Source organism: Trifolium pratense, linkage group LG7 (assembly GCF_020283565.1).
Source record: "Trifolium pratense cultivar HEN17-A07 linkage group LG7, ARS_RC_1.1, whole genome shotgun sequence".
Lineage (NCBI taxonomy): Eukaryota > Viridiplantae > Streptophyta > Magnoliopsida > Fabales > Fabaceae > Trifolium > Trifolium pratense.
The window spans coordinates 54,451,645-54,593,674 of record NC_060065.1 but is presented as its reverse complement, the minus strand read 5'-3'; the positions used below and the strand labels follow the sequence as shown (position 1 = coordinate 54,593,674).

Genomic DNA, 142,030 nt, shown 5'->3' with positions numbered 1-142,030 from the left:
ACTATAAAATAAATTAATAATTTAAAACAAATATAAGGGACAATTTTGTCATTAAAAAAAATAAAATTTAAGTATAATAGTTCAATATTTACAAAGATAACATCATAACTTTTTTAATAAATATAATCTAAAATCAAGATAAAGGACAATTTTGTCAATAAAAATATAATTTAATCATAATTTAAAAACAAGATAATTACTTAGCGCCTAAATATTTGGTAAAAAAAAAAACCTAGCCTAAATGTAAATATTAAAATATTTAACAATAGAAGATTTATTCCAAAAAAAAATATATATATTTGTTCAAAAAACAATAAAAGATAAAAATCAGTAAAAAAAATACACAGATTTAAAAGATTACACAGATTTTTATCTGATAAATAAAAAGATATACTCCATAAATTTAGAAACAGAACTTAAACTAACATCTATAAATATTGAAATAACCTCGTATCTTTTGTTTCATCAAAACAAACAAGTAGTGAGTCAAGGTTGGTTTTTTCTGCGCTTTCTTCTTTTGATCTTGAAGAATTCCAAGAATGTCTGAACCTGAATCAGTGAAGAAGGACTTTTCCACCGCGATTCTGGAACGCAAGAAGTCAGCAAACAGGCTTGTTGTGGATGAAGCGCTTAACGATGACAACTCTGTTGTTGTGATGCACCCACAAACTATGGAAAAGTTGGGGCTTTTCAGAGGTGACACCTTACTCATCAAGGGAAAGAAAAGGAAGGATACTATTTGTATAGCTGTTGGTGAGGATACCTGTGAGGAGGCTAGGATTAGGATGAACAAAGTTGTGAGGTCGAATTTGAGGGTTCGACTTGGAGATGTTGTTTCTGTGCACCAGTGTTCTGATGTCAAGTATGGGACACGTGTCCACATTCTTCCTATTGATGATACCATTCAGGGTATCACTGGCAATCTCTTTGACGTTTTCTTGAAACGTGAGTTTTGTTTCCCACCTTTCTTTCATTACTCACTTTTCACTTGTTTTTGTTAGCTATGCTATATTTTGAGTGCATTTTTCCTAATGGTGTCAGTGTGTTTGTCTTTCCACAAGTCTAACTGTTTTAATGCATATAATTTACAGCCTATTTCTTGGAGGCTTATCGTCCCGTCAGAAAGGGAGATCTATTTATTGTGCGGGGAGGGATGAGAAGTGTTGAGTTTAAGGTGATTGAAACTGATCCTGGGGAGTATTGTGTGGTTGCTCCAGACACCGAGATCTTCTGCGAAGGGGAACCTGTGAAAAGAGAGGATGAAGACAGGCTTGACGAAATCGGTTATGATGATGTGGGTGGTGTTAGGAAGCAAATGGCACAGATTCGTGAATTGGTTGAGCTTCCATTAAGGCATCCACAACTTTTCAAGTCGATCGGTGTGAAACCACCTAAAGGAATTTTGCTATATGGACCCCCGGGTTCTGGAAAGACCTTAATAGCAAGAGCTGTTGCTAATGAAACCGGAGCCTTCTTTATTTGTATTAATGGTCCGGAGATTATGTCCAAAATGGCTGGAGAGAGTGAAAGCAATCTTCGGAAAGCATTTCAGGAAGCCGAAAAGAATGCACCGTCCATCATCTTTATGGATGAAATTGATTCTATTGCACCCAAGCGGGACAAGACAAACGGTGAAGTCGAAAGAAGGATAGTTTCACAACTTTTAACTCTAATGGATGGATTAAAATCTCGTGCTCATGTTATTGTTATGGGCGCCACTAATCGTCCAAATAGCATTGACCCAGCATTGAGAAGGTTTGGTAGATTTGACAGAGAAATCGATATAGGTGTTCCAGATGAGATCGGGCGACTTGAAGTCGTTCGCATACATACCAAAAACATGAAGCTCTCTGATGATGTAAGTTCGGCACTACTAATTACTTAACTTTCACATTTATTGGTTGGTATTTTGTTCCGTGTATTCTGTTTTTTGGTTGTGGCTAAAGTCTTGTGCTTATAGTTCCATTCAACAGTCGAATTCACTAGTATTTTTATAATTTATTTAATTATGATAGTTGCAGTATTAATAAGGTTTTGTCGCCTTGATTTCACTTCTATTTTAGTTGCAGTACTCTGATTGTGATTTTGGTTTTCAATTTCCTCAAATTTTCTGTTGCTCATTATGATTTTCCTCTGTAGGTTGATTTGGAGAGAATTTCGAAAGATACTCATGGGTATGTTGGTGCCGACCTTGCTGCCCTTTGCACCGAAGCTGCTTTGCAATGCATTAGAGAGAAGATGGACCTCATTGACTTAGAGGATGAGACCATTGATGCTGAGATACTGAATTCCATGGCAGTTACAAATGAGCATTTCCATACTGCACTTGGAACAAGCAACCCATCAGCTTTACGTGAAACTGTTGTTGAGGTGCCTAATGTCAGCTGGGAGGACGTCGGAGGCCTTGAGAATGTCAAGCGTGAACTGCAAGAGACTGTTCAATATCCTGTTGAGCACCCGGAAAAGTTTGAGAAGTTTGGGATGTCACCATCAAAAGGAGTTCTCTTCTATGGTCCTCCGGGATGTGGAAAAACTTTGTTAGCCAAAGCAATTGCCAATGAATGTCAAGCTAACTTCATCAGTGTGAAAGGACCAGAATTGCTTACAATGTGGTTTGGTGAAAGTGAAGCCAATGTTAGGGAAATTTTTGACAAGGCTAGACAATCGGCTCCATGTGTCCTCTTTTTTGATGAGCTTGACTCCATTGCCACTCAGGTTTGTTTCTAGTTACTTCAAACTCTTGGATTGCTATGTTATTATGCTTTAACCATGGTCGATACTCAAGTGAGATATATTTTTATATTTTGAAATAAGGTTATTATTGCATGTACTACTTTAAAGAGATTATGACAATAAGTTGAAAACAGCTTATTGACATGTTATAAGCTGTTTTCGTAACCTCTCCCAAACAGTCTCACTATGCCAGTAGACAAGCAACATAAGCTCAAATAAGATAATCCAAATGCAGTCTTGATGTTTTTTAATATCTTTGTGATTGCATGCATCTCTTTGATTTTTTATTTTCAGCTTGTATTTGTATATAATCATTGTGTCGCATTTACAGAGAGGGGGCAGCAATGGGGATGCTGGTGGTGCTGCCGACAGAGTTCTAAATCAACTTTTGACAGAGATGGATGGCATGTCTGCCAAAAAGACCGTATTCATTATTGGAGCCACTAACAGACCTGACATCATTGATTCAGCACTTCTCCGGCCAGGCCGTCTAGATCAGTTGATCTATATTCCTCTTCCTGATGAGGATTCCCGTCATTCGATCTTCAAGTCCTGCTTGAGGAAGTCACCGGTCGCAAAAGATGTTGATTTGAGAGCATTGGCTAAGTATACTCAAGGTTTTAGTGGTGCCGACATTACAGAAATATGCCAGCGAGCATGCAAATATGCTATAAGAGAAGACATCGATAAGGTATGCTTTTGGTTAATAGATGTATTTTTTTTTCCTTAGCCTGTTAATTTGTATAGTTATGATAAAAACTCGGTGAATTTTTTATATGGTTTGAGCGAATATATTGTTGTGGTTACAGGACATAGAGCAACAGAGGAAGAGGAAGGAAAACCCCGAGGCAATGGATGAAGACTTTGTTAACGATGAAGTTGCAGAGATTAAGGCGGCTCATTTTGAAGAGTCAATGAAGTATGCACGTAGGAGTGTCAGTGACGCTGATATACGTAAATACCAGGCATTTGCTCAGACGTTGCAACAATCTAGGGGATTCAAAAGTGAGTTTAAGTTTGCAGATTCCGGAAATAGGACTACCGGATCCGACCCTTTTGCAACAACTACTGCCACTGCTGGGGCCGATGAAGATGATCTTTATAGTTAGATTTTCTTCTATGATATTTTTTTTAGATTTTTTCTTTCAAAGGCAAGACTTGAAGTCTGTCGAATGTTTTTCTTTTCACGCATTTAACTTACTATAATATGTTTACATTGTGAATATGAATGGTTTTTGTTAATTTGGATATAGCATCCAAATTGTACGACTTGTAGTCAAACACAGTTTGGCATATGCATCGATACCTACCTTATGTTCACCCCAAAAAAAGGTCCTACATGTGTATGTTTGTTTGGATTAATGGTCGGGTTGGCAAAATTACAGCCAGGTTGTGATTTTGTGCAAGCTTTATTGTTTAATATCGCTGATTTTGTTTGAATTATGGTGAGTCGTGTGAGTTTGCAAAAGCCACAAAGAGTAGCTTTTGAAAATTACAATGGTATACTATAATACAGATAAATTCACTATGATACAAAACCTGTTTTTTGTTAAAACCGCCGCCACCAGTACAAACATTTATCTCATCAAAGTTAAGAAGATTGCAAAGTTCCAATACATATGGACGATGCAGCCTAATAAAAATCTAGTTTTTACTTTTTAGTGGTTGAAATTTATCTATTCTAAGAAATTTTTTCTTAATGATACATAGTAGAATTTTATAAGTTTGTTTTTGGCCATTTTTCTCTAATAATCCTGCAATCTTGCAACAGTAAAATCAGATAGGAAATATTGTATAATAATAAGCTTATGTTTGGTATCACTATGACAACGCTAGAAGTACCGTGACCCACCTTGATTTCATATAAGCTACGGAGTGTATAGCTTTTGAAAATCACGCAGGTCACCGTAATTCTGACGTATCCACCGTGATATCAAACATTAAGTTAATAACTATAAAAGAAGACATACACAAATATATATTTACATAATAATTGATAGTTTGGAGTTCCATTTTAGATGGTTACCATTCCTAGCATATTATTTACCTGGTACTATGCTTATACCAGTAATTAAAAAAAAAAATCAAACATCATATCATATAGTAGTTTTTCTCAAACATTAATTGGCTAATGCTACTTACATAATAATACCAGGAAAAAGTGATCTTCACCTTCTCATACACATCATTCAAAATTGTAATTGCCAATATAAACACAAAGAAAAACCATATAAATGTGAACTTGTTCATTTTCCAATTCACTACAAGTGATCATGGAAAACCATATACAAACAAAAAGAAAAAGCTTATTATCATCAAGATTTTCCTCCTGAATGCATTTTAGAACAGCCACCAGAGCCTTGAGGCTTAAAGTTAACAAATCTACTTGGAGCTGAGTTATGTCTTGCACCTTTTGGTAAACAACCTTTCACTTCTCTTCCTAATTGGAAAACTTTTTGTTTGTGATCTTTTTGCGGCATCACAAAACTTTCAACTTCTGATGAAACTAATGGCCTTGTAACCGTGCTTGGAGCACTCGGAGGAATTATCCGTCCACCTATGGTTTTACCAAGAGAATTTAGTGAAAGAAGAAGAAAAATAGCAAGAAGTGAAAAACATTTAGTAGTAGCCATTTTAGTTTTTTTGATATATGAGAGTGTGTAAAGTAAAGAGAGGTTTTATGGTATAGCTAGATTTTGTTGCAAAAGGGGTTGAAACTATGTGGCTTAAATAGGGTCATGATGAAGGTACAGTTCATTAGTGTTTTGAGGTTTTGGTGTGGTGAGTTGGCAAGGTGGGTGCACCTTTTGTCTGTGAAGCAAGTGAGGAAGCTCGTGAGTGAGTGAGTTCATGTTTATTGCACCATTTCAAATATTTTTGAATCCAAGCATTAATTACATTTTTTGGGGTTATAAACTATGTGCACTTTTAATGTGTGAGTATGTTTTGACAAATAAATATAGGGTGACATTGTGAAATACATGATTGAGTGTATAAAATTTATTGAACAACCAATTTTGTAACATGTTAAAATGCTGGAATATGATTAAACATTCATATAAGTATATAACCGCCAAAGTTTAGTACAAGTAGTTGGTGGGTAAGGTGTATCACCGATGTAAATTTTGAAGTACTGAGTTCGATTTTATATGATAAAAAAATATTTATATAGTTAAATTCATAGGACAAAATTAACATACAAATATGTGTTATTGTAAATGAATATTGGTTCAATTGATAAGAAGTTGACTCATCATTCGCAGGAGTGTGAATTCAACTCTCGTTGTCAATATGATGAGAGATTTGTAAGTACTTCCGTAAATATTTTATGCACCTTTGAGACGTATTATGACTTTATTGAATTTTAGAATTCACCTCATCTAAACTTTTCATATATAAAAATTTACGCACTATTATTAAATATATATAACAAGTGACTCTTTAATAACTAAACATGTTTACATTCAGATGTAGATTGTTTATCATTGTTATGACTATGACTTTGTTTTTGGGTTTTTTTTAATAAAAATTAATTATAAAATTAAATATTTATTTATTTGAATTTGCCGCATCAGCATTTAACAACATCATAAATACTCTTTAGCAGAGTTGGATAGAAAAAGGTAACTTGAATAACTTAAAAAACCACCTAATACATTTGGTCTATAAAAAAAGTACATAATATAACAAGTAACTTTTAGTTTAAGTAACAAAACATGTTCACCATCAAATATATCTACCATTGTTGCACATTAAATTTGAATCTAAAACTATTGTATTCATATCTAATAGTAGTACTGCTACAAAGAGCTGCACTATCCTCTTTAATTAATTCTAGCTCTCACAAAAGCTGTTTTTTACATGGACTCAATTAGTTCAATAAACTATGTCTCAAAAAAAGCCATAATCTTAAAAAGACTTGATCTCTAGGAGACAGCTTTTGTCAAAAACTAATCTTATGATTATGATTTTGCCAACAAGTGGGAAACACACATAAAGATCATTAAAGATTACATAACAATCTAGTTAAGAGTTTTGTGTATTTTCTTCATGGCAGTTGATCAATCATTGTAAGAATTTAATATAGTGAACACAATTTTCAATTGGAGCATCACCATAGTCTACACCTCCCATTAATTAAATTGATTGGTAACACTATAAAATGAGTCATATCCATCTTCTAAAAACACATCTACCCACAAAGTTGATTTTATGCTTGATTATTTATTGGGGAGCCAATGATACTTTTAAGTGATGGTGGATGAAGTTCAATGTGCTAGGCAATATACATATATATAGTACATATCCATTAGAATGTATAGATGAACAGTTGATCTACTTTGAAGTAGTACATGGAAAAGTTTGAAGATGGCAATTACTATTGCTTTAAAATTCGTATCAATTCTCTAACCACAATTTTTAATGTGAGTCGAATTAATCATCAATTCAATTAAATTAACCATATTTTTGCACATGATTAATTAAGTATTGTGTGGGTGTATGAAAAGGTGAGGCGTTCATGAAACATTTTTGTTTACAAATAGCATATAGTGTTACTTAGTTTGTTATGTGTTAGGTCTCAATATTTTCATAATTTTTTATATGATAAGATAAGTCAATTCTATATGCACAAATTAGATTAATGGCAAAAAAAATTCTTGTGTGTGTGTGTGATGCAATACCCTTTTCTTTTTTTATTATGTAACATAGTGACTAGAAATTCTACCCTTAAGGTAGATAAGTGAGATGTTTGAGGTTCGAACTTCGGTCTCTACATATGGAATATCATGTTCCTACCAACTGAGTTAAACTCACGGGGACAATGCAGTAACACTTTTTTTTTGGGTTACCATGATATTGGTACAAAGTTTTTACCGCTATTAGTGATGACTAATCTCCATCCCAACCGAAATTTCTCAATATGCATGAGTCAGGAATCGAACTTCTGACTATATGCTTAAGGGGATCAAAACTCTTACCACTTGAATCAATTCATTGTTGATAATACCGTAGCAACATTAAACAAAACCTAACATAATATGATTTGACGCATGTGTGAAGCATACAATTTGAATTGAATTATAAAAAATTACTTAAAATTAGTCTTGCAATTTAAGTAATTTTAACTAAATATCATAACCTCAACTCAACTATTTATTTGTACTACTATGCAAGTTGTTATTATTCCCGCACACGCCCATTTATTTAGTTTACGCGCGCCATATATTGCAACTTCAAATTTTAAGGAACAATTGGTTGAGTTTGGCCTCAAATATAATATTATTGACATGAATGCAACCTGACAGAAATAAAATACAACAATTGGAATTAAGATTTTACCGGAACCAGACATTACCATTTATTATCTTTCACGAACGAAATAAATTCATAAATAACAGTAGTAACATTTAACACCACTCCAATGGGAAAAATATAGATTCACATTCCACGTGAGTTTGCTTCATCCATACTTCTATTACTATATCCAATTTGAAATCCATGTAATTTATTGTTTTTTTTTCTTTCTTTCTATTTTTTATTTATTATAGGACTCGATGAATAGTATGACATTTTTATCTCGTAAGGACAATTCAGTTGCAAAGATGTTGATATGCAGTAGCTTGAGTTCGAACTTCTTTGGAGTCTGCATTTAAGACGTATGAGTTTTTTTTTCCCTTCTTTTTTACTATCAGTACTAGGCACACTGGACCGTCTAATCTAGTTCGGGAGGTCAGTTCTGACATAAAGTGGTTTTAGCTCTCTCTCAATCGCAGTTGCGTGGGATTGAACCGTGATCATCTCTATCAAGTCCAGCGCCAATTATCACTAAACCAACTAACGATTAATTCACTGTACCAACTAAGGATTGGTTAAGACGTAGAAGTTTAGTCACTAGGAGTATCGCACCAAAAATACAACTGCTATACTATATTAGTAATTAATGTCATGGGCTTGGTTTCTACAAAAAAGAAAGAAAAAGAAGAAGAAGTGATGGGCTTGTTGTTATTGATTGCGAATGAGAAGTTACCTAGACAAAACAGAGAGGTACAGAACAGAAGATGCAGAACAAAAATTTACTATCCTCACGCGTAACACGTCTTCCACCTATCAAGCTTTGAGGAGGATCTTTGTCTATTTATTTATTTTTTACAATATTTTTTCATTCAATTTTCCCTATCTTTGAACGTGTTTGAATTAAATCCATATTCTTACTATAGTTAATTTCTATGTAACTAGTTGCACGATAGTTATTATGCAAACCACTATTTTTTTTTTTTTGGGATTGAATATGCAAACCACTATTTTGAATCATGAAATTGTACCCAAATTTAACAAATGTTTCCCTTGACAGTCCAACGTCAGTCAAATTACTTCCTCCATCAATGACTATCTTTTTTTTCTTTTCAATCTTTCCTATTTATCTTCTTCACAAAATCCCCAAAATTCCCAAATCTAAAAATCATCAAATATGAAAAATCTTAAATTGATTTAAACCACAACCCATATAAAGAGTCATTACAATAGTACAATACAATTAGTTAAAATCACAACCTTAAATGACATAAAAACATCATGAAAAACATAAATATTAAAGAGGTGTGGTTAACCAAGTAATTGAGCTCAAATTGTTAATAAGTCCTCTAGAACGAATCATTCGAAAAAATCCGAATTTGATTCCTAGTAAAAAAATTCTTAGTTAAAATTTACTTTTTATTTTGTGAGAAAAGCTAAAATTTACTTTACATGCAAGTGCAAAATGGTTCACTTGACATTGGAAAAGACAAGTGAAGAAACTTCGTGAAATTTTATTAGTATTGATCGTTGTAATGACAACTCTTCTCCCACACTTGCATTCGAGATAATAATGATTCATGCTTTGAACGCCGTTGACTTCAGAGATTCTTGAACAACTTTTTGTATGAGTCATCTCTTATACATCCACATTTTATATATTCATAGATGAGATAAAATTTAACCACTCGTATTTGAAATGCAATTTCCCCAAATGTGAGTTCTCAAATAGTATTGTTGATCCAATACATGGATTTACTCCTGCTCCTCCACTTAGCCGAACTAAAACTCTGATACCACTTGTTGGCAAGTATGGGAGAACACTGAGAATGAACCAATGTTTACTTTATTATAACTTGTATAAGCAAAAACAGATTAAAAATAATAGCAGGGACATAATTTAAATCTCTAACATGCTAATAACATTTAAAAAACATAAATACACTGCTAAGTTAAAAATAAAATAAAATTTTGGAGTCCAATAAATATCATTTCCTGCTAATTTAAATATCAAGTCTACACAATAAATCATTACAAACCAATAGATATAAAGTTCACATAATATGCACATCAAATGTTTTTGGTTCCCCTTCATTGAACTGGTTTGTCGAAAAAGTTTTTAGTCTGCACATCAAATGTTCGTGGTTCCCCTTCTTTGAACTGGTTTGTAGAGCACAACAGTAACATATTTAGCACGAAAGCGATGAGTGAATCCCAAAGCTACGACAGATCTTTGTGGCTCTCTATTCTCTATATAAAGATGATTCAAAATCGCGTGCTGAGGCAATGGAAGAGAACTAGAACTATCGACATTAGCAGGATAGCCGACCAGGGTGTGTTGCAATTGTGGAGGAGCCTCGGGTGGCTCATGTGGCTCGTCTTCATTCAAAGTGTATATGTTATTGTAACCGGAATCAGATGTCTTCAACACTTCAAATCCCATGACAGTTTTTGCTTCACCCTGCATGTAGATCGTAAATTTAGACATAAACTGAATGGTAGTATATGTAATTATATGTTACATGAATTGCTTACAGGGTTTGCAGTATATGGATTATTCATCTTGCTATTCAAGTCAACCACAAACTGTGAATTCATCAATCAGAGTCCAATTACAATTCTAAGAAACCTGAAGAAAGAGATTTCAATTAAGCATAAGCAATAAATAATACACAAAGATCTATAAATGTTCAAAGGATATTTACAGGCAGCACTCTAATCTTGTAAAGTATAAAACAACGGATTCATAATTCTTCGTACAATAGCCACCAATTTCAGAGCCTAATATATGCAAAGAGAAAGTAAAAGTATCTAAATAACTAAGGCATTCCCTACTACAACTTAGCAGCGGAAAAGCCATTAAAAAAAAAACTCAGCAGCGGAAAATATTCTTCAAGGTACAAAACAAATCACAAGTTAGAGTTTAACGAATTGTGATCCACAAAAAATTTCAATATTATAAACAAGTTGTACTTAATGCTACAACAAGTCAACTAAGTGAGGTCGGCTACATGGATCAAATGATAGATAATATTCTATCATATAATACGGTAATAACATAGTATATTGATTAAACGTCTACAATCTGAGCAGTCGGAGATATAAATAAGTTGCAAATTTTGTATAGGATTACTGAATAGATAGAAAGAGAATGAAAATCTCACATTAAACCAGGAGAAATCTGAAGAAACTAAATAAGATTCATGATAATAACAAAATACAGGATTACGGAATCAGAAGAAACAGTGGTATGTGATGTGACACAACCTATACAAAGAATATTAATACTATGTTTTGCATATACGGTAACCAGGACATAAATGTGAAGAATGAAGGAAACTAGACATGGATGGATCAACAAACAACCAATGTCATGAATCTAAATGCCTTATAGTTAACCCAATTATAACTTCACATCAGTTTTGGCAAGACTATACTGCAGACTACTCTTCTTTAAACACACCACCGAACTGACTATAGTCGTCAAACAACACAGACCCATCTAAAGATTCAATTTTCTGACAACAGAAAACCTAATATGATTGAAAAGTTAACCCTCAGGGGTTGACCTAGTGCTGAAGGCTTAGGACCTTAGAGTGTACTCCTCTCAAAGTCTCAGGTTCGATTCCGCCCAATGTCAATTCTTGTGTTGGGCCAATCCATATAGAGCAAAACTCTGGCTTCAATTCTTGTGTTGGGCCAATCCATATGGAGCAAATCTTTCCTAATGTACTATGCTAGGACAAACTTACCCTAGATAATTTCTTCAATTTGAATTCATAAACACAAATTCAAGGCATATAATTTGGGGGAATATGGGTATGAACAAAATGCAATAACATAAAACACAATTTCTAACGAAAATTCAAGAAAAATAGAAAATTTACCTCGGTTTAGATTTCGATAGGAACGAAAGCAAAGCTCGGAAGGGAAAGTGATAGGCGATGTTAAAGTTGAACGCATTCAGCTGAAAATGGAAAAAAGGAACTGATAATTAAGAAGATGAAGAAGAATTGATTGATTATTTGGAAGAAACGAAACAAACAACAGCAATTTTGAAGAAGAAAACGAACGAACCCTAATAATAAAGAGTGAAGAAGACAAGCACGCAAAATATGGTGTTTTTCTTTCACGTGTCCTTTTCTTGCTTTTAAAGGTTGTCAAATCTGTTGTCGTTTCAAAATGTTTTTCTTCGTTAAAAATAAAAAATAAAAAATAACGTGGCAGTACACATAAAATGCTATGTGTCAATGTTACGTGGATGTTAATCAACCGTTAGTTGACCCAATATTTAGGACTAAAACGAAAATTGAAAATTAAATGGGGACGAAAATAAGTGATTTATAAGTATAGAGATGAAAATTAAAACTCAATATGAAAATAAAGACTGAAAATATATTTTACTCTTCAATTTATAAAATTCATTTAGGTATTTCTTTCACTTCTTTAAAAAAACTTATTTTTACATAATTTTGGTTAAAGCTTTATTTTGTTTTTTATATACTTTAAAGTTTAAATATTCATTCACACTTCTTATATGACTTTAATTTTATTCATTTTTTAAATAAATAAAAAAAATAGCACTACTGAATCCAAATCCAATAACTGACCTCGACAAGTACGTCAATCATTTTCGGTCAAATATTTGAACTTATTATGTTGAGTTCGACGTTGGTGAAGTACTTATACCTATTAATATGTCAAACTAGAACTTCAACCCGTGCACACACGGGTCTGATTAGCTGTAATATGTAACAATAGAAAATACGGTAGAAAAAATTTAATATTAAAAGGTATATGAAAAATTGGAATAACATTAACCATTAGTTCAACAATAAATTTGGATAAATTTTCATACAACAGAAATTATGATATATTACGAAATATTTTCTTATAAATACATTAGAAATTTTATTTGCATATTCACCATCTTTGTCATATTTATTACATGTGGGTTACCAAATTATATCAGACTGATTGATGTAGCCTGGTGGGGGTAGTGACAAATGCACCAAATAATTCTAAAAGGTCACGAGTTTGATTCTTGTTGAGGTACTTTTTAACATTTTATTTGAATTAAATTACGGTTAAAATGAGAGGAAAAATGAGCGGGAAAATGATTAGGTTTAAGATTAGCGTATCGGAATAAACTTAAAATATAAGAGATTGATGTATTTGATTATATTATGCTGCTTTTTAAGAATTTAACCTTTTGTTGTTTTTATTCTAGGACACAATCATATTACCAAAAATGTTTGCAGCTGATTTTCGTGACCAGATAAATCGTTTTGCTACACCAAACGATCTAAACGAAAATCAATTTGAAGCTTTAGTTGAAAAACTAATGGCAATATATATTTAACACATGGATGAACTATGTTGCGTGATTTTTATAATATCCAAGATGATGCTTGGATAATTTTGTTATTAGCTGAAATAAGTCAATTTGAACTAATTTTAAAGGATAAATTTGAACGTGTTATATCTATCCTTTATGTTGTTTTATTTTTTTTCTTCGTATTTGCTGAAATTTTTTATATGGAATAAGCAAGCAATTCATATCAGTTTTAATATAGATTTTTTTAAAAGACTAGATACATTCGATTTTCAAAGAATCTAAAAAGCAAAATTTATCTTATATTAAGGACCAAAGGGAGTAATAATTTAAAAAAGTAACAATCTAATCAATTTTATTAAAGAATTATGGGAGATAAATTATTATTAACTAGCGGTCAGGCAGGCGCGTCAGTCTGTGTCTATTATGCAAACTTATGTAAAAAAAAAAAAGACATGTCTTATGTTATGGTGATTGATGCGTTTATTAATAAAAAAAATTGCTGCTAAAAAAATCTTTATATTATGGTGAGTTTGTTAATAAAAAAAATTTACCGCTAAAAAAAAAAGTTAAGGGTATTGTTGGTATTATGAAAAGTTCACACCAAAAGTTTTTGTATCCTCTCTATATATATAAGTTATTGTTTGACCTAACTTTTTTTCCTCTTCTTTTTCCTTAAAAGTAAGAAGCTAGGCCAAACAACAATTTTTAAAAGTTATAGTAAAAAAAAACTTCTATATTTTAGGAAAAATTATAATATATTATCAAACATATCTTTTAACCCTCTTATAATAAAAAAAAACAATTTTTAACTTTTTTATAAAAAGAGGTAAGATTTACCAAACAATTTTAATTTTAGTTAAAAAGCTATTATTTCAAACTTTACGATTAAAAGAGCTTCTATACCTAAAAAACTGGGCCAAACGGTACCTAAGTATAGATTAAAGTGGTATAAATAGTAAAGATCTTCATCTAGTTTCTCTTCTTCACTATTCAAAAAAAATAAAAATAGTAAAGATGATTTTTTTTATGATATTTTTTTAGAATAAGTAAAGACAATTATTTCTTTATCAAATTAAATTATTTAAAAAATTATGATTTTCCTTTTTAAATTACAATACTCTAGTCTTAATTATAAGAAAACATTCACTTTTTAGATACATTCAAAATTTGATGTATCTAGACAATAATATAAACTAGATACATCAATCTTTCAATGTATCTAAAAAGTGAATCTATTCTTATAAGTTATAATTAGCACTGGAGGGAGTATGTTATAATTAAATAAAATTATATATTTGTATGTGTTCATAATTTTAATGTAAAATGAGATTACGTTGAACTACCTACCATATAAGCCATGAAATATGAGATTTGATTGAATCTCAATACAGAAAATAATTTAATGTTGCAAAAAGATCAACATTTTAAAAAATAGAACCATGTGTGAATCTAGTCACGATTTGAACGAGCATATACAAAAAAGGGCTTCACACCCTATTTCAATGTGTCATTTCTTACCGTAAAGTCACAAACACATCCACCCTTTTATTCTTCCTTATCTCTTTTTGTGCTTCAGCCATGTCAAACAAAATGTCATCCATTGAAGCTTGTCGTATTGCCAGTATGCGTGAGCTCAATGATCAGCTGACTCAAATCAATAGTGTGCTTGACATTGAGAAGAGCTATAATGGTGAACTGATCGATATGCGCAAGATGTTTGAGGTTAACTATTGGTGTGCTTGTCCCATTGATGGGATGCAAAAGAATCAACTTGAATTACTCAAGAAGGAACTGGAGGAGTTGAAAAAACTTGTTGCTGAACATGTTAATAGGCTTGTAACCCAGGGTGCTACTACCCAAACTCAACAAACTTAAATTTTCCTGGCAAAAGTTTCTCGTAATCCTATGTTGTTGTCTCATTTGTTTGACTTCAACAATAGGGGAGAAGAAGAAGCAGAAAATGGACCCTCTAGATTTTCCTGATCCGAGGACCTTAGATATGCCCTTATTTATTAAATTATATTTATAATTGTATGCTTCATGTTGTTTTTAATTAATTTCAATAAGAGCACACATGCTTAACTGATTTCATGTATGTGATTTGGTTAAGACTGAATCATAGGGTTATTTGGATTTTTGATATCATTGTTATATGTATTTGGAATTGTAGTTGCATTGCATTATTCGAATAAAGGGCATCTTATTTACTTATATTTTCATATCTCTCCAAAATTTTAATCATTTGACATCCGATGAATACATTTCATTCCTTCGTCATTTTTTAATTTTTAGTTGAGATTTTTTCAAAATTGTGTCTAGTTGCTGGAAATATAACATATTTTTCTTCGTTTCCGTGATCTTAGCTCAATTGGCAAATACATCGTATTATATATGTAGGGTCGTGGTTCGAACTCCTGACACTCAACATATTTATCTTAAAGGTGGAATTTTTAGCCACTAAACAACTTTAAAAAAAAAAAATTTCTTCTGCTGTTTTTACTGATCGTGTTTAATGATTGATTTAGTAGATTTGATTACAGTGGCGCTATATCACACGAAAATTATTTCAATGAAAACAGCGAATCATGCTTGTTGCCTGTGTTTTCCCTTTGTTGATGGGACAATATTTAATTAATCCAATTTTTTATAATTAATGCCATCACTTTGTTTAGTGACTTGATTCGGTCACCGCTTAATTTTCCATTGCCTATTTTTGTGCCATCTTTACTACTACCACCATTTGATCACTGTGTAATCTACTCCAATCAAACAACCACTCTATCATAATCAGGGATGTGAATTTCCTGAAATTATTCCATATTGTCTCAGATTTCAAAACTTAACAAACAAAAATTATGAAAGTGGTGCCAAAGATCAGGGGCGGCCTAGGCCCATGTGCGACATGGGCCGTGGCACAAGGTCTCTTAAAATCGAGGGCCTCAAAAAAAAATTTATAGGGTAGTAGTATTAGTAAGTTAGGGGGTGTAAAAATTAATTATGTATGTTAGAAAATGTTGTAAAGGCCCAGCCCAACAATGTTTTCCTAACGAAAAAAAAAAGCAGCAAAGAAGCAGCCCAACAATGTTTTCCTAATGTAATGCGTCAAAAAAAAGACTTAACGGCTTAGCATTGATAGCAATTGAGAATAATCTCTTGGATGACATACAATATGAAGACTTGATTGATGAATTTGCTTCAAAAAATGCAGCAAGAATGAGTCGATTTAAGTAGCAAGAGAATTTTTTTTATAAGCAAAGTAACTATAATGTATTTTGTTGTTATTGTTAGACTATGGATCTTTTTTATGTTATTACAAGAATGATTATAATTTTATGTTATTTGCAATTTAAATCGATGATGATTTTTTTATAAAAAAAAGTTACGTTTTTTTTTTATTAAAGGCCCACTTTCATATTTCGCACAGAGCCCCCGAAAACTCAGGGACGCCACTGCCAAAGATATGAATTTCAGGGAGGGTGGAATTGTGGAAGAGAAAGAGAAAAGAGAAGGGAAGGTGATTTGAGTGTGATATCCATATATTCTAGTATTTTTCTGCATAAAAAAAAAAAAAAACGAAGAACAAAGAAACTATAATTAATTGATGGAAAGAAGGTTGAGCTAGTTTTAACGCGTGAAATTGCCATTTCGTGGATATGATGTTCGTGTAATTAAGCATTTCTCATTTGATTATGATGAATGGTAAAATAGAGTTATTTTGTGACGAATAAGATTTGCTTTCTGGCTTTAGCTAAAAAAATTCTTCCTTAAATAAATGGGTTTCAATAATTGGAAGGACAAATTTATCACATTTGATAAAAAGAATTGACAATTTTTATTTTTTTTAAGAAGCCATGGAAAAATACATTAAACATATTAGGCACACGGAACGTCTAATAATGGAGTTTAAAACATAGTACTAAACTTGTAAAAAAAAAAATAATATAGTACTAAACAAAACAAGAAAACAAGATTAACCTGACTCAAAGTCCTAACCAAGCTTTTGGGTTTAACAACCAATGATTTAAATCAAAATGAATTTTTTTTTTTTTAGCCTTCAACCACCACCAAACGTTGATTTCCTTAAACCAAGTAGTCGCTAACCATAATTTTGTTAAATCTAAAAGATAATTTTGCATACAACAAATAATGTAAAGGAAGAATGTACCACTTCAAAAAGAAAAATGAAAATTGCTCTTATGAACCCCCTACGTTGCTCTAAGGCCCCCGTTCTGACCAAATTATCCTTAGTTAGTTTTGGAACTTACATTCCAAAATGGATTATTTTTTTTAAAAAAAAATAATTGATTTTTCGGAAATTATAATCCGAAATTAACTAATTTTGGAACTACGTCCAAAGTGACTTTTTTTCTCCATTTTTTAATACATTTTGGAACGTACATTCCAAACCATCCCGGATCGGATTGGGGGGGGGGACTAGTAACACTGCAGGGGGTCTAAAAAGCAATTTTCAAGAAAAATAGATCAAACTGCAATACGTGACTTTGTCATTTTTGTAGATGTAGGGAAGTGGGTTGCTCTAATTTTTGGCTAGAGAGGCTTTAATTAAACCCAATTCCTATTTCCTCCTGGTTCTATATCCACCCCACACTTGATTTGTTCCACATTTCCTTACCTACATGTGAGTTAATTTTGTTTTTAGTATTCAAACAAATTTTGTCTTGTATCATATTTGGTAGAAAATAAATTATTTCAGTATTTTAAACAATTTTTACAGAGGGTAAAAAATTATCCTATAATTTAGTGAGAAACAAGAATTTTAGTTTTTGTTCAGTCATTTAACCAGCATTTTGTCCAACTTAAAAACAATTTTAAAATTAAACACGTTACAAATGAAATTATCTTGCTCAATTTCTTATCTTTTTAATAAGATCAAACACACCATAAAAATCTTAGTTTTAGTTTTATGTTTAAAGTAACTTTTACACACAAAAAAGTCGGGCCAAATGCAATCTAAAATTACGTTGTTAACAAATCAAGGGGTGTTTTGCTGTCAATATTAATATATATACTTTTTTTTTTCATTTTTAGTTCTCTAATTTTTTTCCCAAATAATAACACCCAAAATATTTTCTATCAGCAAATTTGATTCTCGCTTAAAGGCTGCACACACAACACTTTATAGAGAGATTAAAAATAAAAGATGATATATATTTATATGAAGCAAAAAATTATTTCAACATATGTTTTTTTCATATAAATATAGCATATTTTATTTTTTGTCCACCTATATATATAGTGTCACATCTTATATTTGACGTTAAAGACCAAATTTGCCGATATAAAATATTTGAAAGATTATTGTTTGATCTCTCAAAAAAACGAAAGATTATTGTTTGAAGAAATATTTTAGAAGACTTAAAATAAATAATTGTATATTTATAGAGACTTAAAACTATACTTAATCTAAAAATTAACTTTTAGGTGTAAGAATTTGTTGGGTCATAGGCAGACAGCTCGAGAGATAATTCACATATTGATTTAAGCAATCATACAAATGAGAAGATATCAAATCTTTACCTAACTTTTAAAACATTTAATTTATGAGTTCACTCACTTATAAAATATTCAATATCTACTTTTCTAAATAATGTAAGACTTAATTTACCTCACACTTGCCGCAACAACTACTGATTAAAAAGTAGCAAAATAAAATTATTTGATTGAATGAATGCATGGCAGTTGCACTTACCTTTGGGTATATTCTTCTTAATTATTTTTGGAGCAATGATATCTTTGTGGAGACATAGAAGGTGAGAAAAACAAGTGGATCGAGTACCTAAATTAGAGGAATTATGTACAGTGCAGGCCCATTTCAGTAACCATATCCCTACCACAATGCCAAACCCTATGGGGTGGTGTGTGAATGACAGCTTAGACGAGAAGAGTGTCACGTGGGCAACATTGTGTTTGTGATACAGCATTAAAGATATATTGTACGGACGGGGTCCCTAAACCACGTGACTAGTAGGGGCAAAGGGAGTTGTGTGAACTTTCAAGTTAAATAACATGTCTGCATTTTATACGGTTCCCTCAGGTACTCAACTTCCTTCAGTGCATGAACACTCTTTAAATTATGCGTATTTGACCCTCACATGATATTGACATATACAATTACATTAATCATGTTATTTACTCAATTTATTATCGGTGTTTGTGTCGTATCCGTGTCGTGTGGTGTCTGTATATGTATATGTATGTGTTTCATATGTATCGAGACATTGTCACGATTTATACAAATAAATATTTTATGCTTAATTGTTTTTGTTTCGGACCGAACCAAATCCTAAGAAATAAAGGTTCAACATGGTATCTTCAGATATATGGATAGCTGAAGCCGGCAAAGGGGTCAAAGTATTGAAGAAATGAACACACAACTAATTTGGACATTTCAATCCTTAACTATTTAATTCTAGTTCAATTCCAGATTGGATTTTTTTTTTCTTTCTAATAACCTAGTCACTAGAAATTTCACTCGATCATTAATCGATATTAAGTAAATAGATTTCAAATAACCTAGTATGTTATTGCCCACTGTCCATTTATATATTTTTCAAATTTGATTCTATTATGTCATAAAATACTCAAACTAGCTATATGGATTTATGATCAAATTAATCTACTTGGATCGCATAATTCCATTTCATTATATTCCACTTCATAAAATCACGAGTAGTGTTATATGAACACAAAAAGATCGGACAAAAATACGACACAACCTTTCTCCACTCACAACACAATTATCGAGATGCGTAAAAAATATTAAAAAAAAACATAAAGTGAAACTTTGTTGTATTTTTGTTAGAATATTGTGTTGAAATAACATTTCTCTAAAATCGCATACCCTATGCCCTAGCTATGGATCGTACTCTACAATTAACATCACTTGCTTCAACCCGTGTAGTTTGCACTTTGCAGTAATAATAATGCTTGCAAAGTTAGTAAGCATCATCACATAACACATTCATCAATCAATATTTGATCTCTTATTTCCACAATTGGGACCACGATTATTTGCTTTCAATTTTCAACTCCACTTTAATTTTTGGTTATTATTAATGTTTGCTACATTTATATTTACTCACCTATATATCTCCATTCTCCACCATCATTTATATTTATATATCTTAGATTTTTTCAACATCTTTGTGCCAAGTTCCTTTTTATTTTTGACTGAATATAATATATTTGTTAAAGTGAGTTAATGACGAGGAACGTGTTGGCGCAGCAGAAGCAAGAATGCTTGATTTACAAGTCACAGGCACAGGCACACAGGCGCGCGGGCTTAGGCCTAATGCTCAGTCAGGCACGCAGGCTTGACTATGAGCAAGAATGCAGGTTTTCTGCAAAACTGCATATGAACAAGATGAACAGAATTTCTTAACAATGAATCACAAGAATTGATCAGAGGATAAGAGAAAGAATAGAATTTTTATTCATCCACAATAGGGGCCAAAAAGTTGATTACAATTGATACACTAAGGTGTATTTATGCTTGTTACTTAAGCTACAAGTAACTACCTTTGGCCTAACTAATTCCTAACAACTTTTGATAGTTAGACTAACCAACTAACTACCTAGGATCAAACAAAACAAACTGACTTCTAACTACTTAGCTAACTGATGAATTAGTATATTCCATCACTCCCTCTTAATTCAAAGTTGGCTAAGCACTAACAAGTCCTAACTTCTCTCTTAGAAACTCAAATCTGTCAAGTTTCACAGATTTTGTGAAACCATCTGCAAGCTGAATCTCTGTAGGACAGTACACTAATACAATGTTTCCATTCATAACTTGCTCTCTTATGAAGTGGAACCTTGTCTCAATGTGTTTGCTTCTTCCATGTGAAACTGGATTCTTTGCCAAATTGATTGCAGACTTGTTGTCAATCATAAGCTTCAAAGGCTTCTGCAGTTCACACTTTAGTTCCCTTAGCACAGAGTCAAGCCAAACCATTTGGCAAGTAGCAAAAGTGCCAGCAATATATTCAGCTTCACATGTTGATAGAGCAGTCACTGGCTGCTTCTTGGTACACCACGCAATTGCAGCACCATTGTATAGCATCACATATCCAGATGTGCTTCTTCTATCTGTTGCATCTCCTCCCCAATCTGAATCAGAATAGCTACTCAAGCTTTCACAATCATTCTTCAAACCAGTAGGAAATAGCAATCCATACCTCATTGTACCTTTTACATACCTAAAAATTCTCCTTGCTGCATTCATGTGAGATTTCTTAGGCTTATTCATGTATTTGCTGATTACACTTACAGCATAGCAGATATCTGGCCTGCTATTACACAAGTACCTCAATGATCCAATCATTTGTCTGAATAGTGTAGGATCTACTCCCTCTTCATCCTTGCATTCATCTAGTTTAGAGTTTGTGTCTGAAGGGTTTGAAATTGGCTTGCACTCAGTCATTTCAAACTTATCAAGCAGTTCACTGATGTACTTCTGTTGATGCATCACTATTCCACCTTGCACTTCAATAAACTCCATTCCAAGGAAGAATGATAGCTTTCCAAGATCAGTCATTTCAAATTCAGCCTTTAACTTGCCTTTCAATTTCTCAATTTCTGGTTTTTGACTACCAGTTATGAGAAGATCATCTACATACAAGCAAATTATGACCAAATCTTCATTGTTGAGATTCTGAACATAAACACCAAATTCCACTGTACACTTCTTAAATCCAATCTGAATAAGAAATTGATCAATCCTCTTATTCCAAGCTCTAGGTGCCTGCTTTAAACCATATAGAGCTTTGTACAGTTTGTACACCATTTCCTCTTTTCCTTTGATTTCAAAACCTGGTGGCTGAGCTACATATACTTCTTCATCCAATGGACCATTTAAGAATGCTGACTTGACATCCAAATGGTACATTCTCCATCTATTTTTACAAGCCAGTGCTACTACCAACCTCACAGTTTCAATCCTAGCAACTGGTGCAAACACTTCATTGTAGTCAATACCATGTTTCTGTAAGAAACCTCTAGCCACTAACCTTGCTTTATGCTTTGAAATTGTGCCATCAGGGTTCAGTTTCACTTTGAACACCCATTTCACATCAATTCTCTTTTTCTTGTCTGGCAAGGCAACTAGCTTCCAAGTCTGATTTTTCTCAATTGACTTAAGCTCCTCTTCCATAGCCTTCTTCCACACATTGCTTTTCAAAGCATCTTTGAAATTTACTGGTTCAGAATCAGCTAGTAATGCAAAATGAATGAGGTCACCCTCATTATTCACTGCATTGTCTTGAATTACTTCACAGTCTTTCAATCTAGCAGGTACACGTTTTGTTCTCTGAGTTCTTCCAACCATATGAATCCTGTCATCATCATCACTTGAGAGATTCATATCACTGTTGGTCTCTGCACCTTGAATTTGATCAACATCATTGACTGTTTCACCTTCATCATAGTTTTCACCTCCATCTGATTCATCACTTGAATTTGGATAAATGAATGTTGACTGTGATTCACTGCTATACACTGGCTCTTCCTCCCATTTCCACTTCTCATTTTCATTCACAATTACATCTCTACTGAAATGAACTTTCTGAGTGACAGGGTTGTATAGCTTGTAAGCACCAGTTGGATGATACCCTATAAGTATCATTATTTCACTTTTGTCTTCAAGTTTGGTTCTTCTAGCATCTGGCACATGCTTGTAACATAGTGAACCAAACACTCTGAGGTGCTTCACACTTGGTTTTCTTCCATACCAAGCCTCTTCAGGTACTGATTTCAGCTTCTTGGTAGGACACTTGTTCAAGATGTAAGCAGCAGTAGTGACTGCTTCACCCCAGAACTTGTGTGGCAGGCACTTCTGCTTAATCATGCTCCTAGCCATATTCAGCAATGTTCTATTCCTTCTTTCTGCTAGTCCATTGTGTTGTGGTGTGTAAGGAGCTGTAACCTCATGAGTTATACCCTGACTTTTGCAGTAATCTTCAAAATCTTTTGAAGTGTATTCACCTCCACCATCAGTTCTTAAAATTTTAATTGATTTCTCACTCTCCTTCTCAATTAAAACTTTAAGACTTTTGAACACTGATAAAGCTTCACTCTTCAGCTTTATGGTGAATATCCACATCATTCTAGTGAATTCATCTACAAATGTAATGAAGTATTTGCTTCCTCCCAATGACTGCACTTCAAAGGGACCACAAATGTCTGAATGAATTACTTCTAAGGCTGCATTTGCTCTCTTAGCCATCTCCTTCACAAAAGGTAATCTGCTTTGCTTGCTCTTTATGCAGATATCACATATAGCATGCTTCACACTGATCTTAGGCAAGCCATATACAAGTTCTTTAGAATTTAAATCTCTTAAACTTCTATAGTTCAAGTGTCCATACCTTTTGTGCCATATTTCTTCAACTGGTTCACTTATATTTGAAGACAAACACATCACACTATCACTTGGAATCTTGCATCTGTATGTTCTATTCTTTGCCAGAGGAGACTTCAACACTAAGTTCCTTTTTGAATCAAACAGCTTCAATGAATTGTCCTCCATAGTCACTGAGAAACCTTTCTGCACCAATTGTCCTATGCTAATGAGATTACAATTCATCTTAGGGACATAGAACACATCTTCTATGATGACTGTGTTGCCTGTTTTGCCTTTGAACACAATTTTCCCTGTACCTTCTGCTGCCAGTTCACTACTGTCAGCTAGTTTAATGCTAGTCTTCTTGCTTGCATCAAAACTGGTCAACCATTCTCTATGAGGTGTCATGTGGTTTGAGCAGCCTGAATCAAGAAACCATTCCTCATTTCTGTGAGTTTCATCACCAGTAGTAGCCATTACCAACACTGCCTTAGCATCATTGTCTTCAGCTACATTAGCTTCTTGTTGATCTTTATTATACCAGCATTCATCAGCAAAATGACCTAATTTTTCACAATTATAGCATTTTACCTTGCTTTTATCAAAATTCCTCTTCTTGTTTTGACTTTTGACATTGCCTCCTCCCTTTGAAGTTTCAGCTTTGTCATCTGACTTTGAATTTTGACTCTTGAGCCACTTTGCTTTACCCTTTCCTTTCTTTTTGAAATTCTTGTTACCATCATTTTTCTTGTTGGTTTGAGCTTGCAAGGCTTGTTGTTCTTTCTTTTCTGAACCCCTACTGAGAACTTTAATCTCATGTGCTTCCAAAGCACTTTGTAATTCTTCAATTTTCATTGTAGCTGTATCTTTCACATACTCTATAGCTATTACCACATTATCAAAGTTTGGAGTTAAGGATCTAAGCACTTTCTCTACTATCATTTCATCAGTGACATTCTCTCCACAATTTTGCATTTGATGAACAAGTGCAAGAAGTTTTGAGAAGAAGTCACTTACTTTTTGATCCTCTTCCATCACCATAGACTCATATTGCCTCCTAAAGGCCTGCAATTTCACTTTCTTGACCTTGGTTCCACCATCATGGTAACCCTCGAGTATATCCCAAGCTTCTTTGGACTTAGTTGCTTTTGAAATCTTTTCAAAATGCTGTGCATCACAATTCTGCTGGATATAGAATAAAGCCTTGCAGTCTTTTTTTTTGTTTTCTTTGTATGTGTTTCTCTGATCATTGGTTGGGTTTGCTCCCAACTCATCGTATCCATTCACCACTACCTCAAGACACTCTTGTGCTCCAAATAAGGACTTCATCACTGCACTCCATCTATCCCAATTCTTTCCATCAAGAATCAGAATGTTTGTACCAAAACCTTGGGTGTTCATCTTGAATTTTCAAGAAATCAATCTACACAGCTTCACTTTGTGTTTCTCCACTTGATTCCTTCACAATTCACTCTTGTCCTGTGATTGAACCAGGCTCTTGATGCCAATTGTTGGCGCAGCAGAAGCAAGAATGCTTGATTTACAAGTCACAGGCACAGGCACACAGGCGAGCGGGCTTAGGCCTAATGCTCAGTCAGGCACGCAGGCTTGACTATGAGCAAGAATGCAGGTTTTCTGCAAAACTGCATATGAACAAGATGAACAGAATTTCTTAACAATGAATCACAAGAATTGATCAGAGGATAAGAGAAAGAATAGAATTTTTATTCATCCACAATAGGGGCCAAAAAGTTGATTACAATTGATACACTAAGGTGTATTTATGCTTGTTACTTAAGCTACAAGTAACTACCTTTGGCCTAACTAATTCCTAACAACTTTTGATAGTTAGACCCAACTCATCGTATCCATTCACCACTACCTCAAGACACTCTTGTGCTCCAAATAAGGACTTCATCACTGCACTCCATCTATCCCAATTCTTTCCATCAAGAATCAGAATGTTTGTACCAAAACCTTGGGTGTTCATCTTGAATTTTCAAGAAATCAATCTACACAGCTTCACTTTGTGTTTCTCCACTTGATTCCTTCACAATTCACTCTTGTCCTGTGATTGAACCAGGCTCTGATACCAATTGTTGGCGCAGCAGAAGCAAGAATGCTTGATTTACAAGTCACAGGCACAGGCACACAGGCGCGCGGGCTTAGGCCTAATGCTCAGTCAGGCACGCAGGCTTGACTATGAGCAAGAATGCAGGTTTTCTGCAAAACTGCATATGAACAAGATGAACAGAATTTCTTAACAATGAATCACAAGAATTGATCAGAGGATAAGAGAAAGAATAGAATTTTTATTCATCCACAATAGGGGCCAAAAAGTTGATTACAATTGATACACTAAGGTGTATTTATGCTTGTTACTTAAGCTACAAGTAACTACCTTTGGCCTAACTAATTCCTAACAACTTTTGATAGTTAGACTAACCAACTAACTACCTAGGATCAAACAAAACAAACTGACTTCTAACTACTTAGCTAACTGATGAATTAGTATATTCCATCAGAACGAAAGAGATTGAAGAAAAATAAATGATTTGTTAAGTTGATAAAAGAAAAAGATTAGTGGAAAGGTCACATTGCCAGATCAGATTATTGTACGGATTGGGCCATGCACTTGTCAGGTAGGACATGTTCATTATGGGAGGAGGAGGACTGTGTTAACTCATAAGGGAAAGATATTTTGGTTTGGATCAGAAAAATTTGTATCATCACCTTTTATGTAGATCAATTTGTAATTAATATTAAGATCATCGAAAGTGCAGAGGAATATGAGTACATAAATTCATCTTTGTGTGCTATTTTCGTAGAGTATTTTTTTTCCATTCACATACAATTGCACTGTCGTTGACATTCACCACATCAACGACGTACATGCTGACTTTCAACACAAGGAGTTGATTCATTAGTAACCATTGACTCTGGTATTGATACCACTATCGGGTCATGAAAAAAGCTCGGAGGATCATCGCATTGATAATGTCATGACCAAGGTTCAAATTCTAATTCCTTCATTTTGTGTGTGTAAGTTTCTAAATAACTTATCATTTCATCAACTAAAAAAATTAATGATGCATGCATGACAAATGACAATATACATGGCTGAAATTGAGAACTTACAAAAACTTGTTTGATTGATGGCTTAGGTCCCAAGCTATAGTTTGGAGCCTATGCTTAATGTCTAGAGATTGGACACAATGAGTTAGATGTGTGGCCCCCAAAACCAGAGTGTCCTGCCATTTTTACAAACACAATTTTTTTATAAATCTTTAATCAAACCTATAACATATGTTCCCACATCTACATTTATACACAACCTGAATTGACAAAACCAAAAGGAGATGACAACAAGAAATTATGACAACAAGAAACTTATTATTGTGAGATGATGTCAATCTTTGAGTGTACCTAACTGAACTTACATGTGACATATATCTCTTATTGGGATGGTATGTAACTGTGTTTGCATGAGCATGAGCTTCTTCAACATGTTTACTATTTGTGGCACAACAAGTTACAAAGTAGATGCAAAATAATAAAGGGGTCCATGCTATTCCCAAAAGATCAATATGCACTTATTGATCAATGAAATCTGAGGCATCATCAATTATGGAGCTGATCCAATGACAAACCTTACTATTTTTTATAAAATTTAATGGTAACATATATTAATTTGTTCTTATTTTTTATTATTAACAAATTCATTTCTTTGGAAAAAAGTTTTGGAGGCTAAATACGGTGGTGTTGGGAGGGGTGTGTTGTCGAGTGGCGGGGGGACTAAGCGGTCCTTATGGTGGAGGGATTTGGTGGGGTTAGGAGTGCTTCGTGGCGTGGAGGGGGATTGGACCCATCAAGAAGTTGGGTAGTGGTGGGGCGACTAGATTTTGGCTAGACAGGTGGGTGGGAGTAAGACCTCTTTGTGATGTTTTCCCTTGCCTTTTCAAAATTTATCTTCAACCGGATCTTTTAATCCGGGATGTGGGTGTTTGGGAAGCCGATAGGTGGTATTGGCGTCTTAAGTGGAGGCGGACATTTTTCAATTGGGAGGAGGAGTTGTTTAAGGATTTATTGAGAGTTATTGATGTGGTTTTAATCTCTAAGGAGGAAGATTCTTGGTCTCACGTCAACGGAGGAATTTATTCGGCGAGTTCTAACTACTCTTCTTTACCAAAAATTCCACTCTTCTTCTCTTTCTTTGGGTTTGGCTCCTATTCGTGTTATTGCTAAAGTTTGGGAGAGTTGGGCGTCTTGAAGGTTATAGTTTTCTCGTGGCAAGCTCTACTTGGAAGGGTTCCAACTATAGAGTGAATTTAGCTCGTCGTAGGGTGATTCCGAACGAGGAGGCAGCCGTGTGTCTGGGGTGTATCGGGGCTCTTGAATTAGATAACCATCTTTTTGTCTCTTGTCCGTTAGCATGGGAGGTTTGGGGAATGGTGCATCGTTGGTTTGGTTTAACAACGGTTTTGCCGGAGACTATGTCTTCTTTGTTTGAGAGCTTCGTTATTCCTTTTAGGAAAGGGAAGCAAGATTATAAATGAATGCTTCTTATTTGGCATGCGGTCATTTGGCTCCTATGGCGTGCGCGGAATGAAAGGATTTTTAGTGAAAAGGTTTTGGAGCCCATCCAAATTTTTAAAACGGTCAAATTGGTTTCATGGAAGTGGTTATTATCTAAGAAGAATAATTCTTTTTGCTTATTTTATGATTGAAATGTAAATCCAATGAATTGTATTATTAGGTAGTTTTTTGGGTTGGGGCTTCGTGCTAGCTTTGGTTTTTGTGCCTTGGTTGAGAGAGTACTACTTGTACTTAACTCATGTTAGTGGGTAGAGTACCTCTTATACTTTATCTTATCGGTTTTTGCACATACATAGTACATATTTTTGCCGTTAAAAAAATTCATTTTTTATTAAAGATAATAAGGGTCCATTTATAGAATTTTTTTTAAGAGGTTTATATTAAACAACCTGTAAAATTCCAACTCTTGACATTTGGGTTGGTACAACATCATATACGGTGTTCTGATTTTTTGTTTTTTTTTTCCCCTTTTGTTTGAATTTGTTGCTTTTTTTTGTCTGACTTTCGAGCACATGATTAGGTGAGAGATCTGCAACCCTTCATATAGAAGGTGAGTAGTTTCGTCTTGCTATGATGTTGGATCCTGACTTGAATAATCACAAAAAATGTACGTTAAATAAGAAACAAGATGACCGAAATATATCATAGGTGAAACAATATTTTTGTGAGACTTTATTTTAACTCTTGGTATTATCGAATCCTTTTTTTAAAAATTGGAGGTGTTAAGTCAAAAATGTATAACGAATTAGATAAACAAAAAATAAGTAATCAAAATGTTCAAATACAAGAAAAAAAGAGATATTCCAACTCAATACAATCATGAACCAAAATACCAAGAAAGGCCAACTAAAGATACTAAAACAAGACTCAAGAAAACAACTTGACAGTTGAAACTAAAGAGCTGCAAAAAAGCCAACAAAATGGCCTAATACAAATTACTTTAATACGATTTCTTATTGTTTTGTTATAAAAACAATCTTATCCATAATACTTAGTTTTGTTTTAAAACAACCTTATCCATAATACCACTCTCATATAACAAATGATCACTTTTGTTTTTGGTAATTATTTTGCATTTGGCATCCCCAACTCACTACCTAAGACTATTTTTAATATAGGATTAAAGTGTTAAATACTTGATGATTTAAAGGCAAAACACTGGAGCTTAATTACACCACTTTTTTTGAAAGAGATATATTTGGAATATAAGGAATCTTGTCAATTAATTCATGAGGACCGTCGTCCGTGGGCCTCCTTCCCTAATTGTGACTTTGTAGCCATATACTATAAGAAATCTAATAGATTTCCAGTCACATATATAGTTTTGGACCGTCTGATATAAATTAACAGATAAGATTATTTAACTGTGTATTTAATGTGGATCATCCAATTTAATTTTTTTTTTTTTGACAATTTCATCCAATTTAAATTTAATAGTTGTAATTAATTACTAGGAAACTCTGGTAAACTCGCACATCACTAAATCCGGATCCTATCCTATACATACTTTTTTTTTCCAAGTTTCTTATTTGAAATTTTATATACACTATCTCATAGTAATTGACTAATATATTTGCAAAATAAATTTATCTCAAAATAATTGATACAATTAATTTTTTATTTTAAGGTGATATTAAATATGTTTGTCCCCTATGCATTGTACCTTTTTCTATTTGTTTTTCTTTATTATTTTGTAAGGTTAGAGTATGAAGATCCTCTCTTTTATATAATTTAGTAAAAATGATATATTATCTAAATTACTTTTAAAGTAAAATTTTATATAATCTATTCCTCTCTTTATTTTGTAAGGTTAGAGTATGAAGATGCTAGATGCTCATGAGGGCATTAAAATTATTTTTGACTCAATGATGACATGAAAATTAGGGTTTGGTAAAGATTAAAATGTGTATCTGGCCACATGTATAACATTTAGTACAGTACCATATATACAGCTAAGTCCAACCAATAAGAATAAAGAAAAATAAAAATTAAATCAACCAATTACACTTGCAATAGCAATATATTTTTTCAACCAACAACACATAGACGCGTTTGTTAATTCTTCTATATATTTGAGCCCAACCTCCTTCTACTGTTTCCATATTCAAAAACCATCCTTTCTTCTCTCTCTCTTCTCTCTTTTTTTTTTATTTCTTCTCTTTTTCTCATTTTGTTAGATCTCAAGCATTTTGCTATAGATGAACACATGCATATTTAATATATTCTATATTTATTATACTTATTTAGATTTTATAGGATCAATTTCAAAAGCATATACTTATAATAAATAATCTCTATTTAATTTCTTAGAACACTCCTTTTTATTAAGGATTTTTCAAGCTAGGTTTTTCTCTTATAAGATATCACTAGCTCTTTGGTTTTGATTCTTATCTTGATTTTTTTTTGTTATTTGTCGTCTTTAACTTTTAAAATCCCATCTATAAAAAGTTTTGGATCGAATAGGAGATTAATCTCAAAATCGATCTAAACTGCATCGCAAAAACTCTGATGAAATATGATTTTCTTTAATGTTTTAAAATGCGTGTTTTTTTAGGTTACCTTAGAATATTTATAAAATTTTTTTCCCTTTAATTTTAAAATTCCTTCTATAAAAGGCTTTGAATCAGATGAATGTTTACCTCAAAACTGATTTGAATTGTATCGCGAACAACCTCATGGTTAACTAACTTTAAATCCAATTTTTTTTAGGTTATCTTTCAAGGTTTTAAAAGCATTCTTTTGTTGTCATTTATTAAGAAGTTGATCCAACTAATTAATTATATATTTTTTTTGTTTATTTATAAAATATTGGGGATTTGTTTTTGCTTTTTGTTTTATTGTTGAGTTGAGGTATGAATTGAGTTCAAATGAGTAGATTCCTTTCAAAGACCCTCGTGTGTTAAACTTAATCTAACCACTAATAGCATGCCACATCAGCTTCTCCTCGTGGCCTTGTCCACATATATAAAATCTCAAATTTTTATGAACCCTTCTTTTAGTTCTTTCTTTTTCTATATTATTTATTTGATGTTGCTCTTTCTTTTTAATTATAGTCTATAAGACTTTTTAGCCATTATAAGCTAAAGATGAGATTGAAAATCAAATATTAATGATATTTCTATGGTGGAGAGTTTGAAGATTATCATCATCATCATCATCACAGTCGTTATTTGCAGATGTAGCATCATCAAGATTCACATATGAATGATGTAGTGGAACACTGCTCTCATGCTAATCCATTGATTTTTTGAAGTGAGAATCTTGATGATGCTGCATCAGCCATTAATGACTTTATAAAGTTTTATGAAAGTGAAGAATGCAAAAATATTCAGAAACTGTCTATATATGAGATCAAGAACACTCACTCCCTTTGATACTTTCTTTCAGGTGGATTTTATTTTTATATGTATTTTTTTCTTCTTTCAATTTGTTGTGTGAAATTTTTGTTCTTATATACTATATTTGGTTCTAAATATAAGCAGAAAAACCAAGATTCATTGAATAATTAATGAATCTGGTCTATATCACAGGTCAGATTCAATAGTTATTCAATGAACGTTTTTGTTTATATTTAGAACCAGAGAGACGGAAAAGAGTGTATGTACTTGTGTTTGTTTAAAATATTATTTATTCAGTAATTAGATATTTTGCATTTGCAGACAATATTCCTGCTAGGTTATGGAATTTGGAATATAAGCTAATTTTGGGACTGAGTTGTTTGTGTGTGTGGCTGTTATTGTTAGGTTCCTTATGTGCTGACTTCATAGATCTATGAATATTCTTTTTACAACAGAAATACTAACTGAAGAGTAATAATGGTGTCTTTTTCATTTTCTTAATTAATGTATTACATGGAGTATATATACATGGAAATATTACCTTATCCGATCTAGAGGGAATAAATTTATGTTTACAATAGAAGAATGAGAGGGAAATAATTAATATTTGAGATTTTAGGTCACCGAAGTTATGTTTGGATTGATGGAATACGATGAAATGGAATGAAATGGGATGAAATATAATAATGTTTCATTGCTTGGAGTATAATAATGTTCCATTGAGTGGTATTCGTTCTGTCTATTTTTGTATTTGGGAATGTTGGATCGGCCTCTTCAGTACTTCTTATTTGCGGTAAAAAAAAAGAGAAGAGTGAAGTAGAGAGATGAATTCGGAGGGAAATTTTAGAAGGGTTGGATATAGAGCTGATCTTGTTAAGAGGATATAAGTTTATAGTTAGATTTATGTTAATTTGATTAATTAGTATAATTCGATTAAGAAAGATTTATAATCATCTTTGTTAAGTTTTTTTTCATACACTTATAGTTATCTGATTATATACAAGTGGTGTTCGCTTTTTTTTTTTAATGGAAAAATATGTTAGATAAACTCACACTCGAGTAGAAGATATGCCCGAATAAGAGTAAAGTGTTCACACAATTTGTATTATGTATTTGAATTCTCTCTTTCTTTTTTGAATGGTAAACAAATTATATAAGAGAGAGAAGTATAAGAAGTACTCATATTTGCTATAAAGAAGATAACAAGAAAATACAGAGCTCACAGAAAAAGATAAGATCAAAGAAAATTCAACCCTAATATATAAGAAGGCGAAATAAAAAGCAAAAAGTTATCTATCCCGGTAGATAGAGAGTTCCACTACCATGGGAAAGAGACCTATAGGACATTTACCCAAAAACCACTTTCAAAAAAAGAATGTCAAAAAATTCATCAATTATTCAACATTCACAACCTTATTGTATTTTTGCAATATGATCCTCTCACGTTCCTATATCTCTCTTTAGGGAAAAAAATACAAGAGTGAGAGGTAAGAATATTAATTAATTCGATTAATTCTATTTGTGCAGAGCTGTGTCTAATATCTATTAGGAGGGTATAACTATGAAAAGAGGAAGAAGTCGTGCTACAAGAAAAATTTCCGCCGCTACCATAGTAGCAGCATGTATAAGAGCGGAAATAGGAGTAGGACAAGAAAGATAATTGGTATACAATGTGATGAAGTTGGTAGAACAAATTAAAGTATATATGCTTTTTGGTTATGGTTATTATGTAAGGGGTGTATTTTTAGATAGTTTTAGTATATATACTTTAACTGGCTTATATGTCTCTAAATATTTTCTTACAAAGTGTAGTTGATTGGAGTACCCTTTACATATTTTTTAAGAACTATTTATTTATAAAAAAAAAATCCCAATTTTTTATAATTTAGTAAAAAAAAATTATTTCCATCAATATTTGCTTTAAGTTGCATTCATATAATCTAAATTCCAGGTCTCCGAATTCATGCTACACTCGATCCACCCCTGCTCCGAAGAATTAATTAGCTCACCTCGAAGGGTTGGAACGTCCAAATAGGTATTACGTAAGAGATTCAATGTTCGATCTCAGCTACTAATAATTCTCTTTCTTCTAATTAACTTCAATATGTTGCCTTGACCAAAAAAAGAATCAAATATGTTATTTTTTTGTGCTAATTATATTGAAGATATATATATAGATGGACATGATTTGTGAATTGTTAATTACTTGGAATATGCAGATTCTTAAAGCCAAATGTATTCTTGGTTTGGGGAAGGGCTTATAAATAATTTGTGTCCCCATGACCACCAGCTTCATCCTTGTTTGTTTACTAGCTACATTTAATATTAATTATATATGTATCTATTGGAGTTAATTAAATTAGAAAATTTGAAGTATATGGACATGTTCCAAGTGGTTTGCATATGAGGATCAATGAAAATTGAAGCTAGCTAGCTTGGGAATTGAATATGTAAAATCACGGAGTACATGATTGTGTCAGTTTCATATTTGTCAAGGCTTTGGCTTTAGCATGCACTGAATCACTCACTAAGCCAGTACTCATGGATGTGTAGTAGTGGAAGTACTCTTGCATCATATTGGTAAGTCATCTCAATTGCAGAGATATTTCAACTCATCAATTATTCACCTTTTTTATTGTAAAATAAAATATATTCCATTTCTATTTATAAGCAAAAGGGAGAAAAAATGGATATATTTAGTTCAAAATTTTGAGTATTACACAAAGATTCTTTTTACAGGTTAATTTCTATATACAATTGTAGAGATTAATTTTAGGAATTTAGTAGTAGGACCATAATGGACTGATAAAATTTTTTTAATAAAGAGATTTAACATTAATTGTTACTTCAGTTATGATTAAACTTGAAGAAACCTGGATCATCTCATATGAATGCTATGTAGGAAGGTTATCTAGTTTGACTTCTTGAAGTAGGAAGAGTAGTTCAACTAGTTGAACTAATTGAGCTAGGGTTCAACTCTTAACAAGATGTAAAACAAATTAGTTAATTGTAAAATAAACACTCAAAATAAATTGAAAAAAAAATGATTTTTTTCAAAATAAATTGATTTTGAGAAAAATCGTTTTTAAATAAATTGAACTTCTTAAATAAATTGATTTTTCTCAAGTAAATTTGACACATAAACACTCAAAATTTACCTAATAGTAAAATAATGTTAAATTTAATATATGCATGACATATATACTTATTTAATAGGGTAAATATATCAATAATCTAAATAAAAATATATCACATTATAACTTTGCTTATATGTGGTATATTGCTCAAAGATTTAAATGAAGTAAATATTTTTCAGTAAATAAAAATAAATAGTGAAATATGTAGTTCATATATAATTCATGAAAGTGATGATTCAGGTCCTATTTAAGATCTTATATAAATCATGGAATAAAATTGTGTTGAGCTGTCATCGCTGTCCAATCTTGGTTCACATATTCTCTCTATTTATGCTCTTTCTTGTGTGTGCCCAAAATATATCACCATCTTGCCCTACTAATTTGTACTACCTACTTATTCTCTTTCTCTTTTATTGGTTCTGTAGGGATCATTTATAAGATCCATTATTTTGCTTGGGATTCTACTGACATTGTCTCGTTTTTTTTTAATTATAGAGAAAGTTCAGGTGACGGGTATTTTTTATGACATTTATTTATAAATTTATAGTTTTAGCAAAATTTAAAGTAGATGTCATTTCTCTCATTATTGAGAACTTGAGAAATATTAATTAAGCCACAATATTTAATTTAATGGTGAGAGATTTGAGTAATATTTATGAAATCTTACAAAAATCTATTTGAGGGCGTCATACAAATCAAAGACTAATTTGATGGTTAGTTAATTAATGTTGCTAAACAAAATGAAGCTCCAAGATAACCTACATGCATAAGAGTCCAAAGATGATATTTTTCATGTGAATTTTTTACATGATAGGATAAAGTGTGATCTCTCACCATTCAAAAGAAAACAGAAACACATGTCAAGTGTAAATGTGATGAGATTTAATGGCGCTAGATCATACTTACCTTTTCATGTAAAATTCACACTTATAGAAGATTCATTTTCATAATAGTGAACATGTATATATTTGTAATTATACATTTCACTTTCTACATTAAAAAAAAAATTCAAATATGATGATGTCTTGTTTCCAAAGTTTTTCATGGAAGAGAAAATTTATCATAGTTAAAATTAAAGTGACACTAATAATTATTTTATATACATATAAAATATATGGGTCATGTTAACATACTCCCTCCGTTCTAAAATATAAGCAAAAAGTGTTCAATCAAAATAGATGTATTTGGACTAAATTTTTAACCAAATACATTCACTTTAGTTGACCACTTTTTGCTTATATTTTGGGACTAAAGGAGTATGTCATAAGGACACATGTTAAGCTATTTAAAATTAGAAATTTGCATTTAATAATCATAAGAATTTAATGTTTAAAAGGTGTAATACACAAATGGTGATTGAATAGCATTTGATAGCTTGTACGGTCCTCTAAATTTAATATGTTTGCAGTCCTCTAAATTTGACTCATATGAGTTATCATGTTTGCATTGTTAGCCTTTATGTTATACTCATCTCGCATTAATTGGTATATTATACTCCCTCCGGTCCTTATTATAAGAAACACTTTGACAAAATCACACAGACCAAGGAAGGTAAATTTTCTCATTAATGATTCTAACATTTTATGTTATATTCCAAAACTAACATTTGACTAGCATGGAAAATAGACTTCTCTAATTAATGCACTAGCATTATAATGAATTATTTAATTGTATTTAATAAGGGTACAAATGGAATTGTGTCAAAGTGTTTCTTATAAAAAGGACCAAATAAAAATTCCAAAGTGTTTCTTATAAAAAGGACCGGAGGGAGTATGTTACATATATTACCATGTGATCGACAAATTTTTCCTACAAATATAGTAGATGAATTGAAAGGATATTCCAAGTTCTCATTCATCACATCTCACGCTAAAAGATGAGAGACACCGTTTTAGGTTTTTGAATTTGAACTATTTTGGTCCTAATTAAGGACATTAATGCAACAAAAAAAATTAGGTACTTAATTTTAAAATGTTAAGATTTGAGAATTTAGATTCAAATAAATAAATAAAAGTGGAGGGAAAAATAAAGGAAAATGATGAATGTCACATGTCTGTATGAGTTATCTCAATATTATTAAAATGTCACATATATTTTTCTTAACCGAACTTGTTAAAAAATATAATGGTGCGAACATAATGTAACATCATTGATCAATTCACTTAGTCAAAAAATAAAATAAAATCATTGATCAATTCAAAAAAAGTAAAATGTAAAGGGAGTCACACACATACACAAGTTGATATTGTTAGGTTATACGCCATGATTGCAATTCTAACCCTAATTATTTCACTTGTGTGTGTGTTCCAATAACTATTGTCAATTTAAAGGATCGATCCACGAAAAATGTCAAATTTACAAGAAACCTAATAATACTTATAAATTGTTCACAAATCTTAGTTCAACCAATAAAAAATATTGATATTGTTAGGTCAGACGATGTGACTGCCGTTCTAACCCTAATGATTTCACGTGTATGTAAATTTCTAATAACTATTTTCATTTTATCTATAGAAAAATATTACTTATAAATTAATAATTTTGCCAGTGATCAATTTTAGGATAACTAGACTAGATGTTTGCCATTTATAAATCAAACCCATCATCAATTATAATTTTCAAAAATATGCAAAAAGGTGAGTTTTCCCTATTTCCAATATTTGTAACACTAGTTGGGGTAACTTTTTGTGTGAAAATGAACATAATCACATGCCTCCACCATGTACTATTGCATTGCACCCATCATCCAATGTCTAAATATTATTCCTTTAGCAAAGCAAGAATGGCGATGAGCATAGCAAATGGGATTCACTCATTCTGTCTAGAATCTAAACCATCATCAAGGATCCATATAGTATATTTGAATTAAGTAGATGCTCAATAATGTTTTGTTTGAATAAATTCTATATTTACGTACATAATGTTTATGATGAGATTCGTGACTTGTAGAAATGATGAGGCACCATTGATTTTACTAGTAGTATTTATTTGAATCATCACTTACTCCAAAGCACAAGGAAGACCTTCAATATACTTAGATTTTTTTAAGTTCATACTAGAATCACCTGGGAAAGTTCGGATTCGAGTTCCGTTAGTACTTTTAGAGGAAGTAAATATGATAATCTTTATAAGTGCTCAAAGAGCCTTAAGATCTTCCCTACTTGGTTGGAACACCATTCCCTAACCCTATTATGCTCCAAGGCCCTTTAAGATTAACGGTATCCAATAAAAATTCATAAACCGTTAATCTTGATTCGTCTAAATAATATATAAAATGATTTTCAATTATTTAAAAAAACATATGAATGATCTATATATATAAAAACTTTCAATATATATATATAAACTTTCAATCAAACAGTAAATTTTATAAAATTCATATTTATTATAATGTTATTCATAATTTGTATAATTTGTATATCATGCCCAACTTAGATCACTCTTTTATGTTACACAAAGCCATTGAATTCATGCTATTTTCAAGTATGAATTTATCAATTGAATGACCCTTTATTGAGAAGACAATTAAATTATTGTCTGTGCAAAAAGCTTCAAATGAATTTGATTTGTGGACCTAGCTATAGTGGCTCTTTATGTATTTTGGTTATTATTAATAAAGGGGGATTTTGGTCCCCAAGTATCGTACGTTATGGTCCCCAAGTATGGCAATGCCATAGTGATGCACTGATGTATATGTGGCAGACATGCAACTCAAGGACTATCCAGGGACCCATGCATATTCGATATTTACTTGCACAGCAAAAAAGAAAGTGCATATTTTTGGAACATTCATACATTTTAAGTTATTCTTTAATTTTAGCCTAATTTTTTCATGATTTAGTTTTATTAGTCTTTTATGATATGATGTACATGACATTCCTATTAAAAAAAATGATGATTATGATATAATGTTTTTACCATGTCATAGATGCAAAGTATCAAGATTAATCTCTATAAAAAACCTATTTACTTAGTAAATAAATATCTACAATAGATATACATACACATATACAAATATGAAAGAAATAAGAAAAGAACAAAAGAGATTAGTACTACACTCTTACTCTTTAAAGTTTAAACTCTTAATTAAAACGTGTGCTAGAAGAGACGTTGACACATGACACAGTGGAGATTTCAAAATCCAAGTTGGTCGCAAACTTGATGGTGGAGTCAAAGAGTGTCTTAATGTCATTAACAACGCATCAATCTTTTCATATATTATGACGAAAATCTTGTTACTAGATTTCCAAATCAATTAGCAAAAAACCAAAAATAGCTATAACTACTATAGAAGTATTATTCTCTTATCACAATCATTGGCAATAAAATTAGGATGTTGATCAAAACAAGAATGCACTAAATACACATAACCCTATTTTGCATATGCTTGGCTCTAAAATTGCCAAAATTACTTTTGAAAAATTGCATTTATGTAAAAAGTGAATTGAACAAGTTTGAGTCTAAAAAAATTAGTTGAAGACTAAAAAATTCATTTGGAGGCAAAAGCTCTGATTTTCAACTTCAAATTAAAATCAATTTTGAAGACAAAATCAATTCTATCTTAATCTACTCAAACAAATTAAAATCAATTTTATCTTTCTAGACTCACTGTTGCCTCTCACACAAGCAAATCCTAACATGCCACTTAATTAATTGCAAAAATACTGAGCCTGAAAATAGTAAAAAAGTTTGAGCATTTTGTAAAACAGAAACTTGATTGTTCAATAAAACCACAATTATGCAAGTAATTAATTAGACGAGCTTGCATTTGGTTATGCAAACTTTCATTGTATAGATTGTAAGCAAAATCTCACCAGTGTTCACAACTCTCAATCTGAATTAAGTAGCTCCTCTATACCAAAACAAATGGTTTTGATATAAACTCGAGAGACCTTACTATAAACAGTGGGTTGACTTAAAACACAACAACAAAGTTCTCAAACCAAAAGGCATAGGAGAAAAAGTTAGGATAGTTGTCAAGAAATCGACTAAAGAACGAGTATCCTACTACCTTTGAGGAGTACCAGAGGGAATGGGATCCAGGACCGCGGAACTACCCTTTCCCAATGCCGAAATACTAAGAGAACGTTTTCTCAATTTGGCTTTACCAGATGGTGGCAGTCTCCTTTCAACCTTTTCCTTAAGCAAAGATGAATATGAGCATAAGGACTCTGGAACCGGCTCACTTCTGGTTCTAAGGAAGAGATCCAGGTTTTGACGATACTTATTTCCATGACCAATAGCTACTTCACTCCTTAACTCTTCATCATAATCATCTGACCAATATCCATTTTCAGGCACATCTTGCATTGCCAAATCATCATACTCTTCATCAGACTTTGTTGATTCCTCATCAACTGAGCCTACCTGCACAGCATGAAAAAGTATATATTAGAAATCACTCAAACGATAGTTCCATACCATGAAAAAGTATATATTAGAAATCACTCAAACGATTGTTGCAAAAATATACACAAGGCAACTGTGGTATCCACTATTTTAATCATAAATTTAGCACCAAGCGTCAATTCGTCAATTCATTGCCTTTGCAATCATAGGCAATACTGAAGGCAACCCAAATGGTTTAGACTCTGCTTATGAATAAATTTTATCAAATATACAGACATTTAAGATAGGTAAATAATCTAGGCCAATGTTTATGAACTTAACACTACCTCCTCATGAATATGTTTGTCACCATCGTCACTGAAATCATCATCATCATCATCACTTCCCGCCTCTAATTGATCATCGATCTCTTCATCACTACCATGCACTGAAAGATCCTCCTTGAGCTAAAAAATTATAGCAAAAAGGAGGGAAAAAACAAATAAGGGAATACATTTTAATTGATACTTTCCATTTAATACTAACAAGCAATTAATTTTTGTGTCGAAAGGAAAGATGAAAAAAATATTCCAATTTACCTCCTTTGAAGGTCCATCAGACATCCTTGGTGAACTACAGCAGGAGGATACATATCTACTACCCGTGTCAGTCCCATCAGCTTTTGACTCATCAACACTTCCAGCACGGCTTGTACCACCATCACAGGGCCAAGCACTGATCCCGTAGAGACCAAACTGAAGGTTTACAGGTTCTGCCTTACCAATCCGCAACGGTCCATACATTGGACTTCCAATGTCATTCTCTTGTCCGTGGCCCCATATAGGCTTCCCGTTACAGTCCAATGAATTAACAGGCCAAGCCTTTGCCACAGAGCCATCAGTATTTACAAGAGCCATAAGATGCCTTGAAGAACCTTGCCGTTGGATCAATTGAAACATTCCTTTTGAGCTCAAAGAATTGGCGGCACATTGATTTCTATATTCATCATCAATAATAGTTACAATATTTCTACTAGGATCGTATAACTTTTCCCCAACTTCACGCCTACGTAGACAGCTAAACACAGTAGCATGGATGGCTGCTACACTCTTGTCAACATTTGTATTGTTTATTTTTGGAACTAAATGTTTGTCAGCCCGCTTACAGAGATAATCCTGGATTGTTCTTATATTTCGGATGTACTTTACATATTTGTTTTTAGCTGGGTCCAGGGTCATATACTTTGCACGCACAGCAAATCGTTCCATGTGCTTGTCCTCGTTTGTAATGTATATCATGAAGGGTATGATTGAAGGATGTTTCTTCATAAGCCCCATCTGCATGACATTAAGTTAGTGCTGTAAAGTAAAAATGAAAGTAACACAATTTACATACAAAAGAATCCAAGAAGTATTGAAGGACCCAAGAGAATCAGACATACAACAAAGTTGAGACTCAAGTGAACACCCTCAACAACAACGGACTCTTTTCGTTCTTCCCATGCAGTGATTAGCCTATCTAGACTGTCAATCACCATTTCACTCTGGGCCTTGAATCCTTCAACAGCCATTTGTTTTGAATTCAACATTTCAGTCGCACCACAGGCCGCCTCCAATGTATGTAAATCAGATTTGCTAAAGGTGTGACCCTCAGTTACTTCATCCTTAGGAAGCGACCGTGATACACCAGCCATCTTTTTCGCTTTCCTTTTTGCCTTTGCTTTTGCAACAGCTACAGGATCCAAACACTCGCCTGCATGGTAGGTAGAGGCCCATAACAAGGGGTTTTCCTTTTCACTAGCAAAACCTCTCATCATGTGCCTAATAGAATCGGTCGATACAACTGTTGTGATTCCCAACCGACTTCCCTGAAGAAAATATATAAACAGAACTTAAGTTATTAAACCGTAAAGCTAGAACTGGCTAAGTTTCATTTTCATTATTAGTCACTGCAAGTTACAAATCTTGCTGCAAACTAAGTAAATGCTTGCCCTGCATATTAGTTATAGCAAAAATACAACTACTTCTATATGCAAATATACCAGCAATGCAGACAATGTGGATTTGCCACAACCACTAGTGCCACACAGCAGCACTGTCACAGATTCCTTCCGTTCTCGGATCCTGACATCAATGAAAATATTCACATATTCAAGATGGAAAATTTTGCTGCATTTTCAAAATGGTAACAAATTGTAGGTATAAATTTTAATTGTAGTGAGTTTTAATAAGTTGTGCTCATGTGGAAATTCAGTAGTTTCACCCATAATGGAAGTATTTTCTACAAAAACAAACAACCACGGAGGAACATTTAGTCTATCATCTTATTGATAAATAGAACATAAGCAGAGGTAGAAAATATTTACAATAACAAACAGAAAAGTAGATGAATTTATTTGACCGGTCAACTAGAATCAATATGGCTTGCCTATGATTTGAAAAATTGAGAGACCTATTATTCTCCTTTTTACAACCTTCTTGCAAATTATACCAGATTCCATATATAAAAAAAATCTGTCATTTGAAACTTTGGCAAAACAAAGAATATGGCTTTGAAAATGTGTTTGAATGTGTACAAACTAGCTAGTCATTAAAAATCTCAACCACAAGAAAAAAATGGAAAATGATTATCGGAGCAGATGCTGCAACCACAATAAAAGAATTTATATTTTTTTATTCTATTCAGATTCCATCAAAGTGATTGCCACAAAGATATAAATACCTGCAAGCTAGTATCAAGTCTGCTCTCTGGTTTGGACCCACATACTTGTACTCAGCCATAACATCACAGACGATATCTAGAAAAGTTTCTCTCCTAACAAATACAGTTGTACGCCTTTTGTACAATTCAAACGGCACGCTCTTACTTCCATAATCTTTCCCTGAAAGTAAGTGGTTGCCTATATCTGTTTTACCCAGGCAAGCAGAAGCTTCCTGAAAATCTTTTGTCACATTTCCTTTAGAAGCATCAAAACCTGATAAAACCATTCCTTTGGACTTGAAAGCATCGGTAGAACTCCCACTCGTTGTGAGTTCAAAAACTCTTCGGCTAATCTGATAAGAGGAAAAGTCATTTATTAGAAAAATATGATATGATGACTAGCTTTCAAAAATTAGGCCAGTCAGATATACAAGACACCAAGTTAATTGGCAGATGCCATATAGTAATGACCACAGATATTAATGACGGATGCTAGATTATGGCTAAAATTCTGTAATATAAATAGTGTTGTTGGCTTGAGGTCTATAGTCAAAACATGACAGATATAATGGATGTTGCAGCTGGCACAGAATCCACCATTTAATAATGCCACAGCAACTAAACAAAAATTGGATTCTCCATGGCAGCAATTTGACAACACTAATAATGACTACTAAATATGCTATACCACCCAAAAAAATCAAGTATTTCATTTATCATGCACCACAAATATTTCACTATTCAAGTTGCACCATCCCGGCTAGACAAAGTTCTTATTCTAGAATCAAACAGCCACCTCCGCCTTTCAGGCTTAGGGCTTGGGGGATGTGTGTCATCCAGATAAATTGAGATGGGTGCCCTATCTCGGTCTATTCAAGTCAACCCAGGCTGTCCTTTTTCCAGGACTTACCTGGCCTAGCTCGACCCACATTTAATTGGTGGACCATGCATTACTAAATACGCTCACTTCGAATTTGAGTTTGGTATTTTAAGTTGACCCGTCTTGTCTAATTTGAGTTTGGTATTCAAGTCAACCCCGGTTGTCCTTTTTCCAGGACTTACTTGGCCAGATTTAATTGATGGGCCGTGCATTACTAAATACGCTCACTTCGAAGAGATGCCATACTATAATTAAGAACCTAAATCAAGAATTCAAGATATACCACAATTAATTGGATTTCATCATAGATTGTAGCCAACCTAATAGAGAAACATATCCTCAATTCCCTCTTCAACAATAATGGCCTGTCAATGTTGAAAAGAAGGCACACAGCGAGAGAACAAGACAAGTCACATTTGACCAGGATTGAACCTCAAGCTCAACACCAGAGATTGAAGCTCAAATTCCAAACATAAAAACAAATGAACAAACAAAATATCCACTATGGTCCAATTGAAGTTAACAAAACATAAAATAAAAGGGTCCATATTTGAGCCACAGTAGTTACTTGACAACACAACTCAGTTAATCTTTCACTTAAAACAAACAAATAAATAAATAACACCTAACAATGAAGAAAAAGGGTAAAGTTTATCTGCATGTTAAACCCATGTATATTTTTGTGAGGAACACGATATATACGTCATGCCACAACATAACAAGATCGAATATCAAAATAGTTGACATTACTTAAAAGCATTCCTGAAAATAAAAACAATCCAAAACCACAACAGATACAACAAAACCATCAATCAAAGTCAACCAAATCATTCCCCAAAAAAATGCCAAATGATAAATAAACCACAAATGCAGACAAATGAATCCAAAAACAAAAAGATCAACAACATCAAACAACCAAAGTTAAAACACTCCTTAGCAGATCTTGTATAATTGAACAAGCAAAGAATTATCAGGACACAATAAATAAATAATCTAAACATAGAAATTAAAAACAAACATTGCAATTTGTTTTGCATCATCAGCATCATCATGATATAATAACTAAATTATTGTGAAATAGAATTTGAACAACAATAAGAAGAAAGAAACCTTGAAAGCATGACGAGCTTTACATCCCATAAGCTGAAGTGTACTCTGTAAAACAGGACGCGTATAACGAAACGACTCCTTTTCCTTTTCCTTCAACTTCACCTTGTCTTTCTTCTCACCTTCATCAACCACCACCATGTACAATATTTTCGCTACCTCAACCATTTCTGCAATAACACGATCCAGATTCAAAAAAAATAAATAAAAAATATCATTGATCACACGCATAACAGAAAAAGCGCGTGTGAGAACAGCGAAATGCAATGGCGAGAGAATGAAAAGAAAACCTGAAGCGTTCGTTGATAGAAGAAAGGATTAGGGTTAGGGTTTATTGGAAGCGTAATATGGATCTGTTGCCATTGGCGTTAGAAGAGATCTTTGCATTTTTTCTTCTTTTCTTACTCTGTGATGTTTCACGCATCTCTTTCTTTTTTTCTTTGTTTTTTTCCGTTTCTTATTACTACTCGCTTTATTAATTAAATTAAATTAAATAAATAAAACTTCAACGATCTCTTTTACTTTTTGAAAATAATTTTTATTAAAAACAAAATATGTTGGGTATCAGATGACAGATTTGACCTTTGCACTGTGTAGAAAATATCAACTGTCAAAAGGAGCGTGCTTCGTGACCGTGACTGATGGCCCGAGATTGGAATTAGGGGGTGGCAAACATGAAAATTTCTCATCCCACCTTCTCACTCACCCCCTGTTCTTTTCATTTTTACCCTTGATCAAAAAATTCGGAACGCGTTTTCCAAATTTTTTTTGCCTTTAAAATCAACTTCGGAATGTGTTTTCCGAATTTTTTCCAAATTTGAACTAAAAAAAATCGGAAAACGCATTCCGAATTTTTTGACCAAGGGCAAAAATGGAAAAACAGGGGTGGGTGAGAAAGTGAGTGGGTGAGATGAGAAATTTTCGGCAAGCAAAACCAATTAGGCATCATGTCGATCAGTCTATCTAAACCGGTTAGGTTGTTAGCATTAAAAAAAAATTCAAATAACTCATAAGAAAGGAGATAGACACTTCGTCCAGCGGATATTTTTGTGTTTGGATGTATAGGTGGAAAACATGTTTGCGAGCATTTGACTGAAGTTTTCCCACTTGTGGGATTGAGATAAGAGATTTTACTATGGGACGGACACCCCTCAAACCTGCTTACAGCAAAGTTGCCAAACACGAGAAAGCGTACCTTGACAATCAACACGTTTTTTATACCGTTTGCTTTCGACACTTTTGGTATTCTAGCACCAGTAAACCTGTTGAAAAGAGTTCAAAAGGTCATGAATAACAACGTTGTGTCGCCTAGGTTTATGAATGTAATTTTTTCAAGATTAGATTTTGCTATACAAAAAGGTTTAGTGGCACATCTTGTTGTCCGTCTATTTTTATAAATGTGTAATTATTTTTCATTTATATATATATATATATATGGGTCCGTTTGATCTGCAAAATATAAATACTAGACAGAACAGTACAGGACAGTACAAGACAGAACAGCACAAGACAAACGTTTAAGGTATTGAACAAACTTTGTGTTGTACGATGTTTGGTGGACAAAAGGTTATTTTGGTATTTTAGACAACTTGTGCTGAGGACAAAAAGTTGTCCCGTGGTTCTGTGGGGGACAAGAATTTCAAGTTTTGTCCTGTCCCTTGGCCCCCAGTTTGTCCAGTACCAGGAACAGTTTTAAAATCAAATACAGTACAGCAGAAGTTGTCCTGTCCAGTCCCTTATTTTCTAGCAGATCAAACGCACCCTATATATATATATATATATATATATATATATATATATATATATATATATATATATATATATATATATATATATATATAGGGGTTTTCTAACATAGACCCTAGTTAGGTCTAAGTTAGCAAGGTGCACCTTTTCAATTGGACCAAAATACTCATTCTTTTAATTTTTGAAAGAATAGAGCAACAGGGGCATTTATGTAATTTTACACCAACAGTACACGCGCCCCACCTTCTGAAATCATTAATAGACGAGAATCCAGTGTCGCGCGCGTACCGAAGGACCATGGTTACAGACCGTTGATTTCCATCAGACAGCCAAGATCTGATCTCAACAAGACTGTCTGATCAATCAGACAGCCTTGATCATCCTGATCCATCAGATTCCAGCGCCTGCGCCACACTGGATTACAACCTGGAGAGAGAAAAATTTGCTTTTTAAAAGTAGGACACGTGTCACATAATGGTTGGCTGAGCGTGATTTTTGTTCATTTAATACTTTGAACTCAATTATTTCGTTGTAAATTAATTTTTTATTTTTTTATTTTTATACCAAAATTCATAATTTTTTTTTGTCTACAAATAGAGACTTGGTTCGTTTGATTTGGACACCGAAAAAAAAACGCAATTTTTCACTACCTTAATCTCATTTTTTGTCTACTAAATACGTTACTTGTGTGTTGTAATTTAACACGCACCACTCAACCAACTCACTGAAACCATTATACCAGGAAAATAGTAGATAATATTCTGGAACTTTTGGTATATTTTATGAAATTTTTGGAGACCTGAAACTATTTTTAGTTAATTAAATGAGATAAAACGGTAATTAAAAACTAATGTTTGCTTCTGAAACCATTTTACTAGTAGAATGGTTGCACATAGTTGTATTCTGAAACCATTTTACTGGTAGAATGGTTTCAATGAGTAATTTATTAATTGTGTTTGCTTCTGAAACCATTTATCTAGTACAATGGTTTCAGAGAGTTGTAATCTGAAACCATTTTGCTGGTAGAATGGTTTCAGTAAGTTGATTATTAGTTATTTGCTTCTGAAACCATTTAGCTTGTAGAATGGTTGCACATAGTTGTATTCTGAAACCATTTTACTGGTAGAATGGTGTCAGTGAGTAATTTATTAATTGTGTTTGCTTCTGAAACCATTTATCTGGTACAATGGTTTCAGAGAGTTGTAATCTGAAACCATTTTGCTGGTAGAATGGTTTCAGTAAGTTGATTATTAGTTATTTGCTTCTGAAACCATTTAGCTTGTAGAATGGTTGCACATAGTTGTATTATGAAACCATTTTACTGGTAGAATGGTGTCAGTGAGTAATTTATTAATTGTGTTTGCTTCTGAAACCATTTATCTGGTACAATGGTTTCAGAGAGTTGTAATCTGAAACCATTTTGCTGGTAGAATGGTTTCAAAAAGTTGATTATTAGTTATTTGCTTCTGAAACCATTTAGCTTGTAGAATGGTTTCAGAGATTTATACTCTGAAACCATTTTCCTGGTAGAATGGTTTCAGTGAGTTGATGTAAGGTAGTGAAAAATGAGATTAAGGTAGTGAAAAATTGGGTTTTTTTTTCTGTGTCCAAATCAAACGAACCAAGTCTCTATTTGTAGAGAAAAAAAAAATTATGAATTTTGGTATAAAAAATAAAAAATAAAAAATTAATTTACGACGAAATAATCGAGTTTAAAGTATTAAATGGAAAAAAATTAACGCAGCCAATAATAGCGTGACACGTGTCCTGCCTTTTCAAAAAGTTTCTCTCTCCGCGAAATCCTTCAGACCACGCGCGCTTGTCGGCGCGTGTGATGCACGCGCGTGGATTTTATGCAATAATAGCGTGACACGTGTCCTGGGGGGTGGGAAAAAAAGTTGGGGGCGCGTGTATTGTTGGGTAAATTACAGAAATGCCCCTGTTGCTCTATTCTTTCAAAAATTAAAAACATGGGTATTTTTGTCCAACTGAAAAGGTGCACCTTGCTAACTTAGACCCAACTGGGTCTAAGTTAGCAGCCCCCATATATATATATATATATATATATATATATATATATATATATATAAGTGAAAGAAAGTGTTAAACTTTAAATTTATTTTTTTTACTTTACTTTTTCAGACAACAAAAGAGAAATGAAAATTGTTAAACTAAATTTCGGATTAGGTAAAGTAAAAAATCCATGTAGTTTGGACTGTTCATATTTCAAACTCAAATTTTATATTAAATAAAATATTAAAAATTATCTTAAGATTTGAACCGTCCGTAGTTAACCTCTACTTTCCACCAACTAGACGCTCAATTACCCCCACTATCCATCTGACCATCTCTCATCTCATATTTTGTTGTCAACACCTTAAACCAAAGACCCTTAAATTCCTACAAAAGCCCCCAACACCATTTATCTAATAAAGATAAATTAAACTCTTGCTCATTGCACCTCCAAAACTCCTTTCTTCTAACTTAATCAGATGTCGTTGATTTCGAATTCAGCCTTAAAATGCAATAGTAATATTTGCCACATTTTATCGTCATTGAGCCCGTTTTTATGATTTTGATGGCCTATGTGCAAACTTATACTTTCGATCTAACTACTAAATGGTATAAAAAAAATTGAATTCCGGAATTTTTTATTTAATATCAAACTATTCATACAAAACACTTCCGACGAACATTTTGAGTTGCAAATTCATTAATAATCGTTTCTATATTTTTCAATACATAAAATAGCTAGACCATTTAACATTTTTTGTCACATTAACGATCTAAAGTAGTTTTTTTGAACTTCAAAAAAAATCTTTATGCAGATGCAATAGTACCGACATAGTTAAGAGAATTCGATAAGCAATTGTAACGTTTTGATAACAATATGCGGTTTTGATAAACTCAAGAATTTCAATTGGTGACATTAACATATTTGGCAGACATAACTACAACACTTTCAATTTAGGAAAAGATCATCTACATCAATATCCGACAAATTCTTGTGATAAAAAACGGCTTAAAAACTGTGCAATTTTTTTAATTCATCGTTATCCAATGATTTCAACATTTTTGCATAAAAAAAAAATTCAAAAATACTTTCAAATATTTCTAACTCTCAATTTTTTTTTAATGAAGTTGATGTCATATCAATAACCACAAAAAAAATTGACCCTAATAGTGTGTTTTTTGATGTAGGAATGCCTTGAGGTAAAGTAAGGAAATTCAAATTGTTTTACCAAAATTCTCATCGTTGTCTTTCCCGAGTTGACAAAAAAACGTTGCATCTTTTGCCAAAATTCTCATCGTTGTACTTCCCGATTTGGCAAAAAACATTGCATTTACATTACATTTTAACCATTCTATACGAGATTTCTCCCACCGTTTTGTGCTTAAAAGTATGACATAATGATCATCAATATTTCACACATCTTATAAACAACAAACCACTAATTTCAATGATCAAGCAGCCCACCAAACTTAATTTGACATTCTAGCATTATTATTCCATATTTTATCATTTCAATTTTGTAAAATACTCCAAAACAAGATAATCATTCTACACATAGTAGCATAATCTTCATTCCGACACAAAATAAACTATATAGGCCGCACTCTTCGTCTTACTTCAGATATATCCCGACTCAAAAATTAATTAATTTATATAACTGTCCACAAAAATTCCCATTTCATTAAAAAAATTATATAAATTCATAAATTTAAGCCGGCTTTCTTCCAAAAAAAATTAAATTAAGCCTTCATCATTCCCTAATAAAGAAACCTGAGTGAGTGAGTCACCACACCGTTATCTCTCCTCCTCCTTCACAAAGCCTCCGTGATGGGTGCTAATGATGATGATCCACGAAAGCATAGAATCCTGATGGTTTCAGATTTTTTCTATCCCAACTTTGGTGGTGTCGAAAATCACATTTATTATCTCTCACAATGTTTACTCAATCTAGGCCACAAGGTTACTTCTTAATTACTACTCCCTCCGTCCCAAAAAGAATGACCCATTTTGAATATATGCACTATTCATATATATTGTTTTGACCATATTTTTCTACTAATAAATAAAAATAAATATTAACATATAAGATGTTGTTAGATTCGTCTCGATGAGTATTTTCAAAATATCAATTTTTTATAATTTTTACTATTATACAATTAAAGATATTAGTCGCCAAAGTTATGCATTGGCATGCGTGTTTCGGTCAACTGGGTCATTCTTTTTGGGACGGAGGGAGTATTGTTAATATCTCTCACATTTATTTCCATTTTTGGCATTTAATTCTACTATTTTTGATTCCTTTTCATTTTCTAAACATAAGTATATATATTGCTAATTACTAATTAGAGTAATAGATAACGGTATAGTTAATATCTGACCAGGTTTGTTAGCATTTTTGGATTTATTAGGGATTTGGAAGACCTTATTTAGATTTATATATTTTCACAATATAATTGTTGTAGTAAGTGATTGGAAGAGCTAATTTCTGTCCTTAAGTTGTTTCTAGCTTATTTTTATCAGTCCTTTTAGATAGTGTCATAAGCTATTTTTAGCTTATGTAGAGTTTACCTTCATTTCCTCTTTGATAGTAGAATTTATAAAAGCTAATTCATTAAGCACTTAATTAACCTGTATATCCAAACGCCCCCTTAATTGTACCGGATGCTTTTGTCTTGTTTTCAATTTTCAATATATATGGGAATGGGAAGCGGAAGTTTATATAGTAAGACCGTGTTTGGATAAACAAGTTAATTAAGGTTTATAGCAGAAGTGTTTATCATGTAAGTTCTTATGTACAAGCTACGGCTCTGTTTGGATTGGCTTATTTGAGCTTATCTACTGACATAAAGCTTGTGAGACTGTTTGGGAGAACTTATGAAAACAGTTTATGATAATTTTCGTAAGTTTTTTCAACTTATTTTCATAAGTTCTCCGATATAGCTTATGAAAACAGCTCATAGCATATATAAGCTATTGTAGAGAGCATATGGAAATAAGCTGAAAACAACTTATGAACATGTCATTTGTTGTTTCCATAAGTTCTTCCAAATAGTCTCACAGGTGCTTATGCCAATAGATAAGCTCCAATAAATCAATCCAAACAGGCTCTAAATGCACAATGTAAGAGAAAGTTACTTTTTTCCCCCTGCGCATAACAATTTAATGGTGTGATTCAAAGAGTTAATTTGACATTTTGGGAAAAGGCTTGATTCAGTTGATTGTTGTTAGTTATGCTGAGTTTGTTTGTAATAATGTGAATTCAATGAAAATTATAATTCAGGTGGTGGTTGCAACTCATGCTTATGGAAATCGATCTGGGGTCAGATATATGACTGGTGGTCTGAAAGTATACTATGTTCCATGGAGACCATTTGTTATGCAGAATACATTTCCGACCATCTATGGGTTATTACCAATTATAAGAACTATTCTCATTCGAGAAAGAATTACAGTGGTGCATGGACACCAAGCCTTTTCTACGTTTTGTCATGAAGCTCTTATGCATGCAAGAACCATGGGATACAAGGTTGTTTTTACAGATCATTCGCTGTATGGTTTTGCTGATGTTGGAAGCATTCACATGAACAAGGTGTTGCAGTTTACCTTGGCAGATGTGACTCAAGCCATATGTGTTTCTCATACAAGCAAGGAAAACACGGTGTTACGGTCAGGTTTGCCACCAGAGAAAGTTTTTGTAATACCTAATGCCGTTGATACTTCCATGTTCACACCAGCAGTGGATCGTCCAAAAAGATCGGAACAAATTGTTATTGTTGTTATCAGTCGATTGGTTTATCGGAAGGGAGTAGATTTGCTTGTCGAAGTCATCCCAGAAGTATGCCGGATACATCCCAATGTGAGTCAATAAATACATTGTTATTTGTTTGTTCGTCTTGCATGACATGGATATTTGTTTGTCTAACACGGAAACAATGCTGTTAAGAATAACACACAGCCTTTTTGGGGATGTTTCTGGCTTTTAATAATGATTGCAAATTTGTGTTTGGTGAAATTTCTTTATCGTGCTTGCCCTGATGCTCTGTGCTAATAAGAGATGCTTTTGCGATCAGCCTATGGGCTATTTTGTGCTATCTGCTAAATAGTATCTGTTTTTATAATTTTTGATGCTTAAAGTCTTACTAGGATTACCTGAACAAATTTGCTGGAAATAGGAACTTGCTTTGATACTTGTGGCAGACTAATTCAAGATGACCTTAAATAAAAGACGAGGATTCTACCAAGGTGGTACTACTTTCGTGATGAAGAGTTATATAGCACACTAAACAATATTATAAAATAATTAGTTATGGTGGTTATTGTCGTTTATTTTTGTTAACATTGTGTTTTTTTTTTATCAACCAACTCAAACATGTATGAGAGGTCGTCCAATTTTGAAATTGATGCTTATATAGATAGAGAAGCATTTATCATCCTCCAACTCCACAATATTGAATTTTCAGTTACATGGGGGTGCATTTAGACTTTAAATATGAGGTACTTTGGCGAGTGTACACGATATTAAACCTTTCACAGAATTTTGTATAGAGACTTTCTCTGTACCTTTACCAAAAGTGATGTATGCATTTACAATGTTTTATGTTAACCTTAATATCAGTGCTGAAGCAAAACATGGTTTGTATTCCTCAAATATCATTCAACACTGTGATATACATTTTATATCTGTTGTCAGATAGCACCGTCTTTGGTGTTTACTAAAACTGTACCAATAGAAATACATAATGCTACAGGAATGGATTGGAGTAATTTTTTTAAGTGTACACCTTCAAAAGCATAACTTATATATCTGTTTGAAGGTTCGTTTTATTGTTGGAGGTGATGGAGCTAAGCGTGTGCGGTTGGAAGAGATGAGAGAAAAGCATTCATTACAAGACCGAGTTGAAATGTTGGGAGCTGTGCCACATGCACAAGTCCGATCTGTTCTGATACGTGGGCATATCTTTTTAAATAGGTTCAGCTTCCTTAACACATTTCTCTGTTTTTTTAAGCTTTGCAACTGTTATTTCATAATTCTTCTTCTTAATCATGGAAGTTGAGCGGCTCTAGAAGCTTGAGTTTACTTGTATGGTGGGATGTTGGGGTTCTTAACGTCGGCACCAGTTATGGTGCACATCTATTTTTTATTTTTTTTTGCATTGGTGCACATCTATTTTTAGTCGTTAATAATATTTGTTTTGTTTCAGTTCCTTAACAGAAGCTTTTTGCATAGCTATATTAGAGGCTGCTAGTTGTGGATTGTTAACAGTCAGCACACGTGTTGGTGGAGTTCCTGAGGTAGATAGTTTGACATATTTTACTTTTATGTCCTGTTCAGGATGATAAAATAGTAATTTTATAGTTTCCAAACAAACCCTTTCAAATTAAAATTTTGTTTAAGTACTTCGGTTTCTTTCCAATTCAACAATTTTGGCATGCTGTCCTTAGAGGCTTGATACAGATACATTTCTTTGCTATATAGGTTTTGCCAGATGACATGGTTGTTTTAGCAGAACCCGATCCCAGTGATATGGTGTATGCAATAAAAAAGGCCATATATATGCTGCCAAAAATTGATCCACAGGATATGCATAATCGAGTGAGTTTATTGTTTAAATGTTCTTTTCTGACACATTTGGTGGGTAAACTAGTTCTATTTTGACTGTGTTTTCTGTAGATGAGGGAGCTCTACGATTGGAACGATGTTGCCAAAAGGACTGAAATTGTGTATGACCGTGCTTTGAAGTGTTCCAATCAAAAGCTACTAGAGCGTCTCTCACGGTACACTCTAAACGTCATAGGTTCAATTTGACAGTAATTGCAACACGTAGATAGTTGCAAACTCAACTCTCTACTGTTCATTCAATGATGTCATTTTGTTATTTACTTGAGCAGAACACTATTTTATCAATTGTAACATAAGCTGGTTGATATGATAAAGCAATGTATTTTTGAAATCTTTATTTGGCACACTACAATCAAAGCAATTCTTTTCCATGGGAATAGTAGTTCAGGTGTAAAATTAATACATAGGTTAGAAGGAGAAACTTTAATCTTATTACTATATATGATATATGAATCTTCGTTTCTTTATTCAATGATTGATGTCAGTTTAACATTAGAGCATACAAGCTTTATTGAGTTGAGCTGCTACTTCTACCGATGCTGATTTTCTCTTTTCTTTAGATACCTCTGTTGTGGAGCGTGGGCAGGCAAGCTATTTTGCTTGGTCATGATTGTTGGTTATTTGTTTTGGCAGCTACTGGAACTATGGCAGGTATGCACTGGTCTTGGATGTGTATCACTCTTTCAGCATCATTATGATTATTGATTTGGTAACTGTATTACTTGCATATTTGCACTACTAGCCTGCAGATGATATTGAGGAGGTGCCGGATTTCACTCTTCCGCAAAACTGTGATGAAGAGATTTTGGAAAATACACAATGATATCAATGGCGTCTTTTGGTGTACCACGGAGTTCTGTTTTGCTCACTAATATGAATTGCAGAAGAATACTGATAGTGTTGTACTAGTAGGTAGGTGCATTCCATCCCAGTTCCCAAATCTTGTAAAAGGAGATAAACATTAGTCCCTTGTGTGGTTGGTCTTGGCGCATATAGAGAACCATGATAGGCTATGTTGGTGTTAATTTCAATGTTTTTAGCATTACTTTGTTGAACTTGGTAGTCGAACACATTTAGTCTGTAATTGTAAATAAAGGTTCTGAATATTTTTTTGTACAAGAGCATCATGCTCTGTAGAAGCAAAGCAATTCTAGGATGATAATACTATTGCATTACCCAAATAAGCTTTAGCTCTATCCATCAATGAACAATTTCCCTACTCCACTTTTCCATGAAATGACATATTGGTCAATAAACTAGTACTAGTTAGCATGAAATGTCACATATGAATAATTAAATATGCCAAATTCTCAACAAATTTTATGCAAAATAAATTCTTTGATGATTTATACTCAAATCAAATTTTTGAAGTGAAGTATATTTTGAGTCGGTGGTATGATCCTTGTCTCAATGGATAAAATTCCCCATCAGTGGACCCCAAATGGGGCAGTTGCCATATATTATAAATCCCTCCTTTCAAATACAAATTGACATGATCTTAGCCTTGCCGTGATTCTTGTTGAGTTTACTTTTTGTGGTCAACTACTCGTGTACTTAGAATTCGTATCAATGTTCGTGTACTTTGAATTCTCCAGGCAACTTGATCCCATTTTTTCAACCATAAGTTGGGTTATAAAGTAAGATTCATGTATTTTTGTTGGCTGAAAATAACCCAACTCAATTATTTCGTCATAGCTGATGCAAGTAAGAGCAAGTTGGGTTGACCTTTTTTTTCTCTCCTAACTAGTAGTACTAAAAAAAAGAACTTACTGTACAATTTTATCTAAATGGATAATTTAGTGCAAACATTGCCATGATTAGTAAATATATATTTTACATTAATCTCTAAAATTGAATAATTTAAATCAAATTGGCCTCTTGGTACCAATTGCAATAAAATACATTTTTTTTACAATAATTGCAATAAAATACTTAATAACATGATTATGCACTTGTAAAAAATAATGATCATGCACATTCAACAGAACTTAACAAGATATTTTGACTTCCCTTTATTCACTAGTTCCACATCCTTTGTTTTCTCGTTTACTTTTGGTCTTCACTAGAGTATAATATGCTTATACACTACCACTGCATAAATAAATATCAAATTCACCATGGTATAGACCGTAGAGTTTATTCATTATGAACTCCGTAACACCGAATGAGTCTATGTTAAAATGTCAAGTTCCATGTTTTTTAAGTCAAGTTGATCTTAAAAATATTATGTTTGAGCAAAAGGAAAAATATGTTATGTTCAGAGAAAGCCTAGAGAGCTATTTACAATGATGCAGGTATTCCTACGTTGGCATATGAACAAGATATTTAGACTATTTTTAATGGCGATACTTATTTTTCTAAGTACCAGCACCTAATAGGTATCCTATTGGAGCAAAACACAAAAATATACTTAATAGGTATCGCTTCTTAAATAAACATTGATACCTATATATTTTAGTGAGACTCATTTATAATGATGTAGAGTTATTAGCGAGATATATAATTATCAGTGCGATCCATTTAGAACTTTTAAAGATGTGTTGTGTTGGAGAGATTGAGTGCTTATTAAATATTATTATTAAAAAATTATAAATGAGTGATGTGTACACGTAAAACCCTATTAAATACCCAAAAATGAATAGCTCCATTATAAATATTCTTAGTATTAAGTACTATTACATAAAAAAGAAACACATCTCTATATTTTATTTCTCTTCTCTTATTTTTAAACCAAACAATACTAAATCTTCTTTCTCTCTTCGCACATTTTTCCTCACTTATTTTATTTCTCTTTTCTAATCTTCTCTCAACCAAACATAAAGTGAAATTATAGATGTTCAAATAGTAACATTTTCACATGTCATTACACTGTCACTAAGCAGTAAGCACTATAAGCAGCCTTCTGCGTCAGACAAAAAATAATGCTAATTGACATTTTTTTATTGGACTTAAATAATTGACATTTTCTAATTTTAAAATTCTCCATAATTTTATACGGAGTACTATATAGACTTGAATCACCGTATTTTAGATATATAGATTCATTCATTCGTTCATTCAAAAAGAGGGAAGATTAGTCAATTCAATTGTATTGTATTGTATGAGATACAAAACTAACACCACCTCATCTAAGCTAATACCACCAAGAATTCCTCAGCCGTCACACACTTAAAATACAACATTCCACCTTTGAACTTCGAAGTATGTTGGAAGTAAAACAAATCATGCTTAATTTTATTTTATATTAACCCATAACACTATTAATTATCACCTAATATAAAATTGTATACATGTTACCAAAAATTCACTGTTAATTAAATTAAACATATATATACATCTTCCTCAACTCATGTCTCAATCGAATCATCCAAGACCAATAATCCCTACCAATCAAAAATCTAAATATATCATAAAAAACAATTTATATTTTTTAAATGTGTCTCTATGAATTAGAGAAACTCAACGAGGACCTAATGAAAAGGACATATCAGGCATTTTCATGTTGTCAGACCAATTCTTTGACTTCAAATACAGCGTGGATATTTTCCCTGCAACGCGTCCCATATTAGGCCTCTTATCTGGATCCACGTGTACACAATCCAACGCTACACGTGTCAATTTCTCAGCAACATCAACCGGAAAAGAATCTTTCAATCTCCTATCAACCCACATCCTCAGCTTCCCTTCCACACTACCATCGCCGTCGCCGCCGTCCACGGCGGCTCTCGCCGATTCAATCACCGAAATTCTCACAAAATCACGCCTCTTCTCATCAAATTTAAACTTCAACGGTTCCTCTCCTGACAAAAGCTCCAACATCACCACTCCAAAAGCATAAACATCAGACTTCTGAGTCGCTACGCCGGTGGATTGAAATTCCGGCGACATATACCCCCGAACACCTTCGAATTGCACATCGGAGCTTCTCAATTCCTTTGATCTACCTTCCTCCGTGATTTCCCCCAATTGTTTGGTCGCAATTTCGTTTTCCTCAACAGCTTCACCGCAAAGCTGCGCCGCACCGAAATGACAAACCCTAGCATTGAAATCAGGTTCTGTAACAACGATCGCGCTACTCTTGATATGATTATGAACAAAATTGAAATTCAAACCAGTTTTATTATGAATGTAATCGAGTCCATGAGCGAGATCGGTTGCAACCTGCATTCTCGAAATCCACGTAGAAAGAACGGTGAAATGAACGTTTCGTGAATTTCGTAAACAATCAGAGAGATTAGCACCGTGAACGTATTCGTAAACGAGATAAATATGTTCACCGGAGATTGAAACGCCAAGGAGTTTGATTATGCTGACGTGGTGACTACGACAAACTACGGAGAGAAGTTCACGAAGCTGAGAGGTTTGGAGTTTGCGTCGGAATTTGCGTTGGAAAATGATGACGTCAGCGCCACGGAGGGTACAGTGCCAGCAAGGGGTTGAAGATGAGTAGCGTTTTGAGAGAAAGTTGTTTGTGGCGGAACATATTTCGGAGAAGTCGTAGATGTTGGGATTTTCTGGGAGTGTGCCACGGAGTGATGTTAGAGATGTTCTGCTTGAGATTGATGTATCGGTTGAGAGATGGAAACCGGTTGAACCGGAGGTGGATGCGTAGGAAGTTGAAGGGTTATCGGAGAATGAAGAGGTTTTTGTTTTTGTTTTGGGAAGAGAGGTTGCACGTGTGGGTTTGGATGATGAAGATGAAGATGGTGGTGTTTGTGTTGAGCGTGGAGTTGATTTTGATTTTGATTTTGATTTAGATTTTTTAGGGGTGGAGGCGTCAATGGCCATTTTGGATTTGCACATAGGATGAGAAAGAGTTGAATATAAAAGAATGAAGGGGGTTTTATTGGTGTGAATGAAATGAAGGGGGAGAGGAGAGGGTGGGTCAAATGGGGTTTGAAGATTCAATGATGTTGATTGAAGTGGGCGTAATTAATAATGCAGAGATGAAAATAGGTAAAAAATGCCTTTTGCTTAGTGGAGTAGTTAAGTTGTTGTTGTTTCCTTATCTAGCAATTGAGAAATGATGAGTTGTTTCTTTTCTTCTTCATTGCACTTTCTAATTAATCGGCGCTCAAATTGCAGTTTCTATTCCTTGTTGATGCAAGCAAGCAAGCAACTGCAGCCACCCACACACACCTGTCTCGGTTAGTACTCTTTTCTTTTTCTTTTTCTTTTTGGTATAATAGTACTCTTTCTTTTAATTAAGGTAATTAATTATTAAGAGTAAACTTTTAATTTATTTTACTTTACAAAAAGAAGTTTATTTCATATTATTATAAATAAATATCATGAACACCCCTTGAGCTTTGCTCACTTGGCAGAGACGGACATCACATTATATGTTCAAAGTTGGGTTCGAACCTTAGACACTCCATTTATTCACATTAAGCTACTTGACCAAAAAAATGAAAAATACCATGAACAATATAACTTATGTTTGGTATCATAGTGGGTATGTCAAAAAACAGTTGTTCACCATGATTTCACAAAACTACATATAATTTTGTGTCAGTTTAACACTTGAGGATTAATTATAGATATGTAATCGCTATTGCTAACTTATGGTAACTATATTACTTTAATTTAAAAAAAATTCAAGCAACGGATTTGGACATAGAACAAATAAGGTAGAAGTACAATCTCTAATGGCAATAAAGCCAAAATAAGATAAATTGGAGCAAGAGTTATTGAAATTATCAAACTACTAGTGCAACTTTGGCATCAAGCTCAAATACTATAAGAAACTATTTGGTTAGTCCAATAAGCTAGCTTATAGCTCATTGAACTAGTTTATAAGTTTGTTTGAAAAAAATGTGAAGTGTTTGGTAACGAGCTTCTCTAACTAGCTTATAGCGTTTTTTAAGATGTTATTTTAAGTAGCATATGAGCTTATAACTTATAGCTTTTTTATTTTATTCCTTATTTACCCTCATTAATTTTATTTATTTTTTAAAAATTATAATAACTACCCATTAACACTTACAAAAAAAAAAAACTACCACTAACCATGGATTTTTATGTCATTTTGTACTTATAACAACTAAATTTGCCAAACACTTTAATTTTATTCTATTAGCTTTTCAACTATAAGCTAGCTTATCAGTTATCAGCTAACTTATAACTTATTTTTACCAAACCGAGCTTAAATATAATGTTGTCAAGTTTTAATTCTGTAACTCACTTTATTGTTTGCAACAAACCATAAGCTTCACCCTTGTTTACTAACAACAATGAAGTAGGATATGTCAAAAAATAGTCTCTTACTTTTTAGCACGCTTAAAGCCCGGGGTGAAAAGAACTACAAGAAAACTCTCCTAGGGGGTAATAGTCCCCTTCTCATCTGCAACCAAAGAGGTGCTTAAATTCGTATGGACAATCCTCAAATAAACAGCACTCATCATGCACAGAGTAAATGGCTAGTGCATCCGCCAGTTGATATAGCTTCACGGTAAGAGTGTTTAACTTCCACTTCCCAATCAAATTCCAACATTTGACAAATCCTTTCAACAAGCGCCCTTCCACAGATTTTGCTAATTTCGTTGACAACTCCTATAGAATCCAATCTTACCTCCACTCTAGAAAAATTCATCCGTCTCGCCAGCTTAAGGCCTTCAATCACACCCCATAACTCTGCTATATATGCATCCCCTATCCCAATAAGTTTAGAGAAACCTATTAGCCATTCTCCATCACTATCTCTAATGACACCTCCACATCCAATGATTCCATCTCTACAAGCTCCATTAATATTCAAGCACACCCATCCTACACTAGGTAGGTGGTTTCCATCCAACTTGGATTATTGTTTGCTGAAGCTGGTTCCCTTTCTGAATCACTCCATCTGCCATCATGTAGCTATCAATGCTTTGCCTAACAAACTGAGTTTGATTGATGGGGCGTATGAAGTTTTCTTCTTGTTTCTCCTTGTTCCTCCAATTCCAAGCAAGATGACATGCCATTGCCCAAAAACTACTCCATTCACCATGTAAATTCTTGTCCATGGTACTTAATATATTAATAGCAATCCATTCCTTTAGATCACTTGTAAAAAACTGGTGCCATAAAGAAACATCCACTGCACTAATCCATTCTCCTTGTTTCCGTGCAGTCTCTGCAATAATCACACTGATCCGATCCCAAGCCCATTCGATGCTTCCGCTCATTTGTCAGTAATCTGCCATGTTTAACAATCCAGACAAAAGGTCTAACTCGCTCAGGGACCTTCAAACGCAGACATGCTGCCAAACTACATCTGTCTCGTCTGTATCAAACTCACACAAGGCATGATACATCTCAGATATTGAATATATTCCCATAGCATTTTCTTTACAGACCTGCACATTCACACCATTGCTATCATCACTCATCAGGAGGTAATAGTGCTGCAATTTTTTCCTTAATATCCGTTGGTACGCATGTAGCAAGCAGATTCCAATTCCACACTTCATTATTCACCATATTTTTCAATTTCACATTCCTTAACTGGTCTGGAATTTGAAGGTTAGAGTCGACTAATCTCAACCCCTCCTTGATAGGAAATGTATTTTTCTGTATAATATTTGTGTGTCACATGAGCTGTACATAATAAGAAAATGTAATCACTACTATAAATACAATTCAATACTAATTGATCATAATGGATTCTTAACACTTTTAATATGAGCGACTTTAATTGTTCCATAGTATTATAGTATAGGCCCAAAACTAGTATCCATAAGATTTTTTATTTTAAAAATGCCGTAAGAGATCAATGGGCTAAAACATGCATCAGTCCAATAAAAGAATGATTGATAATTATTTAAACGGGCTGTATATGACTGGTATGTCAAAATAGTGTCTTTCTTTTTCCCTAAGTCTCTCGCGCTCCCTCTGATTTCGTTATACATATTAATATATTATGCTCGAGTTATACAACTCGAAGTGGTGGTTTTAGTTGTCCGAGTTATAGAATCCGAATTGAGTCGTTGGTCAAGGAATCTTGGCCCTTGGACGATGGTCTTTTCTGATTAACTTTTGCAGAGATGTTGTCTCTTGTCTGCTGAATCAATTGTCTTGCTCTCGTCGATAAATATCACCCTTCATTCTTACTTTGCATCATTCATCCTCGTCTTCTCTCTTCTCTCAACTATCACCTCTCTTCTCGTAACTATCTTCTTGTTGGTTCTATTCAAAAGTTTGTGGGTAAATTGTTGTATAATCTGTTGTTAATTAGTCATAACATTCATATCATTGTTCTCTGATGATGATTGAGAACATTATGTTAATCAACGAGAGTCTGTTGGGTCATGATAATTGAGAACGTAATGATTGATCAAACAAAAACTCCTGAGTTGCTTTCAAACTACAACACAAATGAAGTCTTCTCTGTGGTGGGTGATCATTTTCTCTCATATGCATCCAAAAATGGAGAGTTGGACCGTCCATCTTGTATTCCTATAAGTTGTGGTGCCAATGGCAGATCCAGTCAATTCCTATTCTGACACAATTTTATATAATTTTTTTGTAGCGAAAAAGCCTCAAAGTTTTTTTTTTTGTCATTCTTTACGGTCCTATCAACAAGTCCATACCAAAAAAAGAAGCCTTTCATGAAGTTTCAAATTTTCAACAGATAATTTTTCTCTTATATTTGATGAAGTTTATTATTAGTAATGTCTAGATCATTACAGTTGACTTTTTTAGATAAATGAAAGTTAACATCTTACTCCATCTCTTGTTCAAAAAAACATCTTACTCCATCTTTCATTTAAGTCACTCTATATTGTCATCAAAGCATATCTTGGACAAGCAAATCTGACTTTGTTTTTAAAGTATTTTAAACTGTATACAATTTGTACTTGAGCTTTCTATGGCACTACTTGTGCATAGTTTTTTCTTATTAATATTATTTTTGCAGTATTCAAAAACACTGTATAAAACTGTATATAAAGGATATACAAAAATAACATTGCAACCACTCTCTCTACTCTAATCAAAATGATTCACATTTCAAATGGTGTTTTTCTAGCTTCTGTTTTCCTTTTCAACATCATAAACATCCCTTTTCTCATAACAAATGCTCAATCGTCGTGCAACGGACCATGCAACACCCTTGATGATTGTTCTGGTCAACTCATTTGCATCAACGACAAATGTGATGATGATCCCGATGTTGGGACCCACATTTGCACCAATCCACCACCGCCACCACCAAGTGGCGGCGGTGACTGCAAATCTTCTGGAACCTTAAAATGCAAAGGAAAATCACACCCTCAATTCAAGTGTTCTCCACCAATTTCATCCTCCACACAAGCATTACTCACGTTGAACGACTTCAGTGAAGGCGGAGACGGAGGAAGTGCGTCTGAGTGCGACGAACAATTCCATAAAAACTCGGAAAGAGTGGTGGCTTTGTCCACTGGGTGGTACAACAAAGGGTCAAGATGTGGAAAAATTATTAGAATCATGGCGAGGAACGGGAAGAGCGTGACGGCTAAAGTGGTGGACGAGTGTGATTCGATTAATGGGTGTGATGCCGAGCATGCAGGTCAACCACCTTGTCGTAACAATATTGTGGATGGATCTGTAGCTGTGTGGAATGCATTAGGGTTGGATACAGACGTGGGTGTAGAGAAAATTACTTGGTCTATGGTTGGATCAAATGAAGCTTATGCAATATTTAATGTCTAATATGAGCAAGCTAATTAAGTTTAATAAAGTTAAATTAAGCTTGCTTATGTTGTTTCTTCTATTGTAAGTGCAATATAGATTATGGATATATGGTCACTACTTGTGACCATTCAATTACGGTGGATTGAATTAAGTTCTCCTCTTAAAAATTATTTTAGAATTAAGTTCTCTTTATCTTTTGTGGAATTTATTTATAGTGATCAGGATCATTGTATTTGACTTTCAGAAATAAAATTTGGCGATTTGGCATAAGATTTTAGATTGTTTGAATTTGTCTACTGTGATGCATAACTCTGTTGAGTCAAAACTAATTCAATTTCCAAGTTTACCGGGCAGAGGTAAAGTGAGGATTGATTCAGTGTCATTTGGTTTGCATGTGTTTGACTTTTATGCAAACGGCGTAACGAGAATAATTTAAGAACATAATCAGATCACCGGATGACTTGCTCGGAGAAATAAAAATCCTGTCTTGGAAATGGTTGAAATCAAAGGTTCTTTTATCCTTTAAACCAATGGATTCTGCACCCTGCACCCTCTGGATAATTTTGACTTCTCGAGATAATTCTATATAAACGAAACATAGATGGACAACAAGCTGCGCCGCTAAATCTTTGAAAAACTACATCCCTAGACCGAAGGAATACAACATTGCTATGCATGATCCTTTGAACTTTTTTCCAGAAGGTTCACAACCTTTGATTGCTTTTGATTTTTCAGTTTATTAGGGAGTGATTGGTCTTTGTGCTGCTGCTTTGGTATTCTTCTGTCTCTCTATGATGGAACTTGTCCTTTTAGGGGCTACTTGGAATCTTAATATCTTTTTTATTTGGTTTTCTTTCAAAGATTCCTAGTTAGTTAGTACTTGGTAGTATCTTTTGATGATGAGAAGATTGTTTTTTCTTCTGTTGTAGCACTTTTATTTGTATTGTTTCAAATTTTTTCTCTTGTTCCTTTTCATATCCTAACCACTACTTATGCTTGGATATAGTATACCACTAGAGCTAGCTGCACAGCAGCTTGGGACAAAACACAGGGCAGCCAAAAAGACCAAACAGAAAGAAAAACAGGACAAGAACAGCAGGCAGCGACAGCAGATCCAAACATAAACAGAAAACAGAATTGCCAACAAAACATCCTATTTTTAGCAGAACCAATCCCTATCATCCCACAACTAACAAACAACCCAACCAAAACTAATACAACATTAATTAAAGCATTTTATTTATAATATACTGCAAGTGGTAAGGTAACCATTTACATATATTACAAAATATTTGTGATAAGACTAACATATATATACTTGTATTTATATACTAACATAAACTAAATAATGAAATGAATAACTATATTTTTTAAATTCAAGTGCATTTTCTTCCACACTTGTTGTGTTAGCTCAGTTGTATGAGCTTAACTTTCCAACTTCGAAGTGTCGAGTTCGAATATTGTCAGAAATAGTTGTAAAATGATCATTAATAGCACATAAATTTTTAAAAAAAGTGCACTTATAAAATATTAACTAGCGCCACCTTTTTTATTTTTTATTTTTTTTACTAAACCATTATTTGTTTTATATAAGCAAAATTTATTGATGAAAGTATAAAAGGTACTCAAAATTAAGGAGTTTTTCATACACTTTGAAGACATTGATCAATATTAAGAGAAAGATAATTATAAATACATACAATGTCACATACAATATCAATATTTTAATGTTGAAATAATACAATTGATTTGAAAAGACTTGATACACGAGATTATCATTAAAAAAATGGAACAAGATAGTCAAACTTGCAATTTGTTCCAATTTTCAAAATAGGATGATGGCTCAAACTGTATTCCAGCTATCAGAGTCTCCTCCACGATCCGCTGACCACCTCACCACCTGCTATTAGGTTACTGATTGGGTCATCCACCATTTTCATCTGCACCTCAAGTCCAATAGCGTCGGGCGCGAGGAGGTGTGTTAAGAAGTCTCGTATCGGTTGCGAGATGACCTGAATATATGTTTATAAAGTAGAGGCAATTCTCGCGCTAATTTTGTAGGGTTGAGTTAGACTCAAATTTCAATTCTAAGACTAGCTTGTTATAATAATCCCATGATGGGCGTACAATACTTGGGACTTCTATATAAGGACATACAATTGCCCTTCTTAGCACACAAAAACTACACACTGTCTCTATTCAAATCTCAATGGCTTCCATATCAAATCTTATGTTTTTATCTTTCATTTTCCTTTTCAACATCATAAACATTCCTTTCATCACAAACGCTCAATCATGCCAATCCTCTGGCACACTAAACTGCAAAGGAAAATCATTCTCTCGGTTCAAGTGTTCTCCACCAGTTTCATCCTCCACACAAGCATTACTCACGTTGAATGATTTTAGCGAAGGTAATTATTATTAATGTATATATGATCATTTTATATAGTGATTCTAAGGTAACACATAAGACAATTATCAACTAATCATTACTAATTTGTAACTACATTAAAAAATATCCAACTTATAATACTAACAAAATATCAAATTATGATCTATATCAGGCGGAGACGGAGGAAGTCCATCTGAGTGCGATGATAATTTCCATAGCAACTCAGAAAGAGTGGTGGCGTTGTCCACCGGGTGGTATAATGGAGGGTCTAGGTGTGGAAGAAACATTAGAATCAAGGCACGAAACGGGAGGAGTGTGACGGCAAAAGTGGTGGACGAATGTGATTCGGTGAATGGATGTGATGGGGAACATGCGGGTCAGCCGCCTTGTCGTAACAATATTGTTGATGGATCTGTTGCTGTGTGGAAGGCGTTGGGATTGAATACAGATGTGGGTGTAGTGCAAGTTACATGGTCTTTGGCTTGAATGAATGGAACTTCAAGTATATGCAACATGCAATGGCTAATTAATAAATAAATAAGAATAAGCTTAAGCTTAATTTGCAATAGGTTGTAGCTTGCTTGTGTTGTTTCTTCATCTAGTTGATCTTTTATTTTATATATATATATATAGATGATGGGAATGCTTAATGATGAGCATTTTTTATATCTATTTTGAAGTTAATGAAGGAGTGTGTTTGTTTCAATTGTATTTTTAAAAAGACTTCAATACAGTTTTAATTCTCTTATTTATTTATTTTATAAAAAAGGGGAAGTTTTGACGTTCAATTTTTTATCCCATGTTTACTTTGTTTTTTTAAAATTTTTTGGTATTTTTTAATGCTGTGACTTATTCAAAGAAAAAAATTATTAGGTATATAGTATTTGTTAGCATAACTCGGTCAGTAGAAACATTACATGTGATATGTAGGAACTGAGGTTCGAACTCTGTACACTCACTTATTCGCATATTTCTTACCATAACTCTATCCAATGTTTCAATTTTGAGATACCAGAAACTTGAATTGCAGAATGTTTATAGCACTGTTTGTAGGAGAATGCCCAAAGTTACATGAAATGAATTATCATGGCTCCAATGTTTGAGATCCCATAAACTTGAACAAGCTCCATTGCAAAATGAAAAATTAGACAAGTAATCTAAAAAAAAACACTTTTATGAGATGATAGAAGTAGGAATATACTTGTCTGACAATTCAAATTAGTTTTAATCTACAATGCACAATTTAGGAGATGGTATAAGCAGGAATACTAAGAACTAGAAAAGAACTTAATTAATTAGGAAAAACAATTATATTTCATTCACCCTTCCAATGTACAGAAGCAAACATCATTATTGTGTGTATACAACATCACTCTGATTTACGTTTTGTGTTGAGTCCATCATATGGACGAGACATAATCTCCTCCTCTTGTCCTTACTGCTAGTTTCCCTTGCATCCAATCTTTTAACATCTCAAGTGCTGCTTTTGGTTGATCCATAGGAACCATGTGACCAGCCTCTTTCACCTATTATTCCAAACAAATACAGTTAAACACGAAATACAACACTGACACGTGAACACCTGTAATAATTAGAGATAATGAAATATTTAAATGTAACTAATGTGCCAGTGTCAGACGCGAGTTATGCCTTTGATGTGAAGTGTCAGTGTTTGCTATATATCGATAGTCTAATACGCGCATTAATACATCCTAAACACAAACCTTGAGGAAAGCCAGAGAGGTCCATGGCTTTTTAAAATTCCTGCTTCTTCACTATCAACCAAATAAGGGGTTGCGGGAGACGCTGTGAATTCTTTTTGACCTGACCACTTCATGGCATCAACCCACCTTGAATTCCCTATCAAATGAGGAGCACATTTATAAGTCTAATAAACAAATTATAATGTATTTTTTGACACAACAAATTGTGGTTCCACGTTAACCGAGCTCTAGTTAAGGACGATTCGTTCAGAAGAATCCGGGTTCAAATCCTGACTAGAACAATCTTTGACCAGATTTTAGTTACCTCCCGGCCAAACTAGTGGCTTAAGACTAAAAACTTGATCTTACCAAGCCAATTGCATATGAGATCTTCCTCTCCGGCATACACAAGCAACTTGATTCCATCCTCAAGAAGAGCAGGAATACCAACTTCTAGATTTTTCATCCAATCCTGCAACATGGCATTGTATACTGTGCTACTACAAGAAACAAATTCCAAGTCCCCAACACCTAAAGCTTCTCTTACTGTCTTCGTGTTCAAGAATGTATCCGCCTTGGAGAAGTCATAACAGAGACTTCCCATAGAATCAATTTTGAACCCCTAAAATTGATTTTGGATGATAAAGCCAAACATGATTGATTTTCACTTTCCATGGTAGGAGCAAAAGAAACGCACGTTTGCGTGTTGTAACGCAAAACCAAACAGGCACTAGAGGTCTTAGGTTTAAGTAACGGAAAAAGTGAAAAATACTAACATTAACAATTAATTACTTTGACCATTTTAAACTAAAATAAAATAGATAACAGCCACAAAAATTTAATAACATACAACAACAAAAGGCTTACTTATAATACGATAAGATCAAATTGTTTGGAATACTTATGAAGTAGATCTTTCAATATGGAACTAATAGAACACCACAACATGACGAGAAATCAAGCGTCACACCAAGACTACGAACAACACAACGTCCAGATGACAAAATCACAAAAAAATAAAACTTATAAAAACCACTTATTTAGATTAAAAGATGGAAAATCACAACTGAGTGATTCTATGCTAGAAATTAACCCAAAACCATGAAGTTACATCTGTCATTTTCACCGCATGACTGAAGTCTTGATTTTGATTAACGATGCGGTTACATTTGTCATTTTAATTCTTGCTTCAGGTGAATCTGCACAACAACTCAAAGCTAAAGCTAAAATTTCATGAAGTTCTTTTCCATGTTGTGAGCCTAAATTGTAATCCACAACTTCCATGACTGAATTGACCATTGATTCACTAATCCAAGTTTTCAAGGTTAATTCTTCTGAAAACATTTCATTTGTTGGTTTCTTTCCAGTGAACATTTCCATCAACATTATCCCATAACTGTACACATCTCCTTTAACTGAAATGACTCCCTTAGATCCATATTCTGCATGCAAATGTTAATCACTAGTTATAAAAAATTCTCAAAAATGTATTAAATTTTTTATTATTTTCTCAAGTGAATTTACCTAACTAAACTCAAATTGAAAAGATATAACTTAGAGTTACGAGTGAAAAAATAACCTGGTGCAACATAACCAAGAGTAGCTAAAGTCTGGGTATGAGTTTTAGATTGTCCTTCATCCAAAAGCTTGGAAATGCCAAAATCGCTGATATGCGCAACCATATCTTCATCTAGTAACACATTACTAGGCTTCAAATCACAATGAACCACTGGTATTGCAGAACCATGATGCAGATACTCCAATGCTAATGCCACATCTATCATTATATTCAACCTTTGCAAGAAATTCAAACAATAGTTCTCTGAGTATAACCATGCTTCCACACTTCCGTTTGACATAAACTCCATCACTAGAGATTTGAAATCATCATTTGAACAACTACCGATAACCTGAACCAGATTTCGATGTCTAAGGTTGCGCATTGCATTACATTCTGCATCAAAGCTTCTTGATGTTGCTTCCAATGTTAAGTCAAGTACTTTAATTGCCACCATCTTTCCACTAGAAAGAATTCCTTGATACACAGATCCAAAGCCACCTCTTCCAAGTAAATTACTTTCACTGAATCCATTAGTCGCTTTGACAAGTTCATAGTAGGATATTCTTCTTGGAGCCCCTAAAGTAGCTGACAAATCACTTTTATGTGGATTTTCAACCTTTTTCCTTTTATGCCTCCGAAGTATTATGCATGCACCAACCAAAATGCCTAACAAAACAAATGTGGATGTTATGCATATGATTAATACCATCTTTGTCTTTGCTTTTTTCCTAATTTGTTTATCACATGGAGGTACTTCTAAGCGAGGACTGCCACAAAGCGCATCATTATGCATGAAAGATTGAGCTGTGAAGCTTTTGAAAGGTCCTCCATCAGGAATCTCTCCTTGCAATCTATTGTATGATAGATTTATGTATTTAAGATAAGAAAGTGACTCTAATGATTTTGGAATTACACCAGTTATAAGATTTTGAGAAAAGTCCAAGAAACTCAAACTTAACATTTCACCAAGTGATGTTGGAATTGAACCATTCAATTTGTTATTTGCTAAAGATAGAGTTTCTAAAGTTCTCAATAAGCTTATGGCTGTTGGAATATTGCTTGAAAATTGATTTTCAGAGAGATCTAATAGTGTAACAGCTCTTAAATTCTTAATCTCAGGTGGCAGAATTCCAATTAAAGCATTAGAGGATAAGTTTACCTCTAAAATATCTTCAAGATTCCAAAAAGACAAAGGTATCTTTGAAGTCAAGTTATTAGATCCTGTATGAAACTCTCTTAGAGAAGTCATATTTCCCAAGCATGTTGGTAACACACCAAAAAGCTTATTTCTTGTTAAATACAACTCACTCAAACTGCTCACTTCACAAAGGTCATGAACTATTGATCCCTGCAGTCCATTGTAGCCAAGATTCAAATGTTGAAGTTGATTTAACCTTTTAATTGTACTAGGAATCGGTCCGGTTAAATTATTCCTACTCAGAGATAATTCAATGAGGCTGCTCATGTTTCCGATTTCTAGTGGAATATTTCCATTAATTCCAAGAGAATCTGCCATAAAATATTGTAATGATAAGTTTCCAATCGACTTGGGAAGTTTTGAAAGTAACCTATTCTCTGATACTTCAAGATGTTCAAGATATGTGCAACTAGTAAGTGAAGTAAGGAAGTTTATTTCAAAAGAATCATCATCAATTATTGTCAAATTATTCCTACTTATGCCGAGGTATTTGAGGAATGCTAAATCTCCAAAAGAATTGGGTATAATTCCACTAAATTCGTTTTCACTCATGTCAAGTTGAACGAGATTTGAAGCATTGGATATAGTATCAGGAATTTTTCCAACAAAGTTGTTTTCATATATGGATAGGCGTCGTAGGTTAGGAAGACCAAATCCCATATTTGATGGAAGCATGCCTGAGAGATAATTTTGATCAAGACTCAAAATTTTCAATGTTGAAATGTTGAGGAGTTTTGAAGGAATAGGTCCACTCAAGCTGTTATTTCCCAATTGTAAAAGTTTGAGTTGATTCAGATGGCCAATCTCTATTGGTATCGAACCTAAAAACACATATCATAAAGAAAACAACAAATAAATAAAGCTACATGCATAACATAAAATGCTTAAGCATATTTCTCTTAAAGCAAAAATTATATACCAAAAATTATATCGAAAGATATACAAATACATTGCAAACATTTTGAGTAAACATTTTTTTTGGAGATTCTCATCTCATGGAAGAGTTTAAAGCAAGACATCGTCTTCAACTGATCTACAGAATATGAGTGTTTTGTTATGGCGTCCAACACTTCTAAGATAGTTTGGTTGTGTTGTTGGTTAGTTTCTTAGACTATAGTTACAATGGTTTCAACACCAAAACACCTTCAACACCCACTTTTTCACTCCACATCATTTTCTCTTTCTTCCACCTAATCATTCAACACACATTCAACTTTTACCCTCTCCAATAGTTTTTTCATTCAACAATCTACCCCACCACATTCTCTACCCCACCACTTTTTATTTCATATTCTTATTTAAATTTAAATTTTTGTTTTTATGATTAAATAAAATTATAATTATCGATTAAAATTAAATTATTAAAATAATTAACACTTAACAAAATTTATTTAAATAATTTTTTATTTTCTTAATTTAAAATGCAATATATCACACAAATAACGTATAGTACAAACAATTTTGGGTGTTGTTGAAATGATTATTGAGATTCATTTCACTAAAAAAAACTAAAATTTCAAAATAAACACTAATGGAAAGATAATAATAAGATTAAGGGAGTGAAAAACTTGGTTTTTTTTTTCTGTGTCCAAATCAAATAAACCAAGTCTCTATTTATAGAGAAATAAATCGTGAATTTTGCTATAAAAATAAAAAAATAAAAAATTAATTTGCAGTGAAATAATTGAGTTTAAAGATAAACTGGGATAAAAATCCGGACAGCCAATCACAGGCCTACATGTGTCCCTCAGCTTCTTCTCTCTCCGCGTTTCCCTTCTCCCACTCGCCCAATACGCACGTGTATTGCACGCGCCAGCTTGCAACCAAACAAAACGTGCCACGTGTCCCCGATGGCAGCATTCAACTGTGTTTAATTCATTCATCACCTCTCTCATCCACATCACATTAAACACACCCTCCCAATGGTTTCAACAGTTGAATTCTTCATTCAACACACTCATTCAACACCCATTGTGGGTGGTTTTATATGAGTGTCTTTTAATGTGATAACAAGTGTGTCATTTATATTGCTCATAACTCAGTATTTCATGAACACACCAAACACATTAAGATTGGTTATTGCCTTATTCGTTTAGAACAATTACTTTGTCATTTGTTTCTTCCTCGATATAGATTACTGACTTGTTCATAAAAACACATCCCATTAAACGTTTTTGTTTCGTCTCATGAATTTGAGGAAAATGTTAGATATATGTGTTATAGAGTTATTAATTGTTTTTTTTTTAAACTTGCTAAACTTATTGATAAGAGAATAGTGATCCAGCATAAGGCATTCAAGAATCACCAAAAGATACAAACTAAAGGCATAGTAAGACCTTTAAATATTATTAGTTTAATAATTTAAATATTTAATTTCACATTTTTTTATAACATTTAGTTTAACATTTTAATCTTTAATTTAAAGTTATATATATATTAAAAGGGCCAAAAATATACTTAACTATTTTATTATAACTATATACACTCTTTGTAGCTCTGAAAACTAAGTTTTATTATTCTTATCCTTCCTCCATTTTTTACAATTATAAATAAATATGAAGATAGAAAATTGAGAGTATACCTGTAAAAAAGTTATCTGCCAAACTGAAATATTGTAAAGATGTGCAATTTTTAATAGATCGTGGAATGATTCCTCTATAATCATTATAGTCTAGAGAAAAAACTTGAAGCTGAGGAAATTGATGACACATCTCATGTGGGAGACTTCCATTTAAGTTGTTCTTGTCAAGGATGATCTTTATCAAAGAAGAGATGTTGAAGAGGGAAAATGGAATTTCACCTGTAAGTAATTAATGGTATAATTGGAAAAAATAAATAATATAATACTGGAATCTTTTATTAAATTTGATAAAAAACTAAGTATTAATACCGGAATCTTTTGAGAAATAATTGTTAAAATAAATATAATAAAATTGATGAAATTTAAAAATTTATTTATTATGCAGAAACTTTTGAAAAAAGTATAAAATATATATATTATAAAACTGGAATCAATTTAATGTTGTTAATTTGTGTTAAAATGGAGTGGGGGCAAAAACTCGAGAAAACTTAAAATTGAGGGACAAAATGCTAATTTACAAAATAGGAACCAAAACTTCATTTTTTTAAAAAAATAGGCAATCAAAATTGTATTTAAGTCCAAATAAACAGATAATTAATGTGTGGGTAAAATATATGTTATCTTACCATGCAAGTTGGTTAAAGGAAGATACAAATATTGAAGCTTGGTCAATTTTGCGATGTCAGATGGCATGCGTCCTTTGTCAAAATGAATGCCTGATAGTTCCAAATATTGTAATTCTTTGCAATGAGACCAAACTTTTGGCATCTCACCAGAGAAATCATTAAAGTAAAGATATAGTAATCTAAGGTTTGGAAGGCCTTGACAAACATTTGATGGAAGAATGCCGGTCAAATGATTATCACCAAGAGCTAAGTATTGCAATAATGAGTTGTTGAACATGAATAATATGTTGCCTGAGAGCATATTATCTTGAAAGTTCACAATTCTCAGCCGTGCAAGATCACCGGTTCCTTTCGGAATTTCTCCTTTAGTTCAATACATATATAGCATAAGACAGAAGAAAGACATTAATTCGAATGATCTGAAATATATTTATATAAAGAAAATTTAAAATAGAGGGACTAAAGTTCGAACCCTAGTCATAATGTTTAACCTAATAATTTCGAAATTTTTTACTAATTGAGCACACTTTATCGATATAAGAACTCCAAGTGCACGTATATAATAAGTTTCTTAAAATAAAAGTAAATGTCAACAATTCGATTATATAATAACAATTCTCAAAAAGATTAACTTTAACAACCTTTTATATAGATACTCCCTCTGTCCCAAAATATAAGCAAAAGTTGGTCAACAAAAACGAATGTATTTGGTCCAAATCTTTAACCAAATACATCAAGTTTCTTTGGGACGGAGGGAGTACATATGCACCCAGGGTGAACCAAAACTTGATGGAAACTTTATGATAAACATTTTAGGAACCCCTTTTTTCCAAACAAATATTTTGAAGTGTACTTAAAGACTATATAAGTTAATTTTGCCAAACATTATGTATTCAATCATTTATTTTAATCACCGTATGTTATAACTTATAAGCTAACTCATAAGTAATCAGTTATAAGTTAACTTATTGATTATCCGCTATTGTTTACCAAAATAGATAAAAAAAAAATGTAAGAAATTTTCTCTCATGGATCTAAAAACTGTGCAGTTATGTGCAAAGTATGTATCATGCATACATTGATACATACTTAGAAAATCTAAACTAGCAAATAAGGTCAATTAAAGTCAATCAATGCATGTTTTGTTGTAATGGTGTGAGTGAGTATATCATACCTGATAAGGAGTTATTTGCTAAGTAGATTTCTTCAAGGGAAGACATGTTGGAAACTGTCTTTGGAATGGTTCCTTTAATGAGATTTGAGTTCAAATTTAGATACTCTAACATTGATAAATTGGATATAGATTGTGGAATTATTCCAACAAAATTATTATAGCCAAGATCCAAGTGTTGAAGTTTGGATAAGTCCCCTACCCTTGATGGAAATTCTCCAACAAAATCATTGTAGCTCAAATCCAACCATTTCAATCTATGCAATTTAAGTAATTCTTGTGGTAACTCACCATGGAAACTATTGCCTTGTAGATCAAGAAAAACAAGAAAAGAGAGATTTCCCATTTGAGGAGAAATTATTGTACCTTCAAGGCCCATGTTACTAAGATTCAATGCCTTTACTCTTCCATGATGCTCATCACAAGTGACACCAACCCAATTGCATGATGAGAAGAAAGAAGAAGAGGAAATTGACCAATTACTAAGCATATGATAAGGGTCTAAGGTAATAGATGATTTGAATGCAAGAAGTGCAAATTCATCGGTGGTGATGTTTTTAGTACTTTTAGCTAAGCAACTAATGAAGAAGTAATAATAGAGTGAGGCAGAGAGAATACAGAGCAAAGAGTATGGTTTGGCCATTTTCAATACAATACAATGTATGCATATGTCTATATATATATATATATAAAAACTTGAAATATATAGGATAAAACCAACCAAACTATATATGATCGAATGTCCAAGTTGTACTTCCTCTTTTTATTCCACTAAAAGATATAAATCTTATCATCATTTGAAGTTTTTTTTTTCTTTCTAAACTACTCATTCATAATTTGGAATATTTATCTATCGAGAACAAGTCATATATATATGCATGTGAAATAAAAATTGATTACAAGTTAGTTGTGCGTAAGACATGTATTATATGACTTGTTCTCATTAATTAATGAATAAATACTTTCAAATTATGAAGGGGTAGAGCAGACTTCAATTATTTTTTTGACTCAAAAGTGTGAAAGAGAAGAAAATAAAGATGCATTTTTTGGATTAAGAATGGCACAAAATTAAATCATATATTCAACACAAGTAAGTATGAATAAAGTAAAGTGGCGTCAACGAACAAGTCAATGAAAAACAAGAACCCAAATTATAGCAAAAAAATATAAGGAATAATGTCATCATCAAATGTGGATGCAAAAGCTTTTAGTTAGTGGCTCTCCTCTTTTTCGTAAAGTTGATTTGTGAAATTGTGAATGCATTTTCTCCTTCTAGCTACAAGGCTATAATTCACATGAGCGAAAAGAGAGAAAAATGGACAAAAATTATTTGAATTTTTTCAAGTGTATTTAAAATATAAATTTTTGAAGTTATTACAAACTTTATAAAAATTATGAATTTTTTTAAAAAAAATTATGAGTGGTTATGTAAGTTTACTTAGAGCCATTAAAAAAATCTAAGAAAATGCATAAAAATTTTGTAAAAGAAAAATTGGTATAGAATGAGAGACTTTGCTTTTTTGAAAAATTGGTATAGAATATAATGCTTACGGTATTGTGTAGCAATTTCCCTAAAGCATATACTCCATATATAGTCAAAAAAGGCTGCTATTGTGAGCTTCCAAGCTTCTCCCCTAAAGCTGTCAAAATGGGCTGCCCGGCCCATTTCGGCCAGTCCGATCAGGCTTCGGGCTTCGTCGGGCCGGACTAAAAAGTCTGGATAAAAAATGAGCTACTATGTGTTTTACAATTTCTTTTATTTTCTTATAAAATGAAAGAATATTAATTTTCACCGCCATGACTAAGGTCTTGATTTTGATTAACGATGCTGTTACATTGATCATATTAATTTTTGCCTTAGATGAATCTGCACAACAACTCAAAGCTAATGATAAAATTTCATTAAGTCGTTTCTCATGTTGTAAGACTAAATTATAATCCAAGTTTTCAACTAATAAGAGTGTTTATTTGTTGTCACAAGTTTTCAAGAATAAAATTGATTTAGCTTAAGTAGGAGATGGATAGCATCTCAGGTGGATAATGATGGTTTGTTGAGTGGAATTGTAGATATTTGACTCTGCTCCAATTTTATGAGGAAAACAGATGATTCATTTTCGTGATGGAACAAGGTTGGTACTACTGCAGTTCGAATAACAAGATTGGCAATACAAGAACATGCCGGCCGCATTGAGCTACGATGCAACCGTAAAAAATGCAAGACATACTCGGCTATTTAAAAATCAAAATCAAAATATAATACAAGTAACACTATAGTAATCAATTCACTTAAACGTGAAAAGCAAAAACATACGGCCTTTGAAAGAAAAAATATAACATCTACATCATTGAAACTTAATTATAAAGATCGTCTTCATCAGCCCCACCCGCGGCAGTAGTTGTTGCTACAAAAGGGTCAGATCCAGTCGTATTTGCAAACCTAAATTCGTTGCCAAATCCCCTCGATTGTTGTAAAGTCTGAGCAAATCCCTGGTATTTGCGTATATCAGCGTCACTGACACTCCTACGCGCATACTTCATTGACTCCTCGAAATGAGTCGCCTTAATCTCTGCAACTTCATTGTCGACCAAGTCTTCATCCATGGCTTCAGGGTTTTCCTTCCTCTTCCTCGCTTGCTCTATGTTCTGTAACCACAACAATATATTAGCTCAAACTTATCATAATTCATCGATTTTGTAACATAAATATATACAAACTAGCATACACGCTTTCATTAAATCGGAAAGTTTCATATTTCGAATTGCTAAGAAAAAAAGAAAAAGAAATATACATCTATTAACCAAAAACATACCTTATCAATGTCTTCTCTTATAGCATATTTGCATGCTCGCTGGCATATTTCTGTAATGTCGGCACCACTAAAACCTTGAGTATACTTAGCCAATGCTCTCAAATCAACATCTTTTGCGACCGGTGACTTCCTCAAGCAGGACTTGAAGATCGAATGACGGGAATCCTCATCAGGAAGAGGAATATAGATCAACTGATCTAGACGGCCTGGCCGGAGAAGTGCTGAATCAATGATGTCAGGTCTGTTAGTGGCTCCAATAATGAATACGGTCTTTTTGGCAGACATGCCATCCATCTCTGTCAAAAGTTGATTTAGAACTCTGTCGGCAGCACCACCAGCATCCCCATTGCTGCCCCCTCTCTGTAAATGCGACACAATGATTATATACAAATACAAGCTGAAAATAAAAAATCAAAGAGATGCATGCAATCACAAAGATATTAAAAAACATCAAGACTGCATTTGGATTATCTTATTTGAGCTTATGTTGCTTGTCTACTGGCATAGTGAGACTGTTTGGGAGAGGTTACGAAAACAGCTTATAACATGTCAATAAGCTGTTTTCAACTTATTGTCATAATCTCTTTAAAGTAGTACATGCAATAATAACCTTATTTCAAAATATAAAAATATATCTGACTTGAGTATCGACCATGGTTAAAGCATAATAACATAGCAATCCAAGAGTTTGAAGTAACTAGAAACAAACCTGAGTGGCAATGGAGTCAAGCTCATCAAAAAAGAGGACACATGGAGCCGATTGTCTAGCCTTGTCAAAAATTTCCCTAACATTGGCTTCACTTTCACCAAACCACATTGTAAGCAATTCTGGTCCTTTCACACTGATGAAGTTAGCTTGACATTCATTGGCAATTGCTTTGGCTAACAAAGTTTTTCCACATCCCGGAGGACCATAGAAGAGAACTCCTTTTGATGGTGACATCCCAAACTTCTCAAACTTTTCCGGGTGCTCAACAGGATATTGAACAGTCTCTTGCAGTTCACGCTTGACATTCTCAAGGCCTCCGACGTCCTCCCAGCTGACATTAGGCACCTCAACAACAGTTTCACGTAAAGCTGATGGGTTGCTTGTTCCAAGTGCAGTATGGAAATGCTCATTTGTAACTGCCATGGAATTCAGTATCTCAGCATCAATGGTCTCATCCTCTAAGTCAATGAGGTCCATCTTCTCTCTAATGCATTGCAAAGCAGCTTCGGTGCAAAGGGCAGCAAGGTCGGCACCAACATACCCATGAGTATCTTTCGAAATTCTCTCCAAATCAACCTACAGAGGAAAATCATAATGAGCAACAGAAAATTTGAGGAAATTGAAAACCAAAATCACAATCAGAGTACTGCAACTAAAATAGAAGTGAAATCAAGGCGACAAAACCTTATTAATACTGCAACTATCATAATTAAATAAATTATAAAAATACTAGTGAATTCGACTGTTGAATGGAACTATAAGCACAAGACTTTAGCCACAACCAAAAAACAGAATACACGGAACAAAATACCAACCAATAAATGTGAAAGTTAAGTAATTAGTAGTGCCGAACTTACATCATCAGAGAGCTTCATGTTTTTGGTATGTATGCGAACGACTTCAAGTCGCCCGATCTCATCTGGAACACCTATATCGATTTCTCTGTCAAATCTACCAAACCTTCTCAATGCTGGGTCAATGCTATTTGGACGATTAGTGGCGCCCATAACAATAACATGAGCACGAGATTTTAATCCATCCATTAGAGTTAAAAGTTGTGAAACTATCCTTCTTTCGACTTCACCGTTTGTCTTGTCCCGCTTGGGTGCAATAGAATCAATTTCATCCATAAAGATGATGGACGGTGCATTCTTTTCGGCTTCCTGAAATGCTTTCCGAAGATTGCTTTCACTCTCTCCAGCCATTTTGGACATAATCTCCGGACCATTAATACAAATAAAGAAGGCTCCGGTTTCATTAGCAACAGCTCTTGCTATTAAGGTCTTTCCAGAACCCGGGGGTCCATATAGCAAAATTCCTTTAGGTGGTTTCACACCGATCGACTTGAAAAGTTGTGGATGCCTTAATGGAAGCTCAACCAATTCACGAATCTGTGCCATTTGCTTCCTAACACCACCCACATCATCATAACCAATTTCGTCAAGCCTGTCTTCATCCTCTCTTTTCACAGGTTCCCCTTCGCAGAAGATCTCGGTGTCTGGAGCAACCACACAATACTCCCCAGGATCAGTTTCAATCACCTTAAACTCTACACTTCTCATCCCTCCCCGCACAATAAATAGATCTCCCTTTCTGACGGGACGATAAGCCTCCAAGAAATAGGCTGTAAATTATATGCATTAAAACAGTTAGTTAGACTTGTGGAAAGACAAACACACTGACACCATTAGGAAAAATGCACTCAAAATATAGCATAGCTAACAAAAACAAGTGAAAAGTGAGTAATGAAAGAAAGGTGGGAAACAAAACTCACGTTTCAAGAAAACGTCAAAGAGATTGCCAGTGATACCCTGAATGGTATCATCAATAGGAAGAATGTGGACACGTGTCCCATACTTGACATCAGAACACTGGTGCACAGAAACAACATCTCCAAGTCGAACCCTCAAATTCGACCTCACAACTTTGTTCATCCTAATCCTAGCCTCCTCACAGGTATCCTCACCAACAGCTATACAAATAGTATCCTTCCTTTTCTTTCCCTTGATGAGTAAGGTGTCACCTCTGAAAAGCCCCAACTTTTCCATAGTTTGTGGGTGCATCACAACAACAGAGTTGTCATCGTTAAGCGCTTCATCCACAACAAGCCTGTTTGCTGACTTCTTGCGTTCCAGAATCGCGGTGGAAAAGTCCTTCTTCACTGATTCAGGTTCAGACATTCTTGGAATTCTTCAAGATCAAAAGAAGAAAGCGCAGAAAAAACCAACCTTGACTCACTACTTGTTTGTTTTGATGAAACAAAAGATACGAGGTTATTTCAATATTTATAGATGTTAGTTTAAGTTCTGTTTCTAAATTTATGGAGTATATCTTTTTATTTATCAGATAAAAATCTGTGTAATCTTTTATCAATATCTTTTTATTTATCAGATAAATCTGTGTAATCTTTTAAATCTGTGTATTTTTTTTTACTGATTTTTATCTTTTATTGTTTTTTGAACAAATATATATATATTTTTTTTGGAATAAATCTTCTATTGTTAAATATTTTAATATTTACATTTAGGCTAGGTTTTTTTTTTTTACCAAATATTTAGGCGCTAAGTAATTATCTTGTTTTTAAATTATGATTAAATTATATTTTTATTGACAAAATTGTCCTTTATCTTGATTTTAGATTATAATTTATTAAAAAAGTTATGATGTTATCTTTGTAAATATTATACTTAAATTTTATTTTTTAATGGCAAAATTGTCCCTTATATTTATTTTAATTTTTTTTAAGGAAATATTTATTTTAAATTATTAGTTTATTTTATTGTGAAAATTTTGGGGCAAAAATATTCTTTTGTGTTTTCTTTTAACGACAAAAGTATCCATTATATTTTATTGTGATAATTTTATATAGTGATTCCAAGGTAACACATTATAAATTATCAGCTAATCATTAACTACGTGCATTAAAAAAATATACCCAACTTATAATTCTAACAAAATCTCAAATTATGATCTCTATCAGGTGGAGACGGAGGAAGTCCATCTAAGTGCAACGATCATTTCCATAGCAACTCAGAAAGAGTGGTGGCGTTGTCCACTAGGTGGTATGATGAAGGGTCTAGGCGTGGAAGAATAATTTAGAATCAAGGCGCGAAACAGGAGGAGTGTGACTGCGAAAGTGGGTCTAACTCAACCTTACAAAAGTGAGGACTGCCACTTGCTTATAAACACACATTCAGATAATCTTGCAACCGATGTGAGACTTCTTAACACATCCCTAACCCAACGAATCGTAGAGAGGCTCTGATACCATTTTAGAATTAAGTTTTTGGGTCTAACTCAACCTTACAAAACTGAGTTGTAAAGTGAAGAGTGTCACTTACTTATAAACACACATTCAGACCATCTCACAACCGATGTGAGACTTCTTAACAGTTAACACGAATATTCAAGTGTGACATAGTAAACATCACGTCATAAATATATATATCAATATATGTCGCATCATAAAAGAATCCAAAAATATGTCCGTGAACATATAACCCAGTTGGTAGAAATATTACATGCGATATGTCGGAACTGAGATTCGAACTATGGTACACTCCCTTATTCGCATATTGCTTACCATAACTCTATCCAATGTTTCAATTTTGAGATACCAGAAACTTGAACAAGCTCACATTGCAGAATGTTTATAGCACTGTTGGTAGGAGAATGCCCAAAGTTACATGAAATGAATTATCATAGCTCCAATGTTTGAGATGCCATAAACTTGAACAAGCTCACATTGCAAAATGACTTTAGCTTTGTTAGTAGGAGAATATTGCTCCGAACCGACTCATAGAGTCATAGTTCAAATTAGTTTTAATCAAATCAAATACAAAGTTTTGTTTGTGCATTATTTGATAACAATGATGTATGATTTACTTCAAAATCTACAATGCACAATTTATGAGATGGTATAAGCAGGAATATCAAGAACTAGAAAATAACTTAGATAAAAACAATTGTATTCCATTCACCCTTGCAATGTACACAATCAAACATCATTATTATGTATACAATATCATTGTGATTTATGTTTTGAGTCCATCATATGGACGAGACATAATCTCCTCCTCTTGTCCTTACTGCTAGTTTCCCTTGCATCCAATCTCTTAACATCTGAAGTGCTGCTTTTGGTTGATCCATAGGAACCATGTGACCAGCCTCTTTAACCTATTATTCCAAACAAATACAGTTAAACACAAGTGAATCAACAAACTATGATGCACTAACACAGACATGAACATATTTAAGTGAATCAACTTGTAATAGTTAGAGATAATGAAATATTTAAATGTAACTAATGTGCCAGTGTCAGACACGAGATATGCCTTTGATGTGAAGTGACAGTGTTTGCATAGATCGATAGTCTAATACGCGCATTAATACATCCTAAACACAAACCTTGAGGAAAGCCAGAGGTCCATGGCTTTTTAGAATTCCTGCTTCTTCACTGTCAACCAAATAAGGGGTGGCAGGAGATGCTGTAAATTCTTTTTGACCTGACCACTTCATGGCATCAACCCACCTTGAATTCCCTATCAAATGAGGAGCACATTTATAAGTCTAATAAACAAATTATATGGTATTTTTTTACACAAGAAATTTTGGTTCCACATTAACTGAGCTCTAGTTAAGGACGACTCCTTTGGGAGAATCAAGGTTCAATTCCTGACCGGAACAATCTTTGGCCGGATTTTAGTTAACTACCGGCCGAACCAGTGACTTCAGACTAAAATAATGAACTTACCGAGCCAATTGCATATGAGATCTTCTTCTCCAGCATACACAAGCAATTTGATTCCATCCTCAAGAAGAGCAGGAATACCAACTTCTAGATTTTTCATCCAATCCTGCAACATGGCATTGTATACTGTGCTACTACAAGAAACAAATTCCAAGTCCTCAACACCTAAAGCTTCCCTTACTGTCTTTGTGTTCAAGAATGTATCCGCCTTGGAGAAGTCATAACAGAGACTTCCCACACATTTCTTTCTGATGTCGTAGTACTGCATATCGAATAGCATAATGCATTAGTGAACTCAAACTTCATGATTTTCATACCTTTGATCATATACTTTTAGAGTTTTTCTTTTCTGATATCATACATTAATGTCGCCGGCGATGTCCATGATCTGATCGAATATTTCAGTGCAAATACGTCTTGAAGTCATGCATGCGGCGCCGCCTTTAGTGCCTAACAAATCAAATAAAAATTATGAGTGTCAATGAGGAAAAATAACAAGTAACTTGCACAACAAATTTGTAAAAATTTCTATTTATGACTGATAAGGAAAACTTGTTGATATTGTCATGTTCATACCACAAGCTTCTATGGCCTTTTGACATGGTGGGAGCAACTTGTTGATATTGTCATGTTCTTCCTTATTAATTAGTCCATTGTCTAATGCAAAATCTGTATATGCCTTGTATTGAATTTCAGGATTGGTTAATCCATTCCCAATAGCAAATCCCTGTTTATTATAAAGGTTTACCAATTAGTATACATTACATAGATATAATCTACATTATATGACAATGTAATAATAATATTAATACCTTAAGATTTATATGAATTCCTTCTTTTGCCTTGTTTCCTTGGTGAACTCTGGATGCAAAAGCTGGAATGTAATGACCAGCATATGATTCTCCAGTAATATAAAAATCATTCTTAGTGAATTGAGGGTGCTCCTTGAAAAATGCCTGTCATTGTAAAATTTAGTATTACAAACTATGTGAAATTTAGATATATGTGAATCAAGATTAATCAACTAATACAAGTGATTAATTCAATTAATAAAGTATTCATTTAAAATATTATTATGAGAGATTATTTTCTTTAATCACTGAATTAATCAAATTACCTGCAAGAAGTCATACAAATCATTGCTAACGCCATTTTCGTCATGGCGAACATCACTATCATCAGTGGTATAGCTAAAACCTGTTCCTGTGGGTTGGTCTACAAATATAATATTTGATGCCTACAAAAGAGAAAAAGAGTGTTGTAAATATCGAGTTTGATCCATATGATACATAAAACAAGTATGTTGCAAGATGATCATATAAGAGTGTTATAAATTCTGAGATATCGAGTTTGATTCCTACTGATTAAAAAATAATGATCATATATGAGTGAGGATTAATAGGTACCATGTCCCATCCATATTGATTCCAAACAAGGGACAATTTGTTCTCCTTAGAAAACTGAAAAGGACCATTTTCATAAAACAAAGCAATTTCACTGCTACATCCTGGACCTCCGGTTAACCATATGACAACCGGATCATCCTTATTGTTTCGAGATTCAAAGAAGAAATAGAACATTCTGCAATTGACACAACAAATCATTCAAGTGAAACATGTCTATGCACAATTGCACAGCCTATTATGAACAAAACATAACTAAAATGGAAAAAAAAAAAAAAGTACTAAAACATTTACCTTGCAGCTTTGGAATGAGGAAGACGATAATACCCTGCATGATGACCAAGTTCTTCAACAGAAGGATCAGAGTCAACAAAACCAGGAAAAGTGAACTTCTTCTCAACAATATTTCCATGAACAAAATGAGGATCATTCTCTGGTGTGTTAATGGAATGTTTTGGAAAAAGATTAAGCCCTCTTATGAGATTTTCTGCTTGCAATTTTGGGTAGGATCTTGTTGAAGAAAGGAGAATGTCATTGTTTGTGGAACAAGTTGTTGGAGATGAGAATGAAGGTGAAATGAACATGATAAGGAAGAACAACATTATTAAAAGAGAGAGACACATTTTGAGGAACCTTAAGGATGATGCCATGTTGTTTTTGTTGATAGAATGGAAGTTGTGGCTATGTATTTATATTGTGCTTAATCTAACGTATACATAATTGATTTGGCTTCAATAATTAACGGAAAAGTTGAGTTGAGTATGAAACGGTTAACAGTTTCCAACAATTTTCAGGTTGCTTGTCTTTTAAAATCAGCATACATCCAATAATTGAATTGTTTTTTGAGACTTGTGTTCACTTGTTATTGACTGATGTATATTTATACACAGTTTAACCGGTAAAATTATTTTACATATATATCTAATAATATGTTGCCGTATCATTTAATATGTGTCAATATATTATTGCATCGCATGTTATGTATTCATGAAGCTAGTAAATGTAAAGTGTACCTTGTACGATGTGAAAGGGAATCGAGACTGGATATAGAAGTATAAGATACCCAGATGTTAGTAGTAAATCTAGATGCGACAATCTCACCAAGTAATTTAACGAAGTGTATTTTTGCAATAAGTTTAATAGATTATATAAAAAAAAACAAAAATTTAATATGTTATGTACAAAAAAAAATTAGTTTTTTAAATATATAACAATAATTAGTTTTATTGAAAAAAATAAGAATAATTGATAATGAGTATAATTGACAAACTATACCCTTAAAATATCAAAAAGACAATTAAATAGGAACGTTAAATTCAATGTTAAAAGACACTTAAAAAAACGGAGGGAGTAATTAGTAAGAAATTTGTTTGTAAGAAAGAAAAAAAATAATATTATGTGAACATTTAACCGAGTCATCTTCAAACTTTTGATTGACACAGTTGACCTGTTGTGAACTATTCAAACATATTGCTTTGACCTTCTTTTTCTACTAATAAACAAAAATAAATATTAGCATATAAGATGTTTGATTCGTCTCATGAGTATTGTCAAAATATCAAATTTTTATAATTTTTACTATTATACAATTAAAAATATTAATCGTCAAAGTTATGAATCGGCATGCGTAAAACAGTCAACATATCAATCAAATTGGGACGGAGGGAGTATAAGCAAAAAATTAAAAAGCATTCCCTTTAAGAAAGTAGGTAAAATGTATTTAATGATTAAAAAAAATTATTCCATTTCCACTTTTATCCTTCCTTTTGTTTAAAAATAAAGTACTCTCTCCGTCCCTAATTATAAGATTTTGTTTGACAAAAATATATTATTTATTTATCTTGCTTTGACCGTATTTTTTAATAATATATAAATGTAAATATTAGCATATAAGATCTTGTTCAATTTGTTTTGATGAGTATTTTCAAAATATTAAGTTTTTATAATTTTAACTAATAGACAATTAAAGATATTAGTGATAAAAATATGCATTGACGTACGTGTAGTGGTCAAATAAGTCTTATAATTAGAGACGGATGAGTAATTAACTGCACACACATCATCTACCTTTTTAGTAAAATTACGATGAAGGATATAAATCATGTAACGTGGTTAAACCTACTAAGCATAAATTCAATGCAATATATGTCTGAGAGTGGCCTTCAAAGTACGGTAATCATTATATTATATATACTTAACATAACATATTAGCACTAAATATTCAATGCAAGTTAAAGTAAAATGAACAAGTACATGTCCCTGAGACACAAAGAAAGCAGCAACCAAATTTGAGTCATAATTTTCAACAATAATAGTGAAGCAATGTTTTTGAGCTTCCTCAGGCAAAACTGCTGCAGAACAAGTAATAAAACATGTTCAAATTAAGCCAATCCTCTTTTATCTAGCTAGCCAACCACTTAACGCCTAAATAAACTAATGGCTTAAATGCAGTTTTGCCCCCCCTGTTTTGATTAAATCGGAATTTTACCCCCCCTGTTTTAAAACGCGGACTTTTACCCCCCTTGTTTTATAATTTGTTGGATTTTGCCCCCCCTAAAATTCTGCTTTTGAGTCACAACTTTAAAGCTTCGCACACAACTCAATTTTGATCAATAATTTACCAAAAGGATACCGAAATGACCGTAATCGAGTTATCTTTCCACATAATCAAACCCCACTGAATTTGGAGTTACAAAGAGAGATTAATTACCGTTTTAGTGAAGGTATGTCCCCCAAAATTCTGCAAAAAATCTGCTTTCGAGTCACAACTTCAAAGCTTCGCATACAACTCAATTTGGATCCATAATTCACCAAACGGCTACTAAAATAACCGTAATCGAGTTATCTTTCCACATAATCAAACCCCACTGAATTTGGAGTTACAAAGAGAGATTAATTACCGTTTTAGTGAAGGTATGTCCCCAAAATTCTGCAAAAAATCTGCTTTCGAGTCACAACTTCAAAGCTTCGCATACAACTCAATTTGGATCCATAATTCACCAAATGGCTACCGAAATGACCGTAATCGAGTTAGCTTTCCACAGAATCAAACCCCACTAAATTTGGAGTTACAGAGAGAGATTAATTATCGTTTTAGTGAAGGTCTGTCCAATTACTAATTCTGCAGAAATCTACTTGTGATCTTCAAATTCAACATCGTCTACCGAACACATCGTAACTCCAAATTCGACGAAATTGAAATGCCAACAAGGGTAATTTCGTTAGATTTCCATACATGTAAATAGTATTAAAAAATGAGCTACAGGGTGAGAGGAATGACGAGAATACCAGTAGTAGTTTCATACGATAATTAATTTGAACAGACCTTCACTAAAACAGTAATTAATCTCTCTCTGTAACTCCAAATTTAGTGGAGTTTGATTCTGTGGAAAACTAACTCGATTGCGGTCGTTTCGGTACCAGTTTGGTGAATTATTGATCCAAATTGAGTTCTGTGCGTAGCTTTGAACTTGAGGCTCAGAAGCAGATTTTGTGCAAAATTTTGGTGGGGGGGCAAAATCCAACAAATTATAAAATAGGGGGGGTAAAATTCCGCATTTTAAAATAGGGGGGTAAAATTCCGCATTTTTCAAAATAGGGGGGGTAAAACTGCATTTAAGCCTAAACTAATTTAAACCAAATTTGAAATTCATAAAACGAAATTGTTTTTTTTATTTATTTCTTAGACGCCCAATCGGTCCCCGTATATTTTTTTGGAGACTAATTGGGGACTTACTCTGAGTTTTTCTTGCTCTTTTTATTCGGTAAAAAGACCAGGTCCCAACACAAGTCAATAAATAGTTTTTTTAAAAAAAAAAAAATAATCAACAATATATTTAGTTTTCAATATATTTTTGTCAAAAAAAAAAATTCAATATATTTAATACATAAATTTTCATAAAAAATTATTATCATTATTAAAAAATGCAAGGAATTAACGCTGCTATAATCAAAAGCATAGGATAATACTAAAACGATAAGTGAAGAAAGAAGCCATTGAAGGATCGAACCAAAACAACTTCATCCAAACGAAGCTCTTCACCTAAGGTTGTTAATGTCATGATGATTATGATCACATTCTTCCTTACTCTAAGGTTTTTACTTTTTCTCTCTTTACAAATTTTTCAGCTTTTTAAATTAAATTTATATTGGATTGCGTTTCTTTGCATCATTTTGTATATTTCATATTGAGTCCGTTTGGATCAAATTATTTGAACTTATCCAGTGACATAAGTTTTGTGAGACTGATTGAGAAAATTTATGAAAATAGTTTATGACTATTTTTACAAGTTTTTTTCAACTTATTTTCATAACTTCTCTAATATAGCTTATGAAAATAACTTATATATATATATATATATATATACACAAAAGAAATTTAACTTTATTTTATTTTCTGCTATAAAAGTAGCTTATGCAAGCATTTACATGAGCACTTATCATGATAAACAGTTGTGCTATAAGCTGTATATCCAAACAGGCCCTATATCTCCATATTAATGGAGAATCAACTTCAATGAAAATCGTTGCTGGCCTCCTTTGGTAAGTAGCATTTGTTTGTTATCTTTGTTAAGGCTATACTGCATTTTGAGGAATTTGTGCCATTAGAGCATTGATTAAGGAAATAAAAATGAAAATATTTTGTTTGAAAGTTGTGAAATATGGTGAAGTTAACTTTTTAAAAGTTAAAAAATTGTAGTTTCCAATGTAAAACTACTACTTTTGGCTTCCTTAACAAGTGTTTGAGACTATCAACAATGGTTCAAAGTTTAAACTCCAACTTTTTCACTTCTCAATACTCCACATCATTTTCTCTCTCTTCCACATAACAATTAAAACTAGTATTATTCAACTTTTACTCCTATAAGCATCCACAATGGAGCTCCCCATTGTTTGGTACCTAATCGGGCCTCACGTGTACAAATCACTCATTTATAATTTTTTAATAATAGTATCTAATAAGTACACAATCTCTCCAACCCAACAATTCTTAAAAAGTTTTAAATATGTCTCACCAATAACACATATAACCAATAACTCTACATCATTATAAATGGGTCCCACAAAAAATGATATAGGTACCAAGTCTTATTTTAGAACTAGTACCTATTAGGTACTATTTTGATTTTGCTCCAATGGAAGTACATATTAGGTACTAGTACTTAAAAAAAATAAGAACCACCATTGGAGATGGTCTAATGATTTAGTTTAAACCAAATATTCTCTCTTCCAACTCACTTTCATATACCCCACATTCTTTATTCTTTATTTATATTATTTAATTTTGTATAATAATTATTATTATTTATATTTTTTTAAATAATGAATATTTTTATTTTTATATATTTAATATTTAAAATTATTATTCTTCCTTAATTTATCAACTAAAAATGACAATAATTTTTTATTATTATTAACTCAATTAAGATACGCAAAAACAACTCGATTACAGTAAAAATTATTATACACAGACTAAGTAATATGATGATCTATTCCAATATGATGCAAGAATGCTTCTTCACAACCTGTATGCACACAGACTAATAATCAACATCTAAAATACAACATGCACAACCACAATCCTCTACAATTCGTCAGAAATATATTTTGGTGATACCATGTAATGGCCTTCAATGAAAGTATACAAATGAGGACCCCCCCATATAACACCTCTTTTGCTTTATTTTCTTTATTGATCTATATTTTTCATGTGTATTCTGGGAGTGGATCCAATGTTACACCGCTTAATATCGTTTTAATAAGTATTTACATTGTATCATATTGCAAAAAAAATGTATTTACATTGTAGGTATATTGCATTGGGGAATAATATTTTGGTTCAAAAGTTGCGATTTTGGCCCCTTAAAAAAATAACAATTTTGCCCCCTAACTTTGCAAAATGTTACAATTTTTGCCCCTTATCTTTAAGAAATAGCAATTTTGGCCCTTTATCTTAAAAAAATTGTAATTTTGACACACGTGACGTCTTCTCAGCAAGTTTACCTAGTTTTTTAAGCATATTTTCAAGACAGTAGAGGCATATAACATGGAAAATGAACGGAAAAAAAGCATAAACAAGATACACATACAACAGTAAAACACTTTTAGGACCCGTTTGATGCGCAGGATATGATAGTGACATGATAGGATATAAAGCAGATAAGAATATGATAGGATATAAGCAGGATAACAATTATCCTATCATGCGTTTGGTGCACACATGATAACTATCGTATCATGTCTTTAATACATATTCTCACATAATAATATGACAAAATATATAACGTACTTAAATGATAATATTATCCTTGTGAAACAATTATTATTTTTATAAATTATTTTGTAATACTTTGAATTTTATAAATAAAAAATATAAATAAGTAATCAAATAACTTTATATAATTTTAAATAAACATCATGAAAAAATAAACAAGTTAAATTTTTTATATGAATCATAATCAAATAAGTAACTCAATTATATATGTTAGATAAGCTACATAAATATATGATATATCTCATATGTAATAATAAAACTACATTGCAACAAAATTATATTTACTTTGTTATAAAATTTAAATTGATATCCATATTTTTCAATTTTTTAATAATTACGTTACTTTAAAATATTGCAATTTTAGTAGAATTTTGATTTTTTAGATTTTGTAAATTATAAAATTACCCTTACGAGAAAATTGTGTATATATTTAAAAATTAATTATTTTATTTTAAATTTAATACCAAATTATTTTATTATTTATATTCTATTATTGTTTATTTTAAAATATATTTTATAGAATAAATCAGCAAATTATTTTCTTATCTTATCCTGTTGATAACCCAACTCAAATTCAGGATAAGAATTTTAACTAGAGAAACAAGATAGAATAAGTTTCAAAATTAATTTATCATATCTTGTTGTCGCACTAAACGCTGAATTGAGACATAATATGCTACAGTTATCCTATCTTGTCTCTTATCTTGCACACCAAACGGACCCTAAAATTTTCTATCTACTCATTACGATGAAAGTAGTAAGCATGAATGACCATGAGTGGATGCTCCAAATCAGTTGTATCTAAAAACTTGTGGGAAATTATACCTGCAGTCAATAAATTATACTTTCACCCTACATAAAATTTAAAATTATAGTTTTACTCCTTTTGTCACTTAAATTTTTACAATCTCAATTCTTACTCTTACTTTAAATTTAAATTCAAAAACAAAAAAAAAAATCTTACCTTAAATTTAATTTTTTTAGATTTAGTGAATTCACCCCCACATGACATTTGTATATGCAAAAAATTTCTGGTTTGAAAATTTTTTCAAAAAACTTAATTAGAGATTTTCGGTTTGTAATTTTTTTCTCATAAAACATAGAAAATAGTTTTCCGATTTATGTTGGGATTTATTGAAAAACTTAAATATAGTAAATGAACCAAATTTTAATATTAAAATTTCATTTAAACCACTTAACTATAATGTACCAGTAGCGCACAACAATATCAAAATTGAAACAAGAAGACCATGCAAGAACCATAAAATCGAAACCAAAAATGAAAATAAGAGTGTATTTTCCTTTTGAATTATTATGTTATAAGTATGAAGTTTCGATAACTGTTTACTGATTATTAATTTGTGTTGGGAACCTGTCGGATATGTTATCCACTTATAACAGTATTTTCTCATACACAAAAGTCAAACGAAATATTGTATAGGTACAGTGTATATAGATGTCACGAGCCGAAATTCAGGAAAAAATTCCTTGAAGAAGGCCAGGCTCAAATTTGAAAGCAAGAAACATTCATCAAAGGACAAAAAAAAAAAACATTAATGATAAAACAAATTTAGGTTTCTCGTAACTTGATTGAGCATTGTTGTTTTCTAGTTGCAAGAAATTATCATCGGACATTCCGTGATGATCTTGATATTCATTCTTTTTTTATAAAGCTTTATTTGACATCCCAATTCTATTTCCGAATGAACTTTAAAAAGTAGAAATTTACATATGAGATTGGAGAGAGTATGCATTTTAGGTTAGGTATCTTTTTCTTTTTCTTTTTTTAACCCTTAGATTTTTCGGGGAAATGAACTCTAGTAATTTAGAGTTCGACCGTGAGATAAATAAAGTTTGTTTAAGAAATTGTTCAATCCACGAATCAAATTTGGATTCCTCAAACAATTCATTCTTTAATGAAACTCATTAACTACTTGAGTTCAATGTTTTGGTAAATCCTTATCTCTTCAACCATATAGCCAGAAAGTTTGTTAGTTTTAGTGTATTTTAATTTTAATGTGGTTTATAAAAAGAAAATGATAGATAAGACTAAGGCGAGAGATAATAATACGAGATAACCCATTTGGGGTTGGTCTAGTGGTGTTGGTTTGGGTCATTGGAGTATGCTCCTCTCAAGGTCTCAGGTTCGATTTCCCCTGATGTCAATTTCGGTGAGCTAAGTTCATACAGAGCAAAAAAACTTTGGCTTTAAATGGACCCCCGCAAGTGGGCGGTGAGATTAGTTCCCTTGAATTAGTCGGTCCTAAGGTCGGATACCAAGTTTAAAAAAAAATACAAGAGAGATAGATTCAAATTCAATCTCCTAGAAGTTATTTTTTTTCCTTTGTTGACGCCGAATAACTTAGGACTTAGGGGTGCGTCTTAATTCTTAAGTTTGGCGAGTCCAATTTTCTGCTTCAATTGGCAACTATGACTTTATTTAGCTATTATAGCTAGTATTAGTATAGTGGCTTCTTCATCCAATCTTTTGACATTTTATCTTCTTGTATTTTGTCGATTATTATAATTGAATTGGTACAAGTTGTTGTTAGATTAGATATAGGTTATTGAAGACATATTTGAACTGAATTATTTTTTAACTTATAGAAAATAACTTATACAAATAAGTTAAGAAAGAAAATAAGCTTATGTGTGCGTGTGTACGTCGAATTTCGCACAAATATTTTCGTCATATATATATATAGCAACGCTGTTTTAAAAAAGTGTGTAAAAAAAACATACCTTAGTCGAATTTTGCAATTTGTTCCAATTTTCAGAATAGTATGCTCAATTTGTATTCTATCTAATCTAAGTATAATAACTCCAAGTCGGGTACGATTTTATTTTGGGAACTCTATATAAGGATATGCAATAACATGGCAAAGTAACACAAAAACTATACTAACTGTCTCTATTCTAATCACAATGGCTTCCATGTCAAACCTTATGTTTCTATCTTCCATTTTCCTTTTCAACATCATAAGCATTCCTTTCCTCGCAAACGCTCTATCATCATGCAATGGACCGTGCAAAACTCTTGATGATTGTTCTGGTCAACTCATTTGCATCAATGGTAAATGCAATGATGACCCTGACGTTGGGACCCGCATCTGTAGCGGAACCAATCCACCTCCATCACCACCAAGCGGTGGTGGTGGCACCTGCCAACCCTCCGGAACACTAAAATGTAGCGGAAAATCATACACTCAATACAAGTGTTCCCCACCAGTTTCATCATCCACACCAGCATCACTCACGTTGAATGATTTTAGCGAAGGTAATGCATTTTTTATTTATTATATATATAGTGATTCTAAAGTGACACATATAACGGATTATCAACTAATCATAACTAGTTTGTAATTACGTTAAAAATATTCAACTAATTCTAATAAATTTCAAACTATTTATATTAGGTGGAGACGGAGGTGGTCCTTCTGAGTGCGACGGTAAATACCATAGCAACTCAGAAAGAGTGGTGGCGTTGTCCACAGGGTGGTACAGTGGAGGTACAAGATGTGGAAAATTGATTAGAATCACAGCAAAGAACGGGAAGAGTGTGACTGCGAAAGTGGTGGACGAGTGTGATTCGGTGAATGGTTGTGATGCGGAGCATGCGGGTCAGCCACCTTGTCGTAACAATATTGTGGATGGATCTGTGTCTGTGTGGAATGCATTGGGGTTGAATACAGATGACGGCGTAGTACCGGTCACATGGTCTATGGCTTGAATGAATGGAGCTTCAAGTATTTGCAACATATAATGAATAATTAATATAAATAACAATAAGCTTAATTTGCATAAGGTTGTAACTTGCTCGTGTTGTTTCTTCCTTTAGTTGATCCTTTGTTTTTCTATTAATGTACGTAACTTGTAATAAGTGCTATATAGAGAATGCTTATTCATGAGCATTTTTATATCTTATCTTTAAGTAATAAAGCAATCGTTTGTTTCAATTTTGCATTACAAAAATTATCTTTCAATTTGGTTTTATTGATATCTGAGGGCTATTTTTATTTGGTCAAATAGTTTAATAGTTAAAAATTCACCTTTTGAGATGAATAAGTAGAAAATCCCGAGTTGAACCTCTACCCTATATATAAAAGTTACGATATCCATATCAATTGAGTTATAATCACAGAGATTATATATGAGGGTGTTTTTTAGACAAATCGGGAGGATAGAAATGTGGGAGAAAAGTTTATATATTTTAATAATTGTTTTGTTTAAGTTTTTGGAAGGGGAGATGTAAACAAAAACTCTCAAAATGTATTTGAATGGCCGCGTATTTGAAAATTTTAATTCAAATTTTTGGAAATTTAAATGTTTCAATTGAATTTCCATTTTGTTTTTTTTTACAAAATCAATTGAATTTCCGTTATTCATATATATTTTTTGTTTATATAGATTAATTAAGGCTTAATTAGTAAAATGATACCTTAAAGATATTTTTTTGTTTCAAATTGGTCCCTTAAAGAAAAAAAGATCTGAATAACGGAGATGTCTTTAAGGACCTATTCAGACCTTTTTTTCTTTAAGGGACCTATTCGGACCTTTTTTTTCTTTAAGGGACTAATATGAAATCAAAAAAGTCTTTAAAAGACCATTTTACTAATTAAGTCATTAATTAATAAAGTTTTTCTACATGTTCTGTGAACATAGCTCAGTTGGTAGGGATGTTATAATTTTTATGCAATATGTAATTAAGACCGTGGTTTAAACTCTGGTACTCTCATTTATTCACATTGCCTTCCAATAAGGGGCCTATTTGAGGTAAACTCTCGTTGAAGACGCCTTATTTCTTATATTTGCATATGATTGAATTTTTTTTGAAGAAGCTAAATTAGCCCACCCAAATTGGCACCGGAGAATCGAACTTCAGACCTCAAGAGGAGCACACTCCCAGGTCCCAAGCCAATACCAATGCACCAACTCAAGTGGGTTTGCACATGATTGAATTAAAATCTATTAATTATTTTTTAATCTTTTTCATATATTTCTTTTTTATACAAAGAGAAACAAGGAACAACAAGATAAAAGAAAGAAGAAACAATAACTCTCCGCTATTTTTTGCGCTGGATTATTACTATCTTCGAGTTTGTCAATAGTTTTGCATGCCACACACTTTTGAGAGTTTCATTTACCACCTACTATTTCTCACCATCCGTTAATGGACGATATTTTTTCTTAAGTAGCAGATGAGAAAAATTATGATACACAAAAAACTCGTAGAAGGGCAAAAAAAATATCTTCACACTTTTTTCTAGTGGACTTGGACTTGTAACACATATTAAATTGACAATCTTTAATGACATCTTCTAACCCAAAAATATTTATTGTTTTGCTGTGAAACTTTGCAACGATATTCTTAGAGTTAAGTTCAAAATCTATTCTCCAATTGCAGCTTTTAAACCCACTTCAATGCATGAAGCCCAACAGCTTCATCGGTGTCCACATCAAAGAACGGGGAAAACCATTCAGTTTCTGTAAAAACAAAACTCCCTTGATAGTCCCAGATACAAACATCAATCGATGTCCTATACGCCTTATAGAAAAAGAGGCATCAACGTTACATTTTTTTTTTTACAATAAAGCCAATGAGAATCGAACATAAAACATCATACATACTACCTAGATTATTCACCACTAGACTAAACCTAATGGTTTTCAACATATCACTTATATTTGTCTATATCACTTATATTTGTCTAAATATGGTTTAGACCATACCGAAATCAGCATGTTGTTGTTCTTGTGGTACATTCAACTCCATGATATGTTGTTCTTGTGGTACATTCAACGCCATACTTTATTACATGTCTCTATAATTTAATATAATTTTTTTATTCAATTTTAAAAGACTCCAATAAGATAGTCAAACTTGCAATTTGTTCCAAATTTCAAAATAGGATGCTCAACTTGTACTCTAGCTCGGTATAATAACTCCATGATGGGTACAATAAATGGAGATTTTAACTCTATATAAGGATATGCAATTGCCCTGTATATGCCAAAGTAACACTTCAAGCATACAAAAATTATCCACTCTCTTTAGTATCTCAATATGGCTCACATATCAAATCTTATTTTTCTAGCTTCCATTTTCCTTTTCAACATTATTCTAAGCATTCCATTCCTCACAAACGCTCAATCCTCATGCAATGGACCGTGCAAAACTCTTGATGATTGTTCTGGTCAACTCATTTGCATCAATGGTAAATGCAACGATGACCCTGACATTGGGACCCACATTTGCGGTGGGACACCATCGCCACCAAGTGGCGGGGGTGGCAACTGTCAATCCTCCGGCACACTAATCTGCGAGGGAAAATCACACCCTCAATATAAGTGTTCTCCACCAATTTTGTCCTCCACACAAGCATTACTCACGTTCAACGATTTCAGTGAAGGTACGAATATCATTTTATATATTTATTTTAAGGTAACAAACATAGCCAATTATCGACTAATCATAACTATCTTAAAAAAAATAAAAATTACTTCTAACAAATCTCAAACTTATATCTTTATTAGGCGGAGACGGAGGAGGTCCGTCAGAGTGCGACAATCAATACCATGATAACTCAGAAAGAGTGGTGGCATTGTCCACCGGGTGGTACAACGGAGGTTCAAGATGTGGAAGAATGATTAGAATCACGGCGAGGAATGGGAGGAGTGTGACTGCGAAAGTGGTGGACGAGTGTGATTCGGTGAATGGTTGTGATAAGGAGCACGCGGGTCAGCCACCTTGTCTCAACAATATTGTGGATGGATCAGTTGCTGTGTGGAATGCCTTGGGGTTGAATACAGATGTGGGTGTAGAACAAGTTACATGGTCTATGGCTTGAATTAATGAAGCTTCAAGTATATGCAATATGTAGTGGCTAGCTAATTAATAAATAAGAATAAGCTTAATTTGCATAAGGTTATAGCTTCGTGTTGCTATATAGATAGATGATGAGAATGCTTATTCATTAGCATTCGTGACCGTATATAGAAAAAAATGTATTCCATAAATTTGGATTATATACGTATTTAAATTATATAATCTAATATATAATAATATAAACCGAAAGAAACATCGATTCATAGGTTTTTTAACAAAAAATTTGAATCGGTGATTCGAATTCTATAATAATGTGATGTGTATTTTCATCCATTGATTATATAATCCAAACCAATTTTTTACGGTAAAATAAAGGTTATGTTTATACTTTATATTTGAACCAGCATTTTATCAAAACATCACAAATTATTCAGAAAATCATAACACAAAAAAATAATGTTATAACAAAAAAGTTGAAAGGATTTAGTTTAGGGTCCGTTTGGTATAGATGATTTAGAGAAAAGAGAAATAGGAGAGAGGGAAATAGAGTAGAAATAGGCAATTTCTTCTGTTTGGTTTAGGAAAGAAATTTAAAAGAGAGAAAACTTCTTGTGAAACCCACTGCTTTTTTTATTCTCCATCCTTGGGAAGAAACTCAAAAAGTTGGCTTATTTTCATTCTATTTCCATTATTACCCCTCATTTTGTCTCATTGTTCAATGTGTCATTGCACCATTTTCATCCCAAACCCATTTTTCATAAGTTAAAGGCATTTTTGTCTTTTAAAAAATAAACATATTTTTCTCTCATCTATTTCCCTTATCTTTCTCTTAAATCAAACAATACATCAAATCTCTCTTCTCTCACTCTCTTTCGCCTATTTATCTCTTCTCAACTTCTCTTCTAAACCAAAGACACCAAGAGCATGTTTAATCACTATACTGCCAGCCAACTGGTGTCACTCACCCAGTTCCACCAGTGAATGGATTCTCTCAATTTTTCTCAATTTTCATATCATCAATCAACTTTTCTTCATTTATTTTAAATATAAATATTGTTCTACATTTATAATCTAATGGTCTAAAAGACAACATTATTTCCTCAATTTGATTTTCAAATTGAGAGAATCCTCTCTCGTTCCACGGACAAGAGCTAGGAGCGGGGCCTGAAACCAAATACTGTAGAAACCTAATACTTTCTCCGTCCTAAAATAAATGACCTAATTTTGACTTGGTGTACTATTCATATGATCTCCTTTCACTTTATTTTTCTACTAATATATACATGCAAATATTATCATATGAGATGTTGTTTGATTTGTCTCGATGAGTATTTTCAAAATATACAACTTTTATAATTTTTAATAATACACAACTAAAGATATTAACGATTAAAAATATGCATTGACAAACGTAACTATGGTTAAACAAGTCATTTATTTTTGGACAGAAGGAGGAGTATGATTTATGTATTGATGTGATGTACTATCTCCTTCTCTGCAATTTAGATACAAGTAAAAGTTAATTTTTTATGTATTTATTAAAAAAATATATCTAGTGTATAGTATATATATTTCATTTTTTAATGAATTTAAAAATTAATTTTTATTTACATATGAGACTAGAGAGTACTACTTTTTTTTGACATTTTATTTGGAATTGTTCCTTCCTTCTGTAATTTTAAAACTATCAATTTTCTTTCTGTTTTAATTAATTGATTATTTTATTTTTTTGGTACAACAATTGATAATTTTATTGATTATGAAAAAAATTGATTTTGAAGGGACGTTCATTCATGCATATAATTTAAGTAGTGTAGCTTACGTTAAATCATTTTTGGCATATTTAATGCGGATTGCGTGCAACATCATCTATGAAATTGCCTTAAAATAGAAATCTCAAATGTAGTTTAAGCAATCAATACAATGGTGATTTGATGGATATCAGCTTATTTTTACCAGCAGGCAGGTTAGTTTTTTTATAAGCAATATTAATCGTTATTATTATAATGTTAGTTTTTTCCCACTTGTCAGGACTTGAACCATGAACCTCATACTTCTTAATTGTTAACTCAATTAGTTTAATCAGTTGAACTACACGTCTCACCTCATACTAGCCCCATACTAACAGGTTAGTGATTCCGGCCAGTTTTACTTTGTGCTACCTCTGCATTTATTAAATAAATACTGAGTTTATGAAGTATATGAAATTTAATTAAATATTTTTAATATATCTAAAAAGTAAATATTTTCTTATATTAATAACGGAATAATGAATATGAAACTTTACAATTCCAAGATTGTTTAGATATCTTACATGGTGTAGACTCTCACTCCCATCCATCCCAGTTGTCTCACTGTGAGGGATTGTGATTGATGAGTGATAGATGGAATAATGAGTGGCGAACAGGCTTTGTGGAGTAAGGAATTTAGTGTGATGAGCTTTTGTATTTATTGGTAAATGGAAATTTACTGCATGTTTAAGCAAAAGATATGCTGAAACAAGATGTGTCTGTTTGGTTGAAATTGAAACCCCCAAAACAAAAGTAGCATACTGTTTCCTTCTTTTCCACTGAAAACAACAGCGTACAATCTACAGGCTGACGTAGTCTCCAGTTCTTGCCGAGTACGCCCAAGGCCCAGGGACGGACTGAAGGGGGGGCAAGCAGGGGCTTCAACCCCCCCTCCCACATGCATATAGTTGCTAATGACACCTCTTAAATAAATTATTGTGATTTTATTTAATAATTTTGAGTTAAATATATTTTTAGTATAAAATTATGAGTTTTTTAGTTTTGTCCTTCAAAAAATTTACTTTTAGTCCATATTTGTATTTTATAGGAACTATTTTGAGGACTAAAAGTATCAATTTTTTGTAAGAATATTTCAAAATGGAGACTATTCTTACCAAACTGCAATATTTTAAAGGATATTTTAAGTTAAAATTTAATAGGACTAAACATAAAAACTCGTTATTTTATAAGGATAAAAAATATATTTAACTCTATTATTTATTGTTAAAAAAAAATTCGGTCCCCCGTGTGATTGATTTCTAGATCCGTCCCTGCCAAGGCCCAACCCAACATCATACAGTATGGAGTAAGTACTGTACTGTATTCACACACACAAGTTTTATTGAATTAAAAATAAATAATGACATGAATATTTGAACAAAAAAAAATAATGACATGAATATTAAATTTGTCCATGTAGACGCTGATATGTATTAGTGACAATGTCACATCAATAAAATTAACATTAAAATAGAATGGGGATCAAAACTAAAAAAAAAATTAAAATTGGGGGACTAAAAAGTTGGTTTTTAAAATTGGGGGACCAAAACTTCATTTTTTTTGAAAATAGGGGGATCAAAAATGCATTTAAGCCTAATAAAAAATATGATAAATGACCTATAATATAATTTTGCCATACTAATATATTTAATAATTTTGTTAAAAAAAACTAATGTATTTAATTTATAAATATATACCGTACATAAATACATTAATAATTAAATAAACTTTTAAAACAAAAATTTAACATATACTCCTATAAGGGCTTTTTTGTTTAAGAAAATGTTAATTAGGATTTAGGGAAACTAGTTTTTTTTTTTGGTTTGACGCAATTGATGGAACTAGTTAAGAATTTGATGTGTCCAGATAGAACTAGTTAATTAGTGATAGGATATGTTGCCTCGGTACGCGGTACGACATTTTTAGACAATTTCCTGTCAGTCACGGTGTGCTTTAATCTTCTGGCTGTGTTGCGTTTTCGATTTTGAAGAGTTGTCTGGATTGTTGTTGCTTGTAGGTTTGTTCTGGTTGTTGTCAGTCTGTTCTGCGCTTTGTTTTCACCATGGAAGCAAATCTAGAGAACCTTAATCTAGGTGAAGAGGAGGTTTTGAATTTCGAGTTGGAGGAGAATGATACTGAACAAGATGATGTTACCTTATGTTTAGTAGGTCGGTTTGTCCATGACCGTCCTATTAGGTTCAACATCATGAAGGTGCGATTGGCTGAGGTATGGAGGCCGGTGGAGGGTATGTCAATAAAGGAAGCTTCACAAGGTCTGTATTTGTTCAAATTCTTTCATCCACTGGATATTGAAGCGGTAATCAAGGGTGGACCTTGGACTTTTGACAACTTCACACTGATTGTTGAAAGGTTGAAGGTAGGAGTTGCATTATATGATATTTCGTTACTTCATGTCAACTTTTGGGTGCAAATCCATAATGTTCCAGTAGGAATGATGATTGAGAAGGTAGGGAAAGGTTTGGCAAGCTATATTGGAGAATTTTTGGAGTATGATAAAAATAATAATACGAGCTTCTGGCGACAGTATATGAGGGTGAAAGTTCGGGTAGATGTTAGAAAACCATTAAAGATCGAGAAGAAGATTGCCGTGAATGGTTGTGAGGGGAGTGTCGTGAAATTCAAATATGAAAAACTCGGACTCTTTTGCTTTGTGTGTGGTATTCTTGGCCACTCAGAAGATAAGTGTGATGTTAGATATGCCATGGAGAGGGATGATGGAAGGCGTATTTGGTCGAACGAAATTAGAGCAGAGGTCCGTCGTCCAGGTGGTCGTATGGACTCGCGATGGTTGCGTGAAGAAGGGAGAGGTAGGGCTGATACGTTTGCTGGGAGCCAATCAAGGGGAAATGCAACAAATTCTTCGCATTCTTCCCAATCTAATTCGGAACGCCCAAGTGCACATGCTACAGAGAGGGAAAGTGAACCAGGTGTCAACTCTGTGGTGCTTCATGTTCACAATGACATAATATCTACCCCATCAATGGTAGCTAATAGACGAAATTCAGTTGTACCCACTGAACCAGTTGTTATTAGGACTATTGACACATCGCTTTTAGCCCCCTCATCTAGTTCCCCTCTGAGAGAAAGTAGACAGGATACACCATTGTTAACTGAAGTGGCTCATTCTGAGCAGATGGAAATTCATATAGAGAAAAAACGCAGACGTGCTGAAGTGATAACTCTAGCAGCGACAGAGGAGCAACTTAACCAGCATTTTTTATCGGCAGGTCCTGGCAGTTCCCAGGACTGCCGGGACTCATGATTATTCTTAGTTGGAATTGCCGGGGCTTGGGCGGCCCGAGTGCAATTCCTAATTTGCGGAAGCTTGCCCGAGAGCATAAGCCGGATATTTTATTCTTGTCTGAAACATTATCTCATGCTAGACACCTTGAACCTATTCGGGTCATGTTAGGTTACGATTCTTGTCTGGCTATTGATGTGGAAGGGCAGAGTGGAGGCCTGGCGGTGTTCTGGAAGGATAATAGTAAATGTAGAGTCTTGAACTATACAAGAAATTTTATTAATATGTTAGTGGAGGATGAGCAGAAGGGGGAGTGGAGGTTAACATGCTATTACGGATATCCGGAGCGTAGTAGACGGAGACATGCATGGAATCTCTTGCGAGAGTTAGTTAATATGTCCCCTGTTCCCTGGTGTATAATTGGTGATTTTAATGATCTACTTTCACAAGAGGATAAAAAGGGCATTCACCCACACCCCAATTGGTTGTGTATGGGATTTAGACAAGCGATCAATGACTGCAATTTAATCGATATTCCTCTTGCAGGTCACCCATTTACTTGGATCAAAAGTCGAGGTACACCTCATGTTATTGAAGAACGGTTGGATAGAGCTATGGCTAGTACGAGTTGGCTGCATCTTTTTCCCGACGTGAGACTATCTAACCTCTTGGCCTCACATTCGGATCATAGCCCAATTTTACTTCAATGTTGTCCTACTATAACAGCCCGTTTCAATGGTTCTTTTCGGTTTGAGAATAAATGGTTGAAGGAACCGGATTTGGAGGAGACGGTGATTGATGGCTGGGGTGCGAATGACAATATTGCGATAGTTGATCGTGTTGCACGTTGTGCTAACAAGTTACAAAGGTGGGGAAAGAGGAAAAGAGTGAAGTTTAAACAGGAGATTGAAGAATGTGTCCGTGAGATGGAGGCGTTGAGGGATAACCAGGGGGAAGCAGAGAGTCGGAGGTTTCAGGAATACTCTGATAGGCATGCTACTTTACTGGTTCAGGAGGAAGGGTACTGGAAACAGCGAGCCAAGATGCATTGGCTTCAAGAAGGTGACTTGAATACTCGATTTTTTCACATGTCAGCTTCAGCTCGCAGTAAGAAGAAGAAAATTACCAAGCTTGTTGATGAAGCAGGTACTGCAGTTCATACTCAAGAGGATTTATGCGAGGTAGCTAAAAATTATTTTAATGCTCTTTTCAAAAATATAAGTGGTATTCATGAACCTGTGCTTAACCATATCCAACAAAGGGTGACAGAGGAGGATAACCATTTACTTATGGCACCCCTGACCAAAATTGAATTACAACAAGCTTTATTTCAGATGCATCCGGATAAATCACCAGGCCCTGATGGTTTCAACCCAGCATTCTACCAAAGGTTCTGGGAACATTGTGGGGACGATATTTTTGTAGCCGCATCTTCCTGGTTAGACAGGGGGTATTTTCCTTCTAGCCTTAACGAAACCAATATTTGTCTCATCCCTAAATGTGATAATCCTACTTCGATGAAAGATTTGAGACCTATCTCTCTGTGTAATGTCCTTTACAAGATAGTCTCTAAAGTGCTTGCCAATAGGCTGAAGTTTTGCCTGGACAAATGTGTTTCCCAGGAGCAGTCATCTTTTGTCGAAGGTCGGTCGATCCTTGATAATGCCCTTATTGCTATTGAAGTTATACATGCTATGAAGAGAAAGACTAGAGGATATAGAGGTGAGTTAGCATTAAAAATTGATATTAGTAAGGCTTATGACAAGGTGGACTGGGGTTTCCTCCGTGGTATGTTAGTCAAATTGGGCTTTGGAGAGAAGTGGATACAATGGATGATGATGTGTGTGAGTTCTGTTAACTATTCAGTGCTTATGAATTTTGACAAAGTTGGTCCTATTACTCCGGGAAGAGGTTTACGGCAAGGAGACCCATTGTCCCCTTATTTATTTATTCTTGTGGCGGAAGGACTGACAACTTTAATACATCAAGCTGTTAGAAAAGGAGACATTCATGGTGTGCGAATTTGTCGAGGCGCCCCTGAAGTGTCTCATCTATTGTTTGCAGATGATTGTTTCTTATTTTGCAGAGCTAATGTTGCTGAGGTGACCCAACTTTTGAGTATTCTACATACTTATGAACAGGCCTCGGGTCAGGAAATTAATCTGTCTAAGTCTGAAGTGTTCATTAGTCGTAATATGTCACAGGCGGCACAAGCAGATTTAGCCGGTATACTTGGGGTTCGACATGTATTGGGCACAGGCATTTATCTAGGCCTACCGTCTATGGTAGGTAGAAGTAAGAAGGCAATTTTTTCCTATATTAAAGATCGTATCTGGAAGAGGATAAATTCATGGAGAGGACGAGCCTTATCGAAAGCTGGCAAAGAGATTATGATAAAGTCAGTGCTTCAAGCCATCCCAGCTTATGTTATGAGTATGTTTATCCTCCCTTCTTCTTTTATTGATGATATTGAAAAAATGATAAATGCCTTTTGGTGGGGAGGTGGTAATGGTAATAGTAAAGGTATTCATTGGTTAGCATGGGAGAGACTTGCTTGCCCCAAAGATAAAGGGGGTTTGGGCTTTCGTAATTTTGAAGCCTTTAATATGGCTATGGTAGCGAAACAAACGTGGAACATCTTACAAAATCCAGATACGTTGGTGGCTAGACTTATTAAAGCAAGGTATTTTCCACGATCTACTTTGTTTGAGGCGTCCTTGGGCTATAATCCTAGTTTTGCATGGCGTAGTATTTGGAAAGCTAGACAGGTTCTGTTACTTGGGTGTAGGTGGAGGATTGGTGGTGGTGACAAGATACACGTCATGTCCGATCCTTGGTTACGTGGGAATGGAGAACGCTGGATCCCTTCGCCTCAAGCTGAAGGAACGTATAACTTATTTGTTAGGGACCTGATGATAGATAATTATAAAGCTTGGAATGTGACTAAAATTCGCATGTTATTCCCAGTCCAGGTGGCAGAGAGGATTATTGCGACACCTCTCATTGGGTCGGTTGATGTGGATAAATTGGTTTGGGAGGAGGAACGAAATGGTTGTTATTCTGTCAAATCCGGGTACAAACTTGCTATGAAGTGTATTTTTCGTAATGATAAATACCACGTGGAAGGTAATTGGAAAGAAATATGGAAAGCGCATGCTCCGCATAAAGCGCGTCATCTTTTGTGGCGATTATGTAGGGGATGTATTCCAACGAGGCGTCGGTTATTAGAACGTTATGTTGATTGTGATGTTCATTGTCCATTATGTGAAGATGAGATAGAAGATGATGTACACGCTTTTTTCACCTGCGGTTCTGCTCAATCCAGTTGGCAAGCAGCTGGACTGTCATCTGTTTTGGGTTCTGCAGCTTGTCAGCAAGGCAGTGCGGCAGATAGAGTGTTTGCCTTGTGTCGGAATGAGGATTACGCTACTATAGGTAGAGTGGCTACGCTGTTATGGAGTATATGGCATAACCGGAACGATAAAATTTGGAATGATAATGTTAAAAGTCCAAACCAAATTGGTCGGGCGGCGTTTGATCATTGGAACGAGTGGTTTGCAGTCCATAAGTTGCGAGGTAACGATAATCATGATGCTCCGCTTGCCAGCACCAATCGGTGGGAAAGGCCTCGTATAGGATGGTTAAAGTGCAATGTAGAAGCAACATTTTTTGTCGGTGCAGGTAGGACCGCGATGGGTGCTTGTTTTCGTAATAATTCTGGTGAGTTTATGGCTGGAATTACGCAGTGGCAGCAACTGACTTTATCAACAGAGGAGGGTGAAGCATGAGCATTATTGCAAGCTATGAATGAAACTAAGAGTAGAGGTTTTGAAAGCGTCCAATTTGAAAGTGACTCTCAAGTGTTGGTTGATGCTATTCGTACCAAACGGCGAGGCAACTCAGAATTTCTTTCAATCGTTAATGAAATTATTCTTGTTATGTTATCATGTGTGAACTTTGAAGTTAAGTTTATTAGGAGACAAGTGAATTCGGTTGCTCACACGTTAGCTAGGGCGGCCAATTCTTGGACTAGTTTCCATAGATTTGAGATGATTCCTTCATGTATTGAACTTTTGATAAGTAATGAAATGCAGTAAGTTTGTTTGGTTCAAAAAAAAAAAAAAGTACGAGTACGTTAATATAAAATATTAGAAAAAATATTTTTAAGTAAATTATTATCATCATGCTTTGAAGATTTAATTTTTTTTTGTCTACCGTCTCAACTATTTTCATAAAAAATGAAAGATAATTGAAATATTAAAAAAAAATATAATATTTTAAGAGATTTTTCAACCGTCAATGTGTTTTTTTCCGTATTCATCATCATAAATCAACCAAATAAAAATAGGTACGGAATCGGTGCGTACCATACGAGTACCATGGAGTATCGGGTACTGATACGTACCCGATACGGGTACTTCACCATTTTAGGAGTATCCATGCTACATATAGGACACTAGTTTGTATTTTCTTTTGGAAATGCATTATACAATAATGTTTTGAGTTTCGCGTTTGTAATAGATAGAAGTCATTTAAGTTTTTCAGATAATAAATAGCTTTTTTAAGTAACAAATAGATCTTTAAAGTTTATAATTTATTGTTCTGTTACTCTTCTAGCCTCTGTTTCAAAAGCACCGCATAATCATTAACTTAGTGAGGTGACACTGAACGCTGCTTCTTGTTATTTGGAAACCAAAACACAGTGTTCGCTACGCTACCACTTCACTAAATTACTTCAACGTTTTTGTAACATAGAGTAACTTGAAGGGTAATAGAGTAATAAATTATAAATTTAAAAGACTTATTTGTTACCTAAAAAATTTAAAGTAATTATCTATTACAAACACAAAACTTAAAAGATATTTGAATGCATTTGACCTACTTGATAATTTTGAAGTATTTTCCAAAGAACAAATCATATGTACGTGAAATAAAAATTAGTTGTGAATACGTGAATCTATTTATGTGATTTGTTCTTATTGATTGTTTGATAAATACCATTAAATTATTAAAAGATGATATAGGTCTCATCAATTTTAATATTTTTATCGATCAGATTATATTTATGGTGTCATATGTTTTATTTTAACCTCAATTAATTAATTTATTTTTTTACTTGAATTAGTCTAAATACTAAGAGTTTTAATCTCGTTAAATATGTTGATAGGAGTTCCACTTCTAATTTATGCCTATGAAAAATTTAAATTGGGAGGGTGAGAGACCTAACACACAAAACTTTTCTGGTCTAAAAAAAATATAATATTTTTGTTTATATATAAAATACAGGAGGGAGTTCAAGAAAAACTGAAAAAGGTAAGAGGAGGGGTCCCAACACACACACAACACAAATCCTGCTCCTCATTTTTGGGGTGATAGCTAGCTTAGCTTTGAGGATCATAATGAATGATAGTATAGTATAGTAGTAGTGTATTAGTGTTGGTAGCTTCTACAAAATTCATCATATGAACTTTACCTACTGTCTTGCAAGTATCACCAAACAGCTACAGTACAGGTAACCCTAACTCCATTTCTTTCTTTCTCTCTTAGAGGTTTCATTTGTCTAAGGTCTTAACCTAACAAACTTTGGCAATAAACTACTTCATGTTTTCTTTCTTTTCTTATCCCTTACTATACTACTTTTGATTTCCTTGGATATATTGTTTAATTTGTTTATTAATTTCATCTAGTAGCACCTTCTTTCATATTCAAGGTTGCTAGTGCTATATATGCATTGGATACATATATTTATTTATTGATGTTATCTATTAACCTTCATTTCTCTCATGTTTTTCTCTCTATCTAGATCTTGTAGTACAATTTTAAGATATTACTAAAATGTATATATTTCTAAAGGATGCATGTCTAATAGTATCAACTTAAACGCATATATACAAATGTGATGTTCGTAACGACTGAGTTAGCTTAAGTCTCACGGGGACTAGATCTTACGGTATTTACTACTTCCGGTCCTTTTTATAAAAACCAGCCAAGTCCACAAAAGTTTATGTATCTCTTTGTAATATAGTCCATATCCAGATATATTAATTTTTGTTGACTTACTTGTCTCTTATAAAAAGGATCAGAGCGAGTATTTAGTTACACTAAACATGTATACCTTATAAGGTGATGCTGGATATGTTATGTGCAGGAGAGCAATTTTTGGAGTGATAAATGAACTTGCAGATGGATTGGAACTTGGAATGAATATAGCTACCATAAGTACTAAGTCACATCTCATGTAGCCAGCTACTACTAGCTAGCACAGAAAATTCAGTGTCATAAATTAAAGAATCCAAAATAGTTACCATCATTTTCAAGAATCATTAATCAACAATCTTTTCTACTACAACAGTTGTCATAAATTATTTAACATGCAGGATCTTTTTCAAGTTAGAAATGCCAATTATTCATCACCAGAAATCTCCAACTTCTTAATTACTTCAAATCCTTTGGAGTATCAAGAACTAGGTGCAAGTACAGCAGAACCAAATAGGTTAATAATGCATCAGCATCATCAGCAACACTATGGTTCATTTCCTCATTCTCCTCAACACAAACAACAGTACTATTCTGAGCTTATAAGTGATTTTGGAAATTGTAGAAACAGAACTGTTCCACATCAAGTCATTGTCACTGATTGGCTTCTAAATGGTGAAATGCATCAGAATCATTCCCTGCAAGATATTGTCAATAATAGGCCAGACTCAAACATGGCATCACTCATGCATCATAATGCAGGTCAAGGAAATTGTGTAGGAAATGCTTCTGAAAGTGAACTTCAACAAAATCACTTAAATTTTGGATGGAAAAATCAAACTGATTCAAATAAGCAAAGCTTATCATTATCACTTTCGTCAAATGTTTCTAAAAACAAGGCTTTTAATGTTTCTCAGTTTGATCAAGTGGGAACTTCAACTTCAAGAGATGAATTTCAAACTATGAAGTATGTGAAGCCTTCAATCATTTCTAAAGATTGTGGAAAATCACTTCAAGACATGGTAGTTGGAATGATACCAAATTCAAAGATTAGTACTGTTGGTCCACTTGGTCCTTTTACTGGTTATGCTACTGTTCTTAAGAATTCAAGATTCTTAAAGATTGCTCAAAATTTGTTAGATGAGTTTTGTTCAAAATTTGTGACAACTTATGATGTTTTAGAAACTGAGTTTGCTTCTAAAGGAAGTAATTATTCATGTTCTTCATCATCTATGTTTCATAGTGCTGATTTGGTGGCTAGAAGTAACTTTGGTGTTTCTATGAGACCAGATTATCAACAGATTAAAACTAAGCTTATGTGCATGCAAGAGGAGGTTGGTTTTTAATTACTTCTATATAAATAAAATAAAATGGTTTTGTGATTTGCTTTTCTGTCTATTTATTTTTGAATTAATGTCTTTAAGAAACTTTACTTTATGGTAACTATAGTAAGAAAAAGGTCAAATGCTTTTAAGCTGTTGTTTGCAGAAGGTAGCAAGTTTTGATTTCTGAAAAGTTAAGCTGCAAAGATAAAAGTTGGTTATGTCTAACTCTTTAGAGAACATGAGAAAACAAAATTGTATCCTTGTTTATGAGAGCTTCTTTTCGCGCCTCCTGAGTTTTCTCGTGCACGCGCCCCACTAAAATTCCTAAAATATCCCTTCACAAGATAGCGAGTAGGGTGCGCAAAATCTGAAAAAAAACACAATTCACTACTTAAAGTGCAAACTCAAAGGGGGGCTAAATCTGAAAAAACACAGTTCGCTACTTATATTTTGAAACTTGGTGTGATAAATAGTTCATGTAAAGTCAGTAATTGTTTTGATCTGAACCTTATTTGATTTGATTCTTGATATTTATCATTTTTATTAATTCTTTTGGTTTGAAACACTTGTTTTTGACACCGTTTTTCTCGGCTATGTGTAATAATAGGTCAGCAGGCGATACAAGCAGTACCATCAACAAATGCAAATGGTTTTTGCATCATTTGAATCAGTAGCAGGTCTTAATTCAGCTACTCCTTACATCACCTTAGCTATGAAGTCAGTATCAAAACACTTCAAGAGCTTAAACAATGCTATTTCAAATCAGCTTAAACTTATAAGCGAAGTCTTGCGAAATGATTCATCGATACCAACCACAAACAACAGTAGCAAACTAATTGACACTAATGTGGCAAGCCTAAAGTGCATGGACCAAAACCTACAAAAGAACAAACCTGACAAGGGTCCAGCAGGTTTTCATGATCCACAACTACAGCATGTTTGGAGGCCTCAAAGAGGTTTTCCCGAACGTGCAGTGGGGATCCTTAAAGCTTGGTTGTTTGAACATTTTCTTCATCCGTATGTTTGTCTCTCTATCTCATTTTCTAGCTATACATAAACTTTCTTTATATTTTATTTTTTAAGGAAGTAATTAAGATTGAATTATGGCTTTTTTGGTGTTGAATTTGTTTTCAGTTATCCAACAGACATTGACAAACACATGTTGGCCACTCAGACAGGACTTTCGCGAAACCAGGTAGGATCCTACTCTTTTAAATTCGTTAGCTTAAATATATTTTTTGTCCCTGAGAGTATATTTGCCTTTAGTTCATCTTTTGCTTTTGGTCCTTGTTATTTTGTTTTAGTCCCTGCAAATTTTATTTATATTATAATTGGTCCATGTAGGTATCGAATTGGTTTATCAATGCTCGAGTTCGTGTGTGGAAGCCGATGGTTGAGGAAGTACACATGCTTGATAAAAAAACAACAGATACCGGTGAGAGTTCCAGTCCAAACGAGGGAACTTTTGGCACTGTAAGTAGTTCTAACCAGCTCCGAATGGATAAGGCATCAAACAAGTACGTTATGCAATCAATACCTGAAGACCAAATTCAATATATGGAATTTGGTTCAATATCTATAGATACAAATGCAGAGGAAAATGAAGCGGAACAATGGAGACAAGAGAAGCGGTCGAAATTGGAATGCGGAATGAGTTCAAGAATGGATGGAACATTGATGGATTTTTTACCATATAGACATAGTGGACATGATGTTGTGCAATCACTTGGATTGGATCTGTTTCATTGACATTTGTGTCATATATATTTAGTTTTTCTTGTTTTGTCGAACTAGCATCAACTAAGTAGTTATTGTACTCGAAGAAAGTGTCTATCGTCAATTTGTCATTGGATTTTCAAACAATTTTCAACGGCCGGTCTAACATGGACCACCTATGAAATCATCATAGTGAAATTCGCCTAAACAACAACGGCACACGTACAAATATCATAAATGATGTCTTATTCTATATTACAAACAACCATAATCAAACATTGCAACTTACTATACATATATTTTTCATCTCCGTGGGCCGATTTTATTCATGGCCAGGATGTGTGCCATAATCCTTACGAGGGATGTAATGATGATCGTTATCGTCAGTGACACCAAACTGGCTAGATCCATCGGGTTTGTCGAAGCTCTTTTGAGGGATCGGGATCCGGTGATGAATATTCTGGTTAATGACTTTGTGATCTCCTTTCATGCCTTGCTGGTTTTCAGAAATTGTGGACACTAAATTTCTTTTATCATTTGCATTACAAGAGCTTGCTAGCAGCACAATCACAAGTGCAATTACCATAAGCCTCATTTTGGACAAATATACAACTTTTCCACCTCTTGCCTCTAGTTAATTTAGTATCTGGATTTGCAAAGAAATTAACAAAATGTTAATTAGAGAGATGAACTTGTAGTATCTCCATGCAAAGACACGAGCTATGTATATGATAATGTTCCATTCTTAATTTATCAACAAAAGAAAAAGTAAAGATCTTTGTCAAAAAAAAAAGTGTAAAGATTCATTTGTTTATAATTAAAAATATCATTAGTTGGTCTAGTGGTGATTGACGTTGGACTTGGTAGGGAGGACAACGGTTCGATCCCCACAACTGCGATCGGGAGGGAGCTTAAACAACTTGATACAAGAACTGACCCTGAACCATATTAGGCAGTTCAGTGGGTCGAATACTGGTGTAATATCAAAATCAATTTGTATTTGAATTTATTAGCCATCACAAAAATTATTTTTTTATCATAAGATTTTGACAACGTGGATATCATACGAATATGCGGTAAAGATTTATCAAGGATATCATAATATCAAATCTCCATGAGTTTAACTCAGTTGATAAGGACATTACATTATATAAGCATGGGTCGAGATTCCATCCCATTTATTAACCTTATCTATTTGGAAAAATAAAAATTGACACCGTGGTGTCAAATATTTGATCCCGTCAAAGTTTTTTGTTTTTCTTTCAACTTCTCATAGATTGTTTAAAATGACTTTAATTTTATATAGAAGCTATAAATAAGAAAGGAACTAAGAAAACTAAGATGCATAAGCAGATTTCAACTTATAATATCGCATAAACCAAAACATATCAATCCAAACTTTGACTTAAAAATATGAAAGAGTGAGTAGAAGGAAAAATGACACATATCAATCTATATGAACTTAAATAATATAGAACATGTATATGTCCAAAATAAATTACCACAATATTTTGCTTTAAGGTACTCACCAAATATGCTTAAAAAAAAAAAGGTGCTCACCAAATAACCTGGATGCTATATATGTTGGGTGTGTGTGGAGATGAAAGAAGAGACTCAAACGGTTTTTATAGAAGAATTAGCTAGCTAAGAAGGTTTTGGCTAATAATTATGAGTTTGAAATTAGTAAGTCACCTCCAACTAATATTATAATCTTTTGTTAACGAGTGACTCTGAGATATTGTTCAAGAAATTCAATATACAAACATTCATTTTAAAATATGTGTATGCAACTTTTTTAAAGTCAAAATATTATATTTTTTAATGTAAATTTTCTACTTTTAGGTTTATTAACATATTAGTATATCCTTAGCGCACATCTTAATAAGACCTTAAAGAAATTATTAATTTTTAAAAATTAAATATTTTCGTTTCTAATATATTAACTTTACACATTTTTATAAAAAATTTACTATATAAAATCCTTATCAAATTATTTTAAAGACAATCGTTAGCATTTATCATAATATTATAGTGGGGTTGTCATAAAATGAGACAAACTTAAGTGCAATGTCCATTAAATTGTTGTTATTCAACAAGATCAAATGATGAAATACTCCATCTCAATTTACTTGTGGACTACATAGGAAATTTCCATATGATTCGGGGGCTTTGTCTAACATGCATAACCAAATTAAGTGGTGCATGGTGCACAAGTTACCCATATCACTATAACGAATACGAATTTTACAAAATCCACCGTTGGATAAAAAATTTATATCGTTTAGATTATCCATAAATTTTTTAAATTTTTTTGAAAATCATTTGATATGTTATTGAGACTCATCAAGATTAACGGTATTCAATAAAAATCCATAAACCGTTAATTTTGATGGATCTCAATAACATATCAAATGATTTTTAGTTTTTTTCAAAAAATTTATAGATGATCTATAAGATATAAACTTTCAATCCAACGGTGGATTTTGTAAAATTCGTATTCGTTATAGTATTTTCGGTTACTTGTGCATGGTGCACAACTTGAGAGACTTGTGCACCATAGACTTTGGCATGATTTAGGTATATTGGTTATGTTCATTAATGTGCAAAAGTTGTGTGATCTTTCATATTTTCTCCTTACAAATGATTAATAATATCCACATATATTGAATTGTTGGGAAAAGATTAGTTTAGATAAAAATCATTTTGAGGGATAGCCCATTATCTTGAGTTTGTTTTTATATGCACCTATCAAATCTTGATTTAAATGTCGATTAGGATGTTTTCTCCTCAAATTTCTAAGTGATTTTGTTGAGCACTAGCTTAGTGTAGAATTTGTTTTTATCATTGATTATTTGAAGGAAATGGTATCACCGTATTGGTGCATAAAATCTGCTCATAATCATAAATAGAAAGAAGACAATTATAGTTAGTGAATGATAATGGTGCAATGAAAATAAAGACTGTATTTCAAATCTCAATTGAAATTTGATCCGTCGACGATCGGAGATGACGGTTGGAGAAGGTGCGACGCAGTGGTACAAGGTTCTTATTCATCGGAGCGGGTTGTGTGTCAGCAAAAACACATCAACACTCTAAGTTAGAGAGATTTTAAGGAGTGTCTACCTTTTGTTATAGTTGGTTGGTCCCTTGTATAGGTTGTTGAGATCACTACATCGATGTACGTGGTTCGACGGATGTGCCATTTCCGGCGTGTGAGCGGGGTGGCTTGTGAATAGTAATTAATCAAAGAGTCCAGATTGGCTCCGAGTGTTTTTCCCTCTGTTAGGAGTTCATACCTGGATATCTGGCATATAGTTTTAGGATTGAACCTTCATCCAGTTTTTTAAAAAAATACCTTGAATGACCCCTTAATTTGTAGCCTTGAATGAAATTGTAGTTCCTTCATTATGGACAATCTTCAATTTTAATCCACAACTTTTATTAATTAATAAATAAAAATCTAGCTATCTTTTCTGGTGTAAACCGGATATCCTCTACGAGCAACTGCAGACATTAATTCCTCGAGCCTTGTGTGACCCAAATAGGTGGCAAACTCTCCCTAAGAATTTTTAAAGTTAAAGTTTATTCCCCCACTATAGTTGTATATTCCCCCACTATAGTTGTAGGCTTATGCAATTTGGAGTTTTATGCTATTGAGTTTCTAAGTTTGATACCACGAGTTTCTAAGTTTTGTTGAAAAGTTTAATGCGATCAAAAGAAGTTAAAGTTAAAGTTTACTAGTATAACTTATCCGTGCTATCGCTCGGGTTAATGTTCTATGAAAAATATAGATCATTTTTTTCACACATGAAAAATATGGATTATTAAAATTTTAATATTGTGATTTTTTTAATTATTTGTAAAATTAATTTTATATTTAATGTAATAGTTTATTTAAATATGATAAAAGATCCAAATTTTGGAGATTTTAAGGAGAAATGACATAATGGAGAGTGATACTCCACTCCCCGTTCCCAACTCACATGTTCATATATTTGTTATTTTATTTTCATAAAAAAAAGGTCATTATGCAAAAATTAATCTAACGGTTAATATATTTGTTCTTAATCATCATCTCTCTCCTTTAGACATTTGTTTTCTTCAGGAGTATTTTATCTCATGTCCCCGTGTGAAAAAATTTCACATTTGAGAAGTAAAATGGGGCGATTTTAATTTTAATATTATTTATTTAAAAGTTAAAGTTTATTCCCCCACTATATTTATAGGCTTATGCAATTTAGAGTTTTATGCTATCAAAAGCCCTCTCAAGATCCAATTGATCTACAACTTTTTTTTATTGTACAAGTTTGATATAGTGTGGATAGGTTTTTGAAGAATAACGATCTTATAAAAAAATGCACCCATTAGAAATACTTGCTCTGATGAGGAAGAATATAGTTTTGAAACGCCGAGAGAATCTTCGTTAGAATCTTGTAAATTACATTACATTGCAAAATATAATTAAATGAAACTAGTTGATACTACTTAGAAGTTGGAACTTCATGTTTGGAAATTAAAGTTAAAAAGTATCGTTGGCATCTTTAATGCCACTCGAATTATAATTTTTTTTACCAATGGTATTTGATTCATTGAACCGTCTAATTTGATTTAGAGTTCCCCGAATCAACTAACAATTCGTATTATAAAATGTATTTAACATAAACGACAGACAAATCATCACCAACAATAATTTCACTTTATTGCGTTAGTTTTTAAAATATATCAACAAAAACTTATATAGCAAGATATGGTTTTTTTTTTTTTCCTTTTTGTGTAAGATAGTTCTTTTTTTATCGATAGTCAATAATAGTAAGATACAATAAATGAGCTTATGGAGTGATAATGCCTCGAGTTACCAAATTTACTTTTGTTGTCTCGTAAGAGTTTCCACGCAAATATGGAAACCTTCGGGGGAACTTGTTTGTGTCAAATAAGATCTCCAACTGCATCAAAAGAAACAAATTCATATGAAGTCAAGAACCGACATGCACCACGAACTAAGTATACTTTAACATAATCAAGCTCTCACTGCCACGTATCTGAAGACGCCTGCAAAAAAAAGAGTGTGAAATAAAGTCTTTCCACTATTTTCTATTTCAATAAGTATAATTATTCTTGTTTCAAAAATACATAATTATTCTTTTTTTTTTAATTACCAACTCCCTATCTTATCTTTTTACGACGACTAATCTCTATTAAAAAAATTTATACGACACACAAATGAACATTCTATTCCGACTAAATTTTTTCAAATATAATTTGTATTACAAGATAAAATATAGTTATTCTTTAGTAGATAAACATAATGACAAATCATTGAAAACTCGTGTACAAGATATGATTATTTTATTATTATTATTTTTTTTTATAATATATTTTTTTCATAAATAAAAAAAAAAATTTTATTTTCTATATATTTTGATCTTTACCCTTATTCTCGTTCTCGATATATTTAATGAATGAATTAAAATCCATAATAATTGAATGATACGGTACCAAAACCAACCCTGAAATTGTTCTTTTTCGTCTCTAAGATTCACGTTTCCACTACGATTCATGCACTCATTCTTCCGTTAAGGTTTTTCCTTCAACCTCTCTCTCTCTCTCTCTCTGTTACTACTTCGTTCAATTCTCTCTCTCTATAACGGTCTTCTCCACTCTGCAATTGTTTTACTACTTCAATATTACGCCTCTCTAATTTCATCTATTACTGATTTAGAATTTAGTATTTAGGATTTAGGATTTAGGGTTAGGTTACATAATTGCATTGTTGTTTCCGTTTTTGTTTTGCTTTCAAATTCCATTCAAATGTTAAGTTCAAACCCTTCAATTTTTTTATAGAATGCGTATGTCATTACTATTTTTTGCTTTCAATTTGTGCTTCAAGGATTCATGTAATTATATAGGTTGAAATTATTTTTCTTAGAGATTGGACATTTATTTATTTTAGGTTTTTAAACTAATTTTTTCTATTATTGGTTGCAAATAGTGTTATTGTTGTTGTTATAAGTTTATTGCTTGTAACGAGTATCGACGCCTCACTGAATCGTTAGTAGTGTTTTGATTTCAATTGATTGTATCGGCATATCGGGTACATATTCGTTTGTTGTTGGTACCGTGGTGGTGTACATGTAATGTTGATTAAGTTTTCTACATGTTGGTTTTTGTGTCTTTATACTGATCAAATGTATTATTGTGTAGATTTTAGAAGTTAAAATAATCACCTAAGCCGATGGTAAATAGTACTCGTGCTAGTCAAAAGGCTAAGGATGAAGAAAATGTGAGGGTGACTCGAAGTAGAGAGAAAGCAAAAATTAATGGACATCCTAATTTATTGGATACAGATAGTACTAGAAAGTCTACTAGAGAAACACCTTTAAGGAAGACAAATGCAAGCTCTTCCAGTACTCAGAAGTCCGAGCAAGTAGAGAAGGCAACACTGCCAGCTCCTGAAGCTAGAAGGAAGTCTGAAAGGGTTGAGAAAAAGAAGACGCCGAGTCCTTTGACAAAATCTGGAAAAACTAGGAATCCTTCTTCTTCTTCTAGTCCTTCAGATTCTAAAAGTGCAGGGTCTTTGGGTTCAATTTCAAGGCAGAAGCTACAAAAAGAGAAGAGTGTGAAGCAGTTGGCATTTGAAGCCCCAGAAGTGACTGAAAATGAGGAACACAACGTGGGAACTTCCCAGGTGAAAATAAAGAGAATGGACGCCCGTATGTATCGGTCTCTCTTTAAAGATGGAAAGAAAGGTACTATAAAGAAGTTATCTATAGGAAATTGCTCAGATAATAAAGAAGTCTCAAAGAATGGTACACTGCCATCTGAAGATGCCAAAGCAAAAGAGACTAGAGTAGACTCGAGTATTGACGAGCAAAAGTGCCAAAGCAAAGGTGACAACTGCAGTGGAGCCAAGATTGATGAGTTATCTAAAGGAAGTTGTTCAGATATTAACGAAGTCTCAAAGCATGGTACACTGCCATCTGAAGATGACAAAGCAAACGAAACAAGAGTTGATTCTAGGTTGAGTGGCCCTATGACAAATCTAGCAGAAAATAATGTGACTCCCGGTTCATTTATACCGTCTAACACCCCAAATTATGAGACTAGTGTGGTACCCATAAGGGTACAGTCTGATTGCTGCAGAGATGAGACATTACCAACATTAGCGTCAGGAAATTCTATATTAGACGATGATGACATGGTCAGTAACAATGCTGGGCTTGGTGGGGGTGAAAACTTGGCACCTTCTAAGAGAAAAGTAATCACAGTGGACACAGAATCAAATGTTTCTTCCACAATATCTAAAGGAGACAATGCGAACTTGATCCCTGATGCTCTCCCTTCCAAGTTAGGTGGAAACGAGTCATGTTCCAAACGAACAAGGTACTTGTTGTTAAATGATAGTAAACAGTATCAATTCCTATTGAAATAAGAGTTCTGATCCATTCACTATTCATTTTTTTGGTGTGTTCTGTTGCTTTTGTTGTGCTTAGGAAGTTTGGCTTTATGCTTCCCCTCCCCTATATCACACTGTCTTATATTGTTTTGTGACTATAAAGCTCATATTCACATTTTTTCTATTTAGTTTTCAAATTCATGGTCATATTACAGAGTTCTTCTGTTGAATCGTTCATTTCATACATGCTGCTTGATATATCATATTTACCATAGTCCGCCCTTTTTTATATATAAGGGGGCATATCCTAGTGAGAAAGTCCTTTCTTATGTGAGAGTGAGAAGATCTAATCTCAACCCTTGAATCTAAATAAATGGCTGAAATTAGAAATCCCTTTTAATGAGTCACATGCAGCCTCTTCTCTCTACCTCACTCAAATCAGACGCCTTTTCCATATTTTCACTCCCAGATTGACACAACCATTTTTGTCCCATCACACTCCCTTCTACCTCTCCCATTAATCTTGATGCCAAATTGAAATGAATCCTTATAGGTTTTCTGTCCTCCATCTTTTCTCATTGATTTAACCCCTGGATGGGTTTTAACTATGATCAATGTCAAAAATGAATTATAAGAAAACATATGTCAATTGATCACTTGAACTTGTTAAGCTAGTGGTAAGTATTTAGATAAAGTATCCTCTCTAATGAAATGACAATATATCTCAACGTGCTTAGTCCTATTTTAAAATACTAGAAGCAACATGTGCAAATTGATTATCACCAATTAGTTTAGGTAAAAACAACGGGAATAGTCACCGTAAAAAAAACAACAGGAATAGTCACTCTGTTGGTTTACCCAAGATATCTTTTTGGGTTTGATTATGTTAGGTGTTATATTTTCTCTTTCACAGGGTACATTCATAACAAGCTTAAAGCTTAGTAAGCTTTAGTTTGAGAGGGAGTGTTAGAATATAAGAAAATATCTTATAATGTCTTTGATATTGTATTAGAGTATATTAGTTTATCTCCTAGGATTAGTTTCTTATCTTAAGAGTATCTTGGATTATCTCTTAGGATTATTTTCCATATCACTTGGTTATTATTATTTGATTCCTGATTTCTTTATTTATTTAGGATTATAAGTCCATGTATCCCTATAAATAGGAATTAGTGTTCAGTCTTTTATATCATGCCATTATCAAGCTCTTATTAATTTCTCTTCTCATTCCTCTAAAACCAATAACTTCAATCATCAATAAATGCAGCAAATTATTGAGGTTGACTCGGTATGATTAGGTCTCCATATATAACAAACTCAAAAAAAATAAAAATTAGGCAAAGAATTACAAAAATGTTTTCCAATTTTTGTAATTTTTCAAGGTACTGATTTACTATATTTACATACAACATAAACATGTAAATATATGGACGAACTTTTACTAGGAATTATACCATTTACCCTTTACCTGTTGATCTGTTCCTGATGGTTTATCGGCACTTCAACATATTAAGTGTTTTTCACGTCTAAGTGATTGGTTCTTTACTTTGCAGGTTAGATTATAATCCTACAGTCAAGGAGTCGTGCGATCCATGTGCAGCTGAGGTTGGTTGGATTTCTTTTATCCACATCGTCCCCCTTCTATCAATTTACTTGATTTTTTTTTTGCAAAAAGGCTTACAATACTATTTCTCTAACAAATTAATATGGGGGCCGCAACACTAATGATAGATTGCTGGTTAATAATTAATCAACAATCCTCTGGTGACCAGACATCAAATCTCTTCCCTTAAATTAAAATTATCAATATGTATCCCTGTACATTTGTTTGTTTATGTAAATTTGTGGGAAGTCTCATATTTTTGTATCTTTTCATTAGGATCAGGACGAAGATGACACTGAACCAACCATGGTGCAGAAGGATAAGAGTGACTACACAAGTGGAATTGGACACCTGAAGGTTTGTTTCTTTTGATGTATAGGTTTGGCCTTGTCCCTCATCTCAAATTTGTTTTGTTGCCTATTTAATCCTACTGGCTTTTCAGGATAGCGCTGTGGAAGACAAAAATGTTCTGGCTCTTGATGGTCAAAATGATAATGAAAAAGATAGTTTAATATATAGTTCCAATGAAAGTGTTGTTCAGCCGAAGGAGAAATTGTCAAGTCATATTGCAAACAGATGCAAGTCTGACTCCTATAGGTTTGTTGAGTATTGGGTTCCTGCACAGATATCTCACGTGCAGCTTGAGCAATATTGTGCTACTTTACTTTCAAATTCTTCAATTCTTTGCTCGTCACCCAAGATTGATTGTGTTGGGGCCATTCGTGATGTCCTTATTTCTATCCGGAAGGTTAAGTTTCACTTTTTTAATTATTTTCTTAGACTGCAAAATATCAAAGATCACATACATATATTTGGTTTAGATTCTAGCTGTTTTATTCCGCAATTTTTAGTTAGTACAATACTGATTAGTTTTCCTTTATTATCATTAAATTTTTATTGATAGATTGATCATAATTCTTTACTATTATCAAGTGAAATATTTAAAATTTTATCATTTCAATATTTTTTTTAATTACTTTCAAATACTGAACATCTGTTTTAGTCAATCTGATACATGCACGATTCATTATTGGATAAAGTCCTATTTCGCCTAGTGATATGGCCTAAATAGAGCTTATCCAAGTTTAACAATCCTCACTTTACAAGCTAGTTTTGTGGGGTTGGGTTAGGCTGAAAACCTAAGATAATATTGGAGACTATCCTAGATTCATTGTTGCGCTACCAAAATTGTTCAGGCAGAAGACACAAGAGCTCTGGGTGTGGGGTTGTGCTTGAGTAAAGTACAAATCTCACACCTCCTAGTGATATGACCTAAATAGAGCTTACAAAGCCTGGACAATTCTCGCCTTACAAGCCAATTTATGTGTTGGAGTTAAACCTACTATCTGAGATTCATCAACCAATTATCAAAATAGGTTTGGATTCATGTGGTTAAATTGAAGAATCTATCTATTTTAATCATTAAAATCCTTTTTGTATATAATTTTTTATGTATATATTCTGAAGTTTATTTGGCCCCCCTAACAAAAAACTAGAACGAATTTGGTAAACAACTGAGTATTTTTTGCAATAGTTGCTATGGTGTTTCTTTACTTATTCAATTAACTCCACAGCTGCCAAGTGGCTATGAACTTTCTAAATGGTTTCATTTTTTGGTTGTGGTATCTCTCGACAGTGTTGTAATCATCCCTATGTTAATGATCCGTCCGTGCAAACTTTACTATTCAAGGACCTTGAAGAAGTTGATTATCCGAGTGACAAAGAAAAATTAGTTGAGTATCTAAATGTTGGAATAAAAGCAAGTGGCAAGCTGCAACTACTTGATTCAATGCTCACAGAGTTGAGAAAAAATAACTTACGGGCACTCGTGCTTTTCCAGGTATGCATTTTGCAAACTATCTTCCCATATATCGCCTATGAGTTTCTTTCCATGCTTTGTGAAAAACACTATTGTGTTACTCCATAACCGGGTCACATACTTGACCCACACACCCAGTAGGTGTCTTCTTTGCAACTCGACAAAAATACACTGATGCATATGATCCCGTGGCTTTGTGCGCTGATTCTGCCGCGCCCACACCACTTGCGATCTTAGCCTTGCACAAGCACACTCAGTGGCAGCAACATTGTGGTCTCGTATTCTCTTATGAGTTGACTCGTGATTCCGACTACCATGATTAGATGTCAATGATTTGGTTAAAGATATGATCTAAGATAAGAGCATTATGGTGTCATTTGATCCATATCCATGTAGTTGACTCCACCTAGTGGGATAAGGCTTTTTTTGTTTGTTTGTTGTTGTTGTGTTGTTGATATATGTGTGTGATTGAGAGAGGTAAAATTTTACTTGTTAGAGTAAGAGAAATCTCACTGTCACTGTTCAAGTTTTCTTTTAAGATTGGTTAGGATCGTATTACGGTATTAGTGAATAGAGCATTGTTTTAGAGTTTCGACAGCTTAGAAACATGTTTTTATCATTAATGAATAAGACTCTTTAAGAGTAACTAGTTCCTAGGATGTTGCTATAGCGCTATAGCGTAGCGTTTTACCACCTCTCTGCTATGCTATAAGGCTGCTTTCCTCTATTTAGAGAAGCGGAAATAGCGGCCGCGATTTGCAGGAAAATAGCGTTTTGGTAGCGCTATTTGGCCGCTTTAGCGTTTTGGAGGGAAAAAAATTGATGAAAATCCTTATTTTGGAAATAAATCATAAGTGAGCGGTTTGGTAGCGCAATGGCACCATCTTCTAGAACTGCTGATAACAGAGGCTTCATTAAGCCTACTAGTGACAACCTTGATATAGGTTGGAAGTGGAATTCTTATAAAGACAGCAGCAAGAAAACAATTATTTGTGATTTTTGTTTTCACCCTTCCAGTGGAGGAATAACAAGAGCAAAGAAGCATCGGTTGAGGATATCGGGAGAAGAAAAATCATGGAATGTTATTAGTCTTTATTTAGAACCTATTTTGATGGTAAATGACAATATTTAGTATAATTATTAAGTAAAAAAGTCCTTTTAATTTTGGGTATTTTTCTATTTTATGTATGTTGTTGGAATTTATGTTTAATTTGTACATGACCGCTATAGCGCTACCCGCTATACCGCAATAGCATTTTTGAGGGTCGGCGCTACACGCCGCTATCCGAGATTAACAACATAGACTAGTTCACTTCACGACATAACTTTTGATTCTCTTCATTGTTTGGTAGTAATTGTACAACACAAACAGTTTCGAGTAGAGGAGGGGAAGAGAGGGATGGAGAAAGGTTAAAACCATTGATGGAGAGAAGGGGACTTGAGGATGAGTGTTATCTATCAAGAAGTGGAATTTTTGTTTTTTCTTTAAATTGTGCATGGGACTAAAAGTTATCCTTTGATTTTCTTGAGAAACACATTTTTGCACTTTTTTCCCATCTACTGTTATCTTTGATTTGTTTTGCTTTGTCCCACAGCAATTTTCAAAAATTAAACAAGGATTCTTGTATTGTCTAGTCATTCTTTTTTTAGCAAATCAAATGCACAGAGGCATGGTGGTTGTTTTTTTGGCATCGTCATGACCACTTTTTCTAATTTTCTGACTGTACTTGTGTATGTCTGTTGGTGACTGCATAGGGAATGTCATACGCCGCTTTCTTTTATATTGTGTGTTCATCCGCTTGAGGGAAACTAGGTAATTGAGTTATAAGAATTTGTTATTGAATTTGCAGTCTATTGGAAAGGATTCAATTGGAGATATTTTAGATGACTTCCTGCGACAAAGATTTGATGTAGATTCATTTGAAAGAATTGATAAAAGTCTTTCATCTTCTAAGAAGCAAGCTGCCATTAAGAAATTTAATGACAAGAATAATAAGCGATTTGTCTTTCTGATGGAAACTAGTGCCTGCCTTCCTAGCATAAAATTGTCATCAATTGACACTGTTATTATATTTGATAGTGATTGGAACCCAATGAATGATCTAAGATCCCTTCAGAAGATAACACTTGATTCACAGTTTCAATTTATCAAAATGTTCCGTTTATATACAGCTTTCACTGCTGAAGAGAAAGCTTTAATTCTTGCTACGCAAGATAAGGCCCTAGACATAAACTGTCTATATTCAAGCCGGGGTCTCAATCATACTCTCTTGATGTGGGGTGCTTCTCGTCTTTTTGACGAGTTGGGGGTTTCCCTTGACGGTTCAACTTCTACGTCAAGTCCTATACCACTGCTAGAAAAAACCGTTTCAGAGTTCACATCCTGTCTATCTGATGCTGGTGAAGATTCGGACACGAGCAGTCGCTCAATTTTATTGAAAGTCCAGCAAAACGGAGGATCCTACTGTTCCAATTTTCCTTTGCTTGGTGAACTGAAACTTGGGTCGCTGGATGAAGAGTCACCACAAACTTTTTGGACTAAACTATTGGAGGGAAAACATTTTCGATGGAAGTACTCAAGTAGTCCATCTCAGCGGAGCCGGAAGAGAGTTCATTGTTTCAATAATTTGGAAGGTGGGACCAACCCTGTGAATGAAGGCATAACAAAGAAGCGCATGAAAGTGAGCAACAATACTGTTGATCAGCCTACATCGAAATCTGAAGGTGAAAAGTTACCCACTGGAGTCAAGGCAGGTTAGTGGCTGGTTGTTATGCAAACTTTGTGAAAAAAAATCACCTTTTTTGAAAGAGGCATATGTTTAAACTAAATATGAAAGTACCTGAGAATTATCATTAAAACCTATTGTTTTTCCAATATACTTTTTTTTACCAGGTTTTAAAAAATGTGATTTTTCTTAAAAATGTTATTTTGTCGAAAATAAGCACTTCTAGTCCTATGTTATTGTATGCAAACAAGTTAAAAATTACTTTAAAAAATAAGACAAACTTAAATCAGTTTCTGCTTCTTCTAAACATCTCTAAATTATTTCTATCATAATTGCTTTTAAATTGATTAGTAACAAACAGGTCATTAATGAGGTTAACTAACTAATAGTAAGAATTATCTTTGGTGTTTTTATGATATATCCTCTGAGGCCAGTAATATACTTTTGCAGGAATCTTTGGAGATCTAGTGGGTAAAGTCACTCAATTCTTTCCTAGTTCAAGTATTTGTGTTGGTGTAGCCATTCAATGTTAATTACTGTCATTTCTCACTTTTATTGCTTGATCAACCTTACTCACTTTGTTTGCTTGATCAAATACCAGATAAACCTCAGGATAATGGTGTTGGATCCGAGAAAAACGGCAGAATACATGATGAGCAGAGGAGCTTACATCTTTTGCTGAAGCCACAGATCACAAAGCTCTGTGACGTTCTTCTTCTTCCAGTATGCAGCATGTTTTTCTCTTTGTTAAGTTTTACTTGCTGTTTGTTTTCCTGCATTGGCCCCTTACAAGATTGCATTTTTATTACCAGATTGTTTGTGCTAACGAAATCTGAGCTCTATTATTAGTTTGAATTTGATGTTATGGTGACATATTTTCTAATGCAGGATAATGTCAAGAATATGGTTGACAATTTTCTTGAGTATGTTATGAACCATCACCATGTCGATAGGGAACCCGTGTCAATATTACAGGCTTTTCAAATATCTCTGGTCAGAATATTTCTTGCATGTTTATCTATAAAATCCTTTTCTTCAATCACCCCTTCTCTATCACATCCTTGTTTCTGTTATAGCTTATGTTTTCTTAAATAAAATAAATAAAATTGGTGTTTTGTTTGTTTATTTATTCTTGATTCTTTCCATACTCTGATGTGTGACTCTTGTTAAAATTTGGGCTTCTTTTTCCTTTCAAGCAGTAGTATTTTCTGGAATTTGATTTCGTTTTATCCTATCTAGCTTCCCTAATTTTGTGTATTGTGTGTGTATCTTATTTATTTTTGGGGAAATCCAATAATAAATTTGTTGATTTTTCACACATTTGACATTTTTCTGTTGCAAGCCAACCCATCAAAGCAATTTTTTGTTTGCACTTGATCTGGTTAGTCAACTGCATGTATGCTTTGAAATTTTTGTTTGGGCTGATCTTGCTCTGCGTTGTTTAGTGAGCTCGTTCATAACATGGCTAGACTCAAGCCTCATTGTCATCAGTGCAGGGCACAAGTATAATCAAATAAACTTGGCTTGTAGTCATTTTGTCATCATATTTGTGGAAGATTATGGAAGAAAGAAAAATAGTAATGGACAAAACTTAAGCATAGGATAGATATAAAGCATAGGATAGATATAAAGCTCAACATGATTTTCCTCCTTCTGTTTAATATTTGTTCTTAATATGTATAAATTTCACTCTTTTTTTCTCAGTTCTTTTTTATTCCATTTGAAACGGAGAGAATGTTACTGTCACATCACTTTTTTTTCCTCTTTGCTTTTTTTCTAGTATATTGTAGTTAATAATATGTAAAATAGGTTGTTATAGGACTTTGTTTTCTACCTCTTGTAAATGCATATATTCCGTGGTTGCATTTATTTGTATGTAATGTATAAGTATGACTGATAATCCCCTCCTTGTATTATGCAAATTTCAGATTTGGACTGCTGCTTCTTTGCTAAATCACAAACTTGACCACAAGGCTTCTCTTATTCTTGCGGAACAAAATTTGAATTTTGACTGTAAGAAAGGAGAGGTGGACCTCATTTTTTCTATGCTGCGGTGTCTAAAGAAAATATTTTTACATCGTACAGAAAATTGTAATAATACTTCTTCTCCAAAAGCTTCTAAATCACCAAGAGTTTCATGTACTGGAGTGGCACAAGAGGTTGAATTGTTCAAAAAAGATTTGTCCAAAAGCATTAAAAAAATTCAGAAAAAGTGTGAAAAAACGCTGAATAAGATACGCCTTATGCACCAGGAAGAGAAACAAAGGTTGAGAGCGTCTAATGAGGCTCAAAAGGCTGAATTGGAGAGAAAATACACAATAGAGTTAGCATTCACGCGATCCTGCTCTCCTAATGAGGTGACGAGAATAGAAATGCTCAAAATTTTGAATATTGAACATCAAAAAAGGATTGAAGATCTGGAATTTCAGTATGAAACAAGTCTCAAAGATCTCGAGGACAAACATTCAGCTCATATATTAAAGGTTCAAGACTGTGAGACCACTTGGGTGGAAGATTTGAAATCTTGGGCAAAAAACGAATTGCGAAACATAGTTGCTTTAAAGGAACTTGGGACTGGGTTTGATTACTCGCAGATGTGTGATAATGTGGCTGAATCCATGAAAGAGACTGGGGCTGTGGTTCCTCAAAAAAATTCCCCTTCAGTTGATAAAACAGTTGAACAACAAAATTCTCTGGTCAAGCATGACAGGGCTAATGAAATGGACATTATGGTTTCAAATGATCGGGCAGTCTCTGGAAATGAGGACCATAATACAACTGAAAATCAACATGTCAGTCAGGAAAATATTCTCTCTAAACTTTCCCATTCCAGAGAGCAGAATTCTGATGGTGCTACAAGCATGACAGATGAAGCTATTAGGTCTGAAAATTTTGGCCATGAGTCTAGAGATGGTTGTGAGAAGCCTAGTTTAGATACCGCGTGCTTGCCAGATTGCAGAGAACAGAATTCTGATTGTGCTACAAGCATGACAGATGAAGATAATAGGTGTGCAAATTTTGGCCATCGGTCTCGAGATGGTTGTGAGATTCCTAGTTTAGGTACCGCATGCTTGCCAGATTGTGAGAATGCCACACATCCAGTGCACCAGTGTTCTGATGGAGTCTCATCAAGCGTACCTGAAGGGCAAATTCCAGGTGAAGTGCAAGAAACTACTAATGGAGGGGACTCTGTAAGTGTATCAGAAAGACAGGTACATGTTGAAATGTCTGAGGCCGTCAATTTCACTGATTGTCTGCTGCAGAGTCCCCCTTCATATGTGGCTCAAATATCCGACAGAGGTTCAATAGATGTGCCAGTTATAGATGGTGTTTCATCACCAAGGCCTTGTCAAGCTGCTTGTTCAACCAGTTGTCGAGATACAATTTCCCTTTCAAATCCACCTTTGGAGCAACAAATACCTGATGGACTCTTGAGTATTCCTGATGGAGATATTCCTGTCACTGTGCCAGAAAATAGTCATGCAGTGGCAGATTGTCATAAGGATATAGAGCCTTCAACAAATGCTGTGCTGGTGGATAATAGTACCACAAATGACCTGGAGGGAGGAGTACTCGGAACTGTGACCAGTGCTCCAGTATCTTCTAGACCAGTTAATGTCATGGAGCCTCTAGAACAAGGGCAACAATTGCCGTCTGTGGAGTCTGCTGCTGACAAGGATTCAGCTGGGGAAATGCAAAATTCTTATGAACAAGTTCAACTGGCATCTCGTTCAGCTGATGTTGTACCAGCCAATCAAATCACGGTGCCTCCAAAGCAGGTGCATCAATTAGCTGCTGCAGAGCTCTCTTCCAACTTGGGTATGCTGGGTTTGTCTAATTTTCATTTAGCAACTGAAGATGAACATCAGCCGAGCAATGTACCAGATATCCCCACTCATCATCCTGAACCATCTTCTGCGGTTCCAAATAAAAATGTTGCGCAGCCACACTCAAATTCGGCACTTTTTTTACATTCAAATCAAGCTGCCGTGCACCCTGTCTCAAATTCAGATCTTGATTCAGTTACAGCCAGTAGAGTTAGAACACAGTCTGCCAACCCAAGAAATTTGTCAACTCCTTTGGAGATGAATAATCACCCTATCCAATCTACAGCCCCTTCGTCTTCCACAAGGCTTCCACATTTGTCCTATGATCCACTGAAAATTGAATTTGAAAAAATACAAAAAGCAATAGAACAAACTTCGAAAAGCCATGAAGATTCGGTTAGTTTCTGGTTTACTCATATGACCTTAATCTGATGAATACTTATTCTAGGTTCCTATCTTTTCTTATTACTAAAGTATTATTCTTTTGGAGCAGAAATTGCGGTTGAAATCTGATTTTGAAAAGGAATTAGCGGAGCTTCGAAAAAAGTATGATGTTAAATTTCAAGAGATGGAAGTTGAATTTCAGCGAACAAAGAAGACTTTGGATACAAATCTTAACACAGTTTGTGTGAATAAGTTATTGGCTGATGCTTTTAGGTCTAAATGCTTGGATCTTAAAGCACCCAGTGCTTCAGGAATGCAACATGGTATGTTTGTTTTTCATAGACATCTAAGTGTTAACATTGCTTTTAAAGCTCTGATTTTGATTGGTTACCGAAACCAAACTTCACTTCAATTCCTTTCCAACTATGTCTCGTGTTGGTGGTTTATTAATTTATTTATCTTTCCTTGCCATCTGTTTTTTTGTTGACTGATCAAGTTTCTACCGAAGCAATAAACCTGAGTTGGCAGATACTACTAAGGCTGTGAGAGTCGTTGCCAAGGATAATAATTTGCTTCTCTTATTATTTATTTTTTTCTATGAAGGCCAATTTTAAGCAAAATTATATATGCAGTTTTTAAAAAAATTGTTTCAGTAGTTTTATGGTATTATTGTTCTTGGTTGGTCGAATTAGTCTAACATTGGGATAGGATGGCAAAGGTACACACTTAAATATGTACTCTTATCCTTTGTCCAAAAATAAATAAAATATGTACTCTTATCCCAAAAAAACAAAATACTCTTGCGCATAGTGTGTTTGCATTCATGTCTTGTTTATGTAATCTATTCAGCAGCAGGCATACAAATCACTAAATGTGGAAGGCTTGCAGCACTGAGTTTTCTGTTTCGAGTATTTTTTCTAATCTCTATCTTGATTTCAGATTCACTTCCGCGGCAGTTGCATCTACGTTCGAGTCAACAAACTGCTACTCGGTCATTAGTGGTTTCTGGTTCTTCCGGTCAGCCTCCTGCGACCAGTCTGCTGAGTCCCTCCATTGCTCCCAGTCAGCCTCCTGCAACCAGTCTGCTGAGTCCCCCCATTGCTCCTAAGTCACAGCATATGGTACCGCCTGGTTACAATAAGTCTGGAACTTCCTCCGGTGTCTCTGCAAGACCACCTCTCATTAACACTACTAGGTCTTCAATCGCCCGAGATGTTCAAACTGGTGGCGAGATACGTGCCCCTGCACCACATCTCCAATCTTCTAGACCCCCAAATTCTGTTCCACCCTCCAGTTTCCATCCTCTTCTACTCCGAAATCTAAGTCAGACAGCTCCTAGTAACCTTCGAGCAACTTCTCCCTCACACGCTCGTGTCCCACCCTTGCAAAGACCAACAGCCCATCAGTCTAATCCACAAACGGGATACCGGCCTGACAGTGCAGGCAGATTAGCCACTCCTAACTTACCTCTCACGGGTTCACATGGGAATGTTAGCAATCAATCTAATATAACCTCCCCAAATGTTATTTCGCGTTTGTCAGATACGGCTCCCGCTAACCTGTCCAGATTTGGGCCCAATAGCAGTAGCATGGTGGTTAACTCATCGCATCAAGCTGCGTCTGCAGATTTAGTATGTTTATCAGATGATGATGACTGACCTGAAAAGTGTTTTGCATGCATTTGTCCTAACACCCGACTATGGTATAGCTTTGTTTACTTTGGAGGGTTATATTGTTGGACTGTCTTGACTATTCTCTTAATAGGCGGCAAAGCTGAATAGGAAAAGGGCCGAGCTGACTGATGAGTTTTTAGCCTTAAAAAAAGGGCTCTCTCATGTGAAGCTAACATGGCTGGCTACATACAAGTATTGCCAAATCAAGATGAGACGTAACGGACATTTGGTTTGCTCTAATTATATTGATGGTAAAATGTACATAATTAATCAAGGGTAGCTCATCTAGTTAGATCCAAATTTTCAATATGTATTTAACAAATTATTATATGCTATGAGCTTACCTTTGTCAAAACAAAAGTAATCAAATTGTTATCTGATTTTCTATACTGCTATCTTATTTAAAAAAAATAAAAAAATTGTCAAGTAGCCATCTTATTTAAAAACTTATTGCATATTAAAGATTATATATTTCAAATGTCATTTGGTCTACGTCAAAATAGGTTACTTAATTACAGATCAATGAAGTTAATTCAATGTACAAATTATAATGTATAAGTCCTCGCCCGTGCCTGTCAAAAGAAATGTAAAATTATGTATGTGTGACAGAAGAGTATAAATAAGATTCAATAAAAAAAAAAAAAGAGTATAAATAAGATTTGGTTTACTAAGCTGTTTCCTTTTTCTCTTGACTTAATTATTTGAAATGTGGCACAATATTGAAGTCTCTTAAGAATAATATTTTGCGATAATTTTTTTAAATTTGTTGCAAGATTATCCCTAGATAAGCTTACAACATTAATCTTCAAAAATACATAACTAATATTAATGCAATTTTACAAAAAATAGCATATGTTCTTAGAGACAGAGATACAGGCAAAGACTGAAAACATTTATAATCTTTTCTACCTGTTTAAGGGGGGCATAAAGATTTCTTTTCCCATCAAAGTAGAGTATGGTGTTGGGGTCAGATTGCATTTTTCTTTTCTTTGTTTTATTTGTAATTGGGGTACCCTTGTGTATGATCGTAAAGACTAGTTTCTTGAGTTTTGTGAGACCTAAATGAACGATAAACTCTTCACAAGAGTTTTAATGTCGTTGAATGCCCAAATTTATATTCGAACCAGAAACATCCCATTGTGTTTGTATTAACAATACTTTTTAAGAGAAGTTAACACAAGATATTAACAAATTAATGTTTAAATTCTATACTAAAATACAAGGTATTAACAACATTCACTGTCTTTTAACAAAAGGAAACCACTATGCATACATAATACCTTACAGGGGAAATACATTGCAATCCTAGTAAAACATTGTACCAATGAAATTATATAGGAAGTGGAGTACCATCCCAATCCTTGAGGCATTCAAACATTGGATCTATTATCTTTCCAAGATTAATTGCATTAAAAACTTTATCAAAATCTTCTCCTGGTGATTTAACTTTCTCACCAGTTAAAAACTCAGTCTCCAATTCCTCTCTAATAAACTTATACAATGGATAAGACCTGCATTTCTTGATTTTGTTAGGACTTGCCAAAATTCCTTTTTCAAAAGCACTTCTTGTAGATTCAACCTCTTTTGGCAACACCCTTTTTAGTTCCTCCTCAAATGCACCTATCTTAAGGAAAATAGAAGCATTTAAACTTTTCAAATCATTATTTTTACCACTCTTCAATGCATGTTCCATAAGCACTTGCCTCAATTTTTGCATAAGTGGATATGTGTCATTATAAGGATCATCAATATATGCAAAAACATACTCACAATCAACCACTTTAATCAAATTTTTCTCACTAAACATGCAATGATGAATCTCACCATTGACTCCAACATTTAAGATTTTTCTAGCCACTTGACTCATTGTATTCTTAACTGTACTCTTTAAATTCTCCTCCAAATACCTCAAATCTATTGCTTGACATAAAGCAATCAAATAAGTTGAAGCCATAAGCTTTAATATCTCAACAGCTTCTGCTGTTTTCCTAGCTGAGATTAATCCAAGTGAATTAATATCTTGATTATGCTGTTCTGCACTTTGAACATGATTAGTAACAGGATTAGCTAAAAACTGAAGCTCAGAACAATATGCAGCCATTGCTATCTCGCCGCCTTTAAGTCCATAATCCAAGCTTAAACATTTACCACCAGAGAGATTTGAAGGCAAATCCAAGTATAAACTGAATAGCTCAAAATTGAATGCCACTGATAACACTACAAACCTATTAAAAGATCTGAACGAACGGTTCCATTTTTTATATCAGTAAAATCTTTGAATTTGAAGCCAGGATTTGGAGATTTATGTTCATTAACATCTTCAATAAAACTACCTCCGGTCCAAATCAATTTGAATTTATGTTCACATGCCTTAACAGCAAGATTATTTTTCTCCACATCAAAATTCTGAATAGTGCATGTCATGTTAACATAGAACTGACTTTTTCATTTGTCATGCAAATCAGAAGGAACAGTTTCATTTGAATTTCATCACCCTGAAAGTTTTGAAAAAATCATAAAGTAAAAATATACTAGGACATGTTGGAATAAGGTTCTAAATAAATGAAAGTTCGCAAATAACAATTATACTACCAGCTCATCGCATAGAACCATCTCAATGTGGTGTTTAGTGGATTTTGCATGCCGAACTACCCACAAATCCTTGACTCTCACAACAACCCTCCATAGGGATTTGCTATTGTCAATATCCCTTATTTTCTCAAAAGGCCTCTGTAGGACGATCATTTTGTTCTTCATTTTTTCATTATTTTTTTCCATGGTCGCAGTCCTAACATGAAAAAAAAAAAATTAACATCAAAACCCATAAATAGTTGCAATCTTTTAGATCTATCATTAAATGACAACATGATAAACAAAAAAAAAAGTTTTGTTACATGGTCTAATTCTGGGTTTTTTTAAAAACTATTTCACCACTTTGAAACGTGGTCACATGCTGCTACGCCTTTGTCAAAACGTGGTTCCTTCCTTCTTCCAACGAAAACAGAGTGAGAAGAAACCCTACCCAAAACGGCGCTGCAATTCGTAAGTTATTCATCAAGCAAGGATATCTATTAATCTTCATCACCTGGGTTTTTTCTTCTCGTTCTATATCGGGAAATATTTTTTCTTTTATGATTTTGATATCGTTATTGGGTTTTCTTTATGATTCTGTTGATTTGTTTTTATAGCACAACACAATGATGAATTGAGGCTGATTTCATTCATTTTCATCGATTTAGGGGAAGGACGATGGAAGCTCAATCAGAGAACAGAGCAGTTACTCGTGCCCGGGGGCGGGTGGTAAGTAAATTATTGTTCGAGATTATTTGTACTGTAGTAGTAGTATTTGCAATTAATATTATACTATACTCTGATTATACCATCTGGTGTTTTTGTAAGTATACTTTTAGGGTTTTGTTTGTTGATTGTTAGTTAGTGTTTGTTATAATAATAATTCCTGATTAGTCCTTTCCATTCTCTAAACTATCAAATTTTATTAAAAAGTTATTATGAATTGATTAGTTGTCTAATGATATAACCTTCGCTGCTATGCCTGCCTTTGTCAAAACGTGCTTCCTTCTTCCAGCGTAAACAGAGTGAGAAGAAGAAACCCCACCCAAAACGGCCCTACCTTGGGAGGGAAAAGAAGTTGGAAGTTCAACCGATCGCTCCATCAAAGAATGGAGAACTGACTATTGGAGATATTGCTCGTGCCCGGGGGCGGGTAAGTAAATTATTGTTCGAGATTATTTGTACTGTAGTAGTATTTCACAAGATGACCAAGAGTTTGACATGTTTGTGCTGAAATTTGATAGACTTGTTGCAAATAACTCTTTGTCAGGAAGTTTTTCCGCTTCATTTCCTTGTAGAATGTGCCACCGGATATGCTCTTTTTCTTGCCCATGGCATTAATGATATTGATATGATTAAGTATCAAGCAGAGGAGTACATTAACCGTTCCGACACCCCTTTTGAGCTCAAAGCTTATCTACCCTTTTCATCTCTTAGTGAAGCTCTCCTTCAAATGAATGCTATATCCAACTGTAAGCTAATTTCATTGTCAAAAAAATATCCCACACAAACAAAATCTATTTTCTTTCCTTATTTTTGTTTCCTTCTGTAGCAAGTGTGACTGAGATGCTAATAAAGTTCATCCAGAAGAATTTTGAACCACCATTCCATCGCCATGTACTTACAACTGCCGATCCATTTCTGGGAGTAAAAATAGTAAATAATGTGGGTCTGAGTGACCATACTTCTTTGCTGACCTTAAGTGTCATGCGTGGTTTGCGGGAGAAAATTGACAAACTCATCGGGTTGCAGGTATGTTGTTCCTACTTCATGCCATCACTTACAATCCATATATATATATATATATATATATATATATATATATGGTTCCTTACTAACCCAAACATTTGATTATTTGCAGCCTGGAGAGTTGGACAAGGCCCAACGCCAACTGGCGCACCTTTACAAAGACCAAAAGCGCACTATATTGGACACCAAAAGTCCCGTCCCGGTTTCGTCATCTTCTTTTCTACAAGAACAAGTCATGGTTGTGCCACATAGATTCGAAGGATTTTTCAACGCCAAGGGCAAAAAGAATATATTGTGCACAAGAAATCTAGTACCCGGGGAAGCTCTTTATGGTGAAAAATTAATACATGTTCAGGTGAGTCGATTTATATATGATTAGTATCTGCCTCTTAATTGGTTTATGTACTTCATGAATATCCATAGGTATTATTATCTTTATGTTGAAAACTCTCGTCACGTCACATGTTAAACCCTTCAAGACCAACGCATTAGTACTCAATTAGAGTTTTCAAAATGCTCCAATTTGGTCCTTTTTTTTAGTGCTATCACTGTTTCACACACAATAACGCATTAGTATCTGCCTCTTAATTGGTGAGTCGATTTATATATGATTAGTATCTGCCTCTTAATTGGGTTATGTACTTCATGAATATCCATGGATATTATTATCTTTATGTTGAAAACTCTCGTCACGTCACATGTTAAACCCTTCAAGACCAACACATTAGTACTCAATTAGAGTTTTCAAAATGCTCCAATTTGGTCCTTTTTTTAGTGCTATCATTGTTTCACACACAATAACGCATAGCTCTATGTTTCCATGTGCTGATCCAGTTTTACGTGTTTGGACTTATTTCAATCTTTGTATCTCAGAATGAAGACGGAACTGAAGTCGAGTACAGAGTATGCGATCCGCGTAGATCCAAGTTGGGTGCTGCAATCCTGGGTGGTGTCACCAATATATGGATTGTAAGTTATCGTATGTTGGAACTTAAAATAACATTTGAGTTGTGCGATTTAACTAAGTATGCTTTATTTTATTTGTTTTAGAAACCCGGCTCTCGTGTTATGTATGTGGGAAAAGTATGCGGAGTTACGGTTTCTGATTTGTCAGATATTGTTGGCTTGGTAAGTTATGTGGTCTATTGTCGGTCATAGATCTTTATCATTTAGACCTTGCCCTAGATGTGTGCTTTAGTTTATACTACAGGTTATAATTTGCTAGCATATCTATTTTGTTAGCAGGATGGTTTAGTTTATGTTGTGGGCAACTCTGATGATGTTACACATATGGAGGGCAAGAGGCCAAATGTTGTGACAATCATCGAGAACGATTATCATTATTGTCATTACCGCATGGTTCTCGGGATGGTAGATGCAGTCTTTGGGGAGATTGATCATCCCCTTGGTGAAATTTATCGTCTTCCTACTAAGGTTCTCTACTAACCCCATAATATGATTGTAAATTGCTAAGTAATGCTACATTTTCTCATTAAATTGTTATGTTGTATTAGGTTTATAGGGATGGGCGTTTTATAGTGAATAATGTTCATTTTTATCTTAAAACTGGTGGGCATTACATGATTTGCACAAAGGTTTGTTTTCAATCATTTATATTTGATTTGTGTGAACTACAGGCAGACAATATGAATTCAAAAGGTCATATTATTTTTTCCTCCGGCGATATAAACAGAGAATTCAAGCTACTACAGACAGTCCCTCTTGATTTAGTAGAGGGGGCATATTTCATTGACATTGGTGGTTACAGGATGCAGCCTGAATAGCTGTATTTTTACTGTTTGGTTGTCTCTTTTTATGATCAACCTTTTTGTATGTAGTCATTTTTTGGGTTTGTCATTCTTTGTAACAAAAAATCATGTATAGTATCAAGTTTCTTTTCATTCTTTTCTTCTATATCATGTGCTTGCTATTTGCTTCTTTTATATTTTTACATTCATTGAATAGATAGATCCAAATCCAAAAAATAACTGATATAGATAGACATGTGCGTCTGTCCTTGGGGAATAATAAATTCATGTAGACTGCTCTGACTCTTATATAGGTTATAGGTTCATCTGACTTGACTTGAATTATTGAAGACCAAATTTGACCATTATTTTTATTATTATTATAAATAACTTTATTTAAACTCAGCTCACTGTACTGTACTGCAAGCATCAGCCGAAAGTAGTAGTTAAAGTGAAAATATGTTGCAGCTACTTCATTTAAGAATCAACATGAAAATCAGTGGTTAGTTAGATTAGATTAGATTAGTTCTTATAAGAATTCATAACTAATTAGAACATTACATGTATGTATTGTGTGAACTCATGTTAAAACAGTCAGTTTTATTTGAGAGCAAGCTTCTTCTTATCTTAGTTTTTGATTTTTCTTAGTATAGTATTATATATACTGTCAAATACTTGATTGCCACATAACCATGCACATTTTAAATTAATCCAAAATAACATGCTGGTTTCATGTTTGTTGTGGGTGTGAAATAATAATAATAATTTACTTTTTTTTTTTTGGTAAACTAAATGTTTTTGTTTCTTAATCATAGCAGCCAAGAAAGACCTTTGCGGATTGGGTTAATTTATGAATAATGCAATGCACAAACATTAATCATAGCAGCCGTCAAAAAAATAATATTAATCATAGCACTTATAAATGCATTTGTAATTTTAATACATTTAAAAGTTACTGCATCACACATTCATAGCCCAAAATTACTTATTTTATTGCATATTAAGCTACTTACTAATGGACCTGAGATTTCACATTCATTCATTGAGCTGTTGCCTACTTGAAAATGATAACATTCTATTGCAACAAAGCAATTGCAGTGGCACTCGCAATATAACAAGCAAACTAACAATTTTCTTACAGAAAACAACCGATGGAATTGAATTCTTACAGAAAACGCAGCAAAATCTTCTTGTTGATTTTTGTTTGTTTCATTGATTTTTGATGATTCATAGATCATATCTTGCATCCTGGACACTCAATGTGCACCTACACCAATTTTCTTCTCCTTCAACACATTGACTAGATTCCAAACCCTGGACATTCGTAATGCATTTGTCACTCACAACGGTATTCATATAAAAATGAGAATAACATTATATAAAATACTTTTATAGAACAGATAACATATAATTAAAACGCAACAGCAGTACAAAAGTTACATAAAATGGATCAATGAATATCTGAAAAAGTTACATAAAATCGATTAATGAATATCCGAAAATCTGATCCGTTTATCCATTAAATTAAACGATTGGATATGGATCGACCTCTAAAATATCTGAGATGTGATCCGAGCCAATCCAAATTTGATAAATTAAATGAATTCGGATATGTATTTAGGCTGATCCGATCCATTGACAGAACTAGACTCATGTATAGAGACCGACAAAAGATTATTTTAATTAATGCAATAAACATAATATTCAAATGCGTATTTTTAAGTTGCAGCTCTTACCTTCATTATACGGTCTGAGATAGAACTCATGGACTCTGAAGCCTTGTGCGGTGTCTACTTCACCGCGACCCTCTACTCTATATAGTCCAAGATATTCATACGCCATCTGATTGTTTCCAACAATGTTTTCACCTCCATGTGCATCGGTATAGGTGACTACTCGTAGAGGAGTCTGTTGTAACATACAATTTCGCATACGCCGGTTGCCTGTACATACAAACATAGATTTCAGTTCATATTAATATGAAAAAGTATAGAAATAACTTTAAAAGTTACCTTAACATAATTATCCTAAATAAAACAATACTAATTTTCATTGATTTAATCATAAGAGAAGAGAGTTTGACCTAAACATAAATATAGCAATTTTTTATCTATATATATAAATCCTAGATAGTTATCCTATTAGTTCTCTGAACCCTAATCCACTTACACCAATGAAATTTCTTCATTTAGCCATGTCATTCACTTACAAAGTCACATCATTTCTCCTTACATTATTGTCATATTGATCAACTTTTCATATACCTATATTTATATGTGTGATGATGCATTAATATATCAAAAAAAAAAAATTTGTCCGATTATATGTTTATATAAGAAAAAAAAACGTATGGACTAATGGAAACAAATAGTCACTATAATGATTGAATATATCTAATCAAAAAGAAATAAAATAGTCATTAAATCATCATATTTTACTAAACAATTGTTTAAACAATTGTCACTAAATAATCATATTTTGTTTAAATTCTATAATCTATTGTTTCTTTATTATGTATAGAGAATTCTATTGTCATGATGTCATACTGAATGTGAATGATAATGAGAAAAAAAGTTTTTCGTCGAAGGATAAAAGGATGTGAGTTATTGATCAATATTAGGTGATCAACTAGCTATTGGTCTGTTCATTTTTCATTTGGGGCGTCGAAGACGGTAAATCATTTACACACTATCTGTTAAAAACTTGAAAGTCTCTCTTGATTATATACTCTTAAAAACTTAAAACTCTGTCTTGATCATTTACACACTTTTTGTTAATTCTAATAATTATTTTTACACAATTATTGGTTTGATTATTATTATTATTAATTATTATTATTATTATTATTTTAATAATATTTATTGTTTCAATTTTTCCACGTTATAATATAAAATAACGCATTACACCCGTGCATCGCACGAGTTTGATGAGTAGTAGGAGAACTATCTAAACATAAATATAGCAATTTTTTATTATTTATTAATTCCCACCCCTGGTTGGGGTGGTCGGGGTTGTGGCGGGGATATCTTGCAACTATGCAAGTTGCATGGGAAGGGTTGTAACAAATCCCTCTTCTCTGCTGATTATGTAAACCAGCTAACCGTACCTGATTTCTGTAGCTAAATTGCTCCCCTTCTACAATCGGGGGAACAGGCCCGTGTTGTAAGCTTCTGGCGCGAACTTCAGCGTATTGTTGAGGATGATCAGCTATGGCTGTATCAAATGCATTTTCATTATCGTTATCAAAAACCTCAACAAATCGACGCAGAAGAACACGGGCAGCATCATTGTTGTTATCCATAAAAAATGAGTTGGTTACTTTACTAAAGAATTTAAAGAGAGAACTTAAAGAACTTAAAGAAAAACTGAAGAACACGGAAGAGAACCTAAAGAACTTAAAGAAAAACTGAAAGAAATTTTGCCTAAAGAAAAACTAAGAACTAAGAAAAACTTTAGATAAATAAGATATTTATCCTAAAGAACTAAAATAAGAAAAACTAAGAACTAAGAGTTATTAGATAAACTAAAAGTTAGAAGAAAAACTAAAAGTTTGAAACTAAAGGCAGAAGAACTAAAACGATGACTACTACGGAGATCTGGTGGAGGATCGACGACAGCGAGCAACAGAGATCTGGTCGATGGCAGAACTTGATGAAGAAACGATTTTGAACAAAATTTATCCTTTTGCTGTGTTACACATGAAAAAGAAACTTTGATTTTGGAGGTAGACATAGATTGAATCTTTGTTTCTCGTTTTGAATCTCTTCTTCACTTTTCCTCAAACTAATCTCAACCCTGGCCTGAAGAAACAATCTTCTTCGTTTTGAGTCTCTTCAACATCAAAACTCAAATTTGCATACTTTCACACCTCCGTTGTTATGAAATAGCAACCCTTGAAGCGGCAGCAACTGTGGCTGCGCACGGAACATCGTGACAGTGAGTTTAATTTCTGGATCTATTTGCCCTCTTCTTTGGAAACAATGACTACTACGGGTTGAAATTGTATCAATTAGTTGCTTTGAAACAATAATAGTTGATTGAATTATACCAATTAGTTGTTTGGAAACAATGACAGTTTCTAGAATTTTATGGGTTATACCAATTCTGTCATGATAATTGTTTGTAAACAATAACATTTGTTTGCCATTGTTATAGTCTGACAAAAGAGAGAAGTGCTGTTATTCAATTGATTGTGTTTGGTTTATTTTGTTTTAAATTTGATGTGGTCCATTTCTAAAAGAGGAAGAGTTATTAGATTGTATTAGAGTGTATGTACATCAATATGTAAAATTATAGTGCAGGAGACGACGATGGCGGCGAACGGCATTTCAACCAATAAACCTACGAAAGGATCAATGGAGCTGACAACAACGTGAAGCAATGAGTTTGCGACGACGATGTCAACCGGCACCACGCGAACAAGATAGTGTGTTGGTTGTTATTAAAGATTGAAGAAAGGATGAAGTACAAAGTACAAGTGTGTAAAGGGAGAGAAAAGAAAGCAAAACGACATTTATTTTAAAGGTTTTAATTCTTATCCATTGATTTGTCCCTAAAAGGAATGAAGGGTTGAGATCACCCCACATTATTTCCTGCAGTTTTCTCTCCACGGGAGAGAATCCAT

The 142,030-nt window shown here is 33.4% G+C and overlaps 16 protein-coding genes, 2 long non-coding RNA genes and 1 pseudogene across 33 annotated transcripts; 10 read left to right on the top strand and 9 right to left on the bottom strand.

Annotated features, from left to right (window-relative positions):
- The first annotated feature begins 387 nt into the window (after window positions 1-387).
- LOC123899385 (cell division cycle protein 48 homolog) lies at window positions 388-3,981 on the top strand. The gene is made up of 5 exons (XM_045950495.1): window positions 388-945; window positions 1,092-1,858; window positions 2,140-2,715; window positions 3,065-3,424; window positions 3,543-3,981. Exons 1-5 carry the CDS (start codon window positions 540-542, stop codon window positions 3,840-3,842), a joined length of 2,409 nt encoding a protein of 802 aa, XP_045806451.1. The 5' UTR covers window positions 388-539; the 3' UTR covers window positions 3,843-3,981.
- A 6,003-nt stretch (window positions 3,982-9,984) lies between these two features.
- Window positions 9,985-12,191, bottom strand: LOC123897806 (SNF1-related protein kinase regulatory subunit beta-3-like). The gene is made up of 4 exons (XM_045948593.1): window positions 12,103-12,191; window positions 11,913-11,992; window positions 10,561-10,654; window positions 9,985-10,486 (listed from the first exon to the last, which is right to left on the bottom strand). Exons 3-4 carry the CDS (start codon window positions 10,621-10,623, stop codon window positions 10,157-10,159), a joined length of 393 nt encoding a protein of 130 aa, XP_045804549.1. The 5' UTR covers window positions 10,624-10,654; window positions 11,913-11,992; window positions 12,103-12,191; the 3' UTR covers window positions 9,985-10,156.
- Window positions 12,192-30,474: 18,283 nt separating this feature from the next.
- On the top strand, window positions 30,475-34,327 carry LOC123899595. Of its 2 annotated transcripts, none has more exons than XR_006805682.1 (2): window positions 30,475-31,706; window positions 33,185-34,327. It is a non-coding gene; the product is annotated as an uncharacterized LOC123899595 (long non-coding RNA). The 2 variants fall into 2 exon arrangements; XR_006805683.1 differs by having other exon boundaries at window positions 31,979-34,327.
- Window positions 34,328-39,566: 5,239 nt separating this feature from the next.
- On the bottom strand, window positions 39,567-45,352 carry LOC123897874 (P-loop NTPase domain-containing protein LPA1 homolog 1-like). Its single transcript, XM_045948670.1, has 8 exons — window positions 45,100-45,352; window positions 44,813-44,979; window positions 42,844-43,175; window positions 42,164-42,245; window positions 41,564-41,989; window positions 40,722-41,459; window positions 40,470-40,589; window positions 39,567-40,161 (listed from the first exon to the last, which is right to left on the bottom strand). Exons 2-8 carry the CDS (start codon window positions 44,975-44,977, stop codon window positions 39,802-39,804), a joined length of 2,223 nt encoding a protein of 740 aa, XP_045804626.1. The 5' UTR covers window positions 44,978-44,979; window positions 45,100-45,352; the 3' UTR covers window positions 39,567-39,801.
- A 4,941-nt stretch (window positions 45,353-50,293) lies between these two features.
- On the top strand, window positions 50,294-55,370 carry LOC123899044 (phosphatidylinositol N-acetylglucosaminyltransferase subunit A-like). 3 transcript variants are annotated; one of them, XM_045950096.1, is made up of 8 exons: window positions 50,294-50,528; window positions 51,850-52,425; window positions 53,384-53,538; window positions 53,771-53,861; window positions 54,046-54,162; window positions 54,241-54,344; window positions 54,750-54,840; window positions 54,939-55,370. In XM_045950096.1, the coding sequence occupies exons 1-8, from the start codon at window positions 50,397-50,399 to the stop codon at window positions 55,059-55,061; spliced, it is 1,389 nt and encodes a 462-aa protein (XP_045806052.1). In that variant the 5' UTR covers window positions 50,294-50,396; the 3' UTR covers window positions 55,062-55,370. The 3 variants fall into 3 exon arrangements, 2 of the variants coding, with proteins under 2 accessions (XP_045806052.1, XP_045806053.1); XM_045950097.1 differs by having other exon boundaries at window positions 50,295-50,528; window positions 54,932-55,370; XR_006805494.1 differs by lacking the exon at window positions 54,939-55,370 and having other exon boundaries at window positions 54,215-54,344; window positions 54,750-54,771.
- Window positions 55,371-57,482: 2,112 nt separating this feature from the next.
- LOC123898221 (lysM domain receptor-like kinase 3) lies at window positions 57,483-59,197 on the bottom strand. The gene has a single exon (XM_045949121.1). The coding sequence runs from the start codon at window positions 58,990-58,992 to the stop codon at window positions 57,649-57,651; it is 1,344 nt and encodes a 447-aa protein (XP_045805077.1). The 5' UTR covers window positions 58,993-59,197; the 3' UTR covers window positions 57,483-57,648.
- A 625-nt stretch (window positions 59,198-59,822) lies between these two features.
- Window positions 59,823-64,030, top strand: LOC123898222 (kiwellin-like). The gene has a single exon (XM_045949122.1). The coding sequence runs from the start codon at window positions 63,166-63,168 to the stop codon at window positions 63,856-63,858; it is 693 nt and encodes a 230-aa protein (XP_045805078.1). The 5' UTR covers window positions 59,823-63,165; the 3' UTR covers window positions 63,859-64,030.
- Window positions 64,031-65,500: 1,470 nt separating this feature from the next.
- On the top strand, window positions 65,501-66,956 carry LOC123898223 (kiwellin-like). Its single transcript, XM_045949124.1, has 2 exons — window positions 65,501-66,251; window positions 66,405-66,956. Exons 1-2 carry the CDS (start codon window positions 66,050-66,052, stop codon window positions 66,716-66,718), a joined length of 516 nt encoding a protein of 171 aa, XP_045805080.1. The 5' UTR covers window positions 65,501-66,049; the 3' UTR covers window positions 66,719-66,956.
- A 637-nt stretch (window positions 66,957-67,593) lies between these two features.
- LOC123897217 lies at window positions 67,594-68,539 on the bottom strand (annotated as a pseudogene).
- A 284-nt stretch (window positions 68,540-68,823) lies between these two features.
- LOC123897214 (putative receptor-like protein kinase At3g47110) lies at window positions 68,824-75,744 on the bottom strand. Its single transcript, XM_045947757.1, has 5 exons — window positions 75,076-75,744; window positions 73,902-74,264; window positions 73,276-73,494; window positions 69,515-71,515; window positions 68,824-69,377 (listed from the first exon to the last, which is right to left on the bottom strand). The coding sequence occupies exons 1-5, from the start codon at window positions 75,713-75,715 to the stop codon at window positions 69,058-69,060; spliced, it is 3,543 nt and encodes a 1,180-aa protein (XP_045803713.1). The 5' UTR covers window positions 75,716-75,744; the 3' UTR covers window positions 68,824-69,057.
- Window positions 75,745-77,283: 1,539 nt separating this feature from the next.
- On the bottom strand, window positions 77,284-80,934 carry LOC123897215 (cell division cycle protein 48 homolog). Its single transcript, XM_045947759.1, has 5 exons — window positions 80,366-80,934; window positions 79,449-80,215; window positions 78,592-79,167; window positions 77,883-78,242; window positions 77,284-77,715 (listed from the first exon to the last, which is right to left on the bottom strand). Exons 1-5 carry the CDS (start codon window positions 80,769-80,771, stop codon window positions 77,425-77,427), a joined length of 2,400 nt encoding a protein of 799 aa, XP_045803715.1. The 5' UTR covers window positions 80,772-80,934; the 3' UTR covers window positions 77,284-77,424.
- A 1,608-nt stretch (window positions 80,935-82,542) lies between these two features.
- On the bottom strand, window positions 82,543-85,423 carry LOC123897216 (serine carboxypeptidase-like). Its single transcript, XM_045947760.1, has 9 exons — window positions 85,039-85,423; window positions 84,748-84,922; window positions 84,459-84,578; window positions 84,154-84,297; window positions 83,918-84,068; window positions 83,703-83,791; window positions 83,345-83,603; window positions 82,999-83,132; window positions 82,543-82,767 (listed from the first exon to the last, which is right to left on the bottom strand). The coding sequence occupies exons 1-9, from the start codon at window positions 85,392-85,394 to the stop codon at window positions 82,642-82,644; spliced, it is 1,554 nt and encodes a 517-aa protein (XP_045803716.1). The 5' UTR covers window positions 85,395-85,423; the 3' UTR covers window positions 82,543-82,641.
- Window positions 85,424-93,943: 8,520 nt separating this feature from the next.
- On the top strand, window positions 93,944-94,897 carry LOC123898500 (kiwellin-like). Its single transcript, XM_045949476.1, has 2 exons — window positions 93,944-94,295; window positions 94,435-94,897. Exons 1-2 carry the CDS (start codon window positions 93,944-93,946, stop codon window positions 94,746-94,748), a joined length of 666 nt encoding a protein of 221 aa, XP_045805432.1. The 3' UTR covers window positions 94,749-94,897.
- A 2,127-nt stretch (window positions 94,898-97,024) lies between these two features.
- On the top strand, window positions 97,025-98,004 carry LOC123899054 (kiwellin-like). Its single transcript, XM_045950105.1, has 2 exons — window positions 97,025-97,428; window positions 97,553-98,004. Exons 1-2 carry the CDS (start codon window positions 97,083-97,085, stop codon window positions 97,864-97,866), a joined length of 660 nt encoding a protein of 219 aa, XP_045806061.1. The 5' UTR covers window positions 97,025-97,082; the 3' UTR covers window positions 97,867-98,004.
- A 10,198-nt stretch (window positions 98,005-108,202) lies between these two features.
- Window positions 108,203-112,105, top strand: LOC123899639 (BEL1-like homeodomain protein 9). 2 transcript variants are annotated; one of them, XM_045950827.1, is made up of 5 exons: window positions 108,203-108,408; window positions 109,045-110,206; window positions 110,805-111,214; window positions 111,332-111,392; window positions 111,542-112,105. In XM_045950827.1, exons 2-5 carry the CDS (start codon window positions 109,268-109,270, stop codon window positions 111,944-111,946), a joined length of 1,815 nt encoding a protein of 604 aa, XP_045806783.1. In that variant the 5' UTR covers window positions 108,203-108,408; window positions 109,045-109,267; the 3' UTR covers window positions 111,947-112,105. The 2 variants fall into 2 exon arrangements, with proteins under 2 accessions (XP_045806783.1, XP_045806784.1); XM_045950828.1 differs by having other exon boundaries at window positions 108,220-108,408; window positions 109,274-110,206.
- On the bottom strand, window positions 112,025-113,509 carry LOC123899641. Of its 2 annotated transcripts, none has more exons than XR_006805702.1 (2): window positions 113,443-113,509; window positions 112,025-112,559 (listed from the first exon to the last, which is right to left on the bottom strand). It is a non-coding gene; the product is annotated as an uncharacterized LOC123899641 (long non-coding RNA). The 2 variants fall into 2 exon arrangements; XR_006805701.1 differs by having other exon boundaries at window positions 113,474-113,509.
- A 3,846-nt stretch (window positions 113,510-117,355) lies between these two features.
- LOC123898453 (helicase protein MOM1-like) lies at window positions 117,356-131,824 on the top strand. 6 transcript variants are annotated; one of them, XM_045949409.1, is made up of 13 exons: window positions 117,356-117,491; window positions 118,115-119,293; window positions 120,860-120,911; window positions 121,186-121,266; window positions 121,352-121,657; window positions 122,546-122,749; window positions 124,579-125,482; window positions 125,905-125,925; window positions 126,056-126,177; window positions 126,343-126,447; window positions 127,383-129,677; window positions 129,775-129,988; window positions 130,605-131,824. In XM_045949409.1, the coding sequence occupies exons 2-13, from the start codon at window positions 118,146-118,148 to the stop codon at window positions 131,321-131,323; spliced, it is 6,171 nt and encodes a 2,056-aa protein (XP_045805365.1). In that variant the 5' UTR covers window positions 117,356-117,491; window positions 118,115-118,145; the 3' UTR covers window positions 131,324-131,824. The 6 variants fall into 6 exon arrangements, with proteins under 6 accessions (XP_045805365.1, XP_045805366.1, XP_045805364.1 ...); XM_045949410.1 differs by having other exon boundaries at window positions 117,382-117,491; window positions 121,192-121,266; window positions 130,605-131,800; XM_045949408.1 differs by having other exon boundaries at window positions 117,382-117,491; window positions 121,192-121,266; window positions 125,905-125,955; window positions 130,605-131,800.
- Window positions 131,825-132,395: 571 nt separating this feature from the next.
- LOC123898449 (phenylalanine ammonia-lyase-like) lies at window positions 132,396-133,730 on the bottom strand. Its single transcript, XM_045949404.1, has one exon. It carries the CDS (start codon window positions 133,437-133,439, stop codon window positions 132,669-132,671), a length of 771 nt encoding a protein of 256 aa, XP_045805360.1. The 5' UTR covers window positions 133,440-133,730; the 3' UTR covers window positions 132,396-132,668.
- A 516-nt stretch (window positions 133,731-134,246) lies between these two features.
- Window positions 134,247-137,572, top strand: LOC123898447. Of its 6 annotated transcripts, none has more exons than XM_045949396.1 (11): window positions 134,247-134,380; window positions 134,578-134,635; window positions 134,925-135,062; window positions 135,180-135,381; window positions 135,462-135,661; window positions 135,771-136,013; window positions 136,532-136,627; window positions 136,709-136,786; window positions 136,901-137,092; window positions 137,173-137,253; window positions 137,296-137,572. In XM_045949396.1, exons 1-11 carry the CDS (start codon window positions 134,289-134,291, stop codon window positions 137,440-137,442), a joined length of 1,527 nt encoding a protein of 508 aa, XP_045805352.1. In that variant the 5' UTR covers window positions 134,247-134,288; the 3' UTR covers window positions 137,443-137,572. The 6 variants fall into 6 exon arrangements, with proteins under 6 accessions (XP_045805352.1, XP_045805353.1, XP_045805351.1 ...); XM_045949397.1 differs by having other exon boundaries at window positions 134,578-134,638; window positions 134,934-135,062; XM_045949395.1 differs by having other exon boundaries at window positions 134,578-134,638; window positions 136,904-137,092.
- The last annotated feature ends 4,458 nt before the right edge of the window (window positions 137,573-142,030 follow it).

Coding starts and splice junctions, on each gene's coding strand:
- LOC123898453 (XM_045949407.1), top strand. CDS start 118,146: ATGGTAAATAGTACTCGTGCTAGTCAAAAGGCTAAGGATGAAGAAAAT. Junction 119,294..120,859: donor TCATGTTCCAAACGAACAAG/GTACTTGTTGTT, acceptor TTTACTTTGCAG/GTTAGATTATAATCCTACAG. Junction 121,658..122,545: donor TCCTTATTTCTATCCGGAAG/GTTAAGTTTCAC, acceptor ATCTCTCGACAG/TGTTGTAATCATCCCTATGT.
- LOC123898221 (XM_045949121.1), bottom strand. CDS start 58,992: ATGTGCAAATCCAAAATGGCCATTGACGCCTCCACCCCTAAAAAATCT.
- LOC123898447 (XM_045949394.1), top strand. CDS start 134,289: ATGCTGCTACGCCTTTGTCAAAACGTGGTTCCTTCCTTCTTCCAACGA. Junction 134,381..134,577: donor CCAAAACGGCGCTGCAATTC/GTAAGTTATTCA, acceptor TCATCGATTTAG/GGGAAGGACGATGGAAGCTC. Junction 135,382..135,461: donor AATGAATGCTATATCCAACT/GTAAGCTAATTT, acceptor TTCCTTCTGTAG/CAAGTGTGACTGAGATGCTA.
- LOC123899044 (XM_045950096.1), top strand. CDS start 50,397: ATGGGTGCTAATGATGATGATCCACGAAAGCATAGAATCCTGATGGTT. Junction 52,426..53,383: donor TATGCCGGATACATCCCAAT/GTGAGTCAATAA, acceptor ATCTGTTTGAAG/GTTCGTTTTATTGTTGGAGG. Junction 54,841..54,938: donor AGCTACTGGAACTATGGCAG/GTATGCACTGGT, acceptor ACTAGCCTGCAG/ATGATATTGAGGAGGTGCCG.
- LOC123897214 (XM_045947757.1), bottom strand. CDS start 75,715: ATGGCCAAACCATACTCTTTGCTCTGTATTCTCTCTGCCTCACTCTAT. Junction 73,495..73,901: donor TCCTTTAACCAACTTGCATG/GTAAGATAACAT, acceptor AATTACTTACAG/GTGAAATTCCATTTTCCCTC. Junction 71,516..73,275: donor GGCAGATAACTTTTTTACAG/GTATACTCTCAA, acceptor ATGTGTTTTTAG/GTTCGATACCAATAGAGATT.
- LOC123897874 (XM_045948670.1), bottom strand. CDS start 44,977: ATGGTTGAGGTAGCGAAAATATTGTACATGGTGGTGGTTGATGAAGGT. Junction 43,176..44,812: donor AAGCTCGTCATGCTTTCAAG/GTTTCTTTCTTC, acceptor TCCTCTTATCAG/ATTAGCCGAAGAGTTTTTGA. Junction 42,246..42,843: donor GACTTGATACTAGCTTGCAG/GTATTTATATCT, acceptor CATTGATGTCAG/GATCCGAGAACGGAAGGAAT.
- LOC123897216 (XM_045947760.1), bottom strand. CDS start 85,394: ATGGCATCATCCTTAAGGTTCCTCAAAATGTGTCTCTCTCTTTTAATA. Junction 84,579..84,747: donor ATCAATATGGATGGGACATG/GTACCTATTAAT, acceptor TCTCTTTTGTAG/GCATCAAATATTATATTTGT. Junction 83,133..83,344: donor TCTCATATGCAATTGGCTCG/GTAAGTTCATTA, acceptor CTCATTTGATAG/GGAATTCAAGGTGGGTTGAT.
- LOC123897806 (XM_045948593.1), bottom strand. CDS start 10,623: ATGAATTCACAGTTTGTGGTTGACTTGAATAGCAAGATGAATAATCCA. Junction 10,487..10,560: donor ATCCATATACTGCAAACCCT/GTAAGCAATTCA, acceptor ATCTACATGCAG/GGTGAAGCAAAAACTGTCAT.
- LOC123899385 (XM_045950495.1), top strand. CDS start 540: ATGTCTGAACCTGAATCAGTGAAGAAGGACTTTTCCACCGCGATTCTG. Junction 946..1,091: donor CTTTGACGTTTTCTTGAAAC/GTGAGTTTTGTT, acceptor TATAATTTACAG/CCTATTTCTTGGAGGCTTAT. Junction 2,716..3,064: donor TTGACTCCATTGCCACTCAG/GTTTGTTTCTAG, acceptor TCGCATTTACAG/AGAGGGGGCAGCAATGGGGA.
- LOC123899639 (XM_045950827.1), top strand. CDS start 109,268: ATGCAGGATCTTTTTCAAGTTAGAAATGCCAATTATTCATCACCAGAA. Junction 110,207..110,804: donor TTATGTGCATGCAAGAGGAG/GTTGGTTTTTAA, acceptor GTGTAATAATAG/GTCAGCAGGCGATACAAGCA. Junction 111,215..111,331: donor TTTGAACATTTTCTTCATCC/GTATGTTTGTCT, acceptor ATTTGTTTTCAG/TTATCCAACAGACATTGACA.
- LOC123898223 (XM_045949124.1), top strand. CDS start 66,050: ATGGCTTCCATATCAAATCTTATGTTTTTATCTTTCATTTTCCTTTTC. Junction 66,252..66,404: donor GTTGAATGATTTTAGCGAAG/GTAATTATTATT, acceptor GATCTATATCAG/GCGGAGACGGAGGAAGTCCA.
- LOC123899054 (XM_045950105.1), top strand. CDS start 97,083: ATGGCTCACATATCAAATCTTATTTTTCTAGCTTCCATTTTCCTTTTC. Junction 97,429..97,552: donor GTTCAACGATTTCAGTGAAG/GTACGAATATCA, acceptor TATCTTTATTAG/GCGGAGACGGAGGAGGTCCG.
- LOC123898500 (XM_045949476.1), top strand. CDS start 93,944: ATGGCTTCCATGTCAAACCTTATGTTTCTATCTTCCATTTTCCTTTTC. Junction 94,296..94,434: donor GTTGAATGATTTTAGCGAAG/GTAATGCATTTT, acceptor TATTTATATTAG/GTGGAGACGGAGGTGGTCCT.
- LOC123898449 (XM_045949404.1), bottom strand. CDS start 133,439: ATGGCTGCATATTGTTCTGAGCTTCAGTTTTTAGCTAATCCTGTTACT.
- LOC123897215 (XM_045947759.1), bottom strand. CDS start 80,771: ATGTCTGAACCTGAATCAGTGAAGAAGGACTTTTCCACCGCGATTCTG. Junction 80,216..80,365: donor CTTTGACGTTTTCTTGAAAC/GTGAGTTTTGTT, acceptor TATAATTTACAG/CCTATTTCTTGGAGGCTTAT. Junction 77,716..77,882: donor TAAGAGAAGACATTGATAAG/GTATGTTTTTGG, acceptor TTGTGGTTACAG/AACATAGAGCAAGCGAGGAA.
- LOC123898222 (XM_045949122.1), top strand. CDS start 63,166: ATGATTCACATTTCAAATGGTGTTTTTCTAGCTTCTGTTTTCCTTTTC.